Source organism: Mangifera indica, chromosome 20 (genome assembly GCF_011075055.1).
Source record: "Mangifera indica cultivar Alphonso chromosome 20, CATAS_Mindica_2.1, whole genome shotgun sequence".
Classification (NCBI taxonomy): domain Eukaryota; kingdom Viridiplantae; phylum Streptophyta; class Magnoliopsida; order Sapindales; family Anacardiaceae; genus Mangifera; species Mangifera indica.
Genome location: NC_058156.1, coordinates 956,896 through 1,074,910, shown reverse-complemented (window position 1 = coordinate 1,074,910; position 118,015 = coordinate 956,896). Strand labels below are relative to the sequence as shown.

The 118,015-nt window shown below is 31.5% G+C and overlaps 12 protein-coding genes and 1 pseudogene across 22 annotated transcripts; 6 read left to right on the top strand and 7 right to left on the bottom strand.

The window, feature by feature from the left end:
* Positions 1 to 3,516: 3,516 nt before the first annotated feature.
* On the bottom strand, positions 3,517 to 6,512 carry LOC123204795. Its single transcript, XM_044621590.1, has 5 exons — positions 6,238 to 6,512; positions 6,035 to 6,137; positions 5,441 to 5,939; positions 4,738 to 4,865; positions 3,517 to 4,291 (listed from the first exon to the last, which is right to left on the bottom strand). The coding sequence occupies exons 2-5, from the start codon at positions 6,113 to 6,115 to the stop codon at positions 4,016 to 4,018; spliced, it is 984 nt and encodes a 327-aa protein (XP_044477525.1). The 5' UTR covers positions 6,116 to 6,137; positions 6,238 to 6,512; the 3' UTR covers positions 3,517 to 4,015.
* An 11,975-nt stretch (positions 6,513 to 18,487) lies between these two features.
* On the top strand, positions 18,488 to 19,888 carry LOC123203925 (ethylene-responsive transcription factor ERF061-like). The gene has a single exon (XM_044620413.1). The coding sequence runs from the start codon at positions 18,784 to 18,786 to the stop codon at positions 19,660 to 19,662; it is 879 nt and encodes a 292-aa protein (XP_044476348.1). The 5' UTR covers positions 18,488 to 18,783; the 3' UTR covers positions 19,663 to 19,888.
* A 3,177-nt stretch (positions 19,889 to 23,065) lies between these two features.
* On the top strand, positions 23,066 to 28,948 carry LOC123203846 (abscisic acid receptor PYL8-like). 6 transcript variants are annotated; one of them, XM_044620297.1, is made up of 4 exons: positions 23,066 to 23,558; positions 24,069 to 24,284; positions 27,810 to 28,042; positions 28,664 to 28,948. In XM_044620297.1, exons 1-3 carry the CDS (start codon positions 23,403 to 23,405, stop codon positions 28,026 to 28,028), a joined length of 591 nt encoding a protein of 196 aa, XP_044476232.1. In that variant the 5' UTR covers positions 23,066 to 23,402; the 3' UTR covers positions 28,029 to 28,042; positions 28,664 to 28,948. The 6 variants fall into 6 exon arrangements, 3 of the variants coding, with proteins under 3 accessions (XP_044476232.1, XP_044476231.1, XP_044476230.1); XM_044620296.1 differs by having other exon boundaries at positions 28,637 to 28,948; XR_006499388.1 differs by having other exon boundaries at positions 23,067 to 23,558; positions 27,810 to 28,104.
* A 5,862-nt stretch (positions 28,949 to 34,810) lies between these two features.
* Positions 34,811 to 35,566, top strand: LOC123204216 (subtilisin-like protease SBT2.5). The gene is made up of 3 exons (XM_044620809.1): positions 34,811 to 34,982; positions 35,097 to 35,244; positions 35,366 to 35,566. The coding sequence occupies exons 1-3, from the start codon at positions 34,906 to 34,908 to the stop codon at positions 35,426 to 35,428; spliced, it is 288 nt and encodes a 95-aa protein (XP_044476744.1). The 5' UTR covers positions 34,811 to 34,905; the 3' UTR covers positions 35,429 to 35,566.
* A 14,743-nt stretch (positions 35,567 to 50,309) lies between these two features.
* On the top strand, positions 50,310 to 51,980 carry LOC123203874 (probable WRKY transcription factor 41). The gene is made up of 3 exons (XM_044620338.1): positions 50,310 to 50,771; positions 50,859 to 50,987; positions 51,074 to 51,980. Exons 1-3 carry the CDS (start codon positions 50,470 to 50,472, stop codon positions 51,618 to 51,620), a joined length of 978 nt encoding a protein of 325 aa, XP_044476273.1. The 5' UTR covers positions 50,310 to 50,469; the 3' UTR covers positions 51,621 to 51,980.
* Positions 51,981 to 53,058: 1,078 nt separating this feature from the next.
* LOC123203926 (hydroquinone glucosyltransferase-like) lies at positions 53,059 to 54,783 on the top strand. The gene has a single exon (XM_044620414.1). The coding sequence runs from the start codon at positions 53,244 to 53,246 to the stop codon at positions 54,669 to 54,671; it is 1,428 nt and encodes a 475-aa protein (XP_044476349.1). The 5' UTR covers positions 53,059 to 53,243; the 3' UTR covers positions 54,672 to 54,783.
* An 8,019-nt stretch (positions 54,784 to 62,802) lies between these two features.
* On the bottom strand, positions 62,803 to 63,312 carry LOC123204757. The gene has a single exon (XM_044621558.1). It carries the CDS (start codon positions 63,310 to 63,312, stop codon positions 62,803 to 62,805), a length of 510 nt encoding a protein of 169 aa, XP_044477493.1.
* Positions 63,313 to 67,660: 4,348 nt separating this feature from the next.
* On the bottom strand, positions 67,661 to 71,482 carry LOC123204034 (probable GABA transporter 2). 2 transcript variants are annotated; one of them, XM_044620570.1, is made up of 7 exons: positions 71,100 to 71,482; positions 70,778 to 71,008; positions 70,455 to 70,552; positions 69,498 to 69,594; positions 69,098 to 69,228; positions 68,681 to 68,917; positions 67,661 to 68,579 (listed from the first exon to the last, which is right to left on the bottom strand). In XM_044620570.1, exons 1-7 carry the CDS (start codon positions 71,182 to 71,184, stop codon positions 68,190 to 68,192), a joined length of 1,269 nt encoding a protein of 422 aa, XP_044476505.1. In that variant the 5' UTR covers positions 71,185 to 71,482; the 3' UTR covers positions 67,661 to 68,189. The 2 variants fall into 2 exon arrangements, with proteins under 2 accessions (XP_044476505.1, XP_044476504.1); XM_044620569.1 differs by having other exon boundaries at positions 69,498 to 69,684; positions 71,100 to 71,480.
* A 3,072-nt stretch (positions 71,483 to 74,554) lies between these two features.
* LOC123204756 (high mobility group B protein 6-like) lies at positions 74,555 to 76,276 on the bottom strand. Its single transcript, XM_044621557.1, has 6 exons — positions 76,106 to 76,276; positions 75,569 to 76,062; positions 75,324 to 75,495; positions 75,057 to 75,227; positions 74,889 to 74,965; positions 74,555 to 74,812 (listed from the first exon to the last, which is right to left on the bottom strand). The coding sequence occupies exons 1-6, from the start codon at positions 76,274 to 76,276 to the stop codon at positions 74,698 to 74,700; spliced, it is 1,200 nt and encodes a 399-aa protein (XP_044477492.1). The 3' UTR covers positions 74,555 to 74,697.
* Positions 76,277 to 78,339: 2,063 nt separating this feature from the next.
* LOC123203826 (protein trichome birefringence-like 23) lies at positions 78,340 to 81,868 on the bottom strand. Its single transcript, XM_044620270.1, has 4 exons — positions 81,302 to 81,868; positions 81,171 to 81,203; positions 80,473 to 80,762; positions 78,340 to 79,378 (listed from the first exon to the last, which is right to left on the bottom strand). Exons 1-4 carry the CDS (start codon positions 81,549 to 81,551, stop codon positions 78,605 to 78,607), a joined length of 1,347 nt encoding a protein of 448 aa, XP_044476205.1. The 5' UTR covers positions 81,552 to 81,868; the 3' UTR covers positions 78,340 to 78,604.
* A 2,944-nt stretch (positions 81,869 to 84,812) lies between these two features.
* On the bottom strand, positions 84,813 to 89,606 carry LOC123204561 (protein ENHANCED DISEASE RESISTANCE 4-like). 2 transcript variants are annotated; one of them, XM_044621289.1, is made up of 5 exons: positions 88,710 to 89,604; positions 86,054 to 88,445; positions 85,661 to 85,721; positions 85,351 to 85,574; positions 84,813 to 85,022 (listed from the first exon to the last, which is right to left on the bottom strand). In XM_044621289.1, exons 1-5 carry the CDS (start codon positions 88,822 to 88,824, stop codon positions 84,968 to 84,970), a joined length of 2,847 nt encoding a protein of 948 aa, XP_044477224.1. In that variant the 5' UTR covers positions 88,825 to 89,604; the 3' UTR covers positions 84,813 to 84,967. The 2 variants fall into 2 exon arrangements, with proteins under 2 accessions (XP_044477224.1, XP_044477225.1); XM_044621290.1 differs by lacking the exons at positions 84,813 to 85,022; positions 85,661 to 85,721 and having other exon boundaries at positions 85,364 to 85,574; positions 88,710 to 89,606.
* A 9,864-nt stretch (positions 89,607 to 99,470) lies between these two features.
* Positions 99,471 to 102,937, top strand: LOC123203816 (annotated as a pseudogene).
* A 1,094-nt stretch (positions 102,938 to 104,031) lies between these two features.
* On the bottom strand, positions 104,032 to 114,640 carry LOC123204454 (COP1-interactive protein 1-like). 4 transcript variants are annotated; one of them, XM_044621114.1, is made up of 5 exons: positions 114,460 to 114,640; positions 114,048 to 114,106; positions 112,467 to 112,711; positions 109,227 to 112,278; positions 104,032 to 104,184 (listed from the first exon to the last, which is right to left on the bottom strand). In XM_044621114.1, the coding sequence occupies exons 3-4, from the start codon at positions 112,558 to 112,560 to the stop codon at positions 109,274 to 109,276; spliced, it is 3,099 nt and encodes a 1,032-aa protein (XP_044477049.1). In that variant the 5' UTR covers positions 112,561 to 112,711; positions 114,048 to 114,106; positions 114,460 to 114,640; the 3' UTR covers positions 104,032 to 104,184; positions 109,227 to 109,273. The 4 variants fall into 4 exon arrangements, with proteins under 4 accessions (XP_044477049.1, XP_044477051.1, XP_044477050.1 ...); XM_044621116.1 differs by having other exon boundaries at positions 112,467 to 112,655; XM_044621115.1 differs by having other exon boundaries at positions 114,062 to 114,106.
* Between the last annotated feature and the right edge of the window lie 3,375 nt (positions 114,641 to 118,015).

The window sequence follows — 118,015 nt, the reverse complement described above, 5'->3', positions numbered from 1 at the left end:
TGATATTATTTATCTATTTAATAACATTATTCATTACATCAACGGTTCTTCAGTAATATTATATACTAACTTGATCTTGAGTTTAAACTGTATAGGTTCAATCCAAGCACGACCGACCACAAACTTGAATTGGCTTGGATCCAATCTAGTCTTACCCTTGGGTTAAAAAAACATTTGGGATATTACTCTTAATCGGATATGGACCAATATATATATTTTAATGAGTGCCCTTAATAAAAATTCAGAGGGATGAAAATGTAACTCTGTTATGAAAAATAATTTATCTAATAGTCAGTTTAGATAAATTAAGCCGAATTTGAGCTTGGTTATACTCGAGTTTGCTTGCTTAGGAGGCTTTAGCTTGGCAAATGTTGATGAAGGCTGGTCAAGCTAAAGCTTGAAATTTGAACAACTCAAGCTTGGTTTGATTGAGTTTGACACTATATTGTCAAACTAGAGTCAAGTCAAACTTTGTTAAGTTTGAGATATGGTTCGTTACCAATTTTACCAGTTTGTTTTACTGATTAATTATTTTTTATTTATAAAACGACATCATTTTAGTGTTATACCAAACAACATTGTTTTAAAATAGAATTGAGCGACTCAACTTCATTCTACTCCAAATAGTTTAGGTTCAAACTTGAGTTTAAACTACATAAATTCCAAGATTCGAGCTCAAACTTAGGTTTGCAAATAATATATACTATTTAAACTCATACGAGTCAAACTTGTTAACAAGTTTAAGCCAACTCAATTCAATTCCACCGCTATCTAGACTAAAGTAATACTTTTTTCAAAACCTCATCCATGAAACCATTAACTCCTTAGGGGTGGCATAATGACATTTTTTTCTACCATATATTTTAAGTTTTAAAAAGACCTAGTGTCATCAAGTTTTGGAGGGTCAAGTTTGTTAACGTGATTAATAAAATTGAATATTGTTGAATATTGTTTTATTTTTAATTTTTAACTATTCAATCATATAATGATACGTCATTGTTTATATATAAAATTATACACATAATATTATTTTACCCTGATATAACCACTAAGATTCTAACAATAATAAAATATTAAAGTTGAATAATAATTTGCCTAAAAACTTAGTCAAATGCACTTTTTATTAATAATTATTAAATCAATAATTATAAAAAATAAATTTAAAAAGTCACCCATAATATTTACTGTTGGTGAATTATTTAGGTGTGAAATTGGCTTAGATCGCACTTATTTACTCCTAGTGCAATTTTGGCCGAAATAACATTAGGAATGGTGCGATGCAACCGAATCACATTGGACGTGGTATCATTTTGTCAAATCATATTTGGGATGGTGAGATTGGGCCTAAATTACATCATACATAGTTTAATATTAGAGATGACAAATTTTGCCCTATTTTATAGGTTTCGACCCTCTTTAACCCTAATGAAAAAAAGATTATCTGATAGAAACAAAGAAAGAGATAAAGACAGAAATAAAAAAAATCTCCACAATCAAAGATAAGCCAGAGATATGGATACATGTGTCATCTCCTCACATCATCCCTTCCCCTCCCCACTCCTATTTCTGTCTTTTTATATTAATATATTTACTTAAAATATTAACATATTTTTATAATTTTAAATTATTTATGTTTTTGTTGTGCATATTAAAATAGTTAATATATTATATTTGTGATATTTGAAATAATAAGCTAGTTTATATTGTATTTAAAGGGTATAAGAATGAATTTTTTTTTTGTGTGTACGAAGAGGGGATTTATCCCCTTGGGGATAGAGAAGAGATTGAGAGGGGATTTTTCTTCGTAGAGAGGGGACAAAAAACCATTTTTATTTCCGTAACAGAGACAGGAATTGAGGTCCTCTTCCCGCTTACCCCCGTTGCCATCGCTATGTGATATAACTAAATCAAATAATTTTATATGTGATTTTAACAAAATTAAACTATGTGATTTGACAAAATTGCCCATAGGACGTGTAATTCAAGCCATAGTTGGCAAAATTACACCATCCAAGTGCGATTTTAAAGAGACTACACTTGGAAGTACTATTCCAACCATCTAAAATAGTGTAGGCTAAGTTTTAAATTTTTTAATTAAATGTAGGAGTTTAAGTGATTAATTTTTAAGTCAGGGATAGAAATGAAACTTTATAATAAATATTTTGGAAGTTGTTGAAAATACATTTTAACTATTAAAACTATTATATAAATTTTGACAGTGGGTGGAAAAACATCATTTTGAACTTAAAGGGGTGAGAATGTAAACGAGGAAAAGTATAAAATAAGCATTATAACAAAGTTTCAATAATTTCTTCAAACCACCCTAATGTGCCCTATTTTATGACTAATCCATAACGAGTATAACAAAATCAACTTGAAGAACAATATAAAGTTGTAACATGCTTAAATTAAAAAATTAAAGGTAATTACATGTCAAATATGCAAGATATATTTAAATAAGTAATGTTATACATACAAATAATAATATGTCATCACGTGAATTGAAAATTATAGACAAAACAATGAGTAATACTATGCGTACCCATTTCGATTACATAAATATGTGTACACTTACACATATCATCATTTAATAAGATGTTATTTTATTTTTAATTTAAAATCATTTAATTACATGATAATACATATAAATGTGTATATATGTGTATTCAAAATGAGTATATATAAGTTTTATTATAAAATAATACTCAGTCATATAATGACATATTATTGTTTATATATAAAGCTATACACACAGTATTATTGTAGTTAAATATGAGTATATGTCAATTGTCAAACATACAAGATTACCATTTTTGTCTATAGGGAATTTGTATAATTTATATATCTAGTTGTACTTATAAATGGATTTTAGTTAAGTCGAACTCAAATAAATGTTAATTTAAACTCAGTTTAAATTCAAAATAGCGATTGAGTCAACCCAAATGGTGGATAATGACATTAGAAAAGATGATAGGTCGCCAAAGAAGGAAAGTATGAATTGTTGAAGAAGAAACAAAAAAGACTAAAAATCACCTGAAAAGAATAGTTTTAATCAAGAATTGCCAGTAAACCTTAGAACTCAAGTAGAGCTGGAGTTTCAGGTCAAGTTCAGCTCATTTGAACCGAACATGAATTTGAGCCCGAGCAGACACTACACCAATGACCAGACCAATCCCAACTAGATCCTCTTGATTTTATGGGCTTAAACTGATGCATTTACCTTAGAAATTGCTTTAGATAAGAACTTTTTAGAGATTACACTGAAGTGACTGAACCCTTGAAATCCTGACAGCCATGAAATTTTCAAATCACATGCAAACTCATCCGTTTAGTCGCTTAGCTTGATTGCTTCTTAAATGATTGTTACTAGTTGAGTTCTTCAATGGTAGAATTTAGTCTACTTACATTAAGGATATTTACTTCAGATACTTGCTTTTGGGTCCTATCAACAGTCTCATTCAGAGAATATAGAACAGTAAGATAAAGCAAATTAAAATGCAGTACTCACTTTCAATATGCTAACCTGATGGAAAATGAGCTTTGCAATATCCATCGTTGTAATTGTCATAAATTCCTAAGCACAGATAAAGAAAATAAAGTAAATCCCACAAATAACCAGAGTATAGAACCAAATGGCATCATCCTGGAGAAGAAAAAAAGTAGGCTATTTAAATAATCCTTTGAAATTCCTATAGGAAAAGATTCAGTCTACATATAACAGCCCCTTCCCTCAAATAATACCAAAATCTATAGGATATTAAATTCATTTGCAAACCAACTCATCCTATTTTCCCCATCTTTTATATAGCTTGTTGAACTGAAGATAACTAGTCCTTCCAGCCCTCCTTGTTCAACCGCCTGGAAGCAAGGCCTTTAGAAGAAACACTTGGAGTAACTGGCATAGTGGGAGTCTTGGGTGCCTCGTCATCATCCCAATCATCACCCCAATTATTATCCCATCCATCATTGGAATCTGAGCCCACTTTCCGTGCACTAGAAACCGGCAGCTCCATATCTAGCCTTTGATATTTAGAGCTGCTATTGGAAAATGCTTCCACCGAATGCTGGCACACATACAGACTGCTGCTAGTATTAGTAGGGCAGCTAAGGATATCAATATGAGGGTAGACTTTCTTGACATGAAACTGAAATATGTAAACTTGGGAGTATTATCAGATTCCTCTTCCCAATTGTGTGCAATTAAATCACCAAAATCTAAGCTGCAGTTTCCATTTTTTGCTTTAAACATGATTATGTTGTTGGTTCCTTTCTTTTTGACAGAGAACATGAGCTGCATAATCCAGAAGTCAAGTCACAATCCACTCTTGGCATGAATAATTAATCAACAATCACAAAATCCAGGAGATTCATCAATATCATATCACATTCAAGGTAATGAAAAGCATGCTAAGATTAAGACTGTTAGATCATTGGGATGCATATTTGAAGAGAAACTATCAAACATTTATTAAACATGTGCATTTAGTCAAATGGATGAAATTAGTCAAAATAATGAAATGCAGTGCTTTCTAGGAAAAGGTCTTCATAAAAGGAAGGTCCCACTTTTCTCATTCAATGATTTCAAAAGATAGTAAGATATATCTCAGTACAGAGTATAAACTTAACCAAAGGCTATTGAAATATTGAAATTCACCTTAGTTTAGCACAACAGTTACAATGAAAAACCATGAACTATTAAAAAAAGAGCTCTATAACTGTGAGTTTCTGCACAAGTACCTCTCTGTGTTCCCCTTCTTTGAGTTGAACTTTTGTTTCCTTAAGCTGAACATATTCAGGAGCAGAAATTGTGACACTGAGAGGGCTCTTGACTTTGCTCTGGATTAAAAGTGATAAAGCTGGAGAATCTGCAAAAGCAAACTGGACTCAAATCTTGATTTTTTTTTTTCACCTAACGTAAGACTGAAAATAGAGGAAGCAACAAATAAAGACCAAATGGATTTCATGCATCTTCACTTGACATAAAATTGACCATATAGTTCAGATCAGCTGGTTGTCAACAGGGTTTGATAAGTTGATCAATATACAAACACACTAACTATACAAAAAATACAAACCCTTGCGAGTCATTTTTTTTAAGTATGCTTTGGCAATGCATCACTTTGAAGCCCCTTTTACAAGATTTTTGGAATGCAACACTAAGACTGACTAGGATCATAAGAAGGCCAAACTTACATCTCCATACTCAATCCAGACTTCAGGATTGTCTGAGAAAACATACCTCCTATTTAATATTGTTTTTTCAGTGTTATGCTAAAGGGGAAACAAAAAACACCCAATTGAGGAAACATCCAATGCTATGCTCATATCAAGGAACATTGTACAACATCACACTGAACAAACAAAAGAAAATACCTAAAATAAATAATATTAGCTATTAAATGATAAAAGGAAACATCATCCAAAGTACCCAAATACATACCATTTCCCGGAACTCTCAAACAGGCAACAAAATTTTTACCATCATCTGTGCATTTATTAGATGAATCACATTTTTCATCCTGAGTTTCCTCCTTTGTTAATGGCTTAGATTCATCTAAATTCCCAGCCTCTTTAGATTTCGTATCATCACTCAAGTTCCCTTTTCCATTATCCGCCTCCTTAGCTCTTGATTCCTCATTACTACCACCATTACTCTTCTTCATGTTTTCAGTTTCTTTCGAATCCATTTCCTTGGTCAAATTATTTTCATTACTCTTCTGCATAATTCCATTTCCTTTCGAATCCTTTTCCTTGTTCAAATCATCATTTCTCTTAATATTTACACTCTCGTTTGGTTTATCCCCTTGACCTCCTTGATGTTCTTTCACTTTATCAACTTCAGCAGACTTTGTAACTGTGTCTGACCCCTTCGTTCCCTCATTTGAACTACCCTTGCCTTTGGATTTCGGATCTAAACCAGAATTTGAATCCACATTTTCCTATAGAAACAGAGTCTACAATCAATCAAAATTTAAAAACAATATTGATTTTAATAAAAACACATCAAATAAGTTACTATCATTCAAAAAATTACCTTTACATCAACACCAGAGCAGCCACTAACAAGCAGTAGTATCAGAAAAACCGCCAAAAAAATAACGTAACGAGCTTCCATATTCTCAACCAACTTCTCTATGCTACAGTAGGTGCCCAGATTTTAAAATTTGTATTTATTAAAACAGAAAAAAATCAACTAAATTTAGAGATTGAAATAGGATACAAGTGTGACCGACTGACCTGAAATACGACGACGTTATTTACAGGCGTGATTCAGCAGATCTTGGTTATTTATCGTCGAACTTGGCTCACTGTAAAATCTGGTACCGGGTTTAGGTTTTAAAAACCACGAGGGAGGCTGACCAAAACTCGCTCCGAAGAAGGATGATGATACCGAAGAGCTAAACGCATCGTTTTGGACGCTTCCCTCCCGCTTGCAAACAGCCAGCCAGACAAATAATTGGGAGTTTAGCGAGGGGTGGAATGGACTGGAATTTCGACTTTTGAGATAGTTTTATTTTATTCATAATTTTAAAAAGAAAATTTTGGAAAGTAATGGTCACCTCAACGAACAGTTTTTTAAATTGTATCATTTTTAACTTGAAGTATAAAATATAACAATAAAATTATGTATATCTATTTTTTGTATATAATTTATATATACAGGTGAAATATTATTATATAATTGGATATTTTTTATCATATAATGACACATATTTTAAAATCACTTAATTATATGATGACACATCATTATGTATATAAATTTTTTACCAAAAATAGATACACATACATTACTCAAAATAGAACTATGCGTGTGTATATATATATATATTTCTATATAATTTAAAAATATATATTATTATATAATTAGAGAATTTAAATTTAAAATAAAATAATATTTAATCATATAATAATATATTATTTATGTATATAAATTATAGTATGTACACATAATATTGTTTTAAAATATAATCTAGTCACATCTAGGGAATGCTACCAACCAACCAGAACAAGAGATTTGTTTTCTCATTTTTAACTTAGAGTCATCGTTTTGAAAACCGAATTGGATTCGATCGATTGAATGGAGACTCGTTAATCAAAACAATTTCGATTTATTTGAAAATCATTTTTAAAGTCAAATCGCTTCGAATAAGAATTAATTGTTCGAACCATCCGATTAGCGTGGGCAAAAAATGGGTTCAATCTGATCCACAGAAAAGATTTTTATTTTTTTGTAAAAAAGTTATAATTAATTTAACCCAAACCTCATCAATCGAGTTTGACAATATATATCAAACTAAGTTTATTTTAATATAAAAATATTTCAAATTATATAATGAATAATAAATTATACAAAATTATTTTAAATATTATTTTTAAATAGTTAATCAGCCAAATCACTGATAAACCAATCTGACCACCAATTGAATCAGATTACCCTTACCATTGAATTGAAGTCTGATCAATTCTAAAAACATTGCTTAAAGCAATACTATGTCTATCTACTTTGATTACATAAATAAGTATACACTTATATATATCACCACATTATTGAATATTAATTTATTTTTAATTTAAAAATACTAAATCACATGATAACATAACTTAAGTATATACCTTTTTATATCTTCAAAGTGGGTATACATAGTTTATTGTTTAACTTATGGGCTAACATGATTCTGAATAGTTTCAATCTAATTTGTTCAAATTTGAATTCAACGAATTAAGTTCAAGTCAAAATTGAGTTTGTTTTTATAAAATGAGAGAGTTTGAGTCAATCTGAACATTTACGTTCGAATAGACTCAAATCAAATTTAAAGTTAAAGAGTGGATTCAATTTAAATTAATTCATATTAGACAAATCGATCTTAAATTAGAGTTCTATCTTGATAATTCAGTTTGAAAAAGGTTTGGTTGTTTATTCGGTAATATTATTAATTCTATTGATACTATTATTAATCCCATTGGTGCTCCTCTAGGGATAGTATCCATTAGCTCGAGACATTATAACTTCGATTTAAACTTAAATTGGCCCATGATTAATTCAATTTAAATTAAATCTATTCTATTCAAAATTAAATTATTTTTAAATTAAGTTTTAAGTCACAAATTATTGATATGAAATTGACAATTTTAGTTTAGAGCTGACTCAAGGTAGGCTTTGTTGGACTCACTCTGAATCGAACCTACCCCTAAATATCATGGACTCAATCTTCCTACAGCGTTTGCCCACCAGAAATGCTATATGATTTCTTTTGACTAGCATTCAAAGTTGGGCTTGGTATCAAAATTGGCAAGCACTTAAAAAGCTCAAGGTTTTGGGCTCTCCCGCAAAATTAGAAGCTTAACTTTTGTTTTGGAGAAAGGCTCACCTTGGTGTGAGCTTTTTGCAATGAGTCCGGGCTCGGACCGGATTTTCCTTGTTACAATCAAACTATATATATATATATATATATATATATAATTTAGATATATAAATAATATATTATTATATAATTAGATAATTTTAAATTAAAGATAAAATAAAATTAAATCATATGATAACATATTATTTATGTATCTAAATTATATATTAAAAGTATGTATACATAACATTTTTCTATCCATTATACCTCATAAGACAAGTACAAATATTGTTATTTCTTTCACCGTATGCAAACATGGCCATACCTTTTCATAGATGAAGGCTTGGAGGAATGCCTACTTCTTCGAGTGAATTTTAAAATCAAATAGTTCGTTGAAAGGCTAGGATAAAAGAGAGCTAAAAGTTGGCTTTGGTATATGATTAACAAGGAAACAATGTCTTGCGTGAATTTCTTTCAGAGGCGTTTGGTTAAGAGTTACTAAATATTATTCTGATAATCTATTTTTTATTATTAACATTACTTTATTTAATTTATATAAATAATAAAATATTATAATAATTTTCTATTAGTAATGGTAATGTGATAGGTAATAAAAAAAATAATTTCATTACAACTTCTATCATAAATATTAAAAGATTATCAAGATAATCGTGATTTTATTATAACTATATATTTATTTATTAATTTTTTAAGGTAAAAATAATATGATTTTCAATTAATATAACAAATAACATAAAAAAAATATTTTAGAATAATTATATCTAAGGGTATTTAAGTAAAATATATACTAGTTTTATTTTATTACTTCTAACTAAACATAATAATTATTTATACCTACTCATTTTTACTAATATTTATACCTAGTAATTTTCAAGATAATTTATCTTTAAGTAAATCTTTCAATTTTGATAATAAAACATCACTCAAACCAAACGTCCCCTTATGGAATGTTTTGTATACCCAATTTTGAGTATTTGATTTAGTACCATAATAATATATTATTATATGATTAGGTATTATTTTATATTTAATTTAAAATTATATTTTTTGCTTAGGTTTAATTTAGAAACACTTTTTCACTCGTAATTGACATAAATCACTTTTTCTCACCTAAAATCAAACTTTGTTAATCAAAACAAACTTAGGAAAAGAAATTAATATTTTATCCCTACTATTTTAATTTTTAAAATTATCGTGTAATCTCAAATTAACAAAAAAAAAAACAAATAAACCTTTTAAATATCAAAATTATCGTATTTTTTAATTATCAAAATTATCACTTATTTTTCTTTCCTTTTATATTCGTTTTCTTCCTCTTTTTACGTTTCAAGCTATAAATGATGACAATTGATAGTAGTAATTATTTTTTTTTTTATAATGAGAAATCTTACTCGAACATGAGCACCACTTTTGGGATTCAATCAACCACACTAAATAGAATAAACTTTAAATCTATTAACTGACTCATAATTACTAAACCAGATAAATCAAAAGTAATTGTTAATAAAAATATAAATAAATGCGTCAATAATATATAATCATATTTTTATAGATTACATACATGGAAAATGTGACACAACCAGAAAGGAGGCAGTATACACTATATACTATATAACTATGGTAACTTACATTTGAGTTTTGGAATTACGAGTTTATCATATCGGACTCTAGAAGCATTATTTTTAGGTCAATTTTTCTTTTTCCCTTCCTTTACAAATGTATTTAAAGGAATTAGAGTTAAAATAACATTAAATCGAGTATTATTGGATTCAAGCTTGTGTTTAAGAGTTGTAGATTTGAGCTCAAATTTAAGACAAAAACTACTAACTTGAGTTTAATTTAAGAAAACTCGTTAAATCTTGTTCAAGCCCGATTGTAACCCTAAACTGGATCACTTAATAAAGGTGATGTTTAATCCTCCCATTGTCAACGAGATAATAAATGAGATAAAAAATGGATATTAAATTAAAAATTGAAATGAATACGAAGGTAGGCCAAATTCATAGCAAAAACAGAAAAAAAAAAGCGAAAGGCATCAAGATTTCGATAAGGGGGGACCATCAATCCAAGTTGCTTGGAGGAAGGTTAGGTGGATAATTTTCTTCTACATCATTCCATTTTTTTGGGACATAAATCGAATTTACTAAACTGGATGAAATTTTAAATTTCATGACCAACCTCACAAGCCCTATTTTACCACTCAATCTATCCCCACAAGCCAAATTTTACCACTCAATATATTTGTAGGTAGAAATTATAATTTCAGTCTGAATTTATGAGTTTTGATTCTAATGAGAAAGAAATTCCCTGATAAAATTGGAAAAAAAATATTTTTACAGTTAGGGATAAGGATACATATGTCCTCTCCCCGTCTTCGTTCTTTTATATTAATATTTTGACTTAAAATATTAATATATTATTATAATTTTAGATTATTTATATTTTTATTATTGATTAACATATGTTATTTGTGACATTTAAAATGAGTTGGTTTTAATTTTAGTTAATTTTATTGTTTAATATATTTATGTTATATTTATGGGGTATGGAAAGATGATTTTTTTCCACATATATGAAAACAGAGAAGATATATTTTTTTTTCTCATAAATAAGGGATGAAAAACGGGTTTTTCTCTGTAGAAAGAGGATAGAGAATTGTTATCATCTTTATAAAAGAGACAAATTAGAGATAAAGATTAAAATTTCCTACAAAAATAGGGTATTCGATCATACCCTTCCCTTTCCATTCCTATCCATGGGGCACATTAACCTTTTTTTTTTCTGCGTTCTATCCGATCAGCCTTTTAGAAATGGCTCGTCATAATTGTCGGGTCACAATAACGTCCTGCAGATGTGAATACTATTGCCAACAAAACGTACGCTTAAACAGAGAACAGAAGCTTACATTTCAAAGAACAGGCGTTATGAATCAAGAAATTAATGCTTTCTGGTTGCAGGAAAGTGAAAAGTTGATGATTGGCAGCAATTCAATATCCAACGTTGGGTTTCTTTCAGTCTCCACAAATGTCACCATTCAGCCTCAACGCAAATTTGGAATGACACTGCTTTTCTAATGCAAAATCGACATCAAACTCCTATCACGGCCCACTTAATTAAGCAATTCTTTATTGAAGTCCGTATCACGACATCTAAGAGATATTATATATATTTAGTAAATATGTGTATTATTTATATTTTTATATTATTTATGTATTAAATATATTTAAAAAAATTTTAAACTCAAAATATATTAAATATATATTTTATGTCATTCTCGTACGTCATATTTTATATTTATTATATCTTTGAATTTTTGATTAAATTTAAAGTATAAAATTATCTATTTTATTTTTAATTATTTACAAAAATATTACTATCATTTAAAAAAAATTCAATAATATTTCTTTCTTAATTTTCAACTCTAATTTTACGTTTTCCTCTCCTATGAGTTGTACAAAGATTTACTCTAGTCTGAAATTTGAAATCCAATTGATTAATTTATTTACTTTTTCTAACTAACTGATATATTACTTATTGTATAAAAATTTTTGATTTTGTATTATATTATATTAGATTTAATAGTTAATTAAATACATTATACTAGAATTATTATATTAATTTTCAATAGGAGATTCGAAAAAAATACTAAATTATTATGATATTATCGTATTTTTAGAAATATATTATTGACAATATATTGTATTGTACCTATATATACACGTTTCCTACTTTTTCGTATGCATGTTAAAGGCTTTTTTTATTAACGTATTTTTTATTATTTACTGTATTATACCCATATAATTCGCATACCATTTTTCTCTCGTTTCTGTATTTACCAACTAGGGATACAAGTGCAATGGATAGCTTCTCTGAGTTCACGAGTGATCCTAATATAATAGAACAATAATTACAATTTAATTATGATTATCGAATTTGAAGAGAGTATTCTATAATAATATAAAACAATTATTTAATATAAGTAGGTTACGACAGTCATGTTGTATGTTTAGTCCTAAATTCAATTTTGTCGTTTATAAAAGTGATTATGTTTCATCCGTGATTTTTTTAGAATGTTACAAATTGAAGTAACACTAATCCGTGAGTTCACTCGAAGAGGAATTTCAACACATTACACCTCATTTTTTTTTACTCAACGAATTAGCTATCCTCAATCTCTCTTCTCTTCAAGTTTTTTTGGGATTCAACTTTAATCTTTTCACTTCCCTTCATGGTTGCTTGATGTTTTTTTTTCTTTTTTAAAATTTAAAATTGATGTCATGCTGACATGATATTACATTAACAGTGAAGTCACTGGGGATGCTTAAAGCGGTGTCGTTTTTACCTTGTGAAAAAGTCTAAATGTTTAAGAAAATCTTTACTGGAAATGCAAGAGTTCACGAGAATAAGGAATTTCTATTTCGTTTCAAGGAAATAATTGATGAAATAGCGACACGTGTTGACTTTTGCAATGGCTGGAACAACAGCGAGGTTATCGTGTCGGTTTCAGGAGGCGGGACCACTAAGAATAGTCGGCGTCGCTGGACAGGGACACGATGACAATACGGCCAATTCTATATAACAACGACGAAACACTACTTTTTAAGAATTTATTTTCAAAAATACCCCTTAGTTTCCACTAAATTACATTTTTATGTGCGTGTATTTATATGTATTGGCAGTAGGCACTATTTATTTGTTTGTGCATAATCAACATGAAAAGAAATATTAGGAGAAAGTTTACACCGAATATTTCGAAAAGGGCCAAAATATTTGTGCCCACCCAATATTTGTTGAAATCCTGGTGATACCCATTAATTATTGAAAATCTAAAATCTCACCTATAGATGATTAAAATTAACATAATCAATTAATTATATGGGTAAAATCATTATTTAATTATAATATATTAAAAATAATAAAACTAATTTCATTTCTTCTTTTGATTTAAAAAATTAATAATTTTTTCTAAATTAAACTTTAAAAAGTTATATTTTCCCTTGTAGAATTTCATTTTCAACCCATCTTCACCGACGGTCAAAATCTAGCCGTGACTTTTCTTTCTCTGCCAATGACGGTCTCTATCTCGACACAATAGCTCTTCGTTAGCTTCCCTTTGGTCTAGTGTTAGAGGGAAGTTGACAATGAGTGATTATGTCGGGAGGGAGACTGTCAACCACAAAGAAAGAGAAGTCATGACTAAATTTCCACCATTAGTGAAGATGAGTTGAAAATGAAATCTTAGGGAGAAAAATGTAACGTTCAAAGTTTAATATTAAGGAGATTATTAGTTTTTTAAACCAAGTAAGAATATAAATGACACAAATTTTATTATTTTTAAAATATTATGATTAAATGACGATTTTATTATAAAAACTAATTGATTCTGTTAATTTTAACAGCCTATTGGTAGAAGTTTAAGTTTTCAATAGTCAATAAATTCTACTTTGGGGTTTCAACAAACCTCGAGTGGGAATTAGTCTTTTGGTCTTAAAAAATTTGATAATTTTAAAAGTAATTTAATGTTTTTTGAATGACTGAGATTATTTTGATTTCAATAATACTTTATGTATAAATGATACCAACAAATGTAAAATAAATTAATATGTTATAATATAATTAAGTAATATAAAATTAAAGACAAAATAAATAATCATATCTTCGAATCGCATAATAATATTTCACCTTATTTTGCCTCTTAGTACTCCCTGTTTGTATGTGAATCTATGCCACTTGATCGTGTGAAATGAAAATAAAGAGCTTTTTTGTTTTATAAAATCTAATATAGCTTTATAATAATTATGATAAATGAGGAAACGTTCCTAACATGGCATGTTTTGTTTGACACGAGACAACAAAAAGCAAAATTTTGTATAGATGTGGTGTTGGGGTCAGGTTGATCGGTGGAGAAAAATTAGGAAAAGGACGAAAGGTTTGAAGGAAGAAGATGATTAGATGGATATACATATGCATGGGAACAAGAGAAAAAGTAATATTATGTATATTTATTTTAAATATATAATTATATACGTATTATATATGTTATTATAAAATTTAATATTTTTTTTTAATTCAAAATTATCTAATGTATATATAAATATGTATATAATTTTATATTTAAAATTGTTGAGAGAATATTTGTTAGGACTGACTAATGAGGCCATTGTTAGGTAAGTTCACATGCCCATGCCAGTGCCATGCAGAAAGCTTTGTGGGCATTGAAGATTTTGATTGGTGTCTTTCACGAGCCTTGTCTTTTAATGCCTCTATGTCCTTAACGCACCTTTACTCGGAGATGGTCCCATTTTGATTTTGATTTTGACTTTGTTTTAATACCCTTAATTGTTTTCTCATTCTATTTTGAAGAAGGAAAAGGTCTAATCCAACCTCATTCATACCATGGGGATGATTGTTGTGATGTTGTGTTTCTGTAATGAATAATATTATGTGTATAATTATATAATAGAGTATTATTTTATCTTTAATTTGAAATCTTTTACTTATATGAAGATATATTATTGTTTATATATAAATTAGTATTCATTATTTGTATATATAATTTTATTCGGTATTGTGTGATCATATTATAAATACTTGTTACACTTTATATTGAGTTTTTTAATTTGTATGACAAGTATGAGTTGTTATAGTCTATTAGACTTTTAATAGGAGAGTCTAACTAGATCTCTTTCCCAAAATATACAGAAGCAATATATTTACCCATTCACTGATATTACATTTTGGTTCTTAACGTTGTTAGTTGAAGAAAGATTGGTTCACGTATCGATAGTTAATCGAATGGGTTGTTACTTCAAATCTTTTAATCAAGTTTTTAATATACGATATAATATATGATTCGACTGTTATAGTTAGAATTCATTCGAATCTATCTTAGAATAACAACATGTGCCATCCTTAACTTTCTTGTCTTCAAATCAAATTAAGTTTCTTCTTAATGTTGACTTTTGCTTGGCTGAAACATGTGACAATCGGTGGTGAATCAAAAGGGTCGTTTACCCACTACTGTGCAAGAGTATGGGCCTGGTTGATATAATTCAAACTTGGCACCCATGGAAATTTGAAATTAAAGCGGTGGTGGAAACAGTGTAAACGTCGTCGTAGGTCGCATAAAGCTTGCATAGACTCTTTGACATTCACGAATAACTCTTTAAACACAAACGTGCTTTCTTCTTCAACCGACTATTGCTTTGGATTTTCTGTCCACCCATTTTTTAATCAAAATTTATGTCCATTAAAGTACCCAAAACTAGTACTGGATCTGATCGAATTAGTTCGGGTTCATGGTTGATAGTGTAAGAAAAAGAGAGATACAACTATGTAAAACTCCAAAGATATTCGTAAGCAATCACATATCATAAAAATCATTATAAATATTTTTGTATCCACGTATTTGAGATTTTTTAGCCGGGTCAAAAATTGTGAGCGGAATATAGTTGAATCTCAATCAAATTGGTTCAGTTTTCAAAACTAATTTAGTTTAAATTTATTTAATCTGAATTTGAATTGAATTAAAGTTAGAAGAGTTGGTTTGGTTTTAAATTGAGTTAGAAGATTTTTTATTTTTTTCAATTCGAGTTTGATTTAAATTTATAATCCAAATCTGTAGTTTGAATTTTTGACTCGAGTTTGATTCAAATTTATAATTTGAATTAGTGATTTGAGTTTACGACTTATTTACAAAATGACATTATATTGTTTATTATAAGTTAAAATAACGTTATTTTATCTTAAGTAGTGAATTTGAACTACGAATTTAAATAACAAATTCAAATTATAAATTTAAATCAAATTGAGTTAAATTATTTTTTACTAGAGTCGAACTCGAGCACACTTAATTTTGGTTTGATAAACATCATAAAATTTGAACTAGATTTTTTTTATTTGAATTAAACTTAAACAAAAAAATTTTTAAATTAGGTCTAATTTAAAGATATTTTAAATAATATTTAATTATGTGATAATATATTATTTTAATATTTAATTAAATAATTAAAATTAGATGTATATATCTTGATTGAAATTGTTTGCGACAATATTTTTGTTAAATATTCTATTTTTCAAAATTTTAATCTTTTAAATGCAATTTCTATTGTTATTTTTCTGAGTAGTTTGATTTTTCTTCCTACTTCCCTATTTCAACAACGGGGTTGTGTATAGATTACGGAGTTCACTAATCTATAAACAGTCTTTATATTTATATAGGACGAAGGGGCACCGTTACATGTAAATACATTACTTATATTTCTTGAAGTAATAACAAACCAAGTTTTATTTATGTACAAATTATATTATAACAGGATAATTGCATAAATTATATGATCTCGATTTGATAGATTTTTTTTTATATAAATATGAGATGGAATAATGATAAATTATCTCGTTAAATCGTCAAGGTGTCTCCTTTTCATTTTGTTTGAGGAAAGATTTCTATCCAAGTTTCGAAATATATATGACCCAAAATCGATTAGCATTATTTTAATAAAAATTAATTAAAATAATATCATTTTAATATTTTTAAATTGAGTTTTTCAAACTTGTGGATTCGTCAAGATAGGTTTGTTCTCAATTAAATTTTGTTTTGGTTAAACGAGGAATTTTTACTAAAACAAACCGTCATTTCAAATCGAAAGTGATTATATCGATAAAATAAAATTTTGAATCTAGTGAATAATCTTATAGTTAGTATATCAAATAAATCATAAGGTTTCGAATTTATACATTTGGATAGTCGTTTCACCTAACACTATAGGTGAATACAGACCAAATTGAGCTCGAATATTTATTGATTTGAGTTTCATTTGAATGAAAAATAACTCGATTCGAGTTTAATTCAAATTTATCGAACCAATATTAAATGTGGTTTAAATTTGATTTGAATAAAAATAATTTAATTCAAATTTAATTTAATTTTGACTTTAATTTATGATTTGATATATAATTTAAATTTATAATTTATTAATAAAATGATATTATTTAATAATTATTTAATATAATTTAAACCAAATCATATCTTAAATCCAAATTAAATTAAGTCGTGCATAGAATCTATCATTACTGACACATCCCAATCAGATTTGCAAATACGTAAAGAATTGTACCATGTAGCTGGAGCCGGAGACGAAACAAAAGGCAGAGAGAGATGGAGCAGAGTCTTGCCAAAAGCCGCGTGGCGGCGGATTCAGGCTGACTGGAATCAATTAATAGAAAAAGTAGCTTTTTAGCATTGTATTTATGTTGGTGGGGACCACACGTACACAAAGTCAATTTTATTATGCAAAGCTTTCACACCTTTAAACCAGATTCTCGTTTGGAGATCAATATCACTGCGAAGTTACAAAAACGCCCTCCTCCATACAAGCATCCATGAAAGAGATCGAGGGGCGGTGGCTTGAATGATTGTTCATATAGCTTTTATTATTTATATTAATTTATAAATAATAAGGATTTTTTATAATCTTTTAAATAATATAATTATTCTAAATTAATAATAATATAATATTAAATTTTATAATAATATATTATTTATATATTCAAATTTTATATTAAAAATGTGTATAAATAATATTATTATAAAATATTGCCAAATTAATATTTGATTTTGTTATATTTTTATCTCTACTTATTTTTATTTCAAGACAAAAATATCCTTATAAGTAATATAAATCTGATTATCATATCTATCTTATATATTAAAAGATTATCGAAATAATTTTGATTTTGTTAAATTTTTACCTTTATTTATTATTTTTTAAAACAAAAATATCATTATTTTTAATTAATATAATAAATAATATAAAATATATTTTAAATAATATTTTAATATTATTTTATTATATTCAATTAAATATAATAATTATTTATATATATAGTTTTATCAAATATAATAATATTTTATATTGAATAATTTTTTAAATAATTTATTTTTATTAAAAAATATTACTTTAACTAATCCAAAAAGGGTATTGTAGTCCTTGAAAAGTTAGGAATGGGATTTGAAATAATAACATTATAAAATATTAAATTTTCATTTTTTTCGATTAAAAATTTTGAATTTTTAAATTTTTCCATAAAAAAACTGGACTTAACATATCCTTACGGATGAGTCTCTAGAAGTTCGATCCCAGCTATAAATAGTGCCAACCAGTATGCACCATGGTAACTTCCCAAAAGCTTGTGAAGTTTCTGATTCTCCCATTCTACTGTTCTTGTGATTTCTTCTTCTTCAGTCTCTTTTGTTGCCGGTTTTCCATAAATTTTCATTCCTCCTGGAATTTCTTTTTACAAGGAAAAGGGACAGTTTTTAGTGCCCCGCCCTGATTTCCTTTTTTACATTATTTTCTACTCTTAAATCTCTCTGTTTGATCTGTTTTCATTAAACACTTTCACCTCAAAGAAGGAAGAAATGCAAGGAATTCAAGAAAATAGTTCATCTTTTTCCTTCGGTGAAGGTGCTGACATCCGGTCTTCACTCTCACAGCTGATATTAACTGGAGGCACCAGCACAATCGACTCAATTTTCTCTCTCTTTCCACCGACACGCACCATCATCAGCCCTGTATCCAAGCCATTAGGCTCTTCAGTTTATCTTCGCCAAAGAGACATTCTCCAGAAATTTTATGAAGAAAACAGAAAAAAACCCAACAGGCTCATGTTTAATTCTCTAAACAACTACCCACTTCAGAACCGTGCGAACTCTTCGAGCACTACTTACAAAGCTCCAACGAAAAAGAAGCTTTACAGAGGAGTGAGGCAGAGACATTGGGGGAAATGGGTAGCTGAAATTAGAATTCCTCAAAATAGAATGAGAGTGTGGCTAGGTACTTATGAAACGGCTGAAGCTGCTGCTTATGCATATGATCGTGCGGCTTATAAACTTAGAGGTGAATACGCAAGGTTGAATTTTCCAAACCCCAGCAAGTTAGGGTTTGCAGATTGTACCAGACTGAATGCGTTGAAGAGCTCAGTTGACGCCAAGATTCAAGCAATCTGTCAGAAGTTGAAAAAGGAAAAAGTTAAAAAGAATCCAAATAAAGAAAATGAGAAAGTAGTTGATTCGTGTTCATCTTCTTCAACCATGTCGCCTTTAATCAATTGGAATGGTGAATTGGTTTCACCATCTCTTTCTGAAGATGGGTTTTGGAAGAGTGAAAATTCTCAGCCATCTGTTTCCACTGAGCACCCCACCACCATGGCTGCCGAGGAATCAGAATTTGAAAGTTGTTCGCTAGCAAGATTGCCATCTTATGATCCTGAGCTAATTTGGGAAGTTCTTGCTAATTAAAACCCTAGTAATTTTTTTTTTTCTCAATTCCGGATTGCCTGAGTAATAATTCCAGACTGTAAATGGTAATTCTGATGTTGCAAGTAGTTCTATTTGGCCTTATTTTGTAACCAAGGCAAATCTTACATTTCCAAGCACAACAATTGTTTGGTTTGTTGGGTGACAATGTAATAGATAATATAAGAGTAATCTGATGACTATTTTTACCGTCTCTATTAAAAGATTATCGATTTTGTTACAAATGCATTCCTACTTATTAATTCTTTAGAACAAAAATACATTCATCTTCAATTAATATAAAAATTAATTTAAAAAATATTTTAGAATAATTATATTTAATAATTTTTAAAATATTTAAGTAAAATAATATTTTAGTATCTTTTATTCCATCTAACAAAATATAATAATTATTTATATTTATTCATTTTCATCAAGGATATAACAATTGAATAATATTATATGTACTCATAAATAAATAGATACTCATGTGTGTCATTATATGATTAAGTATTATTTTATTTTTAATTCAAAAGTATTCAATTAATTGATGACATATATCATGTGTGTACCCGTTTATATACTTAAAGTGGGTACTTATAGTTTTATTGATAATAATTTATACTTAGTAATTTTTCAAGTAATATATTTATATGGTAATCTACGCAAAATCACAGACCTCTTAAGATATATATGGTTTGGATAATATTTTATTATCAAAATTGAAACATTAAATAATTATTCGATTTAATTAGATGTAATAAAAGAATATTAGTATATTATTTTACTTAAATATTAGGATATATAATTATTATAAATTTTTTTTATTACTGGTTATATTAATTGAAAATAAAGTTATTTTTATTTCTAAAAAATTAGTAAATTATAATAAAATCAAAATTATTTTGATAATATTTTAATCCCTAAGGTGAATATGGTAATAAGATTATCTTTTATATTATCTGTTACATCACCATTAATAACAAAAAATTACTGAAATATTTTATTGCTCATAAATCAAACATAGTTATGTAAATAATAAAAAATATATTAGCAGAGTAATATTTATCTACTCTAACCAAACGCCCCTTTGAGAGAAGTAAATATTACTTTGATAATCTATCATTTATTACTTATATTATTTTGTTTGATTTATAAGTAATAAAATTTTTTGATAAACTTCTATTATCAATGGTGATATGATAATTAATATAAAAAGATTACCACTTACACTTTACGTATTAAAAAATTATCAAGGTAATATTAATTTTTATTATAATTATATCTTTATTTATTAATTTTTTAATATAAAAATGATTTCATTTTTAATTAATATAAAAAATATTTTAAAATAATTATACCTAAAAGAACTTAAATAAAATAATATATTAGTATTTTTTTTATTATCTCTAACCAAATATAATAATTATTTATATCAACTTATTTTTATCAAATTTTATCAAATATAAAAATAATTTATACTTAATATTCTTTAAAATAATTTATCTTTAAAATAATTTTTTAATTTTAATAACAAAACAATCCTCAAACTACACGCCCCTCAAAGTAATAAAAAGTAATCAATTGTGAGTTGTATCTGGCACCAATATTTGGTCTTTATTTGCAGGTATTCTGGGTTTTCATCTGAGCTTGTGGCCACACCATATCTAGGAAAATTGAATGCTATCTTCAGATGGAAGAGGTACAGCTTTTCAACATAAAATTAATGACGAATATAACTTATCCAGTCTTTCTTTAACGTGAGAGTCAATTCAGCCACGTTTCACAGCTTATCCTTCTTAATGCCTAGTGATGAAGATATATAGCTACGGCAGTGAGTGGTCCTGCTCCTGTCTGCCTAAAAAATGGTTAAAAAAAGAAAGATTGGTGATTGACCCAATCGTTTTTAAGACGTGACTACACTATGAATAAGACCCCCTCCAGCCATCTTCCTTATCAAACCTTACTTTAATTTAATTATAAGGGTAATGTTTCAACCGGGGCCAAACGACTTGTTCCCACTAGTAAAACCCCAAAGTTTCATTTTTTAATTTTTAAAAACTTAAATATTTATTTATGAGTTAATTTTTATTAAAAATATTAGTTAGGATTAGGGTGAAACCATTCTTAAAAAATTTTAAAAATTTAAATTTTATCACATTTTCCTCCCTAAATTTAAAAATATCACGATTGCCCTCTATCGAAAGTTTTCAAATTTTGAAAAGTGATAATTTTCCTCCAACTTGGGTTTTTTTCTCCTCCTTTCTTTGGCGACGGATGACTTTCTCCTCTTTCTTTACTGCTAATGAAAAATGATCTACGAACTGAGACATCAATGCCCAACGAACGATGGAAAATAATTAAGGTGATAGATCTTCATCTTAGTTGAATCTCATCGGATGACAAGAATCAACTTTAAACGAAGCTTCTACTTTTCAATTTGTCTCTTCTTGAAGCCGAATTAGCAAAAAATGAAGTCGATTATTGTCGTCTGGCATTGATTTGAAGAAGACAAAGATTTGTCTCCTTCATTTGTCGATTATCAAAGTCTCAGTTTGTAAGTATTCCTTCGTTGGCAACAAAGAAAGAAGAGAAAGTTGCTAGGGGCCGAAGAAAGGAAGAGGAAAAAACTATAATTTTGGGGTGGGGGGAAACTGTGAGTTTTAAAACTTGAGAAAGAAAAAGTAATAAAATTTTAATTTTTTAGTAAATAATAATTTTACCTTTAATTTTAACTAAGAGTTTAAAAGAAATTGTTTTATAAATAGATATTTGGGTATTTAAAGTCGTAGTTAGTAAGATTTTGAGATTTCACTATACCTTGGGTGGATACAAGTCTTTTGGTTTTCTACCAATATAATTATATATACACAATTTTGAATACGTAATTGAGTATTTAGATGATATATTATTTATATGATTAATTGATTTTGAAGTAAGGATGATAACACATTATTTGGCTGATCAATTGAATTTTTAAAATTGGATACACATAACATTGTTCACTGACAATAGAAATAACATTAGATAGGTTAGTGCTGCACTTTTCAGTAATAAGTAGGGGAAAACACGAAGTTCTAAACCTAAATTTGAGTATCAGACGACATACTGCTAAAATAGTTGCTAAGCAATGTTAGAATTGGTGATCACTGTCTATAGGCATTATGTTGATGCATACGAAGCCTCCTATTTAGTCAGTGGGTGGGGGCTCCTCTCCACAATAAGCGGGCAAGGGTTCACCGAAAACAGTAAGGGAATATGGGCTAGGTCAATTTTCAAAAAATGGCGGGTTCATTGGTAAATGCTGAAAAATATGGGGTGTTACTGAGATCCTGTTTTTTAGCGAAGCTTAAATAAATTTTTGCTGTATAAGAGGTACTTTTCTTCCTTCTAACGTGCACGCACAAACAGAAGAACAGAGGGTCTCAAGCTTCAACAATACGACACAGTTTAAAGAAAGTTTTCGTGCCAAAAAACGAATTCCTTTCAGCCCGGCAACTAGTCAAGAAGCACGAATATTTACCAAAAAACGAGCACGAATAAAATAATAAACAATACTCCAAAAAATGAAAATAATAAATAAATATACAATATTTTAATATATTTTTTTCCTTAGGTGCGGATGACATGAGAAACCTTGCATCTTTCGCTCCGAATGGCGGTGCGTTTCGGACGCTTTTGAGAATCCGTAACAGAACACGATATTCCCGCTGATATTGGACTCAATAATTTCGGACCCCGTGATGGTGACCGACGATTATATCACCGTCAACGGCAACGGAAGTGGCATGTTTGGTAAGACGGAGGAGGATCATATCAAGAGACTCCACAAACACGAGGTCGGAGACCACCAGTGTAGTTCTTCGCTCGTTAAACACATCAAAGCTCCTGTTCCTCGAGTAAGCTATTTTATTTCTCTTCTTGTTTCTCAAATAGGTCAAAGTATTTAATTATGGATATATTCTACGATTAGTTTTAATTTTTGAGATTTATTGGAGATCCGTACGCAGATCGGAGTTTTAACAGTTACTTTTTAAGAATGATTAGCGATTGCATTTAACTATTCTGTCAAGTAATATTTGTCTATTGAACTTGTATTTTAGCTATTCTTAGCGTTTGATTTTGGTTTAGGGATTCCATTAATGTAATGAGTTTGATTAGAGCTCTGTGTTGAATGCTTTGTACATTTGACAAATTTAGAGCAAAGAACAAGTAAAGGCTTGGCAAAGTAAAAGTTTAATAAATATGTTGTATTGAATTTTGATTGCATTTTGTGTTTGGTTCATATGGTGACACATCATCGTTTATAGTCTTGTATTAGGAATGTATTGCATGCAATACAATAAATCTTTTCTAGAGAGATTTTTTATTTTGTCTGAGAAATCCATTGGGGGTTTTTGCAATGTCAGGTTTGGTCTTTGGTGAGGAGATTTGATCAACCGCAGAAGTATAAGCCATTTGTTAGCCGATGCATTGTAGAGGGTGACCTCCAGATTGGAAGTGTCAGAGAGGTGAATGTTAAGTCAGGACTTCCAGCTACAACTAGCACTGAAAGGTTGGAGCTGCTAGATGATGAAGAGCATATTTTTAGCATGAGGATTGTTGGAGGAGATCACAGGCTTAAGGTATGTTAGTTATTACTTTCATGAATGACACCTTTGTGCATGTGCGAAGCACATGGAATAGCTTTGTTAGATCTGGATAAGTTGGTTTCATTGTAGTCTCAGTAATATTTCTGGGTTGAAATATTAACTGTTGCTTGTAAGTTTGGTTTACTTAATTTTAAATTTGTTGGTGGAAGTTTACATGATGCAATATGAGGGGAACATTTCATAGTTTACCCTAATGGCCCAAAATTTGGTTGGTTAGTGCCCTTTTGGATTGTCTCTGTGACGAAATATTGAAAATATACCATTTGTTGTGAAATAAGGCTTTATTGAATTGATATTAGGTTTATAATAATGAGTTAAATCAGTTTATAATCTGATTTCTGATTGGAGTTGATTATCAGAGTTGTTTGAAGGTATTTTGGAGCTTAAGATTGTTCTTTGTTGTACATAAATGGATTTTGGTTATCCAGAAGAAGATTAAAACCTAAAATATGAAAATTCACTATGAAATCCTGGACTATCATATTGAATTGTGGTTCCTACTTAAAGCACATGGTGTGAAATTAATAATATATAGTATAAGAGGAATGAAGTTGTAAGAAAGAGGAGTAGTGCAAAGCTTTCATTTGGTTTGGTAAAAATTACAAATGCAATGGCAGGTTCCATTTATAGAAGGCCCAAATAATCAATTTGCCTAATTGGACATATGAAATATTGACTAGAACAAGTGAATTTAAAAAATCTGGCAAGTGGTGGAATATTTTCACCACTTAACAACACTCTTTTTTGAATATTCACCACTTTTAGAGAATTATATTAGACTTTTTTGGGGAAAAATATAGTAACAAAAAACTTAAGAAACCCATATTTAAATGAACTGTATTGTAGTGTTTGATGTGCATAACAAATTCTGTAATCGATGAAAAAAGAGAATAGCTAACATCAATCCAACTTAATAGTCCAAGTCTAAAGGTATAATGATAGAATTTTGTGTGTGTGTGTTTAATAACCCATTGTGTTTTCTCTTTGCAAAACTTAGTACAATCATCTGAAATTAGTGAAAATTCAGTGGAAATGTGTTCAGATTAGATAATAATAATTAATTAATATGGACTGATATTGATTATGTTAATAATTAGGATAATATTGATTATCAATGATAAATGATAAGATAATAATTGAAATTTGAATTAAAAGATTAGGATATTATTTAATTAGAATTATATTTATATGGAATAATAATTAATTAGAAGTAATATTTAGGTGACATAAATGGGATTGAGGAGTAAAGAGACATGTATGGTATGTATTAAATTAGATTGAGTAGTTATGGTACGTATGAAATTGGATTAGAGAGTTATGAAACATGTATTATATGTATGAAATTAGATTGAGTTGTGAAACATGGTAGGTATGGTAGTATTCTAGTTAGTAAATATGGGAACGGAAAAAAAAAAGTATGTGATTTATATAGTATAATATGATGAACAATGAAAGATATGTTTATAAAAAAAACCCTTAAAATTTGCATACTGAAAAAGTACGGAACGTATATATATATGTTTAATACGCACATCATCAATAATATGTTTCTAAAAGTACGACAATATTATAATAACTCTAATACTTTTCACGAATCTCTTATTGAAAATCAAAATAATAATTCAAATGTAAAGTATTTAATTAACTATTAAACTCACTATAATATAATACATAATCAAAATTCTTTGTACAATAAGTAATATACCAGTTAGTTAGGAAAAATAAACAAATTAATTAGCTTGAATTTTAGACTTTAGATTAAAGTGAATCTTTGTATAGGTCATAAGGGAGGAAAATGCAAAATTAAAGCTGAGAATTAAGAAATAAATATTGTTGGGTTTTTTTAAATGACAGTGGTATTTTCGTAAAAAATTGAAAATAGAAGGGACAATTTTGTACTTTAAGTTTAACAAAATATTAAAAAATATGGCAAATGTAAAACATGGGGTATAATTCACATTTAATATAGGAAGGGCGTAATATACACGTTTAATACATTTTGGGTTGAAAAATTCTTTTGAATGTGTTTAATATGCGAATAATACGGGAACACGAATAATACGTGTATTTACTAATTAGGGGTAGTATATATAAAAGGGAAGCTAGGATTTAAAAGGGGAGAAAAAGAAAAATATTGTGCTTGAGTTTAGGGTAGCCTTTGACTAATTGGAAGGTTACGACTTTTTAGAGGAGCTAACACCTCTTGTTGCCAACATTAGTGTTGTATTATATTAAAGTATTTGTTCGATTTTTAGAAGTTCCTATCAATTTGATATCAAAGCAGTGATATTTGGGCAAGGCTTGGAAAATAATGGAATGGACGGAGAGTATAGTTGATGCGAAAAAGATTTTGGAGGCAGTGAAGGAGAAAATCGAAGCTATAGAATTCAAATTGAATAATCTAGCCAATGGATTTAAGGCAATGAAAGGGTGTATGAAAGAATGGAAAGAGGCTGGTCTGTTGCTACCATCGTCATTGTCTGAAGAAGAATTTGTGAAAAGGGAGGTGATTAAGTAGGAGGATGACGAGATTAAGGCTCAACCACCATCATCTGTATTTGAAGAGGAAGCCGTTAAACGAGAGGGGATTGACATTAGCTACCATATATATATATGATAATAATTGATTAGACCTAATATTTAGGTAAAATAAATAGGATTGGAGAGTTATGGAACATGTATGGTATGTATGAAATTTTACTGGGTAGTTGTGAAACATGTATGGCAGGTATGTTGTGAACTGGAATGAATATTTCACAGCTTGGCTCATATTTTAAATGTGCTTGGTAACTTTTAGTTGTTTAGTGGCGTGGCTTGGCCCTTTTTTGGGCTTGTATTAAAATAAAGCCCCTCATTCGGATTTTGATTTTTACTAATTGCATGAATATGCTATAAATGCCTTGTGCTTTTATCTTTCACATTTTTATATTTCACAACTCATCAAATTTGAACATCACATTTCACTGGGATTTTATGATCTCCTTTAACCCATGCTTTTTAGTGCTGTTATATGTAGCAGGAACTTTTCTTGCATTGATTATTTAGAATTTTCTTTGGAGGCCATTTAGGTTAAACAGGATTTCTGGGTTTGTTACTAAAATTTAAATTTGTAAAGTCTATGCAGTAGCTCATCGGGTTGGGTATGAATTTTCACTGCTCTTGCCCTCTGTGTGATGTGTCCTTTATGGCCAATGTCAATTTGTGTGCATTCTAGCCTCTTTTGTCTCACTAGCATAGTCAAATTGAGCCCAGCAATTCACTTGTGCAATTGGTGGATTATTGCATGACTATACTAAATTTATTGATTGATTTTAGTTCAACTGTTTAATTCAATCTCTTTAATTGAATTTAAAGTGAGGGTTGACAGCATGTGCCTACTTCTCTACTTTGTGAATTGGATCAAACAATCTTATTTATTGCCAATCTTCTCTGTGCTGGTGCAATATCTTGATCATCCAAAATTTATAAACTCTGTTTCAACTTTTTCTTTAATTGCAGAACTACTCTTCCATTGTTACCGTGCATCCAGAGGTCATTGATGGGAGACCAGGAACCTTAGTAATTGAATCATTTGTGGTGGACGTACCAGATGGAAATACCAAGGATGAGACATGCTTTTTTGTTGAGGCTTTTATCAAATGGAACCTCAAGTCTCTAGGTGATGTCTCTGAGTGTTCGGCTGTGCTGGACCGGACAGAATCAGTTGACAGAATCTGAATCTTGACGGTCAGGTTAGTAAGATAGAGGTTCCCTATTGCTGTGGGTGGAGAAAGTGAAGCATGTTATGTCAGAAGTGAGTAGAGTATTTGGCATCTACTGACGTTAAACTTTCTTTACATATACTTCATGACATATTTCTTTCTCTAAATCGATGTTCGGTATCTTGTCTTAAGATTTCCAAAATAAAAGAAAAAAGTAGATTTATCTCTGTGATTTTCTATATATAAATAATTGAGTATGATATGTATTAATTTCAGATTGTACGTATTTTTACATGTTTGATGAATACATGTTATGTTCAAACTGCTTACTGTTTCGGGTGCATGCTATGAACTGAATTGATTTTTCGTCACTTTCTCTTAAATCCGTGATATATTTTTGAGTGCTTTTGTTACTTTACCCTCCCATAATTTCAGGCTCTGCTATTGTTACTGTTGTTAAACAAAATTTGGAAAGTGTAAGCATGAAGAGATCCCCTTTACTGCAAATTACTATGCTGTGTGGGCTGTATTTAAAAGTGAAGAAGAAAAAAATTTATGCTTATCTAATTTTGTTTCTGTAACGTAGTTTGATTGACTTGTTTAAGTTTGTGGATTCTGTTTCAGTGGTTATAATTATGGACATTTTAGCAGGGTCTTGGTTCTCAACTTCTAATAGTTGCCTATTAGAATTAAAGGAAGAGATTAAGGGAAAGTTGAGTTTTTTGAATTTGCTCTTGACTCTAGAAAGAGGATGCGAGCATAGTGATATGTTATTATTTATGTATAAAGTTATGTATATAATATTACTCTTTGCATATTGGATTGAAATGTACAAGCCAATCGCCTGTAGGAAGGCTTTTGATTTGTATTATGAAAAAAACATATATATAGATGCCATTGCAGATGGGGAAGTACATCTTCTGCTATTTGTGATAAGTTGGGTGACTACAACATTTATCTTTAAGGGGATGTTTTATTTCTAAAAATAGATTATTTTAAGTATTATAAGGTATGAATTATTATTATATTTGACAAAATTTGGTAAAAATAGGTTAGTATAAAATTATTATTATTATTATATTTAATAAAATTTGGTAAAAATAGATAAGGATAAAATAATTAGTGTGTTGGATTAGAAGTAATAAAATAATATTAGTATATTATTTTATTTAAATGTCATTGGATTAAATTATTTTAAAGTTTTTTTATATTATTTGTTATATTAATTAAAAAAGAGATTATTATTTTTTTAAAAATTAATAAATATAAATATAATTATAGTAAAATTAAAATTATTTTGATAATATTTTAATATTTAAAATGGGGGTGGTAATTAGATTATTTTTTATATTATTTATCATATAATTATTGATAATAAAAAATTATTGAAATATTTTATTTTTTATAAATTAAATATAAATAATAAATGATAGATTATTAATTTTTATTAATTCTCAACCAAAGCTCCTTAGTATTTAAAGATAATTTGTGACATAAAAAAGTGGCCTATGAAAGCATATATCCATTATTTATTCTATGCATGTTTTGCATCCAAGTTTGCATTTTTCTGCAACTATTAATGCACATAAGTTTCTGTAGACAAGGCTGAAATATTTATTATATGATTGTGTGATTTTGAATTAACGATGAAGTAATTCTTAATCATATACATATTATTTAGGTACTTAATTGGGTAATCAAAATTTGATATACATAATATTACTCTTAATTTATTAATAATTCACTAGGGTTAGATTCGAATTGAGTCAAGTTTAAACTCATATAAGCTCGAGTTTGACACATTTCAGTGAGGTTAAGTTTATTTCAAAGTTGTTTGAACTCAACTTGTTTGAGAGGAGTTGAGTTCAAGTTTGACTCAAATTTGAACTTTGAGCTCGACTCATTACTAAAATGATGTTATTTTAGTGTTTATTAGTTAAAATAATATTGTTTTAGTTGATTCATTTTAAATTTTTCATATTTGCGAGTTTTACGAGTTGAACGCTCTTGAATCTCGACAGCTTGAGCTTAAAAATGTTGAACTCTCAGGTTCACTTGAATAAATTTGATTCGAATATAACTTTATAACTAACTATTGAGCTTGAGTAAGTCAAATTCGAGTGAGTCAAACTCAAACTTGATCAAGTTCAATTTGAATTCAACCTTACAACTAACTGTCTTACTTAAAAGCAAAGGATTATATACTAATAACTGTAAAATGAAACAACATAAATAGGGGTATTGATTAAAATAACTTTTTTTTTCTTATATACATATATAACCGTTTTTTCTATTATACATATATAGTTTAAAACATAAGATATTTAAAATATCTTTATGCTTACTTTAATAAAATTCACTCACTCATCCAATTACGATTAAAATATGAGATGAAATGAGATAAAAATATGAAAATTTATGATTACTTTAATAATGGAAAGGTTGATTGAGTGGTTGGTTGGTCGGCCAAGCACCCAACCAACCAATTTATTTTTAAAAAAAATTGGTTGGCCTAGCAATTTATTTTTAAAAATTAGTTGATCGGGTCAACCACCCAGTCAATCCCAAATCTCATAATTTTATTCTTTTAAAGGCTAAATCAATTTAAGAAATGGCTATAATTGTATAATAAGAAAAAAAAAAGTGATTATATATGTATAAAATGTAAAATAAATAATTATTTTAATCAATATCCCATATAAATACGTTGGACTTCAATTAAAAATTTGTAGGATTATATCAGTATTTGATATGTTACACTTTTCGAATCCGGAGAGTTTCTTAATATTTGTTTGATGCGGTGGCTGGTTTTTTTTTTTTTGCCCTTTTGAAACCTTCTTGAACATATGTTAATGGTTAACTATTCAATTGGTTTTATTTGAGCTGTTAGATGAGAGAATTTTTCCAACATATACCATGCAACCCAATAATAAAATGGCCAAAACATTTGTTCCCACCCTGAGTTAAGTGTACTTTCAAACTCACACCTCTCAACTTTTAAAAATCAAAACTCTCATCCATGAATAAAATTCTGTTTAAAAACTTGGTTAATATTAAAGGTAAAAATGTTATTTAACAAAAAATTTAAAAAACTAAAGTTTTATTATATTTTTTTTTCTCAATTTGAAAACTAATATTTTTTCTCTATCCAAAGTTTAAAAAGTGATAATTTTTTTCTATGGTTTCGAAACAGTGATTAGAGACAGTGAAGTTTGTCTTCTCTGACCACGTTAGCTCTCTCTTTTGGTTTATCTTCTCCTGTCAATTTATTCGTGGATGGGGTTTTATTGACAGGAAGAGATAAGCTGAGAGAGACAACTAATACAACTGAAGATGTTGAACTTTGTTGTCTCTGACAATAGTTTCAAAACTCTAAAGGAGAAATTATCATTTTTTAAACTTTAGGTGAAGAAAAATTATTAATTTTTAAATTGAGAGGAAGAAATGTAATAAAATTTTAATTTTTTAATTTTTTTAGTAAATAACAGTTTTATTTTTAATTTTAATTAATTTTTTAATAAAATTTTATTTAATAATAAGTGTTTGAGTTTATAAAAATTTAAAAATATGAATTTAAAAATACATTTAACCTTGAGTTGGAACAAGTCTTTTTGGCCCTGTAAAATTTGATGATTAAAAACCATTTTAAGAATAAAGTCTTTTTTCCATAACGGTACAAGAAGAGAAAAGGGACCCCCACGTTACTGACAGGACGGCAGAACACACGAGCAATTATTTGTAATATCTTCTCTCTCTCTTTTTTTTTTTTTCCACGCATGGACTTCACATCTGTCAATTATCTTGCAGATCTATGCCTTTCTCTTTAATTTTATGGTGATCTCTAAGAAGGGTCCCCTGCTTCCTCGATCTCCTTTGCTTGACAAGTGGAGTCGAGAATTTCTACTTTTCTGCACCTTAAAGAGTCCAAAGGGCACAGGCTTTACCTCTTCTGAATGTATCAGTTTTGTGGGGGATCAGCACCAGTTTCACGTGCTGCCCATTATCCTAATCTCATCCATTTCTAAGGTCAATGTTTCTTTTGAATATTAAAATGAATACAGGATGTGTAATTATACATTTAAATATTATTTTATATATATATTCATTTATATATTAAAAATAGATATATATAATTTTATATTTGTATATTAAGGAGATGAATCCCGCAACAAACAAATATTCAATTTGTGATCGAGATCTATTACCCTTCGAGCGTCATCCAAGTGTCATACGAAGATAAAAGTTGTCATCCTTCTTCTTCGGCCATCAATGGAAGATGGGTGAGAAGGCTAGCTTCGATCATTAGAGGAGAAACTAAAAAAAAGTGAAAACCCTAAAGAAGAAATAGTCGTTTTTTCAAACTTTAGTTGAAAGAAAATTATTAATTTTTTAAATTAAGAAGAAAAATGTGATAAATTTTTAGTTTTTTAAAATATTTTTAGTTAAATAATATTTTATCTTTAACTCTATAAATAATTTTTAATAGAAGAGTGATTATTTAGATTTTTAAAAGTTAAACAAATAAGAGTTTAAAATTTCACCAAACCTACGTGCGAATAAGTTTCAATAGGTAATCTTGTCATCTTATTAGTTGAATGTGTTACACGTAACAGTCCAAACCACAATACAGGCCATCCTAGTGTGTGTATATATATACATTGGAAGCAATAAATGTGTAAGCATCTGAACCAGAGTCTTCCATGGCGGCATTGCAGGCATCTAACAATGGATAGATATTAAATGGCCATATCCATGCTCGATATGATTGCAGAAAGAGTACTGCAACCGAAACTGAAACTTCAACAACAGTTCTTAATGATATATTTATGATTCATCCGCCAAATATCAGAAATTAGAGGGAAACTTGAGTGACAAAATGGGTGACTCTGTGTATAGAAAAACATCTATTCAAGTTTTTTTTAAAGATATTTTAAAATTAAATTTTTAATTTATTTATAATAATTATGAAACTAATTTTTAAATTTAAAATTTTACGTATTTAATATGAATGATATAGTTTCAATTATATGATGGGTTGAGTGAGACTTCCTTTTAAGAAAAATACTGTATCATGGGACATGAGTGTTGACAGGTCAAACCGTCCAATGACTTTGTGAAGCATAAGTGCGACCTTTTCCAAATACAAATGGTCGAATGAATGGTCACTCAGACACCGTAAAACAATGACTTTATTGTAATGGTTTCAGAGATATTTATTTGTCAGTTCATCCAGAGATGGCAAAAACCACTTGAAATTCTATTAAAAAACCTTTTGGCTGAAGGAATTTTGAATTCAATATCTTCAACTAGCTTCATCCATAATTACTGTATCAAATAAGTTAATATTTTTATCTTACAGAAGTAATAAATACTTGAATCTGAGTTATTTTTTTTTTAATTTTAATATTTTATCAGTTTTATTAACTCTTATACTCTGTGTTATAATAGATTGCTTCAAAAATTATTATACTATTTATTTTTTAATTATATAGCTTTGTTGTCCTGTAGGGTTATTGGGCACCTAATTATATTATTTATTTGAATAAAATTATATGTATAAACAAATTTTAATAAATTATAAATACAAACTAAAGTGACAATTTATGATTAGGTGATGTAATTGTTTATTTTTTTTCTCTCACTTCAAAATTATTCAATCAAATGTTATCACATCAGATTATATAAATAAATTTGTATAATTTATTTGTACATATAGTATTACTCACTCTTTAGGTTACTAGTTTTTTACGCAAGTTTATGTTTATAAATATTTTATGTAATATATAAAAATAAATCAATAAATAATTAAATTACTCAATTACATAATAACACGTTGAGTTTGATTGCGTTAGTGGAATTTCAATTACCAATAATAAAACAAACCATCCATATGGGAAAATACTTGTAACCAGCAAGAGAAAAAAGTTATGCCAAATACATTAGTAGCAAGTAAAGATAAAATAAATACAATTGCTAATTAAAAACAAATACAATGAGCTCTAGCTTGGTTTCATACAAATCAAGTTAAACTCAAGCTCGATTTGGTTAGAATCTAACCCTAGGGTAAACATTAATTTCCCACACAATGTTTGTCTAAATCAAGTTTTTACTCCTTTAATTCTTAAACTACAATTTTTTTATCCAAAACATAACTCCTCCAATGGAAAAGAGTACTAATACAACATCAAACACCTAAATTATTGTACTATTCCTAACAGTATTCGTATTTTTCATTTTTATCCTAAAAACAACCATTGACGAACCACCCAAATTTGGCTTAAATCATACAAGTCAAGTGTGATCTTAATTGGGTGTAATTAGCTTGAATTGCACCAAACTATGTGCAATCTAGCCAAATCACATCAAATCAACTGCAATCTAATTCAAAACACATTATGTGAAGTGCGATTTAACCAAATCACAATTCTTTAGTATGATTTTAATTAGATCATACCTTGACGAGCGCAATCTTGTGATGCCATGTTCACCCTAAAATAATTATTTTTTATTTTAAAATAATAATTATGTTATTCTACATTGAATAGAAGTTTTATAACTTATTTGAGAAACAATAATTTACCCATTGTGGGTCAACTTAAAGTTTGACACTCATCTTTCATGGACCCTTCGTAGGACACTTCTTTATCACCAATATTTCCCATTGATTCTCCTCCATGGACATTTTGTACCAGCAGCGGGTCAACATTAGAAACCCTAGGGAGAAACTTTAAGTGTGAACAAGATGCTTGGTAACTTTTCACTGCGTTAATAATTGATGTTCATGTATATATAGAAAGCACATGGAGCTGAAAGCTAAGTCACTCTTAGCATTCTACTTTGAACTCTCAACTTAGCTTGAAGAGAAAAAAATATAACTAGAGAGAGAATCTGCCATGGGAGGCTCAAATACTGAGTTATACTTTGTTTTCATGAATTATGATCCCGAGTATCAGCGTCTTCAAACAGATCAGTTAGTATCTTCAACCCTAAACTCGAAACCGTAAACTATTTTTATATAATATTAATATTATTCACTGATATATCTCTGTATCTGTCTTATGCATTCTTCTTTTTGTCTTTATAGAACAAAGCAAGGGGCCAATCAGCTGGATTTATATCTGAGTAAGAAGCACGATGAGCTCTTGGCTCGCACTCTCGAGCCAGGCAGCTACCGAAAGACATTGTCTTTGGTCATTGTTGATGGGTTTGCTGTGGAGATCACTGAAGATCAGGTGATGAATATGAACTTCAAAATGCATTTATTTGCTATAAGTGGGTTTCTTCTTTACTAGAAAATAATTTATTTACACTTACTTTCTTCTCTTTTGGTGTTTGAATGTGCATTCTTACCAGGCTAATTTGCTTAGATCTGCCGATGGGGTGAGAGTTGTGGAGAAGAACCAGGAAGTTGCTTAATGTGTTGCAAGAGAAGAGGTCAAATATCACATTTCTGTGTGTAATTATTTCTTGGGGTATTGCCTGTGAGTGAACTTGTCCTGGGATGAATAATTATATTAACAATAAAATTATATGCACTTAGTTTTGAATATTCAATTGAGTATCAAAATGATATTTTATCATATAATTGAATGATTAAGTAATACCCGATATAAAATGATATATTATCTAAATAGTCAATTGAATACTAAAAATTAGGCTCTTATATTGATGAAGTCATTTTAGTGCAACCTTTAGATCCTCTTTATATGATGGGTTATCTATTTATGTATGGAATTTGATGCTATCTTTCTCTTCATCAATGAGAAAGACTGAAATAACACACCCTTCCTGAGCTGAATATGAGCTTGAGGAGTTTTTTTAGGAGTCAACTAAGCTTGCGGTTTCATACTTTGATACATTGTACGTGATTATTATTATTGTTCTTCTTTTATAGTTAAGGACCTGTTTTTATTGGTTGGACGAATAAACCCAAAACATAGTAACTAGACTCATAACTTTTATACTAGATAAATCAGAGTTTCATAAACGTAGAAGAGGTTGAAACTTAGACTTTTTCCCTGGAAACTATAATACTCCACCAGTTTTATTAAATCTTAGGCTCCAGTGATAATTATCTGCTTTCTATTCTTTTTCTTAACCCGGTTCTTGCATATATATTCTCCTTTTACCCATGTAAAGGTTTTGAATATTGGCTGCAAGTTTCAATCCAAGATGTGGTAGATTGATCTAGTCTTTGATAGGACTTATCCCTTCTTTGTTTTTATTTGAAGAGCAGCTGTGGCTGGTTTGTTTTGGTTAACAGAGCTTGAACATGGCGTGCCTAAGTCACAATTTAAACAAGATGATAGGTGCGGTTGTAGTGCCATTGAGGTGAAAGAAGAAAGGGATAACTTTAAAAACAAACAAAAAGAGGTACAAACAAGAAGAAAGGGAAATCACATTGACTAACACTGCCTAATTTAGAACACATAATTATACATATTACAAAAACTAATATTATATATGCGAACAAATCTTAATAATTTATTCATACAATCTAATATATTAGTGTCTGATTTGATTAGATTAAAAGTGAGAGAAAAAGTAAACAATCAATTCACTTGTTTACATGTCATTACCGTATAGATAAATTAACAAAATTTGTTTGCACAAGTAATTTTATTTTATTATAAAAAGTAAATTACATTTATCCATCCAAGGTTTAACTTAAAAACATTTTCCACCCTAAATGACATTAAAAATACTTTTCTATCAAAAATCAAACAATGCTAAAAAAATAACGGTATGAATGCAAACTAGTAATTCACCATTCATTAATTTTGATTTTTTTTTTTTTACATATTTGATTCACATGTTTTAAAAATGATGTTTTACCTCTTCAAAGGTTTGAAAACTTACAAATTAGTCCCTGTATTTTTTTTTACAACCCTAGCTGTACGTGCCACTTCTTCACCACCACCACTATAGTGATCTCATTATTGCTAATCCCCACCACCCTCTTTTCCATAGTGATATGAGTTGTTGATGGTGACAACCTCAAAATGTCGAATTGAGGAAGAAGATGAAGATGGTTAAAGGAAATGGAACATAGGAACAAAGGAAGAAACAGAATAGGGTGAAAATCGATGATGGCCTAAAACTAAAAAGAGGGGAAGAAAAGGGTGAGAGTGAAAAAAAGACAACGAAAAATAAATGGGTCTATATATAAGTTATATATGTCAAAAATTTTTTTTAGTTCTATTAATTTGAGGTTATATGATAATTTTGAAAAATGAAACTGAATAAGTCAAATGGTAATATCATTTTCTAGCACTATTTAGGATTTTTTTTTCATTAGTGTTGTGTATGTGATCTAGAGATATAAAAGTGTCTTTAGGCCTAACCTTAGGTGTGAAAAATAATATACTCTATTATAATTTGTAATTTATACAAAATCGCCCATATGCTTAACTATTTGAAGATGAAAAACTTACCTATCAACTTGACTCTTCTGGCAAAAATTACGAGGCCAAGCCAATAGATGAATAGCCAGAAATGATCCCATTGAGAGAAACAAACAATGTGGTGCTCAAAAGAAGAGATATTTCATCTTTCAGTTTGCATAATGGATGGTATATGACAAGCCATTTCATTCACACAGTTCACAAGCTACTTTATTTGGTTAAGGATATCAAAAAGCACGGCAAACATAGCCTGAAATGGATGCATTTTTCTACAAAGTTTGAGAGAGAAGCTGACAAATGGGTCATCTCATCACATGCAACATGTCTTGCTGGCTGGCTTTGAAGCATTCACTCTCACTGTCTGTCCCTACGTCCCCCAAATACGCGGGATATTAATATTTTTAGCTGCATTTTCAGCCATATATATATATATATATATATCTAATCATCATTTTATTTAACATGCATTTATATCCACGCTAATGTTTGATTTCCTTTAAACATATGAAAGTTACTTGGCCGAATATTTGGTCAGGTGCTTAAACGGCTAGCCATTTATTTTTTACCAAAAAAGTTGAAAAAAATGCGATTGGCTGGCCTGCTAAGAACCTGACCAACAATTTTTTTGGCAAAAAATGGTTGATTGACCCATTAAGCCCCCAACTAAACATTCCACCTAACAACTTTCATTTTTAAAAGGAATTCAAATATAAATGTGATTATAAATATATATTGAATAAAATAGTAGTTAGATATGTATAGATAGTTGAAAATGAGGATAAAATAATTAATATCTCCAAATTCGTTCTATAACTTTATATTATAGTAGTCAAATTGTGTATCAAAAATCTAATTTTTCGTATTATATATAAAGTATCATATCATATGGTATAATACAACTTTTAAAAATAAATTAATAAAAAATTCTAATTGACATGTTATTATTTTGGAAAATATCACTAATATCCTTAAAATTTTAAAATTTCTCATAGATACCCTTACTATATGATCATTTTTCTAAAAAGTGTATCAATTCGTATCAATAATATATATTGTATTATAAAAAACGTATTGTATTATATGATACATCTACTGTATTATATTAATTTGGTATATTTCATAATATATATAATTTTTCATTAATATCATATTGTGTATAATGATACTAATAACTTTATTTGTCTTCTCATATCTTAATTTCCTAGACAACCTGGAGCCAAAGCCAAAATTAGTTTAAAAAAATACCCACGTAGAAAATTCTGAGTTACCTGCTGAATTCGGGGTCTTACGTGAATCTCCCCAAGAACCTCTGTCAGGGCCTTTGAATTGAACATGGCAATACGGAAGCCCTCGAGGAAGAGTGAGCAATGTGTGCCTTCAATGGCATTCCATTGTTACTAATCATTTTCAAGGCAAGTTTTGTCCACTCTCCCCAATTACCTGGGGCTGGCTTAATTTTAAGCTATTGCCAGAAGCCTTTGAAGGAGAGTGAGCAATGAAACTGCATGCCTTGGAGATTGCCTGCCTCGCAACTTCTTTGCTAGCAAGACACCACCTGTTGTATCTCCCCCAAGGTCTTCTAGCCAGCCTTGCCCCATGTGCCACAAATAACGACTTTTTTTTTCCTTTTTCATGGACAAGGTAGAAGCCTTTGAGGGAGATGAACAACTAGTGCCTTGAAAGATTCAACTCTTCTCTAATTGTTAATTTGTCTTTCTTAATTCTTGAAGAGATTTATTGGCTAAGAAGCCATTTTATAGGCCTCAAACAGATGAGTTTGAAAAAAGGTGAGGAAATGTCTTTATTTGATGGGTTCCCCATATCTTGGCACTTGGCCAAACCGGTCCGAATCAGTATAAAATCTAATCACAAAAAAAGCTTAAATCATGTATTGGAATCCAGTTAGGGGTGATCCACGCCAAGAAAAAGTGAAAATGATAATGTATATATTCTTTTTTTGATCCACACCTAGCAATAGAGATGAATTCGAATCAAGTTCGATTGTCAACTCAATTTGAAGATGCTCAAAATGAGTTTGCTTTGGATGACTTCGAGTTTGTGAGGTGTTGTGTTAGATTAATTACACAATATTCATGCTATTAATCAATTATCTAAATACAATTATGTAATTCATTCACATACATGTTATAGAATACTTAAAATTAAACGCATCATAGGTTCAAATAAATCTGATGTCTCATCATTGATGTATAATCAATTTCAAATAACATCAATTATCAGTTTGGTGAAACTAATATTCATTTTCAGTATGCTCCCAAAATGATGATAATTCTAGTGGGGTGATTTAAGTTTTTTTTTTTGTAACAGTTTGTCCGAACTAAAAAATTAGTTTGGCTCAAATGATCTTGAGTTGAATTTTTAGAGTTAAATATTTTCAAGTTCAAGTTTTAGGAGTGTTCAGTTTGACAAGCTTGCGAACTTGGAAAATTTTAATACAAATAGACTAAAACAACGTTTCGATCAATACACATAAAAATGATGTCATTTTAGTCAATTTTTGTTCAACTAGAGTATTAAGTCAAGTTTAAAGCTTGTTTCAAACTCGAATAACTTTGAGGCAAGTTCAAGTTCAACTTAACTCAAATACAACCATACCCACATATCCAACGTCATAACCCAGACTTTATTTATAAAATGTATGAGATATTTGATGAAATTGATTACAATATGTCCATAAAAATTAATTCATTGGACTATACATTTACCCAAGGTTTATTAAATAAAAACAATATTAATGTTTGCCCACATTTGAGAAATTGTCTAATATGTGCGCTTGAAAAAAGTTTAATTCAGATATGTTGATTAAAAGTTTTATTTAATTAATACGTATTAAAATGATATTATTTTAATCAATTTTCGCTCAGTCATAGTATCCAATGAAACTTAGCTTGAATTCAACTCTATCTATAACAAATATCGAGCTAAACTCCTCCCAAACCGAGCCAAACTTCAAATGATTTGAAGGGAGCTTGTCAAGCTCGAATTCAACTTTTTAAAGTCAAGCTAAAACTTGAATTGACCTAAACTCAAATTTGAATCAATCCGAATCCACCTTTATCAAGCAATAAGTTTTAACACTTCAATAACTTGGACTATCTCGTGGCTACTCGTGGAAAAAGGGGTCGGCCCTCAAGAAACTTGACAAGGCAACTTAATCTTTTTCTGAAGAATAAGCACAATTTCAGTGATTAGATTTTAGGCATCTCAACCTTGTGCATAATTATTTGAAGAGGTCAACGATAAGATAATTCCCTTTTAACATTCATGAAATCCAACTTTCTTTCTTTTTTATTTCATTTTCAACAAGTCAACTGCTAGTGGAAACATAATCTTCACAATTTTGAAACAGAAAGCTCAATTTGCTATGAAGATAGATCAGATCAGATCAGAACATTTCAGTTACTGAAATTCCTTCCATCATTAACCTAGTGAGTGGAAATGCGAATTATTCATATTCCCATTTAATTTGCATTTTAAACACATTGTTCTGAATATTTGAACCCAAAATATATTAAACACTTATTTTATGTATTTCTCGTATTAAACACATATTTTTGTCATTTAATACCTTTTCTCTTTTTTATGAATTTTAAAGTACAAAAATATCCCTTATATTTTCAATTAATTACCATAGTATCATAACTATATAAAACCAAAAAAAAAAAAACTTAATTTTTTGTCATCCAAATCCCTAATGTGTATTTTGCATTTTCAATGGGACTATAAAGGTATTTTGTGGATCTCTTATACAAGTTTAATTTGTTTAGCTCAAACATTAACAAATTATAATATTTTGGTAATGATTTGATAAAAAAATTCATAAAATGATAATTTAAAGTATGTTTAATAGTCAATTAGACACTTTATTTTGAAACTATTATATTGATTTTAATTAGAAGATTTATGAAAAATAATTAAATTATTATTGATACTGTCGTATTTTTAGAAACGTATTATTAATGATGTGTCATATTAAGCCTATATATACATATTTCATATCTTTTTCTTATCCGAATTTTATGACCTTTTTTTATGAATGTATTTTTCACTATTTATCGTATTATACCTATATAATTTTTGTAATATTTTATTTCTACTCCCACATTTATTAACTAGGGTAATTAGTCAAACAAAATTATCCCAAACATGTTTGTTAAGGTGGATTTGAGTCAAACTTGAACAAGAGTTAGCTCAAAATCCTATACAAGCTTCTTCCAAAGCATACAACTTTTTGGACGTAAATGATGAAATACCATATGAGTGGATATATAAGAATCTAAATCTGTCATATTATGATCTTCTACATCTTAGATCTTCTCGTTCCGTCATCTGACTTATTTTCTTCATGTAGTATTTAGACCGAATGACTCTATAAAATTAAGTTGATACTTCCACATATTTTGAGTAACGTAAAAGACGTCTCATCTCCCTAATAGCGAAGGATACGTTATTCTTTTGTTTATTAATGAAATTTTATTGAATTTGTCCATATCTAATCCTTCCTTCGAAACCACATCACATCCCGAATATAATGAAAGGATAAATTAAGATAGTATTTTGTAGATACCTAATTATTTTGAATATATTAACTATTTATTTTCCAAACGAATTTGGTTCGCTCAATTGTCCATGAGTTCAACAAAGAAGTCATTAAAGAAAAAGGATAAGGATTGTCAAAGATTAAAAAGAAAAATTACTAGAAAAAAAGAAAAGTTATTGGAGAAAATAAGTTTTTCGATAACTTTCCACCGACTCAATTGATACCCCTGCTCAAACTCAGAGAATTCAATTTGAGTCCGAGTAGGCTTGGATCACGTCCAGCCGTAAATCCCGTTGGATCCTTAGAATATCTCATGGACTCATATCTGTTACTTTGAGCCCGGTTTTGTATTTGTTGGGCTGTGGCCCCTTTTGTGTCTCACATGGGCCAGTGAGCCAGCGTGCTTAAGAAGTAGAAGAGGGACGTGGCATTTTGCTGGCGGCCAAACTAGTTGGTTAGCTTATTTACTTTTACTGGTTGTTTGGTTGTGTATAATAAAGATCGTTTTGATATTCTATCTTTTATTATTTATATTATCTTATTTATTTTATTAATAATAAATTATTATGATAATATTTTATTATTAATGATGATGTGATAGATAATATAAGTGGTAATTTGAATACCACTTTCACCTTATGTATTAAAAGATTACCAAAGTAATTTTAATTTTATTATAATTATATTTTTATTAATTAATTTTTAAAAAATAAAAATAACCTTATTTTCCATTAATATAATAAGTAATATAAAAAATATTTTAGAATAATTATATCCAAGGGCATTTAAGTAAAATAATTTATTAGTATTCTTTTATTATTTCTAATCAAACACAATAATTTTTTTTACCTACTAAATTTTATCAAATATAGTAATAATTTATATCCAATAATCTTCTAAGTAATCTATCTTCAAAATAATTTTTTAATTTTGATAATAAAACATTTTCTAAACCAAACACCCCCTTAGAATACCCAAAATTCATTCAAAAAAAAAAAGAGAGGAAATCAATTAGGATGAGTTTTGGAAGAATCGAAATGGCTTCTTCACCTACTTACTTCAAAGTGAAGACGAAAGAACGAAGGTCTTAATAATGACATGTCATCACCTGTGGCAGTCTTTGCTCATGACAGTGGTGCTCCTTCCTCTTCTGATTAGATGACCAATAGAGATAGCAATTTTATTCTGACTTTAAAGGCACATACCCTCTTTAACCCTAACGAGGAAGAGATTTCCTATTAGAAAAGGGAAAGGAGACAGGGACAAGGATAAAAAAAATTTTAGCAATCAGGGATGGGCCGAGGACAATGATGCATGTCTCCCCTCCCCGCCTCGCCCCTTCCCCGCCCTGCCCTCGTCCCTGTCTCTTTATATTAATACATTTACTTAAAATATTAAATATCCTTATAGTTTTAGATTATTTAGGTTTTTCAAATTTATTTAGATTTTTGTTGTGCATATTAAAGTGACTAATATATTATATTTGTGACATGTAAAATAGTGAGTTAGTTTTAATTTTACTTAATTTTGTTATTTAATATATTTATATTGTGTTTATAGGATATAAAGAGAAAATTTTTTCTTGCGGGCATGAAGAAGAGATTTTTCCCTGCGAGGACAGAAAAGGAAGGGGATGGGAATAAGGTTTTTCTTCACTGGAAAAGGACGATGAATAATTTTTATCCCCGTAGTAAGGATGGGTCGGGGACGGGGGATTGATATCTCATACAGGAACAGGGACGGGGATTGAAATGCTCTCCCCGCCCCTTCCCTGTTGGCATCTCCATTGACCAAGTCTCCTCCAGTCCCCTAACCTTTTTATAATATTTATGCAAGGCCAAAAGACTATTTGCCACCCAAATTTTGGTGAAATGAAAAATATATACCCACGACATATGAAAAACTCAAATATCTATCCAAGTTTTAGTCCATTAGAACACATTCACAAATTTTCTGTTAGAGTTAAAGAGTAAAATCGTTATTTTATCAATAATAATAAAATAATTAAAATTATATCTCATTTCGCTATTGGTTTGGAAAACTAACAATTTTTCTCATAATTAAGTTTTAAAAAATTCACATTTCCCCTTAAGTTATCAAACATGAAATCTAACCACTTCTATGGGAGAACAACAACCTTACAGTAGACAAATAAGTCATCATCATCCAAAAGATGACCTCTAGATGACAACAGTTGTCCATTCTAGATGACACTTTGTTATTTAGATTTGAACGATACTCATTGTCCAGCAAAGTTAAAGGCCTTTGACTGGGGGGAGGAGTAAAGAAAAAATCTAGGTATTTGGGGGGAGGGGGGAAGTCACTTTTCAAAGTTAAGGTTTGAGAGTGAAATATTAATTTTCAAAATTTGAGGGGAAAAATAAGATATAATTATATATTTTTTAATATTATTATTAAATGATTATTCCACTCTAATATTTAATGATAATTTTAATGAAAATTTAGATATAAATAGGTGTTTAGGTTTTTCATCTTTAGTTGATGTGATTTTAAGGCTGAGCTAAAACTTAGGTGGAAAATAGCCCTTTGGCCTTTGTGCAGATGCAAATATGTTGGGAAATGCATTGAATGCTATTGAAGTAGTCACGTTTGACCATCCTTATCGCTCTACTTTCGCTAGTAATAAAATAAAAAGGACTAGAAATTTTTGTTTTACATCAAACTTCGGAAGAAAATTTGATTAAACCAAACTCTACTTAATTAGGAATTCTTATTTCATATATATAAATCTTCTTACATGACTCCAAATTATCATGCACACATAAATAATCATGTCACATTGTCAAATAAATTATCACATCATGTGTCACATTATCATCTTCACTTTGATTGATTTTTCTAATGTTTTTTATGTTTTCTACTCTATCAGGGTCTTTCCATAGTTCTAAATGATTCTCCTTTTTATTCGCCTTTTTCCATAGAAATCTCTCTTGCCTCAAATTTTCCTTCGACATCTTTTTTTTCTCTGTTTTAATTTTGTTTTTCCCTCACAAATCAAATGTCTCGGTCTCTTATCATCCATAAATCAAGTACAATTGATTCTCAATGGTTTATCAATTGCAATATATTTTTTGGTAATATTTATTTAACTAATAAATTTAGATTAGGTGGCATATTACTCCATAACTATTTGGGATGCTTAAGTTAAATTTCTTAACAAGAAAATTTCGATCTGAATCAAAATAAGGGTTAGATCTAATCCAAACTAGTTTAGTTCAAATTTATCATTCAAATCAAACAAATCAATTTCAAATTAAAGTTTTAATTTGATAGTTTAATTTAAAATTGACTCTTTTATCTAACTTTAACAATATTTATTTTATCGATGATGCTTATCAATCATTCTAACAAAACAGTACATCATATCGAGAGTCATCTGATGATGTTATCTACCAACTAAAAGGAGCTTCAACTCAAATTAAGTACTATGAATTTGTTTCAAATGTGAGTCAACCCTACCCTTAATTTGAACCAAATATATTTCTAATCGCGATGACTCAATATGGCCGATGGGAGAATAGACTCATACATTCAACAAACAAAATCATTTAGTATGTCACTTTCCCTATTGAACTCACACTTTTTCCACAAAAACGCGGTTATTATATTTGCTGGGAAAAAACTAAAAAAGGGAAATTCTAATTGTAATTCACTTACAGTATTAGAGTTTGAATGGGTCTTTCAACTATTCTATATTTTGATGGGTCCATGAATTTCCAGTGACATCACAAAATCACCTTCGGCTGACGGAATCCAATTTACAAAAAATATTATTTTCGTCGGTCTTAGAATGGTTAGTATATTCAGTCGCTTTTTCCACTTGTGCTTATTACTTATTTGACTGGGTCTTATTTCAAAACTAACCAAAACAGGGCTGAATTACTATTTCCATTCCCCACCAAACTTTGGTGAAATACCGTTTCACCTTTGAAGTTTAAAAAGTTTATTTTTTCACTTGTCTGTTCAATTTGTTGATAAAATTGGTTAATTTTTGTTATGAAATTCGTAAAAAAAAAACAAAACAAAAGAAATACCCTTTTTATCTTTATTGAAGCTAAATGATGTTCGCCCCAGTAAAAATTTATAAAATTTCTATACATCTTTAATTAATAATTATAAAAACTAAAATTTATAAAAAAAAATTATCGATTGAATTGTTTCTCTTTTGTTGGCACCACCCTTGCATCGCTACCAACTAGCCTTATGCCGTTGGCTTATCTACTGCTTTACTATGGTTGATTCAGAGATAAAACTCAGGGGTCAAAGTTAAAAAGGTGAAATATAAAATGTCAATTAAAAAAAATATTAAAATTTACAAAGAGTTAGAATAAAATTTAAGGTGTTATAAATTTTTTTCATATATTAAAATTAAAAAAAATTCAAAGAGTTATTGTAAAATTTTAGGTGGGTTTGCCATTGTTGTTCTTGTTAAGATATTTTGTTTACGAGCTCTATTCCGGCTTTTGTTAGTTTTAAGAGGTTTTATTATTTGCATGAGTTCTAAATGCATTTAGATCCGTCGGCATTTTTTGAATATTTTTTAGATGCCAATAAATGAGAAAATGAGAAGAAAGAAAAGAAAAGAAACATAGGGAGGAAAATAAAAATGACAAAATAGTGAATATGAAAACATAATTTATTTGTACAATTAAAGATGTAAGTTTTGTTAATGAATACGTAAAAAAGTGAATTTTTTAAATTTAAAAAACAGAAAAATTTATATCAAAGTTTGGGTGGCAATTTTATTTGGCCCCAAAAACAACAATATCATTGATTAGCCATGAGGGAATACGAGGAATAATAAAAATTATCTTGATAATTTATTTTTTTATTATTTATATTTTATTATTTATTTTGTTAATAATAAAATATTACAATAATATTTTATTATTAATGATAATATAATAGGTAATATAAGTGACAATTTGATTATTACCTTTACCTTAAATATTAAAAGATTATCAAGGTAATTTTGATTTTATTATAATTATATTTTTATTTATTAATTTTTTTGGACAATAAAAACTTTATTTTCAATTAATATAATAATTTAATAAGTAATATAAAAAAATTTAAGAATAATTATACCAAAGGGCATCTAAATAAAATAATTCATTAGTATTATTTTATTACCTCTAACCAAATATAATAATAATCTATACCTATCAAATTTTATCAAATATAACAATCATTTATACCTAATAATCTTTTAAGTAATCTATCTTTAAGATAATATTTCAATTTTAGTAATAAAACATTCTCTAAACCAAACGCTTCCTTAAGGTTTCCAAAATTCATTTGAAAAAAAAAAAGAAATCAATCAGGCTGAGTTTTGGAAAAATCAAAATGGCTTCTTCACCTACTTGCTTCAAAGCGAAGACAAAAGAACAAAGGTTTTGATGATGACATGTCATCACCTATAGCAAATCTCTTGCCTCTTGCCTCTTTTCTCGGATTTTCTTTCTACATCTTTTTTCTCTATGTTTTAATTTTGTTTTTCTCTCACAAATCGAATGTCTTAGTTTCCTATCATCTATAAATCAAGTACAATTGATTCTCAATGGTTTATCAATTGCAATATATTTTTTGGTAATATTTATTTAACTCATAAATTTAGGTTAGGTGGCATATTACTCTATAGCTATTTGGGATGCTTAAGTTAAACTTCTTAACATAATAATTTCGATCTAAATCAAAATTTGAGTTAAATCTAATCGAAACTAATTTAGTTCAAATTCATTATTCAAATCAAATAAGTCAATTTCAAATTAGAGTTTGAATTTGACAGTTTGATTTACAATTGACTCTTTTATCTATCTCCTAACAATAATTATTTCGTCGAAGATGTTTATTAATCAATACAATTAAACAATTCACCACATCAAAACCCATGTGAAGTAGCTCCGACTCAAGTTAAATATTATGGATTTGTTTCGAATGTGAGTTAACCTTAACCCTAATTTGAATTGAATTATTTCTCATCACGAAGACTTGACATGCACAATGGGAAAATAGACTCATGCATCCAACAAACAAAATCATTTAGTAAGTCGCTTTCCCTATTTATTTATTTAACTCACACTTTTTCCACAAAAACGCGGTTATTATATTTGCTGGGAAAAAACTAAAAAAGGGAAATTGTAATTGTAATTCACTTACAATATTAGAGTTTGAATGGGTCTTTCAACTATTCTATATTTTGACCAAAATTATTTCTCAAAATGGGTCCATGAATTTCCAGTGACATCGCAAAATTATGCTTCAGCTGACAGGATCTAATTTACAAAAAATATTATTTTCGTGGGTCTTAGAATGCTTAGTATATTCAGTCGCTTTTTCCACATCTGCTTATTACTTACTTATTTGACTGGGTCTTTTTTCAAAACTAACCAAAACAAGGCTGAATTACTGTTCTCAATTCCCCACCAAACTTTGGTGAACTAACAAGTTCACCTTTTAAGTTTAAAAAGTTTATTTTTTCACTTGTCTGTTCAATAAAATTGGTTAATTTTTGTTGTGAAATTGGTTTTAAAAAAACCCTTTTATCTTTATTGAAGCTAAATGATGTTCACCCCACTAAAAATTTATATAATTTCTTTACATCTTTAATTAATAATTATAAAAACTAAAATTTATAAAAAAATTATCGGTTGAATTGTTTCTCTCAATTGACACCACCCTTGCATCGCTACCAACTAGCCTTGTGTCATTGGCTTATTTGCTGCTTTACTTTGGTAGATTCAAAAATAAAACTTAAGGGGTCAAAGTTAAAAAAGTGAAATATAAAATGTCAATTAAGAAAATGTTGAAATTTAAAAAGAATTAGTATAAAATTTAAGGTGTTATGTTGATTTTTTTTCATATATTAAAATAAAAAAATTCAAAGAGCTATTGTAAAATTTTACGAGGTGGGTTTGCCATTGATGTTCTTGCTCAAATATTTTGTTTACGAGCTCTATTTTGGCTATTATTAGTTTTAAGATGTTTCATTACTTACATAAGTTCTTTAAATATGTTTAAATCAGTCGATATTTTTTGAATATTTTCTAGAAGCTAATAAATGAGAAAATGAAAAGAAGGAAAAAAAACAGAAAGATAGAGAGAAAAATAAAAATTACAAAATGGTTAATATCAAAATATAATTTGTTTGTACAATTAAAGACTAAGTTTTGCTAATGAATGGATGAGAAAATAAATTTTTTAAACTTAAAAGGTATAAAATATTTTTATCAAAGTTCGGGTGGCAACCGTAAAAACAACAGTATCAGTGATTAGCCACGTGGGCAATCTGAGAAATATCTAGAGGCGATGCTGATGTGTCTGTCTTCCCCAGCAAACGCGTTACAAGATTTGAAATTTCTTGGTCTATTTCTAACTTTGTGATTAATTTTAAAATTATTGTGTAATTTTTTCTAAATCTCAATCATCAGATCACAAAGAAAGAACAAATCTAGATAAAATGAGAGAGGGTCTTGGCCATGAGAAGAAAGATTTTGACCGTGGGCAACCAATGCCAACTCCATTCCGTTCCGTTTAAGCGTCCAAATAAAAATGTGTATAATTCGATTCAAATTATTAAGTTAAAATAAACTGTTTAAAAAATTATAATTTAATTTATAAAATAATTTAGTTTGAGTTAACAAATTTTTAAAAAACAGTTTTTAGTTTGCATGATTTTCTAACAAAATTAAACTGTAAATTATATTTTTTTAAAATAAATATATAACTATATTTGACATAATTTTTTAATAAATAATTAGATATATAATTTTTTTATATTTATTTTATCAGTTTTTTATATATATCATATATATATTTTATATTTATTTTACATATTTATATTATATTTTAAAAACTTATAATTTTATTAATTTTATTAATTAATATATATTTTGAATTCAAATCAGACCAAATTATATTTTTTAAATTTAGTTTGAGTTATAATTTTTTAAATTATTTTTTAATTTAATTTAAAAATCCTCTTAAACTATATCAGACTATTCACATCTTTAACTTGCTATTGGGGTTGAGTGGTTAGTGTAATTATAATTTTTTAATTTAAAATAATTTGAATATCTTATTATTTAAATATTTAGAAGAATATACAAATAAAAAAATTAAAAAAAAGCTCAATTGTTTAACAACGAAGGAAGAAGAATCGGTCAAGCTTTGAACCTCCACACTCTCGCACTCTCACTCTTCACTTCTCAGTCTGACCAAAGACTAGTCTTTGCTGAAAAACTCGTTTTCTCCGGTCAAACTTCAAACTTTCTACATTCCTCAGCATTCTTTAAATACCAGGAAGCTTTAATTTTGCGCTTCAAAACCAACTACTTTCACTGTCCGGCTTATTTCATGATCGTCGCTTCTTCTTACTCTTCACCATTCTGGCCATTTCGTTGACGTTTTGGATTCTACAAGTAGAACGATTTACTGGGTTGTGATCCTTCTTGGAGAAATTGAATTCAAAAATGGAGAAGGGGTCCAGCTGGGAGCAGAGGACACTGGTGAGTGAGCTACTTGAAGGGATGGAATCGGCTAAACGGTTGAGGTTGCATTTGGGTTCAACAGCCTCGACTGAAACAACTGAAGCACTCGTGCAGAAGATATTAACTTCATACGAGAAAGCGGTTTTGATTCTCAAAGGGAGTGGCTCAACTCCACAAACGGCTTTGCCAGAGTCTCCTTTATCCATCAATAGAAGTCCTCAGAGCGATGTTCTTGATGGGTTTTTTAAGGATAATCAAGATCAACAAGATAGCTCAAAAAAGAGGTAAATTTTTAATCCGAATTAAGGGATTGAGAGTCTGGCTTTAAAATTTTGGCTTGTTGAGAGTCTGTTTCCGAAATTTTTTTGCAGAAAGACAATGCCAAGGTGGACAGATAAAGTCAGAGTTGGCTTTGAAAGTGGCCTTGAAGGACCCAATGAAGATGGCTTCGGCTGGAGAAAATATGGCCAAAAGGATATCCTGGGAGCCAAATATCCGAGGTAATACAAGTCTCCGTAGCTCAATGATAAAAAATGCCTTTTACTTACCAGAAATCTAATTCTGTTATTCTTTTCATAATTTGCAGAAGCTATTACAGATGCACTTACAAAAACACACAGAACTGTTGGGCTACAAAGCAAGTTCAAAGATCAGATGAAGACCCCACCATTTTTGATATAACATACAGAGGAACACACACCTGTATTAATGGCAACTCAGTTACGCAGCCAGCTTCACTAGACAAACATGAAAAAAGACTAATTCAGAGTAGTCATAGTCGCAATAATCTCTTAAACTTAAGAAGAGGACCAAGCATCAGTAATAATGGCTTGGAAAATAAAGACATGGCATGTCCTTTCTCTTTTCCTCCGATGCTTGATGAAACCAATTTCTTGGGTGGTTTCTGTTCATCGTTTGTACCTCTGGCGACTGCCGATTCAGACTATTTCTTAAATTCTCCAAGCCAGATGAACAACTTGGGTGATGTTCATGATATGCAACGTTCAGAATCTGACCTCACTGAGCTATTATCTGCTAATAACTCAGCTGCCAATTCTCCAATTTTGAACTTGGATTTCTCAGCAGATCTTGATCCAAACTTCCCATTTGGCAGCCCAGAATTCAGCTTTTAGTATTAATTCGATGTAAAATGATAAAAATAAAGAAACAACAGCAATTCGGTGTGCATCTTACTTGGGTCTTGAACCCACCTGTTACCCTTGGCTTGTACCATAAGAGGAAGAGACAATTGAGGAGCATAAGAAGCTTGTTTCAGGTTGGCTTAGAAATAGGGACTGGTTACTTGTAGTATAGTATCTGTAACTTTTCCAGTTTGTTTATAAAGATTGGAAAGAAATTCCAATTGGGTATTCAAACTGTGCAAATAGTTTTAACAAAGAGGAACAGTGCTATGTATCCACATTTTTCAGTACACACATGATATGTTATTATATAACTTGATGATATATAACAAGTATGTATCTATTCGTATACTTATAATAGGTATACTGTTTTATTACAGCTTTAAAGGGAGAAGTTAACAATGTGATTCAATGTGAGTAAGGGTGACAATCGCTGAAATAGAGCACAAACATGAGTGAGTTGAGGATGTATCAGGGAAGCAGAGCTCCACTTCAAGTGTGAATATTAAAGAGAGAAGTAGAATAATCCCACAGAATGTAGAAAGGCATGAAGTGTAGAAGAAGGTAATGAATAAGTAAAGTAAAATTTTGTTGTGTCCAGTTTTTGTGGCTTACAGCAAGTTATATTTGGTATAAGAATTGAAAGGGCCGAAGGGATTTCAGCTTTACAATTCAAGGGAGTATGAACTAAGTCCGAACATCAAAGGGTAAGTTGAGTAGAAAAAAAAGATTTTATACATAAAAGAATATGAGTTTAAATCTCTTTTAATAATAAATTAAGATTAAATTTTTAATTTATATTTTATTTAATATAATTGGTTTAATCCCACCCAAAAAAAAATCCAGGCTCAGGTGTTTCAAACCGTGTAAAAGCCTCTCTTTCATCCTCACTTTTTAGTGGTTCAATTGCTTCTTTCAAACGTGTGAACAGAGACACCAGCCATTCCATCAATCATTTCTTAGTGAAAGGTATGGAGAAAAATCTTTCTCATCAAATTTCTCACCTACCATTTTTTGTCTGTTGGAAGGTAGGCGGCCCTACTGAGTGTGAAAGGATGAAAAAATGGCCAGATGACTATTTCTCACCCAGGGTTTGATGAAATAATAATTCCACATTTTAAATTTCAAAAACCAAATTCACACCCTTTATTTATTTCCATCAATAAATTGTATTTGATTTTTCTGAAAATGATTATTTTTTATTTTTATTAAAATTATAAAACTATTATTAGCACTTAACATAAATATCAAATTATAAATATAACTTTACCATTTTAAAAATTTATCATTGAAATTTTGAAAAATATCTAAATTTTAATGGACCTTGAAATATTGTATTTTGTTAAGTTTTGTAGGGGTGTAATTATTATTTTTAAAATTATTATGGAATGTATAAAATTTAAAAATTAAAAAAAAAAAAAAACCCATTTCCAACTTTTGCTTATGGCAGCCTTCGGTAATGCTCGTGAATCACAAATGAGCTTGCTTTTTCTTTCTCGGTCTTAAGTAAGTCTTCCTCTTCGGCCATTTCTTTCTTTTCTCAATCTATAAATTTTCCCAAATTGTAACCCATTTTCTTCACCTTTCAACCTCGTGAACTTAACAAAATCTGCCATGGAGATGCAGCAACAAGCACATCCCCACGTAGCCATAGTGCCAACTCCAGGGATGGGTCACTTAATCCCTCTTGTCGAATTAGCTAAGCGACTTGTTCTTAGCCACGACTTCTTTGTCACCTTCATTATTCCCACTGATGGCTCACCCATTAAGCCCCAAAGACAACTTCTTGAAGCTCTACCCAGCTCTATTTCCTCAATCTTTCTTCCTCCTGCGAGCTTTGAGGACCTTCCTGAGGACATTAAAATCGAAACTCGGATCACTCTCAGTCTAGTTCGCTCTCTCTCGGCCTTACGAGAGACACTCAAGGTCTTAACTGAGTCAACCAAATTGGTCGCACTAGTTGCCGATCTCTTTGGCACGGATGCGCTGGAAGTGGCTAAAGAATTCGGTATTTTGCCCTTCATTTTCTTCCCCTCAACGGCCATGGTACTGTCTATGGTCTTTCACCTCCCTGAGCTTGATAAGAAGTTCACTTGCGAGTTTAGGGACTTGCCTGAACCTGTCCAATTTCCTGGTTGCGTCCCAATACACGGGCGTGATCTGGTGGACCCAGTTCAAGATAAGAAAAATGAAGCATACAAGTGGATAACTGGCATAGCTAATAAGTACCATTTGGCCGCTGGGATTATGGTCAATAGCTTTATGGATTTGGAACCAGGGGCTTTTAAGGCCTTGATGGAGAGTGATTCATCAGGTGTTAGTCCTCCGGTTTATCCCGTTGGACCCTTGATACAGAATGGATTAATCAGTGAGGCCGAACATGAAAATTCTGGTTGTTTGAAGTGGTTAGCCAAACAGCCAACTGGGTCAGTATTGTTTGTTTCTTTTGGGAGTGGTGGGACTTTAACAAAGGACCAGTTGAATGAATTGGCTCTAGGACTTGAAATGAGTGGACAAAGATTTCTCTGGGTGGTAAGGAGCCCACATGAGAAAGCTGCAAATGCCAGCTATTTTAGTCTCCAAAGCATCGATGACCCTTCTGATTTTTTACCGGAAGGATTCTTGGGTAGGACCAAAGAGGTAGGTCTAGTGGTTACATCTTGGGCTCCCCAGGTTCAAGTCCTGAGCCATGAATCAACAGGAGGATTCTTGAGTCATTGTGGGTGGAACTCATCCCTAGAGAGCATTGTACATGGCGTCCCCTTAATTGCATGGCCACTTTATGCAGAACAAAAGATGAATGCCGTCCTCCTCTCAGATGATTTGAAGGTGGCAATGAGGGTCAAAATGAATGAAAAAGGATTAGTTGGGAAAGAAGATATAGCCAAGTATGTGAGGGGGCTAATTAATGGAGAAGAAGGCAAATCCTTAAGAAATAAGATGAGAGAAATCAAGGATGCTGCAGCAGAAGTTCTGAGGCAAGAAGGGTCGTCTGCTAAATCACTTGCCAAAGTGGCGCAGATATGGAAGAACCAGATGTAAATGGCTTCATGCACTGTGTAATTTTCTGCCAATAAATGCTTTGCTTTGGATACGTAACAGTACGAATGTACGGTCCAAATTCCACATTATTATAAAATTAAGTTTACTCGTATTTCCATAGCAAAAATACTATTGCCCACCCAAAGTTTGATGAAAATTTCATTTTCATTCTCACCTTATAAGTTTTAGAAAAGTCCAGATTTTCATTTATCATCTACTTTTATTAATGAATTATGTTAATTGAAATGATATAAAGATAATTTTGCATAGATCTTTTGTAAAGATAGACATAATTTGGCTTAAATAATAAAATTTAATTAAAACACTAAAAATTTATGATTTAATTTGGTTTTTTATAAAACCATTTAATTTAAGTTAGTAAAAAAAACTTTAGGGTTTGACTGTAGTTTGCCAAAAAGATGGGCAACTAGTGCGACTAATTCGGTTGACTTAGTTAAGACGTTGAGTGCCTTTCATAAGGCCCTCAGAGAGAGAGAGAGAGAGCGAACTAGACTGTGATTGATCCAAGTTCCATTTTAATGTCCTCGGAAAGAATCTAAAAGTTCACAGGAGGAAGAAAGATTGAGGAAATGGAGTTTGGTAGAGCTTTAAGAAGTTGTCTTTGAGGCTTCATGGGTGAGCCATCGGTGGGAACAATGAAGGTGACAAGGAAGTCCTGAGGGGGATTAAGTGACCCATCTCTGGAGTTGGCTACATGGGGTTGTGTTTATTGCTGCATCTCCATGGCAGATTTTGTTATGTTGATGAGGTTTAGACTTGAGATCATTTTACGATATAAGATACATATCTTATTATATGATACAGATAAAAAATAATATATATTATATGTTATACCAAATTAATTAGATATAATAGATTTATTATACAATACGATGCATATCTTACGATATAATATATATTACTGATATAAATCAATATATTTAAAAAAAAATAATGATATAATAAAGAACTATATAAAAATTTTAAAAAATGTTTAAAATATTTTAAAAAATAATGGTATGTTAATTAATTATTTTATTATTTAAAAATTATATTATATAATATGATATAATATTCGATATATGATATAAAAAATTAAAATTTTAATATATGATATAATATATTATTCTATTACTATAATTGAGATGCCAAGAAAATGGGTTATAATTTCGGAAGATTTATAGATTGAGAAAAGAAAGAAATGGCTTGAGACTGATTACCCGAACCGAAGACATTATGAAGAACACCTACTCACGGACCCGGACTGAGAAAGAAAGAGAAAGCTCCTTTGTGATTCACTTCATTGACAACGACTGCTGTAAGCAAAAGTGTAAAAAGAAAAAAAAATTGCAGGAAAAGAGATCAGATCAGGAACTGCCCAAAATTTGTCTCCTAGTTTGATGGTAAGGGTGTAGTGTGCCAAGTACGAGCAAATGGGTGTCGTTGAGTAATAAAATCTGATACCCTAATAATTAAATAGAATAAAACTATATTTTAAAATTAAAAATACATTTTAATTTTTTGTGCAAATTTATTAGAAACCCATCAGCAAAATAAATACAGTAAAATTAAATAAATCAATATGAGAAGGAAAAACTATGAGACCTAATATAGATAAATATTTTATCATCAATAATAATAATAGGTAAGGTTAGATTCGAATTAAATTTGAGCTCAGGTAAAGTTAGATTCAAACCGAGCCGAGCTGAGTTCGAACTCGGCTCGGTTCACATAGAGTTGCCTCGAGTTTTAGCTCGATCGAGCTTGGCTAAGATTGACTCGTTTCAGGCTAGACCGAGCTGAGCTCGAGCTTGACTCATTTTTTGTTATCAAACCAATGTCGTTTTGATACATATTGATCAAAACGACGTCATTTTTTATTAAAAATTTTAATTAAAAAATTTGACGAGTAACTTGAGTTCGAGCTCAAGCTCGACAGAACTCGGCTAAAGCCGACTCTTTTCGGGCTCGACCGAGCCGAGTTTGAGCTCGAGCTAGTTTAGTTCAAATCCAGTCCCAATAATAAGTATAAACAGAATTCTCTTTAGTAGAATTAGAGGTATATAATTAGTAGTACGTCAAGAACATAGACTTGCCTCGAGTTCTAACTCGAGCTCGATGAGCTTGGCTAAGACCGACTCGTTTTAGGCTAGACCGAGCCGAGCTCGAGCTTGACTCGTTTTTTGTTATCAAAACGACATCGTTTTAATACATATTGATCAAAATGACGTCATTTTTTATCAAAAATTTTAATTAAAAAATCTGACGAGTAACTTGAGTTCGAGCTCAAGCTCAACAGAGCTTAGCTAGAGCCGACTCTTTTAGGGCTCGACCGAGCCGAGCTTGAGCTTGAGCTAGTTTAGTTCAAATCCAGTCCTAATAATAGGTATAAACAAGGTTCTCTTTAGTAGAATTAGAGGTATATAATTAGTAGTACGTCAAGAACAACTATTTTTGATAACAAAAAACTAAATAACACAAGTTTAATGGAAAGAAATCATCAAAACATAACTTCTATTTACACATCTAAATTTAGCTCTAGACACCTCAAAATCAGATCTCCACCATTCAAAATATAGAGCATTATGTCATAAACACCTTTACAAAATTTCAACTTGATCCAATTGTGAACGATGTCACAAACTCAAATTTTAAAAAACTACTAAAATATAAATAAAAACAAAAAAATGATATATCATTATTTACCCAGGTAAAAAAATCTCGTTGTCTACTACTTTTTTATCCCTTTTTTTTCTTATACTAAATTTTATAACAGTTAAATATATTTCACATTAGAGTTAATTTTATCACCGACAATATCAAAACTTAAAAGTGATATATTGATACGGAAAGCTTCAATTAATGTAAAATTTAGTTGATACCTTATCCTAATAACAATATATATATACCATTCAAATGAAATGGCTCACCTCATTCCTGGGGACAAATTTAGACCCAATCAAGTTCGGGTTTAGGGTAATTTGAATTCAGCTTTGCTTGATAGAGTTGAACTTGAGTAGCTCTTTTTTATCCAATTCGAGTTCAGTTATAATCAAATCGAATTTGAATTGAGTGTAACTTGATACTGTATTTAAACCAAAACCAGTCAAAAAAATGTTATTTTAACATTTATTAATCAATTCAAATAGAGCTATTTCATGCTCATATGTTTAGAGAGTTAACACCCTCTTAGAATGGTCCTTTGGCCTACTACAAATCTTTTAAGATTTAAATACTCATACTTATTTCTTTATTAAACTTCATTGTAAGGGTTAAGGATAAAATTATCATTTAGTTAAAAATATTTTAAAAAACTAAAAAATTATCACATTTTATACTCAAAATTTAAAAATGTAATAATTTTCTTTCATCCAAAATTTGAAAAGTTGTATTTTTCCTCTCAAGGTTTGATTCTTTTCAATAACCACTTTTTAATGATCCTTCTGGGAAAGTCATTGACAAGCCTTTCCACTACATCCTTCCCCGATGGTTTTCCAATGTGGTCTATGCGTCGTCTGACCAATGCTGAAGTGGTTGGATGATACACAGATCTACGCAATATTACACAAATTTGTGTAACGTTATCTGGCCATTTCAATTGAATTTATGGTAGTTTCCACACCTAGAAACCACTGGGGAGAGAGATAAGAAGGCTATCGATGACCTTCTTAGAATGGTCTACAAAAAATATTTATTAGAAAATTTCAAACCTTAATAGAGAAATTGTAACTTTTTAAATTTTAAATAGAAAAGAATTATTAGATTTTTAAACCTAAAAAAAATATGACAAATTTTTTATTTTTTTAATATTATATAAATAAGTATTTAAATTTTATAAAATTAACATAGTGGAGTTTATCTTCTCACTAAACCGCCGGTGAGAAATTATCCTTTGGCCTTCGTAATATAAATATCTGACAAGGTAGCTGGCCTTAACTGACTTACAGAAAGACATGGGACATCAATCGTACCCACTTGGTGAGTGTGATCAATTTGAGAGTCCACCATCTGTTTTGCAGTTAAATGCAGATGTTACTGTATTTTGTGCATGAACAACAACGCTGCTGGACCAAACCAGTTATGAATCGCGGGCATGTGGGGGGTCATGGCCTAAACCCATGGGTCAACTCAGGAGGGCTCAAACAAAATAATAAAAATTTTATAAATAAATAAATATATAATAATAATAATAATAATAATAATAATAATAATAATAATAATAATACCCGATTCACTAAAGACTCATTTAGGTATGGCTGCAAAGGTTTTACCATGCTGCAAGGCGACATGACCCATAAAGTCTATCATTTGACATGTTATCTCACAGAATACATGTGGTAGTGGTATGGGCTGGTAGTGGGTATCTTGGCACGATCCATTGTGTTGAGTTGTGTCAAAGGTCTGTCAGTTAGTGAACTTTTGTGCTGGCCTGAGTTGACAAAATCTCAAGGCCCAAGGCATAACTCAAGATCTTTAAGTCATGCTTCCATAGGACCTAAAAGATGATTTTTTTTATTTTTTAATTATATAAAATTAATTTTTTTATTATTTTAGTCTGTTACAGTTGTGAACTGTATTATATAGGTTTTAAAAATTAAAAAATAAATTTAAAAAATTAAATATTATAATATCAAATCATATCGGGTTGACTCACAAACCTTATCTTATGAGTCGGAGGATGACCTTAGGTAGACTTAACATGACTTAGGGTTTTTTATGTCAAGTTAAAACAGCCCAAACCGAAAGGGATGTGCCTGCACTAGGTCGTCCCAACCCATTTAACATCCTTAACATGAAATACAGCTTGGCAAGGCCCACTATTAGTCAACGCAAAAATTTTTGCCCTATCATTAATCCACCAAATGACTTTTCACTGTTTCTAGTCAATAAAAGGATAAAGAATGGACAAGTAAAGCATATATAAGTAACGTGGGTATATAAATAATATATTATTATGTAATTAAATATTATTTTATTTTTAATTTAAAATTATTTAATTATATAATAATATATTAAAAAATATATCCGTACGATTATATTGAAAATATAATTATAAACCTTTACCCTACACGTGTTTCCTATGTATGAATTATATCAACAGAGTTTTCACTGCGTTTCTTTAACCACGTTTTTTTTAAATAATTAAGTTCATTTTCCACCCAACATTTGGTTTAAAATTCCTTTTCACTCCTAAACAACATATATTACACTTTTATATCCAAAATCAGACGGCATTAATAGTATAGAATTTTGTCATTTCTTTAAAAAGTTAAATTATTATATCACTTATACTATTTCACGTTTTAAAATTATCATTTTGTTTTAAATTAATAAAATTAATAAAAACCTTTATATATCCAATTTATTTGTAAATAAAAAATCATTTTATTTTGCTTTCTTTTTGCCATTATTTTCTTTTCCTCGATTCCCTAATTGGCTTCCACCAACATGTAATTCACTCTCAATAAAATAATTGAGTAGAGCTTTACTCAGTTTTTACTCGATTCTATTACAATTTTAGTTACATTGATATCATCATCGGTTCTATCAGTGGTGAGTCAATCTAAATTTTTGACTAAGTCAAGCCCAACCCAAATTGAAAACATTCATAAGAACCTTGGTCCCACTAACCGATTTACAAAGAGACATGGTGCATCAATCGTACCCACTTCTTGAGTGTGATCAGTTTTAGAGTGTACTCTCTGTTCTGCAGTAAATGCAGATTTTCTTTTCAAAGCCTAGTCAAGTCCAGTTTCTTTAGGCATCTTTTTCTATTGCCCACCTGTTTTAAAAGAAGGAGATGCCATTAAAAAAGCCAAGCACTTTCTGTTATGGCGATAAAGCTGGGTTCAGGGGCTTATCCACAGTTCCTCGAATCTTTATCAATAGGAAAAAGTACAATTTCCCACCAAAGTTTTAGTCCAAATTGAAAATTATACTCACGACAGATAAAAAACTCATACACCTACCCATAGACTAACTGTTGTCTAAATTTTTAGTTAGAATTAGAGATAAAATCATTATTTTATCCATAAACTCTCAAATTTAAAAAATTTATATCATTTACCCCCCATAATGAAATTTTAAAAAATTCACTTTTTCCCCCCTTTCCAGGTTTCATCTCCAATGGCTTAGGGAACCGACCAACTATTGGAAAGAAGTGAAGGTCTTCTCCAACAAAGGACAACATTTTGTTGTCCAGATATGGAAGACTCGACAAATGACGATGTTTCATCGTTATGTCTGGACGGTTGTCCTATGTCCTCTTTCATAGTCGAATCTGAAAGATAGGTGGAAAGCACCAGCTATCAATAGGAATGATGGTGGCCGAAGAAGGAAACAAATTAGAGAGGTGAAATCTAAACTTTTCAAACTTTAAGAATAGATTGAAGTGTTAGTTTTTAAAACCTAAGAGAAGAAATGATATAAATTTCAAAGTTTTAAGATTTATAGATAAAATAACGATTTTATCTTTATCCTTAACTGAAAATTTGAATAATAGTTAATTTATGAATAAGTGTTTAAGTTTTTTATCTGACGTAAGTGTAACTTTGAAATTAAGTTAAAATTTGGACAGGACTTAATCCTTTTCCCTTATCAATAATATATTGGTTACGAAACTCACCTAATTGGATAGGTGGAACCCTCAATCAGGCTACGATTTCCTTTCCCCACAGGTAATTTTAGAGTACCGTTCTTATCCTTTACGGTGAGAAAGCTTGCTACAAAGTAAAATTGAAGGCCAAGGCTCCATGCTATGTGGAAAATTTAGATTAAGACAGCAACCAAAACCGGTTAATTATGAAAGTGCTGTTTAACAAACATGCCCGGAAAGGCAAATCAAAAACCAAAGAGTGTTGTGTCTATTGCATTATTTTTTGTGTATATGTCTATTAATCTGAACTAAGCCAGATAATTATGTGAGTTCAATGTCCATAATGGATGGATATCCCTTGGAGAAAACGGGTTTGCCAATTGACACTGTTACTATGTCATATGTCTAAGATAGAAAACGATATCTATCAGTTTCTCCCTCTTAGTAATTACTTTAAGCTGTTATGAAATTGAAAATGGTCCGTAACCCTCAATGTTTTCACTCAACTTCTTTAATTATCATCCTTAATGGTGGGACGATTTTTAAGATTTATGAAAGGGGTTCTCATGTGAACGGATATTTTTTATACACATATACTATTTGTTGTGAAAATACGGATCACCTAGAAGCACTTCCGTTCAAAAACAAATTGGGTAACAAATTCAACACTTGCAATGGCGGGAGGTTAATGTTTATATTCCGCATTCTTTCGATTTGGTTTTCATCATGTATGTTTATGGGTTTTGCACACAGATGGTCACCATTTGCTTTGATTTCTTCTGCAGCAACAACTAGCTTAAGCTTATCAACATGGTGTTATTGGACTTTCATAAAGTCGCTTCACGGTGAGCTTCCTTTTTTTATACTTTAACAACAACGAAAGCTAGCCATAGGTGCTGTCATATATGAACTCAACTACCATTTCTCCATCATTTGTTCTTCCAGGGCGGCAAGGCCACAGTTTGTTTATTGCAGAAATGACGACGGTATTGTGTTTGACATTGATGAAAATAACCCATCTGTAATCAACTTTCTCTTAATGCAGTGTCTGGGTCAATCTGATCCACCAGTCTCTCACTGTCGTTGACATAATAAACCAAATATTGAAGAAACCAGTTGTTTTAAAAATGTTAGACCATGAAAATGTCAAATTCCAGAACTCCTATGCATACCTAGAACAAATTGTAAGAAAATTCACTGGCGTGGACAAACATTAATTATGATTTTAGTTTAATAAAATCAAGTAATTTGATGAAGAGATTTATTACCCTATTATATATTGAATAAATCATTACTTCGAAACTAATATAATCATTCAGCGAGGGTTTAGAAGTGAAAGACCAATTACTCTAATATAAATCATTTTAATAACTTTATGATAAATTTTAGATGTATAACATTTCACATATTTATATAATCATAACATTCTTAATTTAATATTTTATAATATACACAAAATTATTGAATTTCATGAAAATGAAATCTTACAATCTCGTAAGAACAAATTACTATACACATAGTAATATTCTGTCTATACTAAAGACAAGAAATAGTAATATTAGAAGAAACTGTAAGTCTCTCGGAAGTTGTTCTCTTTGTCAAAGAATTGATCTCCGGCGAGAACCCACCAAAATCATCCTCTGCTGCTTCTGGGATCGTTGTAAGAGCTCCAGTCTTATCATAATAAACGCCGTAATCATCACCTGAACGTTGCCGGATCTTTAACATAGCAGTAGAACTTTGCTTAAACTTAAACACCGATTTGAGGAGCTTCTGAAGAGACCGAGAAAACTTGGAAGAGGAAGAAGATTTCTTGCCTAGCGGTGGTGGTGGTGGTGGCGGTGGAGGAGCTCTATGATCGGGTAAACAGGACATTGATAAACTTCTTGAAACGAGAGCTGATTCAAGTTGAAGCCTCAAGGAGTTTAGCTCAAAAGAGTCATAGAGTGAGCTGCCACAGTCCCAAACTGGTGGCTGCTTCTTGGCTTCTTGAGTTTGTGCTTGAAGCTTCTCCAATTTGGGACGTTGAAGTTGAATCTTTTCCATTATTTGTAGGCTTACAAGATGAAAGGAGATAGAAGAGAGAATGGATCTACCGGGATAAAGATTTTGAGAGGAAAGGAGAAAGTCTTTGATTTTGTGATGTTTGGTGAATAATCATACGCGTTAGTTGGGGCTAAATGGGTAAATTTATTTGCTCTCGGCCATTTCAAAGGCCCATAGAATAACATTTTCCCACCCAAAGTTTAGCGTTTAAACTTTTTCACCTATTAAAAACATAAATTACAAGTCCAAAAAAAAAAAAACTAACATCATATAGTAATTTAATCATCCAAAAATTTTGACAATAATTGAAAGAATAAGCCTTTATAGATCTCACATAAACATTTTAAATATGCTAGTTCCGATTTTTTTAGAGATTTAGGAATTTATAACTCTATCCCTATTAGAAATTTTAAACGATCTTTTTTTTTTTCATTGTAATCTTACCTTAGTCAACTTATCGTCTTTACTATTTACAACAACCTCATCGTCTCCTCCTCCACTTTTGAGAAAGTCATTTACAACCTCTTCAAATGTCATGACAACTTCAATTATGATGAATATAGTTGTTTTATCACTACTATATTAGTCAGTTTTTATTATCTATGTCAATTCATGTGATGATGTGTTGTAGATAAAGCCTCAAAGGCTTCTTTGTTTAGTCACTTAAAAAAATCTCTCTCCAAAAAGACTATTTTTTTTGTCGTCACTTAAAAAATATTTTGTTGTGAATAAGCAAGATATATATTAAAGAATAATCCATACATATATCACAATTATTGATAAAATTTTCATTCACATAAAAAGAGAGTCTTTTGTTATAATAAAAGCGAGAACGATGTGAATTCTTCAAGAATCGAAGTTGATTTGTGGTGTAAGGGGCAACGAAAATAGTTTTAGCGATTAAATCATCTAACAAGAAAAAAATAAAGATGAAAGATAAGGAAAGAATAGAGTATTAATATAAATTTAATATTTAAAGGAATATGTCCAAATTTTGTTAAATTTAATGATATGGCAATTTAGAAAATTGAAATAGGGAAGGATAATATGGTAATTTAGCTTTCTAATATTGTATTAAGATTCTTTTACGTTGGGTGAAAAAATGTGAATTATACATTTAAGGGGCGAAAATGCTTTAAGGGGAAATTTGGGTGGAACATGGTGATCACAACATCTTACACACCAATTAGTCACATGTGCCAATGCAACCATTTCTTATTTTACACGTGGACTAACATTATCGTGATTCATGCATGTCCTTTATTGCTTTATTAGCGATAATAATTAATTAATTAATTTGATGAAAATTTATAAATAATTTGATAACAATGAAAATAACCCCACAATTTGAGGCAATACGTTGCCGTTTTTCAAGGATCCAACATGTGTACAGCACACGCATTAAACAGGTGTTTTTATCTATTAAATATTAAATTTGCTTTCTTCTTCTGCGTACGCAAAATGGTCACGTTTTAATTTTATTTCTATATATTCTCTCTCTTATGGCCTGATGGATGTATTCCGACGGAATAAACCTATACTCAAATCTATATTTAGATTGAACGAATTAAATTTGATAATTTAGTTTGAGTTTAAAGTTTTATTAATGTAATTGCACCAAAGCTAATTTTTGTTTTTTTTTTTATGATTATTCTTATTTTTGATAAATTATCTCTATTTTTTACAATATCATTGTTTAGCAATTGATAGTATTGAATTTAGACTAGAGTTAGTTATTCTAAATTTGAATAAACCGATTAGAACGTCAATATACATGGTATTGAATAGATAATATCTCTATATAGCAAAAGAGATATCTTACTCATTACCCACTATTTTCCTTGATGAACAATTGTAAGTTTAGTGTATGTGGCATTCTGAGTAAAACTTTGGGGCTCAAAAGTAGCTTATTGTCGTTTTTATTGGGAGAGCCCTTAATGGATGACAACAAGATCGAAATGTTATACACCTTGAAGAAGATTCAAGATCCCTTACCTCCATGGCACCAAGTCATTGCTTATATTGACATCAATAATTGATAGTCGTTTGAGTGTGATTAACTATTTAGAGGGATCAATGCCCCTAATCTTATTATTGAGGTGACGTATTTGATTATTTATTTGGTTGAGAATCACACGTTCAAATTTGTCATTGTGAGTCATCAGCTTGTAATGCAAGTTATATATTCTCGATTAACATCATAATGTGAGTAGACTCACAATGAAAAATGGTGCATGAGAGAGAGAGAGAGAGAGAGAACACCACTTGAGATCGAGGAACTTATTTACTCCATAAATTAAAAGTGTGTCAAAACTTCACACTTCTACAATACAATTTTTCTGCTCTTCCTAAGTTAAATTCTACACATGCATTGTGTCGGAAATATATATATTGGGCTTATAAGTGTGAAGATTGAAACTCATATTACACAAAACCAATTAGCTTGTGTTAAGATCCAATCCACCACACTTATATACCACTCTCTTATGTTCTATTCATTAGATGTGAGACTCTTTTTTTTTTTTTATTTGAGTATCCAACACCCCTACTTAAGTGCAACTACTTAAACTGTTAAATCTGTCTCTCAGCTCAACCCATTTTTGGTTGGGTGCGTTGTCACTTGTATCCAGGAACACCTAAGCTGTTAAACCCGTCGTTTGGCTCATGCTCTGATACCATATCGGAAATATATATTGGGCTTACAAGTGTGAAGATTGAAACTCATATTACACAAAACCAATTGGCTTGTGTTAAGGTCTAATTTACACACTTATATACCAGTCATTTTACTTAAGTTTATTAGATGTGAGACTCTTTTTTTATATTCTTTATTTGAGTCTCCAACACCCCCGCTTAAGTGCAAACACTTAGGTTGTTAAACTTGCCTTTTGGCTTAGCCGATTTTTGGTTAGGTGCATTGTCACTTGTATCTAGAAACATTTAGGCTGTTAAGCCCGTCGTTTGGTTCGTGCTCTGATACTATGTCGAAAATATATATATTAGGTTTACAAGTGTGAAGATTGAAACGCATATTATACAAAATCAATTGACTTGTGTTAATGTCCAATCCACAATACTTATATACCACTCTCTTATATTCTATTCAATATATTTTGAAGACATAACTGTTTGAGTTCTACCTTCTTATATATCTTCCATGAAGAGCTTTAGAAGTAAACTATAATTAAGATTGTCACATTAAGAAAAATTTTGCTCTATAGAAGACATTGGAAAAACGACATGTTAGAGACTGACGATATGTCATGATAATGACAATGAAAATCTGTTAATCAGTCAGATAGTAAGCATAAAACTTCAAAAACTCCATCGCCGTTAAACACCTAACCCGGGCCCCATCCAAGGCCTTGAACACAAACGGTAATGTCAATATTGTCGGTCCAACTATCATTGCTGTCAGATGAAACTCCGCGAGTCACCATTCCCCTATCAAGAAAAAACATTTTCAAACGAAAGATGTTGAATGTAAAAACGATTAAGAATCTTTTTAAGTAATTCTTTGAGAGTTGACCTTTTGACTCGAGAACAAAAATGGCACCTGTGTCTGCTTCTCTGTCGGACTGGGGAAGGGTTTTGCATGAGGAGGATGTGCCATATGTTTTGTTTTTTTTAAATTCATAACAAGGCCAAGGAACTTCTTGGAGCTGTCGAAGCGCATCTAGAAAAAGCTTAGGCAGCCGCTAGTTGCTCACCCGCTTTGAACGTGGCTCATATTCTTTTATCTTTGGTTACTGGATTTGAGCTCATAGACTAATACCATCTTAGCAGAATTGGCTTTGGAAAAACAGAGGGAAGATGGTAAGTATGAGAAACTAAAAGAAACATAATAGACTTCACAAAGATTTTGGTTTGAGCTATGAGGACCAAATTGGTTAATGTAGAAGGATAACAATTCAGACTTCAAACCGGAATTCAGCACATCTCGTCCCAAATGAGGAGAAGATTTTTCAATGAAAATGGGAACAAGACAAAGGTAAGGACAAAGATGATTAAAATTTTTGTAATCGAAGATAAAGATAAATATATCTCCGATTTGACCCCTCCATGTTTCATCTCCTCCCCTACCTATTCCCATAAATACTTAAATATTGAATTACCTTTAAAAAACTTTTTATTAATGAAGAGGGTAAGGGATATCAAAAATATGAAAAGGTTTTCCTAATAGGACAGGGACGAGGAGTAGATTACTCTTCCCTCATCCAACCTCTTGCCATCCTTAATAATATGCCATTGGTGTTGCTTAGAATTTTATAAAGTGAGATTAGGCAATTACCCTCTGTGACAGCTTGAAATGGTACCCGTGGAGAGTCCTATAAATGGGCAAACAAAATAAAGATAAAGAGACATCAAGTTCACATTTCATGAGATATTAGTTGGTGTCAATAACTAAATCAAGAACAACATTGAAAAACATTCTTTGAGATTGCTTGATTTGGGATATTTTCCTGCCTGCTGTCACTTCAATTTCACTAAACCTTTGTTGCTGCAACAAGGTCAAGAAGGGACCTTGGTCACCAGTAGAGCATGCTAAACTCAAGGCTCTTCCTCAGATGATTGGTATGATTTTTTCTGTCTACTTGTGGATCTTTTTGCATATTTATGTATATATTTGAGCTCTTGGTAAGAGTCAAGGCCTAACATCAAGCATGGTGGATTCTCAGAAGAGGAGTAGAAAATATCATTTGGAACCTTTAAAATATGCATGGTTAGACTGCCTATAAATTATATTCTTGAAAATATAGACAGTCTAAATATGCATATTATGATACAACTAATTCACACCAGAGGCAAATTTTCTCTGAGAAGAAGGGCAACTCAATTTACCCAGTACATCTTCAGAGATTTTCATTCATATATGTTCAGGCCACCACATCACTACTAAAGAGCTTAAACTTGTTAGCGTCGAGAATCAACTTCCTTACAGAGGAGAATGTACCCATCAATCCTGCACCTGTAAAAACAACCATGATAGTAATGTTGATCCAATAGATGAGGGAGGATTTGGGAGGTTTCAAGCTCATGTTGTAAAGAAGCATTGGCAGGATGAAGTCTAGGGGGATAAATCCAATTGCTCCTACAACTCCATTAATGTCTCCAAAGAATGGAAGCATTGCTGCCATAAATCCACAAAATATCACGTATAGCGTCCGAAGAATGATCCTAGGGATAAGGTTTCTTTTTGAAAACATCCCTTGTTTTACGTCAGCTGATTTCTTCTCCATGATCTCAAAAGCTACTTGAGAATAAACCTGTCACGTTGTACAAGGATTACCCCAGTTGAACCAGAAAATGGAATTCATGCTATTCAGCCTCTCTAAAGTTTGACTGCAGAGTTTATTTGTGAGCTTACCAAGCCAATGGCAAACAGTTGAAGAAGAACAAACAGAACTGCGAGACCAACAACCAGTGCAGGAGCGAAGGAAGGTCCATTATCAGGCAGTAGGCTCTTGAGAATGTTTGATTCAGCTTTGTTCCCAAATGCCCAATAACCAGAAGCTGCTGCCGAATAGAAAGTAACAAAAATGACACTGTAGCACATTAGAAGGCCTTTTACCATCTTCCCAGTGGCAGGTGGAGCCAGAGTTGCCTGTATTGATAGAATGCCAAAGTTAAAATCAAGAAGCATACAACAATTAGCAAACATGCCTTGCATGCCTCTTCTGTGCAGTATGATCAATATGTCCCAAATATTTTGCTGCTAGGCATTCAATAGAGAACCAATGACAGCCCCACAGAAGTCCAAAAATAGATATTCAGTGAAGTTTACCTGTATTTCAGGTAGTATACCATTTCCAAAAATGGCAGCTATTATGGAGATGGAAGTGAAGGCACTAAAAAGCCTAGATGATTTTGAAGATTCCAGGGAATAGTCCTTTGATGGAGCATTTTTGGAGAGACCTGCAAGACAAGCAAAATTTAGTGACAGTACATCCTCAGCCAAACCAACCCACTTGGGATTTAAGTTATAGATTCTTCTTCCATGCACCTGCAACAAGAATATTGAAAGTAAGAATAGTATATACACTTATAATGAGAATCAATCTAGGTATCAATAATGATATGTAATCACCTGATTAAGTGTTATATTAATAGAGTCTTTACAGATAGATACACCATGATGTTAACACATACAATAGGGAATGAAATACTGCCAATGATTTCTATACCTGCATTAATACAAGCACCAACTACAAGGAAAGTGTAGCCCAAGCTTAGAAGAAGAGAAGCGAGGTTGATGTGTCTGAGTGAGTGGAAAGTGGGAAGCTGAGAGAGCAGTATCATAACAAATGTCACCATTGCTACGAACTCGTACAGTTTCAAAGACCCATTGGGGGAAAGATTTGAATACATTATCTATTCACAGCCACAATGGCAAAATTAACAAAGAAACAAAAATGAAAATAGCACCAAAAGAACAATTCACAATATTGTTACTAAATTCTTGCGTGTTCAATGTGCATTCTTACATGCAATTTCATAAAGCAAAGGCCACAAATCATCGAATCAAAACAAACGGAGAACTTAATGAGACCTCCCAGAGGTAGTTGAAAGAATTGACAATACAAAAATGTGTCATTATCTTTAAGAAATATAACTACATTTGCCCCACTTCTTCTATCAAACACCTTCACTTGTTCACATTACTAATACATGCATTAACAATCAACTATACAATGATGTATCAAAGTTTGTAGGACAACATTCGAGTCAAGCTGAGTTTGAAATTGAACTTCCATCAGCTTGCTTAAGAGGAGTCAAATTTGAATTTAGCTCTAATTTGAGCTCGAACCGAGTTTTGAGCTTAGCTTGATAAACTTGATGCCATAGCCGAGCAAAAAATGATTAAAACAACATCGTTTTAATGCGTATTGATTAAAACGACATCGTTTTTGTCTAGTCGTATCGAAACTTTCTAAACTCACGAGTTTAATAAGCTAATAGCCCTAAAACTCAAATTCTAAAATATTTAACTCTCAAACTCAAGTGAGTTAAGCTCATTGACTGATTTATTCAAATGAAACTTATTTTTAAGTTTGAATAAACTCAGTTTGGATCCCACGTTTAAAATTTGTATTCGTCTTTATCCCAATTGTTAGTGTTACAGATGCAGAAATTAGCAATACCTGGAGGCACTCCGATGCAAGCAAGATTGCTCCTATTCCAACTCCAGTATTGATGGCTGTTTGAATCAGAATCACAAAATAAAACATCCATCCTGAGCCTGCAATACAACACACAAGGCAAAGCTGCCAGCTGAATTACATTGCGTATGCGGTCCATTGGGTTCTTGACAAGTGTCAAAAGCATAAGCATCTCATAATAAAAGTCAACTTTGAATCTATGAGCTTGCTAAATTCCAAAAATACCCTCCTAGATCGTCCTCGTAAAAACCGCCGCAATAGTATGGTTTAACAACGATAACGATGAAGTCGAAGGAGGGAGATACCCAAAACGTCGGCAGCCAGTTCGCGGAATCTGATGTGGCGACGACCACCTTTCTCACAGTGGTCTAGCACCTTCGACATCAGATAGTAAGAGTAAAATGTCACCAACCCCATCACCGTTAAACACGTAAACCCCAGACCCCATCCAAGCCCTCTGAACACGTACGGTAACGTTAATATCGTCGGTCCCACTATCGCCGTCGTCAGATGAAACCCCGCATGCCACCACTTCCCTATTAATAAAATTTGAAAAACAAACACTTATTTTAATCAAAATATTAAAACGATAAGAGTATTTTTTTTAGAAATTGTCAGAGAGTTGACCTTTTGACTCGAGAACAAAAAGGACACCGGCGTCTGCGTCTGGGGCGGACTCGGGGAAGCGTTCCGCTTGAGGAGGATGTGCCATTTTCTTAGGACGTATATGTATTTTGTTTTTTTGTTCATAACAAGGAGAGACTTAATAAAGAACTTCTTGGAGCCATCATCGCAGTCAAAACAGCTTCGCTAGCCGCTCGCCCACTTTGAATGCGGTTCATCTGGACTGGCTTTGGAAAACCAGAGGGAAGGGATCGGTGAGTATATCACTTGAGAAAAGATTTTGGTTTTGCCTGTAACAATCTGTGCTGTTAAATTACCTTATCGGCCTGGGGCTTCTCGAGCCCGGATTAAAGTTAATGTTCAATTCTAGCTAGAACCCGGTTGAATTCGTATGCAAATTTTCTCATGGTATATTAATTAAAACTGGTACAAAAATTTATACAAACCTTAAATTATTTTATTTTTTTAAATAAATTTTATTTTATTTTTAATAATACCTTTTTTTCGTTAATTATACTAGATTCAGTATAATTTTTTTATGATAGTTTTTTCTTCTAAAACATACTTTATATTTAATAATTTATATTCTAAAAATTTAAAAATTTATTTTAAAAATAGATTAATTTTTTATATAATATAGATTAAAACAAAAAATAAATATAAATATAAAGGATGGATACAAAAACGAATATAAATAAATAGATATGGATACATGCAAACGTGCAAAGAATGTAAATGTACATTAAACACGTGTGGATGTACAATATATATATATAAAATAAAAAAGAGTGCAAGGAAGTGCGCGCACCCACACGCACTTCCCGCACTCATTACAAATAAATATATTATATAATATTCTACATATATATAAAGCCATGAGTGCTGCCACGCACTTGTGTTTTATATATATATATTATATTATAATATTTTCGTATTACATATGTATTTTTCGTGCACTTGCATCCGTATGTATCTGTACACATCCATATATATCTGTTTCCATCCGCACATACACACATACACCCGCTCGTATCTGCACACACCTATTCGTATCTCACACTCATTTTTTACACTTATATTCATCTTTTTGTTTCAATCTATATTACACTAAAAATTAATTTGTCATTGTTTCAATCTATATGACACCAAAACTGATTGGTCGCCATCATCATTGTCATTCTCACTAGAGTTTGCAACAAACTCTTGGGATTTGGGTGGGGGGAGAGTTATTTTTTGAAGTTAATGTTCGGAGGTGAAATGTGAGTTTTTAAAATTTGAGAGAAAATAAGATAAAATTAAATATTTTTTAATATTATTAGTAAAATAACAATTTTACTTTTAATCCTAACAAAAATTTTTAATAGTAATTAGTCTATAAATAAATATTTAAATTTTTAAAATCTTACAAATATGTATTTATCTTTGTATTAAAATTTGAGTGAAAAATAGTCCGTTGGCCTGGTATAAATTATTGTCAGCAAGATCAACAAAATATGGAAACGGATTCACAGTTTTTAAGAAATTAATTCTGTCAATAAACTAGATCAACAGGTTACTATAATTTTCATTGATTTGGGATATTTTGATTCCTTCCATGTTACTAATTTTTTATTTGATTCATTAATCAGTTTAATCACATCCCAAATTACCCATATGGAAAGGTGGTGCAAATTCTGACATTATGGAATTTTTGGTGGCCCAAATTTCATTACAAAGTTAACCGTTAAAATTGCAATCAAATACAAAGTTAGACTTTGGATAGTGATAAGTCTCTGCCATCAAAAGGTCAAAGTACGCATGATTGAAAGTGAAGATAGCTCCAATAGCTCTCATTGCCGTGCTTTGTCAACAACAAACTTTTTTGTCGGGTTAGATTTCAATTAAATTAAATTCAAATTTAAATTTGATTCGGTTAATGAATTGATAAATGTAAGTTTGAATCCAAACTCAATGGGCCAGGAAAACAACTGCTGGAGCTCGAGTGCTCGCGAGCTCGGCCCAAAGAAACACTGCGTCTATTTGTTAGAAACAAATTAACAAAGAAAAGGTATCTCTAACCAAGTATTACTCGATTTCTTTCTGGTATTACTTCATTTGTTGGAATCAAATGAACACACCAAGGTAAAGAAGCAAAAACCCCCGAGTCAGAAACCATAATTACAAAATTTGGTTTTCCAGCAAACAATTAACAAATTCAAATAACAAACAACAAACATTAAAAGCCCTTCTTTTGTCGTCGCAAAACTCGTCGTTGTCGTCGAACGCGAATGTCGGACATACAGAGGTGCTCGAACGTCGAACACAAAGATGCTATGCAACTAGAACACGTTGAACTGCTGAACGTCATCATTGATTGGAACTGACGTCGTTGAGTGCCTGAGTCTGAAACACAGAGTGGACGCACGAGAATGGAGACGGATGAGATTGGGAAAGCCAAAGAAGAAGAGAAGGCCAGAAGATTAAAGAAGAAAACTGAAGAGTCACTCTGAATACGCGTGCGCGAAGAAGCAAAAGCGAAGGAAAAAACTTTTGACTTTAATTCAATTTTCAAAATTCAAAGTGAAACGACACCGTTCACTTTCAAGTTTTAATTACACTTGGCTGCTCAACATTCAATTTTCACAAGTTTTCAAACTTCAAACTTCAAAGTGAAGACTGAAGAAGAAATGCGAAGAGACATTTGGGCAGCTCAACTGAAAAACGAAGAAGCACACTTGGACCAGGGATGGCAACAGGGAGGGGCGAGGAGGGGATCTCAATCCCCGTTCCCATCCCTGTAGGGGATATTAATCTCCGTCTCTAGCCCATCTTCGTTACGGAGATGAAAATGATTCTTCGTTCCCTCCTCGCAAAGAAAAATTTACTCTTCATTCTCTTCCTGTTCTTGCGGAGAAAAATCTTCTTCCCGTACTTACAAAAAAAAATATTTTATTTATACATTCTAAATACAATATAAATACATTAAATAACAAAATTAAAATTAACATATTATTTCAAATATCATAAATATAATATAATAATTACTTTAATATGCACAATAAAAACTTAAATAAATTTGAAAAACATAAATAATTTAAAATTATAAAAATATATTAGTATTTTAAATAAATATATTAATATAAATGGACGAGGATGGGAGCGGGGAGAGGAAAGGTCAGGGCGGGGAGGGGACACATGTGTACTCATCTCTGGCCTGTCTCCGATTGTAGAGATTTTTTTCATCCTCGTCCCCGTCCCTTTTTCCGTTTCTATCAGAGAATTTTCTCTCCGTTAAAGTCAGTAAGAGTCAAAACCCCTAAAATCAGGCTCAAATTATCATCCCTAACTTGGACGGCTCAATCGGCTCACGAGCTTGTGAGCCGCCTGATTATACAGTTCGGTCCCAGGTTTCAGCACGTTTATATTTATGTAAAAAGTTCAAGCTCAATTTTGTTTTTGTTAGACTCATTCAAATTAAGTTTAAACTTAAATCAAATAAACTCGATTTAAATCCAGCTTTGCTTCAGCTGTCTTGGCATTCCACTGTTGCTTTTCTTCCTCGTTGAGTTCCGGTTACCCAGAAATATGTCAACATCAGTATACTTTCTCAACATGACGATCTTTATATAGGAACCCAAATATAGAATTTTACCTTCCATTTCACTGGCATCAGAGCACTAAGGGTAGAGCAGTTAGTCCCAGCCCGCTGCTGCAACAAAGCTTGCCTTGCTTCTTTGCTGCATCAACACAAATCGCAACTGGGTTCATAGATAGTTTTCAGTAACTTGAAAAAACTGACTACTGAACATTCACCTGAACAAAAGGAATGAGGAAGCAGGCTTGTTAGGATCAGTGTTCAGCTTCTTCTTTTGACGCTTCTCTTTAGTTTTCTGACTTTATGGGTATAGTAATCAGTTAGCATCAATGAAAATACAGAAACGAGAATAATAGACCATTTATGGTAATAACCCAATAACAAACCTTGATTATGTTTTCAGTCTTCTCTTTCTTCTTTAGCAGTTGCAAGGCTTCATGTTTATGAAGTTTCATCAGCTCCTCCTCCTCCTTTTTGAGATTGTTAACTTCTTCATCCTTCATTCGTTTGTATGCCTCCATTTCTTGAGCATATTTCTCCTTGTTCTTCTTTGCCAACTATCAGTTTCAAAAGAACACAAAATCAAGCTAAATTAGAGAGATTTGTTAAGGTAGAACCAAAAAATTGTTTTTATGTGGCTACAAAGTGAACACTTCTTCATAAGGCTCTTTTTCTTTTTCGGTCATGTTCTTCCATTCTTCACCAGATATCTTAGCCACCTCCAAAATATTCTTGGGCTCAGCTAGAAGAATTGCCCTCCTCTCATTTGCAAAGAGGAAAAATGCTGTCATGGGTTGCTTTGGTTTCATTGGATTCTTCTCTTTCCTTCATAAAAACAATTCAAAAATATTAGAAATGCAGACTGAGAGGAGACTATGAGGGAGGGGTGGAAATTTACTTTGTCTTCTTGTTCTCCTTTTCTGCATCATGTTTGAACAGAAGATATTGATCAAGCAGCTCCATAGCTGTTTTCTGTTTGTGATCATCTTCTAAAAGCTTCATTGCTTCACTTTCACTATTATCCTTGGCCATTGCCTGCAGATAGGCATCCTTGTCAGCCTGATATTTTTCCTCATAAGACTTCTTCTCCTCAGCACGAACATTCTTCCATTTTGCACCCAAAATGTTTGAGATCTCCTTGAAATCCGCCTCTGGGTTCTCTTTCTTCACCTCATTCCACTGATCTTTGCACCAGAGAATGTAGGGTGGAGATGGTCTTTTCTTTTCGGGACATCCGCCCTTCTTCCTGTCCTTCTTGTCTTGATCCTTCTTTATAATAGGAAAAACCTGAAGAAAAATTTTCAGAATTAAACCTTTGAAAACCCTGAAAGAACCAGTGAAGACAGATTCAATTACATGACAATTCCAAGCTCTAAAGGCAAGAGCAATCCTCTTTAAAATAGTCAAACCCTAATACAATCACTAAGAAACTTACCATGTTGGGCTTGAACTCCTTCATTTTGTGCAATTTCTTCAACTCCTTATGAAGCTTCTCCTGCGCTTTTTCCTTCCCATCAAGCTCCTCCTCCTTCATCTTCAGCATCTTATCTTTCACCTTCAACATTTCCTCGGTCTTCTCCTTTTCCATTTTCATTTTCTCAAGCATTTCTCGCAAATTTTTCACAAACGAGTCTTCATTTTTTGTTGTCTTCTTTGCTCTTCACTTGGCCGCTGCTTTCTTGGGCTCAGAGCGAGGCTGAGAAAGGCTCTCATGGTTCTCTTTTGAAGGGCCAGTCTCTGTTGGATTACACCTGAGATTGGGAGAGGGTTTGTGCTGTCAGCTAAATCATCAAAAGAAGATGAGGAAATACTTTTTTTACATACTTTATTCATGGCCATTAAAGTTATTTTTTTATAAGCTGATACATAACAGAAAGCAATATAAAATCAGACACTAAGTAAAACGTACAAAGAGATAATAAAGAAACTCTTAAAGATCAGGACAATCATCGACTGAAACAAGTAAATTAAATATTACAGAGCCTATGACGTGATCCAGCTAATTTATTAACAGCTGGACAGTTTATTTCAACATGTGCAAGATGTTAGCTTCATTTGTAGATGAATTTTTCTGTTTTAAAGCTTTTCTACCGTCGTTTCTTGCTTTCTTAGGGACGGCGTTTATGGCCATGGGAGCAGTATCAACTGTAGCCATGGCTTCAGATTTTGGCAGGTTTCTTTAACTGAGAAGCGGACTTGCCTTATTTATAGCGGGGAGCAGGAACCTGCAACGATCAGGAGTTCAATTTTAAAGGCCAAATAACTATTTTCCACCCAAGTTTTAGCCCAAACTCAAAAATATATCAATGACAATTTAAAAATTCAAACATCCACTTACTCTTAAACTTTTATTAAAATTACCATTAAATATAAAGGTAAAACTATTATTTTAATAATATTATTAAAAAATATATAATTTTATCTCATTATCCTCTAAAGTTTTGAAAATTAATATTTTAAACCAGACCTCAACTTTAAAAAGTGATTTTTCCCCTCAAATTCGTAGGGTTTTTTCTTCACTTCTCCAGCCACTAGCAACCGTCGGTTTCCAACCTAAACTTGGCCCTCGGAAACTTCACCCTAAACCTAAGAATGACAAAGCATTGTCTTTCAAAGGATGATGTTCGTTATTCAGATCTAGACAATAAAGTGTTATCCTTCAATAAATAATATTTTCATCATCCAAACGAAGGTTTTGGCTAAATTTCAAGAGAGGGCAGCCATTTGCCAGAGGAAGTGGATGGATTTCGAAATATTAAATCTAGGGGGGAAAAGTGAATTTTTCAATCTTTAATCCTACGGAGAAATTGTTAATTTTTCAAACCGAAACGGGAAATGAGATATAATTTTAATTATTTTTATATTATTAATAAAATTATGATTTTACCTTTAACCCTAATAAAAAATTCTTAGGTGTGTGATAATAGACTAAATTTTGGATGAACATTTAAGTTTTTCAACTACTGTAAATATATATTTGTCTTTTTACTAAATCTTGGGCGGGACATAGTTCGTCGGCCAATTTTAAAATTAATTCTTTATATATTTAAGAGCGGCTTGGGGCTGTTAAGGTAAACCAATTTGCCATTGTTCTAGAATCCAGTCATCGTGTCATTTTTTTATTTTTTATTTTACCATAAATGGGCTTAGGAATAATTAAACTTTCATTATTTAAAAACATGATAATACATTATATCATGGTAAAACCAAATTACAATTTAACTAGGGACATATTTGAATGAAGTCAATTGGGTTTGATGTTCAGCTAATATGAGCCAAACTTAAGTAAAAATAACCCTAGCTTGATTCAATCAAATCGTCAGAAAATTGTTGACAAATTTATTTTTTGCAGTGATTTTTTATCTTCTTTTACTATTTTTAATCTCCCCTGATAACTTTTTTTATTCTTCAATTTCTTTTTAGATGATTTTTTTTGTCTTACTTTTTCACGATTTCTTTGATGAATTTATCACTAGCTTACGCTCAAGTTAACCATTTTGAATTTAAGCTGAACTTAAATTTACCCTCATTATGGTTCGGTTATCATAGTTCAAGAGTTCACGACGAATGAAAAACTACACTAAATGAATGTGAGTTGAATTCAAACTGACCCTTTTTTGGTTCGGCTATCATAGTTCAAGGCGGCTGAAAAACTACACTATACCTAAGTGAAGCTGATAAGCAAATAATATATTGTTCAATTCAACAGGCATTAAGTTTCCCAGAAATACTTTGGAGAATACATTAACAAATCAAAATCAGCTCTATCTACTCATAAACTGATCTCTTTTCTTGATTCCACCAGAATTTTAACTAATTTCAGTACAGAAGAACAGATGGAGAATACATTAACAAATCAAAAAAATGCTGAAGTAATAATAAGAGAAGGAACTCATTCTCCATCTGTTCTTCATCACCAACATCATTAACGCTCTTATGTATTAAGCATCATCTCCATAATTACATCATTCCAAGCATCTAATGGTCCAGGCAAGCACCAATGCAAGCAATCATTCTGAACAGCAGCGTTTTTGTCCTTCGCAAATGGATGAAAATTTCGGTATGGACCTGGATGCCCATCAGGCCTCAGTAACAAAAGATTAGTAAAGTCAAGAAGTTTGAAATTTACCCCATTTTCAACTGCTTTTGCAGCTGTATCCTGGAATGCTGCTAATTCCAGGTTCCGTAGAATCCTGTGCAAGTCCTTTATTTCAATCTTGCCTTGTTTAGCCGGTGTTGTTTTCTTACAAGTACCCCCATTATGCCATTCTCCATTTTCAAAGTGATCTGGTGTGCTTGTCCTGAAAAAAATCAACCCTTTGTGCGTGGAAGTTGCTATGAAATCCATAACCTGATGGAGGGTTTTGTTATAGGCGTAATCGAATCCCAGCTCTGTCAGGTTCCGTTTCGGGCAGTAATGGCAGCCCACTACCGTGTCATTCTCATAGTAGATTGCAGACTTGAGAAACCATTTCCCAGTTGAAATTATCATGTAGTCAATGTTAAAATACTGCTCAGTCCATTTTTTGTCAAGCTTGTCTAGATGAAGCTCGACCTCAGATGTTGAAACACCATTAATGTCTTCAAAAATTGCAGCTTTAACAAGGAAGGGGGACCAGACAACTGACAAGGTGAAGTTATAAGAGCGGAACTGCCATGTTTTAGATTTGTTTTCTTCATCCTGATAAACTTCAACAGCTTTTTCAACCTGACGACAACAAGAGTTGAACCCAGTAAGGCTTTTCATTTTAGGTAAAGTAATGAACTTGGCACAAGTTTCTCAGCATGTAATCAAAATACTATCAAACACTGGAAAGACAGAGCATAATTAACCCATATCAACAACAACAGGCATTTATTCAAGTATCACAATTCACCAGGGAATATAACAAGGTCCCAAAAACTACATTAATTGACAAGTTACCTAATGAATGCCATTTTAATTTATTCCAATATTTATTAGATTTGTTTTTCAAGGTATCATTCATCCAAGTGAAAAACCTTTTAAATATGAGTATTTGGTTATTTGAATTCTACCAACTAACTCAAGCAAACAAATCAGTAACATTCAATACTCCGCAAAACATATTGAATCATGGATCTTCCATTTTGACAAAACAATTTATCATGTTCATTAAAACTTGAACAATTAAGCAATGAACCAGTATCATACTTCTTTTTCTATCACATAGCAGAACAAACTGGAAACTAACAAGCTTTTGCAATAAGATATTATGGCAAATATGCAGAAAAGAACATGGTGACACACCTGAGCTAACAATGGCACATGCCCAAACTCTGGCTAGATAGCACCATATCAACTACAGAGTGCTTACTGTATTATGAACTTTTTGGTTATGCTCATTCAAAAGATCAATTTGAATTTGTAACTACTGAAGATGAATCATACATCATCAAAGTATAAGGTAAAATCGATAGCAACTGGTCAAAAATGGAAACACATAATGGCTGTTTATGATAGCTTATGTGGTAAAAAGATATTGAAAGAGCAGAGTCACCTAAATACTAATAACATTAATAGATAACTCCATAAAATAACTTTCATGAAAATAACATTAGGGATACCCCATCAAAATAGGTCATTCCAATCACAATCATATAAACATGCTCTATATTGGATTGGAGAAATAAAACATTTAGGCATCACAAATTTGATAGCTCATTTGAGATAATGAAAAACATTTCATCATAAAGTAAAAGCATGGAGGGAAAAAGACCAATCTTGGCTTTTATTCAACCATCCAAAGTAAACATTCAAATTTGCTACAACAATCTGCGTACCATTGAGAGCATACACAGCAATGACTGCACATGATTACGAGATATTGAATCACCAATCAAAGCCCATGTTTTATTCCTCATCAAGTTGAGAAATTTTTCTGCATTAAATGGAGGCAACTGGCAATTTTGTGGCTTCCAACGCCAGTATAAATACCCTGAATCAGGCCTCCCATTTCTCATACAATTCTGGTGACCCTCAATGAAGGCACAGGTTTCATTGGTATAAACAGGTCCTGATTGGTCCGGGATCCAATCCCCAGTAAAAATATCACACTTTTCTTCTTCCTGATCTGGTAACAACCACAAATCCCTTCCATCAAATCAAAAACCTCCAGCAAGCTTGTAAGTCGGACTAAACAAAAATTAGAGATACTAAAACCAAGTAGAAGGGAGACTAAATAAGACTAATAGGCAATAAATCAATACAAAAATGGCATTACATAAAAATTTGCACAACCACCAATCTTCATTAGTATCACGTTTAAAACAAAAAACAAAAAAATTGGGTAGACCCAACACAAATATCAAAATTACAATCACGAAATAAGATTGGTTTGCAGATATCATCATACTAGTTACACTCCTAGCTGAGTTAATGATCTGAAGTATTGCAATACTACACTAAAACAGAGAAAAAAAAAAGAAAATGTAAAGTATCAATAACTCAATCCAACAATCAAATTTGATTAATTCCTTACCTTCTTGAGGCATCTCATTCTCATCATAGGGCTCTGAAGCATTGAAAAACAAAAGAGACAGATCATTATCATCATGCAGGCTATATAGAAATAAAAACAAAATCCCAATTGAAAGAAGCCAAAATAGTTACCTTTTCCAGGCTCCAGATTCTGATCTTCATATGCTGAAACATCAATGGTAAAATTATCAGTTGGTGTTGCTTCAGTCACATCACTTTTTGCAACAGCGGGCGCGGTCTCCAGATCAGGCGAAAAAAACTCGTGGGAGCTAAAAAATAAAAACCTAAATGCTAGACCCATCAAGAGAATGGCAACCGCTAATTTTAAAAGCAGCTGGTTGTATTTGTTAAGAGACAAACATAGCTTCCCATTCAAATTCATTTTTTCTCCTCTAAATCAATCTATCCCACAAAAAAGTAGCTCTTTTGAAACCAAAATGGGCTCAGACTATAACTTACAGAATCTGGGTACTGCATTAAATCATGCTACTTGCATGCACAACTGTAGAATATATCATAAAAGTAGATCACAGGGACAGACATTGAAGCTTTTCAATATGAGTGACTGTCGGTTTCTTGCCCAAAGGGGGACTGTTAAATCTGGTCTAGCGCTTCGTATGCCGACAGGTGTCATTTCTGGTGGTTTAATCATTTTGATAAATCATTGGGAGGAGCCAAGGCTAAAAGTGATCAGTAATACTTGGGGTTTTCTTGTTTCTAAAATGGCCAAACGCCCATTTCCCACTTAAAAGCATCCTCTTATTCTAAGTTTCTATATTTGTAATTTAAAAATTTTATTTCCCTACTCATAAATAGTTAAAGTTAATTGAGCTCTTAATTCTTTAAAATTTTTTTTTCTAAATCTTAAAAACTAATAATTTTCTCTATAAGTCAAACTTTAAAAAATAATATTTTTTCCTAAGGGTTGGTTTTCAAAATTCAAACTCATCTTCAACGCTTCTCGGATAGCATTTCTTTTCTTATCCTCTAATAATCACTCCCTCACCATTTTCCTCTCAAATCAACAATCTTAAACTCAACAGGAGACGATGTTTCATAAGAATTGATGAAACATCGTCGGATCTTATCTTCATCTTTTTCGATGAAACATCTTATCTAAGAAGACAAAGTTAACTTCATTTCGACATCAATTGACGTTGTTTAAGCTTCCAAATTAGCCATTAGAGGGAGATGAGGTATCAGGAGATATTTATCACTAATGATAGTGTCAAATTTAATGTCGAATATTTGAAAACTAAATCCTAAGAGAGAATTGTCATTTTTTAAAACTTAGATTAAGAGGAAACTTTTAGTTTTAAAATTTTAGGAGAGAAAAAGAGATTAAATTTTTAGTTTATTTTTAATATTACAAATAAAATAATAATTTGATTTCTAAAATTATTAATTTTAACTATTTATAAGTAAGTATTTAAAATTTTTAAAATTAAAGAATGAAATACGGGACAAGGGGATACTTTGGTGAGAATAAGTGCTTTGGCCTTTTAAAATTGATCAAGATTATTGGCTAATCATAATGGCACACTTCTTCTGCTTCAGATTGGGAACCAATAAAAATTAATCTAGATTTATTTATTTATCATGTAAAATTAATGTACTAATCCGAATGATTGGGTAGGACATCACATGATATAATAATTAATAGAAATTAAATTAATATTACTGGTAGACCTGGTAGAAGGACTGATTCAATCAGGGAGTTGTGGGCTGATTCAATCAGAATATTAAATAAGTAATCATTTTTAAAATCTGTATCTGATCTTATGAATTATTTTACTTAAATTCTTTAAATTATATATAGAATTACGGGTTACCTGCAGAACCTAGTATTCAATACTAATTTAAAGAATTTAAGTAAAATTATATATTTGACTCACATTAATAAGTACAGGTCGGGGGATTAATATTAATTATGGAACGAAATTTTAATTTAAATTATAAAAATATTTTTTATAAATTTAAAAAATTTTAATATTGAATATGAAATAAATATTTATAATAAAGTGTTTAGTATTATATTTTTTAAATTTGTTCTTAACACAACAAATTGTATAATTTTAGATAGATTTAAGTTTATTTTATATTAATAGGAGAAAAAATATATAAAATTTATATTAGACGTATTGTAAATTTAATGTTAAAGGAGAAAAGAAGATGAGTAAAAAGAATAACAAGTGCCTGTGGGTACCCATGAGCACACCTGACCTACCCACAAAAAATTATTACCCATGTATACGAATCCAAAAATCTAACACTTGTACTAGTTTTTAAGCCGGTAATCCACCCGATTTGTTTAGCCTAATCACTGGTAATGTATATTAAGCTAAGTATACTTTTTTCTCTTTGTTTTTTTGATCAATTGTCATGCATACCATTTGTCAAGAGCCTAGAGTTTTGTCACTGCAAATCTATCCGTGCTACACCTCGATATCAATATCAAGCAGGGCCAGTTCACACTTAGATCATCATTAGCTTAAAGTTTATTAGTTTCTCCTACCACAAGGCAAGTACAGAGCATACTTTCGTATAGATTAGTGGTATAAGAGATGGACTAGTAATTTTGACTCAAAGAGATTAATAAGGTTAGAGGTTAATACAAATTAAATCGAATACAAATACTTTCAAACTTAAATTTGACTTAAATAAAAAACAATTTTATTTGAATTTAATTTGAAATTATCAAGTCAAAATTACTAGTGATTCTAATTCGATTTGAATAAAATTGATTTAATTCGAGTTTAGTTTGAATTCAATTTAAATTTATAGTTTAAATTTGTAACTTAATAATAAAATAACATCATTATATGTAATAGTAAATAAAATGATGTCATTTTAATAATTACTTAATATAATTCAAATCATAAAACTAATTTGAATTGAATCAAATCATTTATCTAAACTACGAGTTGGATCAAACTATCTCAAATTCGGCTCAATATTAAAAATGAGTCGAATGTTTTAACTCGAACTCGACTCAAATTCAAATTAAATCAAACTAAGTCAAAACAATTTTCGAATTTGAGTCAACTCTATCGAATCTAACCCTAAATATAATATCTCAATTGTCACACCTTGATAAAATACTACGTTGAACCGCCCAATCTCGTACGTGCTCCACACTAGCTGCCCTTGTCACGATGCTGCCAAACTGGGGCGTGTCTTTGCAAACACAGTTCTAATTTGAGCCAGGATTATGATTTGTGAATTTTTCTGTCAATTCCTGCGTGGTTGGCTGATAATGACATAATCTACAAAACTTCCCTTCGGGAGAACTGAGATAGCACAACAAAGAATCAATCACTTATGAAATTGACGCTTTCTCTTCCCACCAAAAAGGAACCATAGATCCAATCAAATACTAGTAATGAGAAATCAGAATCTTGACCTACTTAAACAATCACTCTCTTGTTCTATTTCTTATAGCTTATTTTCAAATCCTTTCTTATGTGTATATCTTGTTAAATGCAATATGGTAGACTGTGTTTGTCCCTTTATCTAGCTCTTATTTTATCTAGCCACCAACCATGCTTCCTTGTCACTAAATTATCAAACCACAGTTCTTACTTCCTCTCAGAGAATTCAAGTCTGCCATTGTCGGTTATCAAAATTAGACTAGCACACAGCATAAAACAAGCACATAGACTAATACTGAGCTATTTCGAATACAAATACATGTCGCATAAGATATGGACATAGCACATACTGAAAATGGGCAGGGGAATTGCCCATTGTTTACAAGGTTACGAGAAACAGAATCTACAAAAACTGGGTATATCTGAATTACAATGTCATTTTGGGAACACGCATGCCGAATCCTCGCTTTACCTTCTCAACTCTGTTCAAAAGTGCCAACAGTTGACAACTCATTAGTTAGAAAATAAGTTTGATGGTTTTGAGAAGTAAATTTTACCACTAACATAAAGCTCTCCATGAAATTATGCAGCCACTAGAACAGAATCAAAATGAAATTATAATTACTGAATTGTACGTCACCTAGCTAATTGGATTTATCTAATATACTAATATATGATTCTCTGAAAACTAGGAACCTAAACTGTTTATATGTTTTTCACAGATTCTTTACTTGTAAGAATTTGTTGCGTACATCCTATTAGAGTTTCGAGGGCATATTATAAAAACTTATAAATGATCACAGCACTTACGTTGGAGCGAGTCTGCCAAGGTTATCTAATTCTTTACCAGAGTCCTTGTCCACAATTCTCCCAGAAAACTCAACAATGTAGTTTTTATCTCTCATAGTTGGCAGTCCTCTGCCAGCAAGCAGGTCCAGATCTGTCTGATGAAGCTCTCTACCATTTACATATACACCCGTGTTTCCAGCAGCACAATCTTTTGGCATGCGATAATCGAATTCTTTGATAAATGGCTGCAGAACAGCAGCAACACTTAAGCATAAATGGACATGACATTGTTACTAAGAAATATATAAATCAAGAATTCAACTAATCTCACAAAAACTATGCCCAAGCAAGGTTGGCCCATCACACCCCAGAACCCAGCTTGAAAATCGTACCTAAGGAATGCAGATAGGAATTGTAAGAAAAACCATATAATTTAATCAAAAGAAAACTAAGAGATATGACACACATTCTTTAACAACGTTATAAACCCATTAAATCAGAATGATCATAAGTCCTCTGATTATGCCTTATTTAGATGGCCAACTTTGAAAATACATGTGCTTCAATTTTTAGGAAAGAAGTAATTCTTTCTTTATAATTATTTTCTGAGTTCCCTAATTGCACTGTGTATTCCCTTACACACAGATCTATGTACTAAGAAAATTAAGCACACTGAGATATGTATTGAAGGAATAAAAAACATTATGTGAGCCAATAAACTCACCAGTAATCTCCAGGTTCAATTGGACCAGCAAGTTTTTCAGCCTTTTTAACCAAACGATTTGGTATACACCGCCCATTAACTGAAACATTAGGTCTTGCATTCACCCTGTTTTGATTAGACCTTGAGAAATCTCTAAAGCTTTTCTTGATAAGACCTACCAAGAAGGCTTTTTGCCCCTTTCTGTTTCTGGGTTTCTCTTCTTCTCTGCTTACTTCAGAGTCATGAGACAAATATTCGTTAAAAGATACTTCCACCTCAGTTTCCATTGATGCATCTTTCTCACCAGAATGTTGACAGGAAACATCCTTAAGGATATCTTTCTCTTCATCTAACCGTTTACTCCTGTTTCCCTTCCCAGAATTTCTCACTGCACAGATAGAACAGGATTCATCAAGATGCTCATTGAAACTTGAACCCACAATTGTTGGGGAGATGCCATCTTTGGAAGGCAGATCAGAAGAATTGGAAGCATCTCTGTAGGCAACAACACTATCCCGGCTCTTTGGGTCCTCAGTAGAAACTAAAGGCGAAGATGAACAGCATTGCAGGTTCTCAGATTCACCCAATTTCAACATTGGCCCTTCTAATTGGAGATTCTGCTTGGTATCGGCAAAGTAGAAATTTGAACCAGAATTATCAAAATCAATGGAGCAGGAGTTCATGCCACCAACATTTGAGTCGACTATGTTTCTATTAACAAGGCCAAACGAACCATCATCAGCTTTCCTAGATATCCACTCAGTTTTGGTAGCAACAGAAACTATGAGACTCTTGTTCTTTATTTCAATTGAGTAGATAGTTGCGCAATTACCGCATTTTATTTTCTGCATATTTTTTGCCATTATCATGACTTTCCTCGGCAATTTTAGCAGCTCTAAGCAATTACAGCATGTTAAAAATGGAGCACCACCTGCTATGGGATGAGAAAGCCGTATATTGCCATGGGCTGCCACCACTCTTTTTGGAAGACTCTGATAAAAATCTTCAACATCTGCATCATTGTCAACTGGCCATCTTGTGTGTGACTGAGGATCTTGAGAGTGCAATGAAAGAGGATTGCCACCTAGAGGATCATAATTCCTTGGACCATGTGCAACAGATCTGATATGATGGTAGGAATTGGATCTCCTTTGGTCCTTTACAACCCTTCTATTGCTGAAACTAGAGCCAGGGGCTTTTGGAGGAGCCTGCCGATTTTTGTTGCAGTAGTGCACACATGAGCATGCAGGCTGATGAAAATATGGTTCCTGTGAATGGGATAGGTGGAGATCGTGATTGTTATTCATGTACCGTCCTGAAATATAGTCAGGAGGTAGTTGTTGTGGGTATAGGAGGGATGTTTGATCAGGCGGCCTCCTGAGCATTTGTGACTGAAAAGGATTCTCATAGTTAGACCCTGGGATCATAGTTGGGGCATGCCTCAGAGGAGGATAGACATTATGCAAATCAAAATTACGATCATTCATAAAGGTAGCAGGTCCACAGTTATGCCTGAAATTAGGTAGATTTGGGACATGGTTACCCCTGGTAAATGATTGAGTTGAGACATTATGAGCAGCACGCTTCCTAGAAGACTCAGGTGGAGTCATTCTCTTGTCATCAAGTACTGCTTCCCTCGGTTTATCCTCCAATCTACTGATTTGTTCCTTCAACTCGTCCAACTTCCTAAGAATCCCAGGTCGGTTCAGTTTTAAGCTTTCAACTATTTTAGGCCTATCCTGGTACCCAAAGTTCTTCATTGGTTCACCATACCTATAGGCTGAATTAGGCTTGTGGTTTGAAGGTCCTTCGTCAGTAAAATATTTTGATTGAACTAAAACTTCTCCTGGATCTTCATCAACACCCAAAGCCCCCACTTTTTGTACACTTGCTTGGTCCACAACCACCCTTGAATTTATGATCTCTGCAGAATTTTTGGATTTGGCTGAAACTTCCTCAACCCCTTTCACAACACTTGAATGAACAGAATTAGACCTATTCAAGTTAAAATCCTGATCATCTCCACCAACCAAAACGTTAATCGGGTACTTCGGAGACTGACTACGTTCACCAGCAGTCTCAATTTCTATCCCAGAATTACTATTATCAAGCCTCAAACCCTCATGATCTTCTCTAGAATCAATTTCCTCATTATCAATTAAAACCTCTATATCTTTCATTCTTGAAGAAGAAGAAACACTAACCAAATTAACATTTCCTTCTGCCAAAACTTTATCTTTTCGCCTACCAAGCTTAAGCTCAATCCCATCACACTCCTTGTCAGTCTCAGACAAACTGCCCAAACTTCCACTCACTTTTTGTGATACAGTTGCAAGATTCGCATCACTCTCCACATTCTTTTCCTTATTAGATTTCTCCCACAATATCTCACTTGCAAACGCTTTCTTCTTAGCTGCATCATCAACGCATTAACGTAAGCTCACACAATAGCCCGATTGGCTGGTTTGCTTTGTTAGAAACCAGAGAAAGAATAATAAACAAAAGCAAAACTTCACAACAAATTGGAGAGATCGGTCAAAGCAGAACAGAACAAAGCGTCGAAGAGAAAGCTTTAAAAAACATAGTAAATTCTCTTCAATTCCCCTACGATTTCTCAGCCAAGCAAAGAAAATGAGGATGTATAAACAATAATGATAAAAACCAGAGACACGCTTACCTATAAGAACAGCATCACAACCTCCACATGCATATACAGAGTAGCCAGGGAGCTCTGGAAGCACATTCCCACACTTTGGGCAACGAACTAAACGAATTTTGGATGCTTCGGCCATTCTTAATGCATCAAAAACGACGACCCAAACTCTTAAAACGGATCAAATTCACAACACGTTGACAACAACGCAACAATGACCACTCTACTTCAAGATCAAAACAGAAAAATTCAAAACTGAGAGGGAAAACGGCTCAAAACAAAGGTTAAAAAAGTGTATAGAAAAAAGTTTTGACATGCATAATATTCTATGTTGAGTTTCTTTTTGTTTGTGAGCTTCGAGGTTTGAATGAAATTCCCGCAATTTCCTGCTTGAAAACCAAAACCAGGAATATGACATGATTACAAATCCAATTGAAGAACATGGACCTTGACTTATAATAAACAAGAAGACAAACAAGGACTCGTCTTTTTTTCCCGAGAAAACGATAAGAAAATAAAGAGAAAAAGAATGAAGAGAGAAAGAGAAAATCCAATTACAAAACTAAGATTCTTTAGTTTCCCATGACAGGAATCGTTCAGAGGGTAGTATAACCAACACAATTCTCAACAATTTTCCTGCAAAATAGAAAGGAAAGCGAGTTGAATAGTTAACATAAAGTAGGTTAGACGGGAACATATTGGACTTTCTATGATCTGAACAAGAAATACTGTAAATATGGCTTTGCATTGTATTGTATTTGTAGTTGGTTTTTGAAAAAGCAGTGATGTGTTTGGTGTTGACGAAAGGCAAGACCCATGTAGAGGATTGAAGAAATAAACACACCCTGATTGGAATTTGGTTGATTGGAACTGTTGAAATAAAGCTGTAGCAGCGATTCAACAAAGCAGAAAGGCCGTGTCAAATACTTTTTTAAGATTTCATTTCAGCGCGTCAGATTTACCAGTAGTCAATGCACATAAACTTACGTCTGTGCGTATGTTGTCTTACATCATCACGTATAATACTCGGGCTCCAAGAAGGGCTTTGGTTTGAATTTGAATCATTCAGTTTGAGTTATATTCGATTGAGCTCAGATGATAAATAATGATGTTAAAAAAAATCTTTCAGAAAGAAAAATTATTAAAAATAAAAAAAATCATAGTAGAAAAAAAAATTGAAATTTTAATCGAGGGTTGATATGAACTGAATTAAGTCTAAACAATTCTTAACTTGAGTTTAACTTGAATAAAAAATAACTTGATTCAAGTTTATTGAGCTAAATTTAGAATAGTTCAAGTTCAACTTATCCTTAAGTTCAAATTTTGAAGCTTAACTCAAGTTTATGGCTCAAATTTGTGGGTTGAGTTTTTGGCTTATTGATAAAGTAACGTTGTTTTATCTAATAATAAGGAAAACAACAACGTTTTGAGTATTCTTTGACATGACTTGATCAAACTATGTGTCAAATTTGAACTGAATCAAGTCATTATCCCACTCACACACTGAATTGAGTTAAACTTTCTTTAACTTTATTTCATAAATAAATTGACTCTCCTATTCAAACTTGACTCAAGTCTAACCTCAACTTTGATTATTAAAACCATTGTTTTAATAATATTATTCAAAAATATATAATTTTTATCTTATTTTTCCCTTAAGTTTTGAAAATTAATATTTCACCGTAACCTTAACTTTAAAAAGTAACTTCTCCCCAAAATTCTTAAGTTTTTTTATTCATCTCTCCAACCACCGATTTCCGACCTAGACCCAACCACATCATTATCATCGTCTCTCTCTTCTTCTAAGGATGATTAATAGTGACGAAAGACAATATTTGTCATCTCATCTGGATAATAAAGCGTCCTCCAGACAAAGGTTTTATCCTTCGAGAGAGAAACATCGAAGAGGAGAGTCATCATTTGTCGGAGGAAGTAATCAAATTTTGAGATATCAACCCCTAAAAGGAAAATAAATTTTTTAAATCTTAATTATTGAGAGAAATCATTATTTTTCAATCCAATGAAAGAAAATAAAATATAATTTTAATTATTTTAATATTATTAATAAAATAATAATTTTATTTTTAATTCTAATAAAAAAATTTTAAATATACGATAATAGACTAAACTTTTAATAAGTATTTAAATTTTTTAAATATTGTATGTATATATATATATATATTCACCAAAAGTTGGGTAGGCATAGTCTTCCGGCCTAAATTTATAAACAAAGGTGTGATGTAGGCTGGGGCCGGCTTCCAGAAAGGCTTGAAATTTCTTGATTGACAAGGATAATTACCTTGAAGTCTTTATTGTGATTCTAATCATATTTCCCTATGGAGTTGACATTTTGAATGGTTGAGTAATTGGTCGGAATTGTTAATTAATTGAATACAGAATTATTCAAGTTAAGATAACCTTGAATTGGTCGTTACCGAAAAATTATATATATAACTAATAATATATTATTATATGATTATATATTATTTTAATTTTAATTTAAAATTTAAACAGTATTATGTGTATATACTTTTTATATATAATTTAGATACGTAAATTTTATGTCATTATGTGATTAAATATTATTTTATTTTTAATTTAAAATTATCAAATTACATAATAACACATCATTTATGTATCAAAAGTTTGTTAGCATAATTTTATTGTTTAAATTATCTAATCATATAGTAATATATCATTATTTATACATATAACATTACTCTATAGTGACATGTCATTGTTTATTGTTCAAATTATCTAATCTGTCACATCATCATTGGTAGTAAAAGATTACTAAAATTATTTGTTACTGACATACCAAATAAAGCATTATCATAAATAAAAAAATAGAATACCAAAAGTAATTTTTTAATACACAAACCACACACATTCTAAGAGGGCGTTGGTTTGAAGAACGTTTTATTACTGAAATTGAAAAATTATCTCAAAAATATATTACCTTAAAATTTACTAAGTATAAATTATTACTATATTTAATAAAATTTGTAAAAACAAATAGATATGAATAATTATTTTGTTTAGTGAGAGATAATAAAATAACACTACTATATTATTTTACTTAAATACTTTTACATATAATTATTTTAAAACATTTTTTATATTATTTGTTATATTAATTGAAAATCAAATTATTTTTACTTTAAAAAAATTAATAAATAAGGATATAGTTATAATAAAATGAAGATTTCTTTGGTAATCTTTTAATAGCTAAAGTAAATATGATAATCAGATTAGTCCTTATATTATCTGTCATATCACTATTAGTAATAAAAAATTATCAAAATTTTTTATTTTTTATAAATCAAACAAAATAATAGAAATAATAAAAGATATATTAGCAGAGTAATATTTAATTTTTTTCAACCAAACGCCCCCTAAATGTTTAGAACTTGTATATAATCTAACTCAAATTTATTTTGAATAAGATAGAACTGGACTATCGTCCACCCAAAGCTTGTTACTATTTTCCACTCAAACTTGAATGAAACAATAATTTATTATCCTTTAAATTTGAAAAACCCAATTTTTTATTTATCATCTACTCCTGTTAATGTATCTCATTTAACGATATCATTAATATGACCGTAAAAGAGCATTTATATTCATTTTTGCATGGTTATACAAGTATTGCCACATTATTAAAAATATGGTTGAATTCGAGCTGAGTTGAGCTTGAACTCAGCTCGGCTAGCAGAAGACGAACTCTAAAAATTGTTACTTGATTCGAGCTCATATATAAACCGAGCTACTCGGGAGCCGCTTGCAAGCTTGGCTCACCTAAGCTCAACAAGCCCAATAACAAGTTGAGCTCGCGAATCGAGCTCATGAGTTTGTCCCTGAAAAAGATAGGAAGCGTTGAGGAAGTGGAACAGAGGAAGTGTTTCATCTTGAAAGGTATAAAGAGTTGATTGGGTGCTGAAGTTGACGATTGAAGCCCTGAGTGATGCGTTTTTCTGAAAGTTGAATGATAAAAAGTTTACAAACAGCCAGAAGATGTGCAGCATGCGTGAGATGGTGAGACACTGAAAAGTTGAACTTGAAACTTGAAAGCAGAACACACAAGCTAAAATGAAAGACTTTGACTTTGACTTTTTGATAAAAAATATACTAAAAAGTTATGAAGAAATAATTATTTATTTAAATTTAAATTTTCTTTAATTAAATTAAAATAATTTAAAAAGTGTAATACAACTATTCCTCACTGAATACACAGCCCCACACTGCACCTCTCCATTAAAGCCTTGTACACTCTCTAAAAGGTCTTTGACTTTCATCAACCAATCTCCAAATTCCACAGCATTTAGATTTAGCTGATTTATCAGCCAAATAAGTGAAAAAGAATAAGAGATAAGGCTAGCTAAAGCCCACTATATCAGTTTATATTTACTAGAGCATGAGTCGGCAGAAGAAATTCAGCAGGATCAGAAGCTAGAAGAAGACCTTCCCTGGAAGAATTTAAAGCTGATTCTTTCAATACAGTATACAGAAACTTGGCTTGCGAGCTCCGTCGAGCTACTTAGGTGAGTATTCGGGTTTGGGCTCTAGCTCGATTTTCATATCAAATAAAGTTCGAGTTCGAGCTCGAACTCGTTATCATATGGTTCATTTTGGGCTCGTTCGAGTTGAATTCGACTCGAATCTAACCCTGATTAAAAACATTAATCCCGGTTCAATGGCAAAATTTAGGGTTGTTCAACAATAAATATAAAGTACTAAGTTTAAAAGGTATTTTATAAGTTTTGTTAAAAAATAAAAGGTTTTTACAGGGGTGTAAATATTTTATGGGGATCGATAGGTGTCATTTGAAAGTCTTTAGTGACATTGTCTACAAATTTGAATGAATTTAAACTTATACGAAGCTAAATTATAAATTTGAATTGAGTTCACACCAACTCTAAGGTCAGATCAGATCAAACCGAATCCAATCTCCATTTTTTACAAAATCATAATTTTTGGGCAGGTAGTGGGCTTAAGCAGAACAAGTGCACGTTCAAATTTGAAGAATGGGCTTTTGTTGGGCCGAGGCCCAACAAGGCCCGTCAAATTTTTAAATGAAACCCATACAATTACAATCAACTGTCATAATTTCTAATTAATCTTACCCATTTGTAAGAGAAAGTTTTTAGAGGTATATTTGATCACATCTGTTCAAGCTTAGATCGCTATTCAATTCAAATGAGTTAAATTTGTATTAAAGAAATTTCAGTTTGAACTCAACCCAGTTCAAATCGAAGCTTGCCTTACTTGTTCTTCTTCTTCTCTAGTTTTTTTTGGATTCAAATAATTCTTTTTCTCTGGTGATTCACACGAATCAAACATAATCTCAAACTGACTATTTTGGATTTAAGCAAAGTTTAATTATATAATGATATGTTTTTGTTTGTATCTGTTATCAATGTATGAGGTGTTATTGAAGTAAAAAAATTTCTTAGTAAATATTCAAAACTTTTAAATACATTTTTGTTTAACGGTTTTCCTAATATTTATATATACAAATAAATAAAATAATTATTTATATAAATTAAGGTAATAATATTTGATTAAATAATTTTAAATTAAGAATAAAAAATAAATAATCGCATTACCTATTCATAAATTATCAGCAAATTAATGGTCAATTTATTTTGATACCTTGCCCACATCATTGCCACAAGGTTTCCATCCCAGTTATTATGCGAAATGTAAAGCTAAATTAATGATATTCTGAATAATTAGAATCGTCAAAATGAAGGCAAATGAGAAGCAAAGAAGATGGTCATGTTTGTGGACAGAAATCAATCGTCAAGTCTAAGTAACACCACGTCATCATCAGGGTGGTCAAAATTATTCGATAGTTAAATAAATTTTATTTTTAAATTAAAAATTAAATTATTAAAAAAATTAATTCAAATATTAATTTAAAAATATAAAAAAATTAGTTTTATAATTTAATTATTACTTTATCTATTTTTCCAAGTAAATTAATCAAATTAAATCGATTTTTAAAAAATTAAATTAAATAAAATATTAAATTTAAAAATATTCAAATATTGAATTTGGAGTACAAGCGTTGCGCCAAGTGTCAATACACGTGTTGTTGGATTTAGTCAAAGACGTAATTTAAATATATTTATATGTGTGGACCTCATACTTATTGTAGAACCGCCCACAAATTTCGCTTCCATCTAAGCAACAGTGACAAGACATGGGTGACCTTACGGATCAGATTTTTGAACGGTGGAAATGCGTATCTCATCTCAAACATTTTATGCCCAACCTGCTAAAAATATATTCCAATCGAATTAAATCTGAATTTGAAGTCGATTTGATGGGGAGTTTACAGGAAAAGCAATGAGAAAATAGGCCAATTGACTATTTTCCTATGTTTGATATAAATTTAATTTTTTATTTACTAATTATTAAAAGTTTAAATATTTATTTATTAAATTTTATTGTTATTGTGAGGGATAAAATTTTTTTTTGTTAAAAAAATTTAAAAATTAAAAATTTATTAGATTTTTCTTTTAAATTTAAAAATTTAACAAAATTTTTTTCACCTAAAATTTGAAAAATTAACATTTCCCCTCAAAGTTTTTCTAGCCACCATTGTTGATAATTGGAGATGGCAACAATGATGTTCTCTCTCTCTCCTGGCTTCTCTCTCAATCCTGCTCTATTTTCAATTGTCACCAACTTAGAAAACCAACTGATGAAAATCATTCTCCGTCTTTAAATGATGACACATCGTTTTCGTTGTTGTCAAAAGACAAAGAAACGTTTTTATCTCTAACTTTCATCTGTTGAGGGTAGTCGAGAACAAAACCAGATTGATAGAAAAGTCGAGAGGGAGATAAAATGTCACCATTGCCATAGTCTTAGGCTACTAGCAATGTGCTAGGCTAATCTTAGAGGGAAATGTAAGTTTTTTAAACATTAGGTGAGAAGAAATATTAATTTTTAAACATAAGGGAGTGAAAATGTGATAAATTTTTAAACTTTTAAATATTTTAATAAATATAATTTTACCCTTAACAATAACAGTAAAATTTAACATATGAAAAAATATTTAAATTTTTTATAATTAATAGGTGAATAATAAATTTGTATCAAACATTGGGTGGAAATTAGCTATTTGGCCATAAAAAAATATATCAAAAATAAAGAAAATAGTGATTAAAATAAAAGTCTGAGAAGGTGAAGAATTATTTTCAAAGATAAAAATGCATCAGAGAAGATAGAATCTATTGTTAACTCACTTGTGTTTAATTCATTCTAACAAAATCTTACTTGGATATAACCCAACAAATTATTCATGGTAATTGAATTTATATTAAAAACTTAATTTTTGATATCATATAATGAACATCGTATAATAGTATATGATATAATTTTTAAAAAATAAAATAACAATAAAATTTAATTAACACATCATTATTTTAAAAAAATATATTGATTTCTATCAATAATATATATCGTATCGTATCGTATCGTACTTTTATTATATCATTTCTTACCTAAATCATATTATGTTATAAGATATATATATTATATATAGTTGAATATTAACAACTATGAAACTACCTTCACCTCCCTCAATCCTAAACAAACAAAACTATTTGACAAGTAAAACTCAAACACCATAAGGGTACGTTTGGTTGACGGTTTTTAAAATTACCTTGATAATCTATCTTTTATTCCCTTGTTTGGTTTGTCAGTAATAAAAGATTACAGTAATATTTTATTACCAATGCTGACGTGACAGGTAACATAGGTGGTAATCTGATTACCACCTTCACCTTAGATATTTAAAGATTAATGGGGTAATCTTAAGTTTATTATAGAAAAATTATTATGTATTAATTTTTTGAGATCAAAATAAATTTATTTTTAATTAATATGACAAATAAAATATTTAAAAATAATTATATTCAAGAGCATTTAAGTAAAATAATTTACTAGTAATATTTTATTACTTTTAACCAAATACAATAATTATTTATACCTATCAAATTTTATCAAACATAGTAATCATTTATACTCAGTAATCTTCTAAGTAATCTATCTTCAAGGTAATCTTTCTATTTTAGTAATCAAACATTACTCAAACCAAACACCCCCTAAGTAGCAAGTAACTTTGCCACTTGACTTGAGCATCACATTTTGTAATATCAGAGAGGCCAAATAACTATGTCCTACCCAAGGTTTGATGCAAACCCAACTTTTTGTTTATTTACAATCAGAAATTTAAATATTTACTTATCTGTTAAATTTTATTGTTATTGTAAGGAATAAAATGGTTATTTATTAAAATATTTTTAAAAACTAAAAATTTATTACATTCTCCCCGTGGCCCCTCCCCCCCCCCCCCCCCAAAGTTTAAAAATCTAACAAATTTTTTCCCACTTAAGGTTTGAAAAATCAATATTTTCCCTTAAGGTTTTTCCAACCACCACTGTCGATGGTTGAAGATACCAATAACAGTGTTCTCCCTCCCTCCTGACTTCTCTCTCACTCCCACTCTAATTTCGGTTGTCACGGACTGAGAAAATCGATTGAGGAAGACCATTCTTTGTCTCTAGATGAAAACGTGATTCATCTTCGTTGGAGACGAAGAAAAGCTGTCTTTTCCAGCTTTTGCCGGTCGAGGTTGGCTAGGAATGAAATGAGATTGACAAAAAAACTAGGAGGGAGAGAGAACGTCATTGTCTCCGATCATCGACAACACATTGAAAAAACCTTAGGAGGAAAATATAAGTTTTTCAAACTTTAGATGGGGAAACTTTGTTAGTTCCTAAACTTAGGGGGTGAAAATGTAATGAATTTTTAGTTTTTCAAATATTTTAATAAATAACAATTTTACCTTTGACAGTAACAGTATAATTTAACGGACAGATAGGTGTTTAGATTTTTAATAGTTAGCGGATAGGAAATTGGATTTGCATCAAACCTCGGGTGGGAAATGATCATTTGGCCTATTGAAAATTGCATATGTTAAATTAATATGAAACATATTATAAGGTGTATTAAATTAATATAATACAGTAAATATATCGTTTGATATGATACATTTTATCAATATAAATTGATATATTTTTTTCGAGAAAATGACGATGTAGTGGGGATGTATATTAAAAATTTAAAATTTTTAAAGATGTTTATAATATTTTTCAAAATTATGATGTATCAATTATTATTTTTTAAAAGTTGCATTATACGATATGATACTCGATGCACAATATAAAAAATTATATTTTTAACACACGAATCAACTATCATGATTATTTTATCAAATAGTATGAAAATCAAAATAAAATAAAGATATAAAAATTAATGATAATTATATTATTACATTGTATTATATAATAATTAAAATTTTATTATAACAAAAAAACTGAAAACAATTAACAATAAAATTATACGTATCTATTTTGAGAACATAAATAGATATACATTTGATATATATATTATTAATTAATTAATTAGTTTTAAATTAAAAATAAAATATTATTTAATTTTATAATAATATATCATATATGTATTTATTTATATACTCAAAAATAAATTTATATTACTCAACAACTAAATTGTTAATTTTCGATTTCATCTTACGGTCGCTGATTCAACATTTAATCAATGCTTTAAAGAAAAGTTATTTTGATTTACGGCTTTACGGTAAATAAATAAGACAACTATATGATTAACTCAATCAAATTTTGATTATGGTAAAGTTATTTTGATACTAGTTAGTAAGTACAAAAATGAAATATAAAACGGTTCTCGAATTATACAAATGTAATACGGTGAATAATAAAAAATATGTTTATAAAAAAATGTCTTTAAAATTTGCATATGAGAAATATACGGAATGTGTTTTTAAAAATATAGTAATATCATAATAATTTTAGTATTTTTCTTAAATTTCTTATTGAAAATCAATATAACAATTCAAATGTAAAAAATTTAATTAATTATTAAATTTAATATAACATAATACATAATCAAATTTTTTTATGTAATAAATAATGTATCAGCCAGTTAGAAAACACAAATAAATTTAACAATTTGGATTTTGAACTTCATATCAAAATAAATTTTTGTACAAACTATAAAGGAGAAAAACGTAAAATTAAAACTGGTAATTAAAAAAGAAATATTATACTTTTTTTTAAATGACAGTGATATATTTGTAAATAATTGAAAATAAAAGGGATAATTTTGTATTTTAAGTTTAGCCCTAAATTCAAAAATATTGTAAATATAAAATACGGTGTATAATTGGTATTTAATATGAAAAGAGTATAAAATACGTATTTAATATATTTTGGATTCAAAAATTATTTTAAACATATTTAATATGTGAAGAATATGAGAACATGAAAAATACACATATTTACTACTTAGGATTTTGATTGAACATTAGACTCCTAAACCCTAAACCCTAAATATTAGAATAATATTTAATTAAATTTAATTCAATAAAAAATAAATAATATATAATTAATTCTAAAAGTAGATTAAATAAAATTTAAAATAATATTACAAAAACTTTAAAACATATTAATAAAAATTAAAACAGTGAATAATTAAACATGAACTTAAAATTAAAATAAAATTTACAAAAAAAAAAAAGAAATTTGTTTTTCAGTTCCCTTTGACGTATCCTAATTACCCTCGAAAACGCAGCGTGGCGATGATATAACTGAATTCTGTTTTCCTCCCTTTTATTTTTCTTTTTTAAATTGAAGCAAAAAAATTAAATTATTTTATATAAATATACAAAAACCTATGTGAAATGTTTCCTCTCATTGCACAGCGCCTCCGCTCTCACTTTCACTCGTGTCTCTCTGAAAACCACAAGGTTCTGATTTCTTTTTTTAAAATCAATTACAACGATTGCCGGCCACGGTCAACGCCGTGAGTTTGACCGAAGAGCGTAGGTTTTTGTTTTGATTTTTTTTTCTCGAAATTTGGATGGCGTCCAGAGAGGATGTGAAGAGGAGTGAGGCCGCGGTTTCGACGATCGTGAATCTTGCTGAAGAGGCAAAGCTCGCCAGTGAAGGAGTGAAAGCGCCAAGCCATGCGCTTCTTTCTATCTCCAAGTCTCTTCTTGCCGGTGGCGTTGCCGGAGGAGTGTGAGTCTCCTTTGATCTATTTTTTGTTTTCCTTGTTTTTGTTATGAAGTTTATTCATTCATTACAGTGTTGTTGAGTTTATTCGTTATGCGAATTTATAAATTCAGTTTTTATGCAATTATCCTTGTTTTCGCTTATGGCTTTATTATGTAAATTATTTAACTGTAGCATTTACTAGATATAAATTAATTTTTCATATTTATTTATTTATATTTAAAATTCTTAATCCTAGACCCGTGGTAATCACTGTGCATTGCCTTCATAAAATTTAATGCTTATAAAATGCACACTTGTACTAAATTTTTCTATATTATAATTAGCAATTTGTTTGTCGAATTGTATCTTAATCGACTATCTGTTGTAGGTCGCGAACTGCTGTTGCTCCCTTGGAGAGATTAAAGATTTTGCTCCAGGTAGTTTATCATTATAAGTTGTCAATTAAGTTATATTATCGTATATTTGTTATATTAACAGAATTTGGTTCTGAAATATGCAGGTTCAAAATCCTCATAGTATAAAATACAATGGAACAATTCAGGGTTTGAAATATATATGGAGAACTGAGGGTTTTAGAGGGTTGTTTAAAGGCAATGGCACTAATTGTGCTCGCATTGTTCCTAACTCAGCAGTAAAGTTCTTTAGTTATGAGGAAGCATCTAAGTATGTTCTGGTTCTTTTTTTTCTCTGGATTAGCTTGTTATCATTGATTTATAGTGGCATTTGGTTTAGTTTTTAGGACACAAATAATTTTTTATCTTTTACTAGAAACTGTCATGTAGGTGTTAGAAATTTGTATCTTTTATTCATTTGACTTAATAAATTAACATTCTCAACTTACCTTGCATAAACAGGGCCATTTTATGGTTTTACCGCCGGCAATCTGGAAATGGTATGAATCCTAGTTTCTCTATTTCTTTCTTTTCATTCTTCTTCCTCTCTCATTTCTCTAAATTGGTCTTCTGAACTTGGACGGTGTTTTTAACCAATTCCTATACTTCAATTTTAAAGTTTAATTGTTTTGTGATGTTATATCTGGTGCATATGTATTGACATAATGTATAGGGGTTTGGTGTAAATGATTTGTTTGCGCATCAGTAGGTTGCTTGTGCATGTGCTAGTGTAGAATAATCTCAAACTGTTTAAGCTGAACTTAGACATATAAGATTTTGAGTCACAAAATTATTTGTTGGGAATGGATATTATTTAGATGCATTACATTTATGGGCTTTTCTTATGGATTTTTTTCATGTAATGGTTTTATATATTTTGCATTGAAATTTTTTTGTTTCTGTTTGCTGTCTTGGAATTCCCCGTTAATGCAAGTAGTTTTACTTATGATCAACAAAGAATGAGATTATATGAGGAGAAAGAGAGAAACAAAGAAAGATGGATGATGATGAGATTTTCTCCTTTTTTTTGGTTCTCTTGCAGAAGAGGCTGAGCTCACTCCTATACTACGCCTTGGAGCTGGTGCATGTGCTGGAATTATTGCCATGTCAGCCACTTACCCAATGGACATGGTGCGAGGTCGGCTAACTGTTCAGGTATTTTTTGGAATTACCTTTTGGAAAGTGAGTTTATTAGTTTGATCCTTGATCTTCTTTTTCTGGTATGCAAAATTTTTAGCCCTCATATGCATATTTTGACGGTTTAACTTTGTCCATTTGTTGGGCAGACAGACAAGTCTCCTCGCCAGTATAGAGGAATCTTCCATGCACTGTCAACAGTCCTCAGAGAAGAAGGTCCCGGGCTTTGTACAAAGGATGGCTTCCTTCTGTCATTGGAGTTGTAAGTAAATGTTTTGTTTTTATCGGAGGACATGCTGCAATATTTACTCAAATTTTGTAACATTCATATGTTTTGTGCATTTGCATTGCAGAAGTCTACATTTACATGGTTCATGTATGTGGACTTCTGCTTTTATGATAAGTTGCTATTAAAATGGAGTAGACTCTAACTGTCTTTTTAAAATAAATGGAAATTTATTTTTACACTGTTCTCATTTTAAGAATTCTAAATAATTTATAAAAATCCATGTCATTCTCGTGTCTTTATGTAGGGATCTTATAATATTCTATGATGCTTACAGATACCATATGTGGGTCTCAATTTTGCTGTGTATGAATCTCTCAAAGATTGGCTGATCAAATCTAAAGCATTTGGACTAGTTGAAGAAAACAATGAGTTGGCTGTGACAACCAGACTTGCATGTGGAGCTGTTGCTGGGACTTTTGGCCAGACAGTTGCTTATCCTTTGGATGTCATCCGAAGAAGAATGCAGATGGTGGGCTGGAAAGATGCTGCTTCTGTTGTGACGGGCGATGGAAAGAGCAAGGTGGCCCTTGAATATACGGGTATGGTTGATGCTTTTAGGAAAACAGTTCGCCACGAGGGGATTGGAGCATTATACAAGGGTTTAGTTCCTAATTCAGTGAAGGTCAGTATAATAGCGTAGACTTTGTTATCAACTTTATTAGATGTATTATTCAACTCTTTTCATCAGTTTGAGAAACCACCTAATATTTTCTGAAATCTTTGATTAATTGGAAATTTGCATGGCATTAGTTCATTTATCAGTGTTCTATTGCAAATTATTTCATCTATAGATTTGATGTGTCAACATGTATAATGCTCTTCTGCATTCCCTTCAGGTGGTTCCTTCCATAGCCATTGCATTCGTGACATACGAAATAGTGAAGGACATTCTTGGAGTCGAGATGAGGATATCTGACTGAAGCAAAGATCTGCTTTAAGATTTTTGAAATCTTCTCTGTTCATTCTGCAAGAAACTGGAATTCAATAAACTGGAATCTTACAAGTGAACTATCAGGTATTTTCTAATTTGGATGTAGGGAAATGTCTAAAATCCCATCTTTGGTCAGTGTTCGTATTTGTACCCGGTTATACCTATTTATCAGGTTCAAAACACAACTTAGTTTTTAGTATTTATTCATACATCCTATGCTAATAAAGTATTATAAGGAAATGCTGCACGGACGCATCCTAGTAGTTTTGATGGGATTTCGAAGTTAAATTATTTACCATGTCTATTTGTGACTGTTTGTTGGTAGAATCTTTTACTTTTTAAACATATTTGTTTCCATAACACTTTTCTCTCTATGGACTTTTGTGTATGCTTAAATTTTGGTTTGTGATTCTGTGTTTTTGTTAGGACCGATGAATGATTTATATTACAATAATACTTTACGCATTAACAATAAATATAAACACAGATAGAAACGTTGGCTTGTCACATCACGTGATTATAATTTTGAATTAGAGATCATATTCAATTATGTGATGACACATCAGTGTTTGTATCTATGTTTTTCTTTATGATAAATTATGAAATGAAATGATTTGAAAGATAGGGAACAATTTTTTTGTTGTGAGTTTTTCAAATTATTATGTATCCTGCAAAGCTTTCATGTTTCTTTAGAAAACATTTTTACGAAATAAAAAAGCTGAAAAAAAAAAAAATTGGAAACCATAATATGTGAAACCAGAATGTTTCCGGGTACTATTCAGATAGGGTCTTGGGCTTTTAGCCCAGAGACTGCAATTCAGCTAGATGTTAGAGCCTGCTCGTGACATTATCGATAGGTGAAAATTAAATATAAAATAATATTAAATTATATTGTAACACATTATTATTTGTGCACATAGTTTTATTGATATTATAATGTAATATTTGTGCAAAGGTACTTAAGATATGTGGTGATGACATGGAAGCAGCCCATTGGTTACAAAAATTTTTCGTGTTTTATTCAATAATATTATGTACTAATAATAAGTATTACTTTGTATACTGAATTATAAATAGAGTAACACTATCATACGAAACAGAAACATTAGAAGGCTGAAAGTATGATTAAATAATAGCGTAATGTTATGTGTACATATTTTTAATACACAAATAGTTTCACATATAAGTGTGTTCTCATGTGATTGAGTGTTATTTTATCATTAATTTAAAATTATTAAAGCACATGATAATATATCCATATATTTACTCATTTGTGTAGTAAACAATATGTATAAACATTAAAAGAGTAATGCTATATGTATGTAATTTAATTACAAAGATGATACGTCATAATATGATTAAATATAATTTTATCTTTAATTTAAAATTATTTAATTATATAATAATATATTATTTATGTATCTAAATATGTACATAGTTTTATTGGTATGCAAAACACAATGCTAGATAGGCAAACAAAGGAAAATTTGCAACCAAATTGAATGAAACAAGCCCAGCCCAACCACTAACAACGTTTAATCATCATCTCACGCACAGAGGAAAACCTATGTTTTTATGGACCGTTCCTCTTTCGAAAAAATATTGCTCACGGTAGAAAAAATGTTACGTGGCCAAGAATTCAGCACCCTTATTCTGCAGTTATGACCCTTTTCAATTTCTGTTATGTTATTGCTTTCTGTTGCAGCCATGATCTATGGCCATTTTCAGCATTTTCCCAGTTTCGTAGGAGACGTGTTGTTTAGTTATTTTCAGCTTTCAGCATTTTCCCAGTTTCGTAGGAGACGTGTTAATTAGTTATTTTCAGCTTTCTCAAAAACTGTATAAAAAGGAGAGATTAATGAAAAACAGCAGACTCATCTTTCCACCAAAATATACTCTATAATTATTGAATTGTAACCTCCTTGAGAGCTTCTTCACGTCAGGAACCATTCCGCGACGAGGCAGAGGCCGAGTGAGAGCTCGCCTGAACCGAGCACCTAACAACATGGTATCAGAGCAGGGATCCGACAATGGCGCCACCCACCGCAATCCATCGAAACAGCCAATGGAGGAAAACCTTCAAGCAACCCAGCAACAAATGATGCAAATGCAGCGTGAGATGCATGAGATGTTTATTCAATTGCAAACACAAATGGATGAGCTGAGTTCAAGAAGAACTGAAATTGGGACATCACAACAACATTCCAATTTTCAGCAAGCACAAGGAACGATCGTACCACGGGTAGTTCGTTTGGATTTTCCACGATATGATGGCACTGAAGACCCCATCACTTGGATCGATCGGGCGGAGCAATTCTTTGCCTTCCACAAGACTCCTCCAAATGAGAAAGTTCCATTAGCCGCATATCACTTAGAAGGAGGAGTACATCTCTGGTTTCAATCCTTCAGAGGAATTCGAGTATGGGTTACTTGGGAGGAGTTCAAGCAAGCGATAAATGAGCGTTACGGACCAACACTTCTGGATGATTTCTACGGAGAGCTCACCAAGCTCACACAGATGGGGTCAGTTCGCGAATACCACACTCAATTTGATCGGCTTCTTGTAAGAGCTGGTTCGCTAACAGAACAACAACAGATCAGCTGCTTCGTCAGCGGCCTTCGAGAGACCATCCGAGCTGATGTGCGGGCTGCAAATCCACAAACTCTCCCACACGCTGCTGGTCTTGCACGCCTCTATGAATCCAAATACCAGAATCAAAAAAAACCCACAAACATAGAATCCAAACACATTACCTACAACCAAACCACTCAAAACCTCCAAAAACAAAAACAAAAGTCAAGTCAGATACAACACGTTACCAATCCACCAATTAAACGACTTTCCGCTGAGGAAATCCAGGATCGTCGGCGTCGAAATCTATGCTACAATTGTGATGAAACCTATACCCCAGGGCACCGCTGTAAACGACTATTTCTCATTGATTGCGAACTAGAGGACGAGGAAGATATTGACGTGGGGGAGGAATCTGAAACCAAACTAGAGGTAGCCGAAATCTCCCTTCATGCCATCACTGGGACTATTGCACCACAAATCATGCGGGTTCCGGCCAAGATTAAAGGGCGTTCGTTGGTGGTTCTATTGGACACTGGAAGCTCCCACAATTTCCTCAATCGAGCATGGGTGACACGACTTGGGCTGAAAACAGATGAAGGGGCACGACTGAGTGTGATGGTAGCCAACGGTGAGAAACTTCCTTGCATGGGTCGCCTCCCAAATACCCCAATCGAAATCCAAGGGAATTTATTCCAGGTGGAATTTTTCGTGATCGCCTTGGAGGGGTGTGATGCCGTGCTGGGAGCACAGTGGCTGACAACTCTTGGACCAATTATCTGGGATTTCACAAGGATGACGGTGGAATTTCAGTGGCAAGGGCGAGCAGTGATTCTCACAGGTGAACGAACCCCGACAGCTCGGGCGATCAACCGACGCCACATGGAGAAGGAACTTCGGGCCAATGGGGGGCGTGGGACCTTGATGCAGCTGATTACAGGACAAAAAGATGGAGATGGAGAGGAAACAAAGGAAGGGACAATATTGATCTCTGGAACCAAGTGCCAGCACTCAGGTTTGACCCAGATTTTTGAGCAATATTATCAAATTTTTCAGAAGCCAAAAGGCCTTCCCCCAAATCGGACTCGCAGTCATCAAATCAATTTAAAGCCAGGAAGTGGTCCTATCTCTGTGAGGCCCTACAGGTACCCATATTGCCAAAAGAAAGAAATAGAAAAGTTGGTGGAAGAAATGCTAGAAAGTGGGATAATCAGACCTAGCACCAGTCCATACTCATCCCCGGTACTACTGGTCAAAAAGAAGGATGGGTCATGGCGATTTTGTGTGGATTATAGAGCCCTCAATTTGGCTACTATTAAGGATAAGTTTCCCATACCGGTGATTGACGAACTACTGGATGAACTATATGGAGCCAAATATTTTTCCAAGCTAGACTTGCGAGCTGGGTACCATCAGATACTGATGCATCCTGCAGATGTGGAAAAGACGGCATTCCGCACACATGATGGGCACTATGAATTTTTGGTAATGCCTTTTGGACTCTCTAATGCGCCTTCCACTTTTCAGGCATTAATGAATGACATTTTTCGACCTTATTTGCGAAAATTTATCCTAGTTTTTTTTGATGATATCTTGATATATAGCTCCACTTGGGAATCACATTTGCAACATTTGCAAATAGTATTCTCAATTTTAGCTGACCAACAACTTTATGTCAAAGAGGAAAAATGTTGTTTTGGAACCACAGAAGTACAGTATTTGGGACACATTATCAAGGAAGGAGAAGTAAGAATGGAACCAAGCAAAATTGCGACTATAAAAGACTGGCCTAAGCCGAATTCAGTTACTGCACTACGGGGGTTCTTGGGGTTGACGGGGTACTATCGAAAATTTATCAAGGATTACGGAAAAATTGCAGCACCATTAACTGATATGCTGAAAAAGAATAACTTCCAGTGGTCTTCTAAAGCCGAAAGTGCATTTTTGGAAATCAAAAGGGTGATGACACACGGATCGGTATTGGTTTTACCTGACTTCACTAAAACCTTTATTATTGAATGTGATGCCTCTAATTTTGGTGTAGGTGCAGTGCTTACTCAAGAAAAAAAACCAATAGCCTTCTTTAGCCAAGCTCTAAAAGGGAGGAATGCAACTTTATCCACCTATGATAAAGAAATGTTGGCACTAGTGCTTGCAGTACAGAAATGGCGACCCTACCTTCTAGGAAGGACATTTGTGGTTCGTACCGACCACAAAAGTCTAAAATATTTATGGAGCCAAAGAATCACCACTCCAGCTCAACAAAGGTGGCTTAGTAAACTCATGGGCTATGACTTTTCCATTGAATACAAGCAAGGGAAAGAGAACTCGGTAGCAGATGCTCTCTCCAGAAGAGAAGAACCAACACAAATGATGGCAATATCAGTGTTAGTCCCTATCTGGCTAGAAACCATTCAAGAAGAAAACAAAAGCCACGTAGAGATGCAAAGATTGCATAAATTGTTCCAAGAAGGGGAATTGCTTGGACCATGGGCATGCAAGGATGGAATACTTTTTTACAAAGAACGGATTTACTTGCTACCCTCTTCTCCGTTAATAATGGACGTCATTCAAGGTTTCCATTCTGCCACTCACGAAGGGCTCCACAAAACCCTTCAACGCATACGATCCCAATTCTATTGGCAAGGAATGAAGAAACAGGTATTGGAAACCATTAAAGCATGTGATATTTGCCAAAGGAATAAGAGAGAACAAGGCGCACCATCCGGGCTTCTCCAACCATTGCCAACACCCACTATTGTGTGGACTGAGGTTTCCATGGATTTCATCACCGGCCTTCCAAATTCTAGAGGTAAAACAATAGTTATGGTAGTGGTGGATCGATTGTCTAAGATGGCACACTTCATTGCAATGGCAACACCAGTCACTGCAAATAATGCTGCCCAAGCATATTATGAGAATATCCTCAAATTATACGGCGTACCACAGTCCATTGTAAGCGATCGGGACCCCTTATTCACTAGTTCATTCTGGAAAGAATTGTTCCGGCTACAAGGGACAGAGTTTCGTTTCTCTTCATCATATCACCCACAGACGGACGGACAAACGGAGGTAACAAACCGAACCCTTGAAATGTACTTACGCTGTTTTACAGGAAATCACCCAAAACAATGGACCCGATGGCTACCCTGGGCAGAGTTTTGCTACAATACTAGTTGGCATTCTTCCACTGGGTTTACACCGTTTGAGGTGGTTTATGGTCGACCCCCACCAGTCTTGACTTTCTACGAACTCGGAACAGCCAAAGACGTCGAAGTGGACCAAGAGCTACGACAGAGGGATCAAGTCTTACGCCAGCTACACCAACAACTTACTAAAACCAAAGAAAGGATGAAGGCAACATATGATCAAGGAAGGAAGGAACGCCACTTTGAAGTAGGAGATTGGGTCTACCTTAAACTACAACCGTACCGACAGCATTCCTTGACTGGGGATCGACGGCATAAATTATCTGCAAAATACTATGGCCCTTACAAGATCATTGAGCGTATCGGGCCAGTGGCCTACAAATTACTCTTACCTGAAGGGAGTAAAGTTCACCCGGTTGTGCACATTTCATTAATCAAGAAGCAGCTCAAGAATCATGTCGTGGTGGAGTCCTTGCCAGAGATCAGTGATGACGCAAACATGAATCACGTTCCTTAACGGCCTTGCGGACAAGACCCTTTTCAAGGGGGGTGGAATGTTACGTGGCCAAGAATTCAGCACCCTTATTCTGCAGTTATGACCCTTTTCAATTTCTGTTATGTTATTGCTTTCTGTTGCAGCCATGATCTATGGCCATTTTCAGCATTTTCCCAGTTTCGTAGGAGACGTGTTGTTTAGTTATTTTCAGCTTTCAGCATTTTCCCAGTTTCGTAGGAGACGTGTTAATTAGTTATTTTCAGCTTTCTCAAAAACTGTATAAAAAGGAGAGATTAATGAAAAACAGCAGACTCATCTTTCCACCAAAATATACTCTATAATTATTGAATTGTAACCTCCTTGAGAGCTTCTTCACGTCAGGAACCATTCCGCGACGAGGCAGAGGCCGAGTGAGAGCTCGCCTGAACCGAGCACCTAACAAAAAACCACAATGAATAATTAAGCTTACAAGAATTACAGATATCTATGACTTCTATCTTGCTCTCCGGTCTCTAACAGTCATCTTTGAGAGTACTTCCATGAGATAATCACATCGGCTCTGATGATATTCGATGCACAAGCACAGTTGCCTTATTGCCTCTCTCTTCTCCTCAGCCAGACCCAAGATGTCGTTGTCCTTCTTCTTTATCGTCATCTCTAAAACGTCCACTTTTTTCTCGAGTTGTTTCATGGCTTTTATCAGGTTCAGCTTCTCTGCTTCTTCCTCACTTGCCTTAACTTCTAGCCTCTCAACCTGGTCCCTCAATGTCAATTCTTGTTCTGTCTTATTTTGCAGTTGCCCGGCTAGTCTGCTTACTTCTAGCTTCAGTTGCACCCTTTCTTTATTCGTCTCCACGACCCAACTCTTTGCAATCCGAATCTCCTGTGATTTTTCCTCTATAGAATGCTCGTAGCTTTTGTGGGCCTCTTCGAACCTGTGTATAACAGTTTCTAGCTCAGTCAAAGTATTTTTTACCTTTTCTGAGATATCTGTGATCATCATGTGATGGGCCTCCTTGTTGGCAGCCATAGTTTCAGACAATGTAGCAATTCTTTCTTCCAGCATTCTCTGTTCTTCCAGGAACTTTGCTTCTGCTTTTCTGAAGCTCTCTTCCTTCTCAGAAAGTAATTGTTCTGTGACTCGAAGCTTCTGGTTTGATAGGCGAAGCTTGACTTCGATTTGGCGGACGTTTTCGACCAACGTACTCAGTTCATCTCCTTTTACTTCTAGATCTCTTTTCAGGTCTTCGACTGTTTCTTCCAAATCAGCCACCCTCTGATCATTAGACTCAACAAGCCTACTGAGTTCTTCTGTCATTTCCTTGATTTTCCTTTCTGCAACTTCAAGATTTGCCGTGCATTCCTGGAATGAAACTTCTTGTTCTTTGAGCTGCTTCTGTTGATCTGTAATCTGATTCAGCAACTCATTCTTCTGATTTTCCAGTTGGATAAGGCTTTCTGAAGATTCTTGTTTCTCTCTCTCAAGCTGTGATTCCAATTCAGTCTTCTGGGCCTGCAAGGAATCTAAGTTCTGTTGTAGATTGTTAACCTGTGCTGCTAAGGCTGTTATTTGTTCAGAAGCTTCATTTTCTACATTTGTATGTTTCTCCTGAAGAGCAGATAACTCAACATCTCTCTCTCCCGATGCTCTCTCCAATTCAAATATTTTTTCCTGTAGTGCAGCCTTCTCCTCTCTCAAACGATCACTCTCTTCAATTTTGATCCTCATCTGCTCTTGAAGCTCTTCCATGTCAGTTATCTGATTGCTTAGAGAAGTCACCTCCAATTCCAGGCGCTCCATTTGGGCCATCAAACTTTCCTTCTCTTCCAGAATTCTTCGTTCAACCTCAGTTTTGCTCACTATCTCCTCTTTCAGATTCTCCACCTGAGTCATGTATTCTGAAATTTGTTTGGCCTGAGTTGATGTTTCTTCACTTTTGAAAACTATCTGTTCTTCCAACTCGGCTTTCTTAGAGCGTAAAGAACCCATGTCAACTAGCAAATTGTTGATCTCTGCTGTCAAATTCTCTATTCTAGACATTGATTCACTCTCAATGGCATCAAGTTTCTGCTTCAGAGAAGAGAGTTCATCTTCTTTCTCTTTTGACACAGTCTCTAACTCCAATATTTGGGCTTGCAGTCGTGCATTTTCATCTCCTAATTGTTTCACTTCTGTTGTTTTGCTCTCAATCTGCACTTCCATATCTCTATTCTGAGATCGCAATGCTTCTAGCTCTAGTTCCATGCCTATTACTTGAGCCTCTAACTCCTTTATTCGAGCTGATGATTTATTTCCATGGACCTCGTGCATCTCTGCAAGACTTGATAGTTCCCTCTCTTTCTCAACAACTTTCTCCTTGAACTGACTTGATTCTGCCATGAGATTTTCTATTACATTCTGTGCTCGCTGGATCTCGTTAGAAATCTCTGAGACTTTCAAGGTTAAAGATTTATTCTCTTCCTCGGTAGATTTCAGTGACTGACGTAAATCTGAGACTTCCTGTTCTGCAGATTCCAGTTGCTGCTTCAAATTAGAAGTTGTCCCTCTAAGAGTTTCTACCTCGTTTCCGAGAATTTGTTTTTCATCATTCAGCCGATCAGCCACAGCTCTCAAGTCTTCAGTGATCTTCACTCCCTCTTCAATCCTTGCAAAAGTAGCCTCTTTCTCCATGATCAAGTTATGTTTATCTCTAGAAATATCTTCCAATCTTTTATGTAGCTCAGCTTCTCTCTTATCTGCAGTTTCTAGCTTCTGATTCATCTCTGCATTATCAGCTGAAAGTTTCAACTTTTCAGAGTTTAAGCTTTCAACTTCTAACTGCAAATTTCTAACAATTTCCTCCTCTTCCTGTATCTTGCTCAAAGCAGTTTGATATTCTGAATTTAAAGCTTCTTTTTCTTCAATGGTAGCAGTCAACTGCCTCTTCATGTCAGAAATTTCTAGATTCCGCACACCTTCTATCTTCCCAGCAGTCTCCAGTTTTTCATACAATTCTCCATTCTCAACTGAAAGTTTCAACTTTTCTTTGCTGAAGCTTTCAGTTTCAAGCTTCAAATTTCTGATGACTTCTTCTGCTTCTTGTATCTTGCTCAAAGCAGTTTGATTTTCCAAATCTAAAGCTTTCTTTTCTTCACTGATAGTCAGCAACTTCATCTTCAGATCAGAAAGTTCTAAATTTGCTGCTTCAAGTTCTTGCTTTATGCTGTCTGTTGTTTTCTGGAATTTACTTTCAAGTTCTCCATTTTTGTTGTATTTGCCTTTTGAAGAACAATCTGAGTCCGTGTCTGAGCTTGACGACGAATCAGCCTCCTTTTCTTTTTTCCCGTGTATTTTGTTCCTCAGCTCTCCTCTAAGATTATCATATTGTGCATAAAGCGATTGGTATTTTCCATGGAAATCTTCAATTAGCTCAACAAGTGGTTCTTTTATCCCATCTTTTTCTTCATGATCCTCACTTTGGATAAGTTTCAAGATCTTTTTAACTTTGTCTTCAATTTCTGCAAGAAACAAGAAAGTCAGTCCTGGATAAAATAATCATTAATGTTACAAGGGGAAGAGTGATAGCCTAATATGCAAAAGAAAACCACTTAAAGTGATCAGCAGTTTAATTTAACCTAATAACATGTGTTTGTAAAAAATCCAATTTATCTATTCAGATAGAAGAATCAAAATTATCTTCTATTACCTATTTTAGTTCCTTTCAGCTGTTCATCTTTTTCTGGATCGATATGACTCCCAAAGAAGGACTTTATGGAATTTCTCCAACGATGCTTTCCCATATCCTCTTCTGATTAATAAATTTGTATCCTCAGTAAGTGTGTTTCAAGACAAGTCAGTTTCCATCTTGAGCTGGGAACCTCAGAATTTAAGTATCCTGTTAAATTCCAGACGCTGTCAAGCAAAATCCATTTGACATGATGAAAACTGAACCTGCTTGCCAAGCGTTTGTAACCCAGAGTATATGCTAACAGTTAGAATAAGATAAAGACCAGGTCACCAAGTATAACTTATACAGGAAAAAATTGACAAACCGTAGCAAGATAGACACTTATTGGTGGATTTAAGAGTATATAAAAGTGTGACTCAAAAGGAAAGCAAACCATTGGAAATATCATTTTTGCTCAGATAACCCCTTAGGCATGCCAATTGCTACCATTCCAAAAAAAAAAAAAAAAAAGGTTCCAAGAATGCCTGTGAAAATGCAAGGTTTGACAAAAATTCTGTCACACCGGAAGCAAACAATTATCGCTTACTATATATTACAATCACTGATGGATGGAGGCTGCTCTTTATGGATACAGAAAATCTTCCCACAAAACATTGCTCCAAATTCTCATCAGCACTGAAGAAACTCATGAATCTACTTCATCTATTCTTGCACTAAAAGGAATTTTCTACAGATATGGCTCTAGAGACCCAATATCTCCATATGGCCTTTTGCCTAAACTTTCTGACTTCTGTGTAGCCAAGGTTCAATCAATTCCAAAGTCCATGAAACCGAAGCTGAAAGTATTGCTGTTAGCCTAAAAGTAATGATCCCAACCCCAATTCTTCACGGTCATTAATAGCAAAAACTTAAGGTCCTAGAAGCATTTACTCATTTGCATAGGACTTTACACCAGTAGACGGCACCAATAAATAACTTTACCATGAAATAAATTTTTTTACTTAATGTCTTCATTAATACTACAGATTTCACCTTCCTTTAATAACCAAAACTACCATATTAGACTCAGGACCTCAAATGATACAATGATGGATACAGCCCTACAATAGCAAATTGTCAGTGAGTACGCGTCAATTGAATGAAATGTTTGGTTTTGATTTGAGAACAGGCCCCACAACTCAAAGATGCATGTATTCTAATCATATTCTGTGACACACAGATGATTTTATATGAAACCATCTTATGCCTAAAAAATTAAATAAATGATGAAAATAAAAGTAAATACAGCTTTTAAAACAAATTTCGAGATGAACTATAAAACAATTTATAATAAAATATAAACAAAAAAAAAAACTTAGATATCCTCCATGTCAGTATATTAACGAGTAGCATCCATTCTAATCTGGCGCCACGTCATCATTCATCATCTCTGGGAAATTTCCCAGAAGCCATAAAAAAAGACAGCTATAACATCTGGTAAAATGAGCTGTTTCTTTTTGTTTGTTTTTCCCTTGGAATTGCAGAAACATGCAATTGTGTTCATCTTTCTTATCTTTTACCATTTAACGAAAAAATTATAGTAATTATGTAAATGTTTACCTGAACCAAATTACCTTCTCTTTCAGTCTTTTTAAGAAGGTTCCTCGATTTGAACCAATCTGCAAGGACATAATTCAATTCTGAACAAATTAATACAAATTTAACCAACCTTAAATTGAAAACTGTACAAAGAACAGCCGGTCAAAACTTTGGGAAGAGCTAGAAATCAAATCTAGAAACAATGTTTCTGTCACAATTTATTTCTAAATTCAATCGAAATCATCTGAAATTCAAGAAAAAAACTTCAGTAATGAATCAAACCTTTCAAAAATTAAAAAAAAAAAAATCAAAATACGTCGAAACAATCCAGAATATGATTGAACACTACAACCAACGTTAACTGTAAAAAACACTCACCAGCAGTTAACGAACACAGCAATAATCAGTAAATCAGTTCTTAACCAAAGCTTACCTACAATCAGAGAGCTGAAACCGAATCGAGAATCTGAGAAGAAACGCAAAGAAAGAGAGACAGAGAGAGGCTGTGAAAGTAGAAATTATTATTAAATTCAAAAAACGGTTTAAACGCACAAGCGCTTTTGTTTGGATTCGGAGCAAATTGCAATCTCAAAGCGACTTGTACAGCAGCATTTGTAGCTTCAATTTTAAGGGGCCGGAATCTTTGGAGCTTTTTTTTTTAAAGTAATTTGACCTCCGAGTTTTCAGTTAATTACATTATCGCCACTGCTGTTCAATTTTTCGTCTTCCTGGTCAATATTTCGCCATTTGCTTAGCGTCTGGTTGGAAAAAGCGCGCGCGATGTTAAATTTGGGCCATGATCTGTGGGAACAAGGCCCACAAGAACGTGGCTCCCGCGTTTGTTTTTCTTGTGCTTTGAATTTGTTGCCATTAACAATTAGGCACACTTACCCATAGAAAATAATAATAATAATAATAATAATAAGAAAACGGTTTAGTTTGAGAAATATTTTATTACTCAAACTAAAAGATTACTTTAAGGGGGTGTTTGGTTGGGGGTTTTTAAGATTATCTCGATAATCTATCTTTTATTCTTTTATTTGGTTTGTCAGTAATAAAAGATTACAGTAATATTATATTACCAATACTGACGTGACATGTAATATAAGTGGTAATTTGATTACTACATTCACCTTAGCTATTTAAAGATTATTGAGGTAATTTTGAGTTTATTATAATTATATTATAATTTATTAATTTTTTGAGATAAAAATAAATTTATTTTTAATTAATATGACAAATAATATAAAAAATATTTAAAAATAATTATATTTAAGGGCATTTAAGTAAAATAATTTACTAGTAATCTTCTATTACCTTTAACCAAACATAATAATTATTTATATATACCAAATTTTATCAAACATAGTAATCATTTATACCCAGTAATCTTCTAAATAATCTATTTTCAAGGGAATCTTTCTATTTTGATAATAAAACATTATTCAAACCAAACACCCCCTAAGAGGTTGTTTGATTTTAGTTTTTGAAGATTACTTTGATAATCTATCTTTTATTTTCTTGTTTGGTTTGTCAGTAATAAACGATTATAATAATCTTCTATTACCGATGCTGATGTGGGAGGTAATATGGGTGGTAATCTGATTACCATATTCACCTTAGGTAGTTAAAGATTACCAAGGTAATCTTGATTTTATTATAATTATATTATTATTTATTAATTTTTTGAGATAAAAATAAATTTATTTTTAATTAATATGACAAATAATATAAAAAAATATTTTAAAATAATTATATTTAAGGGTATTTAAGTAAAATAATTTACTAGTAATCTTTTATTACATTTAACCAAATACAATAATTATTTATATCTACCAAATTTTATCAAACATAGTAATCATTTATACTCAGTAATTTTCTAAGTAATTTATCTTCAAGGGAATCTTTCTATATTTGTAATAAAATATTACCCAAACCAAACGCCCTCTAAGAGAATATTTGGTTAAAGACTTATAAAAATACTAATTTGATAATCTATTTTTTATTCCTTATATTACTTTATTTGGTTTATAAGTAATAAAATATTTTAGTACTATTTTATTATCAATGATGATGTGACAGATAATATAAGAGATAATTTGATTATCATCTTCACCTTAGGTATTAAAAAATTACCAAAGTACTCTTGATTTTGTTATAACTATATTTTTATTTATTAATTTTTTTAAAATGAAAATAATTTTATTTTTAATTAATATAATAAATAACATAAAAATATTTTAGAATAATTAAACCTAAGCGCATTTAAGTAAAATTATATACTAAATTTCTTTTATTACCTATAACTAAACATAATAATAATTTATATATACATTTTTTTTAAATTTTATCAAATATACTAATAATTTAGACTCATTAATTCTCAAGGTAATTTATTTATTTTGGTAATAAAATCATCCAAACCAAACGTCTCCTAAAAATAAATTACTTAAAAGATTACTGAATATAAATTATTACTATATTTGATCAAATTTGGTTAGTATAAATAATTAATATGTTTGGTTATAGATACTAATATATTATTTTACTTAAATGTCATTGAGTATAATTATTCTAAAATATTTTTTTATATTATTTATTATATTAATTGAAAATGAGAGTATTTTTGTTAGGGATATAAAATATATGTTATTATATGATTAAATGATTTTGAATTGATGATAAAATAATATTAATTTTATGATAACATATTATCTGAATATTCAATTGTGTATATATAACTTTGCTCAATTTATATAGAATAGTACTATTTATATCTAGTTTTGAGTATTCAGATGATATGTCATTATGTAATTTATTACTTTATTCTTAATTCAAAATCACCAAATCAGATGATAACTCATCATTTGAATATCTAATTAGATACTCAAAATTAAGTACCCATAGTTTTATTATTTTATATATATTACTATTTTTGTTGAGTATCATATTTTTTACATCCTACTTTTATGTCAAGTAATGTTATGTATACATGCTTTTTGGAAAACTAACACCTACTCTTCAAAATTAACACTCTCACCTATAGTTTGGAAAACTAATACCTACCCTTCAAAATTAAGATAAGATTAAGGACAAAATCATCATTTAACAATAATATTTAACATTTATATCATTTTACCCCCTTAATTTAAAAAACTAATAATTTCACCCAAAATTAAGTTTTGAAAAGTGACATTTTCCCCCCACCTAGGGTTTCCAATTTCACTGACAAATTTTCGGCCAACGATGATTGATCTCTCTCTCTCTCTCTCTCTCTCTCTCTCTCGGTGTCGTCACTCCCTCTAGTGTTCAATATTAGATTGATGATGTCTGGATTCGATGAAATCCAAATGATGAGTCGAAACTCTTCGTCTGAATCTTTGTCGCTACATAAAGTCGACTTCGTTTGAACTATAATGACGGTCCAGATGAGGAGATCAATCTCTTTTGGACCGTTGTTGTCGTCCAGATGAAGAGTTTTGAATCTTTGTTTGGATTTTATCTAGATTTTGTCAAATCCAGACGTCGTCGGTCTAATATTAAACACCGGAGGGAGAGGCGACATTGGGAGGGAGAGAGATCGACCATCGTTGGCCAGAAATTCGCTGGCGAAATTGGAAACCCTAGGTAGGGGGTAAAATGTCACTTTTCAAAACTTAATTCTGGGTAAAATTGTTAGTTTTTCAAATTAAAGGGGTAAAATGATATAAATGTTGAATATTATTGTTAAATAATGATTTTGCCCTAATTTTATCTTAATTTTGGAGGGTAGATGTTAGTTTTCCAAACTAGGAGTGGGTGTTTGAGTTTTTGAAAGTTGGTGAGTGGAAATTTGAAAGTTCACTATACCTTGAGTGGGAATAAGTCTTTTGGCCTATGATAAAATTATATACGCTTAAATTCAGTATCAAATTTGTTATCAACAATAATGTGTTATTGTATAATTGGGTGATTTCGAGTTAAAAATATAGTAACATTCAATCACGCAT

Bases quoted from the DNA above. Each gene is read 5' to 3' on its own strand.
- LOC123203926 (XM_044620414.1), top strand. From the start codon at position 53,244: ATGGAGATGCAGCAACAAGCACATCCCCACGTAGCCATAGTGCCAACT.
- LOC123204561 (XM_044621289.1), bottom strand. From the start codon at position 88,824: ATGGCCGAAGCATCCAAAATTCGTTTAGTTCGTTGCCCAAAGTGTGGG. The intron at 85,575-85,660 runs GTGAGATTAGTT...GCTGTTCTGCAG, and splicing joins CTTGCTTGGGCATAGTTTTT to CCATTTATCAAAGAATTCGA. The intron at 85,023-85,350 runs GTAAGTGCTGTG...ACTTTTGAACAG, and splicing joins CTTGGCAGACTCGCTCCAAC to AGTTGAGAAGGTAAAGCGAG.
- LOC123204034 (XM_044620569.1), bottom strand. From the start codon at position 71,184: ATGGCACATCCTCCTCAAGCGGAACGCTTCCCCGAGTCCGCCCCAGAC. The intron at 69,685-70,454 runs GTATTGCTAATT...GGCTGTGAATAG, and splicing joins TTGCATCGGAGTGCCTCCAG to ATAATGTATTCAAATCTTTC. The intron at 68,918-69,097 runs GTAAACTTCACT...CTATCAATACAG, and splicing joins GTATACTACCTGAAATACAG to GCAACTCTGGCTCCACCTGC.
- LOC123204756 (XM_044621557.1), bottom strand. From the start codon at position 76,276: ATGCTTGAGAAAATGAAAATGGAAAAGGAGAAGACCGAGGAAATGTTG. The intron at 75,496-75,568 runs GTAAATTTCCAC...GTTTTTATGAAG, and splicing joins AAGGAGAACAAGAAGACAAA to GAAAGAGAAGAATCCAATGA. The intron at 74,966-75,056 runs GTTTGTTATTGG...CCATAAAGTCAG, and splicing joins AGACTGAAAACATAATCAAG to AAAACTAAAGAGAAGCGTCA.
- LOC123204216 (XM_044620809.1), top strand. From the start codon at position 34,906: ATGGGAGGCTCAAATACTGAGTTATACTTTGTTTTCATGAATTATGAT. The intron at 34,983-35,096 runs GTTAGTATCTTC...TTGTCTTTATAG, and splicing joins CAGCGTCTTCAAACAGATCA to AACAAAGCAAGGGGCCAATC. The intron at 35,245-35,365 runs GTGATGAATATG...CATTCTTACCAG, and splicing joins TGGAGATCACTGAAGATCAG to GCTAATTTGCTTAGATCTGC.
- LOC123204795 (XM_044621590.1), bottom strand. From the start codon at position 6,115: ATGGAAGCTCGTTACGTTATTTTTTTGGCGGTTTTTCTGATACTACTG. The intron at 5,940-6,034 runs GTAATTTTTTGA...CTGTTTCTATAG, and splicing joins GCTCTGGTGTTGATGTAAAG to GAAAATGTGGATTCAAATTC. The intron at 4,292-4,737 runs GTACTTGTGCAG...TGGATTATGCAG, and splicing joins AAGAAGGGGAACACAGAGAG to CTCATGTTCTCTGTCAAAAA.
- LOC123203826 (XM_044620270.1), bottom strand. From the start codon at position 81,551: ATGAATTTGAATGGGAAGCTATGTTTGTCTCTTAACAAATACAACCAG. The intron at 81,204-81,301 runs GTAACTATTTTG...TCAATGCTTCAG, and splicing joins GAATCTGGAGCCTGGAAAAG to AGCCCTATGATGAGAATGAG. The intron at 80,763-81,170 runs GTAAGGAATTAA...GGTTGTTACCAG, and splicing joins GAATGAGATGCCTCAAGAAG to ATCAGGAAGAAGAAAAGTGT.
- LOC123203874 (XM_044620338.1), top strand. From the start codon at position 50,470: ATGGAGAAGGGGTCCAGCTGGGAGCAGAGGACACTGGTGAGTGAGCTA. The intron at 50,772-50,858 runs GTAAATTTTTAA...ATTTTTTTGCAG, and splicing joins CAAGATAGCTCAAAAAAGAG to AAAGACAATGCCAAGGTGGA. The intron at 50,988-51,073 runs GTAATACAAGTC...CATAATTTGCAG, and splicing joins CTGGGAGCCAAATATCCGAG to AAGCTATTACAGATGCACTT.
- LOC123204757 (XM_044621558.1), bottom strand. From the start codon at position 63,312: ATGGAAAAGATTCAACTTCAACGTCCCAAATTGGAGAAGCTTCAAGCA.
- LOC123203846 (XM_044620297.1), top strand. From the start codon at position 23,403: ATGGTGACCGACGATTATATCACCGTCAACGGCAACGGAAGTGGCATG. The intron at 23,559-24,068 runs GTAAGCTATTTT...TTGCAATGTCAG, and splicing joins TCAAAGCTCCTGTTCCTCGA to GTTTGGTCTTTGGTGAGGAG. The intron at 24,285-27,809 runs GTATGTTAGTTA...CTTTAATTGCAG, and splicing joins GAGGAGATCACAGGCTTAAG to AACTACTCTTCCATTGTTAC.
- LOC123204454 (XM_044621114.1), bottom strand. From the start codon at position 112,560: ATGGGAAAGCATCGTTGGAGAAATTCCATAAAGTCCTTCTTTGGGAGT. The intron at 112,279-112,466 runs GTAATAGAAGAT...TGTTTCTTGCAG, and splicing joins GCTGAAAGGAACTAAAATAG to AAATTGAAGACAAAGTTAAA.
- LOC123203925 (XM_044620413.1), top strand. From the start codon at position 18,784: ATGCAAGGAATTCAAGAAAATAGTTCATCTTTTTCCTTCGGTGAAGGT.